The following is a 144,179-nucleotide window of genomic DNA, read 5'->3' as shown; positions in this document are numbered from 1 at the left end:
GGTACATACGCGCTAATAGGGTTATTTCCCATCTACATACCCTCAGCTAACACCAAAGACAAGAAAATAAAATAAAAAAAGCATTAAAAAGATGCAACGTATGAACAGTGAATAAGGAACGACTAAGTAGCGAATAAGTAGCAGGGTATCAGTCGAGCGATGAAACGGGTGCATACGCGCTTATAGGGTTATTTCATCTCTGAGAACTTAAAGCTAACACCAGAGACAAGAAAAAAATAAAAAGATTTTTTTTAAATTTGCAACTTATAACAAACGTATTAAAAACGAATACGGAAGGAATTGGTAACAGGGTATCAGTCTAGTGCTGAAATGGGTACATACGCGCTAATAGGGTTATTTCCGATCTACAAACCCTCAGGTAACACCAGAAACAAGAAAATAAAAGGAAAAAAGCATTTAAAAGATGCAACGTATAAAAGTGAATAAGGAACGACTAAGTAGCGAATAAGAAACAGGGTATCAGTCGAGCGCTTAAACGGGTACATACGCGCTAATAGGGTTATTTCACCTCTTAGAACTTAAAGCTAACACCAGAGACAAGAAAAAAATGAAAACATTTTTTTTTAAATGTGCAACGTATAACAAACGTATTACAAACGAATAAGGAACGAATAAGTAACAGGATATCAGTCGAGAGCTGAAACGGGTACATACGCGCCAATAGGGTTATTTCCCATCTACAAACCCTCAGCTAACACCATAACAAGAAAATAAAAGAAAAAAAAAGCATTAAAAAGATGCAACGTATGAAAGTGGATAAGGAACGACTAAGTATCGAATGAGTAACAGGGTATGAGTCGAGCGCTGAAACGGATACATCCGCGCTAATAGGGTTATTTCACCTCTAAGAACTTATAGCTTACACCAGAGACATTTTTAATGTGCAACGTATAACAAACGTATTACAAACGAATAAGGAACGAATAAATAACAGGGTATCAGTCGAGAGTTGAAACGGGTACATACGCGCTAATAGGGTTATTTTCCATCTACGTAACCTCAGCTAACACCAGAGACAAGAATAAAAAAAAAAGCATTAAAAAGATGCAACGTATGAAAAGTGAATAAGGAACGACTAAGTAGCGACTAAGTAACAGGGTATGAGTCGAGCGATGAAACGGGTGCATACGCGCTTATAGGGTTATTTCACCTCTAAGATTTTATAGCTAACACCAAAGACAAGAAACAAATGAAAAGATTTTTTTTTAAGTGTGCAACGTATAACAAACGTATTACAAACGAATAAGGAACGAATAAGTTACAGGGTACCAGTCAAGGGCTGAAACGGGTACATACGCGCTAATAGGGCTATTTCACCTCTAAGAACCTATAGCTAATACCAGAGACAAGAAAAATAATTGTATAGTAATTTGTGGACCATTGTTTGTCTTTTAATTTAAGTACTGTTATCTTATCTGTCCTTTTATAATTTTTTAATTGCTGACTTCAACTGAAAAATATTTAAACAATTATATTAGGCTCTTTAAAGTTGCCTACATCCACTTCATTTTGCCTCTGATGGAAAGTTTTTTATTTGCAATCATGCCAAATCTTATAATTTTTATATAAAGTTTAGATAAATGACCAGAAGCTATTTGTTGGGTAATTATTATGCCTTACAAAAAATGTGTACAAAGTATACATTGTGATAAATATTCGCCTGTTGGGTTGGTTTCAATAAGGAAAATAAGGTACTTTGTTTTACAAAAATATAACGAGGAAGTAAGAGATGAAATACCTTCTATCACGGTAGATTATTTGTTCCATGTTTTCATGTTTTAAGTTATTATGGCATTTAAGGAGAGAATAAAAACAACATGATATATAAGTTTATTTTTTGCGTTTAAAGCGCTTTTCTGGAATGTTATTCTTCACGAACGCGCTAACCTAAACATATGAAAGCCAAGTAACTATGTTTAAATACGTAGAAACATCAGTAGTTATATGACTTAAAGGAACCTAAGGAAAATAGCTATATTCATATAACGTTAACTTTATTTGAGGGAATCTTAATTTATTTATGATTTCTGAATTTATCAACGGAGACTTTAAAGAGAATATGTTATAAATCATGTCCATAGCACTGACTACAGTATATATGTTATCCTCGAAGATTTCTAAAGAGTATATTCAATACACTTATAGAGCGTTTTCAAGAGAAAAACACCTAATTTAAAGTAAAAAAGAGGTGGGGAATACCTTAGGAAAAAAAATCAAAGTTCATAATTATGTAAAAAGAAGCCTGCCGATTCAATGGCAAGAACAGATTGCAGCAGTCTATACAACAAAACATTACATAGAAAAACTAAAGACTGAGCAAATCGTACCCCACCAAATACCAGGCGTGATTGCAGTTGCTTCGGAAGGATAAACAGATCCTGCTTCTCATGTTGCACTCGAAGTGTTGATCATCGCTAATAAACATTTGGCGATTATTTATATCTGTAGCGGTCAACCAACTCATGAAATGTCCGTACACTTTTTGAAGGGATTACTTCACCTCTACCACTTTTAACCCTTGGTTAAATATCGTCTTTACAAGTAGCAACACTCTATCAAGGAAAATATTACAGAAAACACATAAAAAAATCGACTGAGCAATAAATAGATTAATATAAGCCAATTGTTGACAGCGAAAAAAATGTTTTATCTCAAAATAGAAAACACTAGTTAAGTCTGAAAATTCTTTGGAAAGCAAACATAGGCTACACTGATTTTTGTTTAACTCTAATATTATCTTTTATACGTCAAAAAGTAGTTAATTGAAACAAATATCTCGCCATTATGGAAAGCCAAATCCGCAATGGTTCTTTAAACTGATTTATTACTTGAAATTATCGGGCCAACATCGGTATTATTCATTTACATAATGCATGTAATGTGAAAATATTAGATTTAAGCTCTACTGAGTGGTTGTAAACATACTCTTTGGAAATTCATATCATAAACACACTCAGATGATTTGCTACTCATTCGAATACAACATTGATCAAGTATTATTTAGTTATTTTAAATATAGAAATATTATCCAAATTTCTCAAATCGTGTGCTTCTGCTTACCATTAAACTACTAAAATAGATAAAGGTATTAAGACATTTATTGACCACGTGATTATTTATTAACATCAGAATGTTCTATAAAAGGAATTTGTTTATGACTTCTTGAAAGGTAGATACTTTGGATAATTTTCAAAATGAAAATTTATAATTCGTTATGTTTTTTTTTTTATTATTTCAATGACCATAATTTTGATTACTGTCCACATACCTTGAGAACATTTTGATAGATAGTTTGACATGTTTATTAATTGCAGTTTGAGAGTTTTCTATCGAACATAGGAGGATCTCTTGAATGAATTGGAATGTCCACCATTAGCATAGGGAAATATTAGAGTTGTGGTTCTTTCTCCTGAGGAGTATGAAAAGACACCAGAAAGTCATAGAGACACAAACTGGCATGAACTAAAATGAAACTGTTGAAACCAATAAAAAACCGAAAAAAAAGAGTTTATATTGATAAGTTACTTGTCGACTTAAAGAAAGACTATTCTATAAAACGATACATTCGCCTATGATAAAAGACAACCAGGTCCTATTATTTCCTGATAGTATACGTCTATCATTAATCTGTCTATAAAATAAACTTGTACATGTTGGATTTATCCTGTATATTGCATCGTTTTGATTTCTGTTTATTTTCGAGGAGACTAGTTAAAGAGATTTGCGGATCTACATATTGTAACAAACATCTGTTATCTATTTATATATATTTATTTCACATAGGACTTTATATATGTTAGGGCTTATTTCCACAAAACCGGACTATATTGTCAAGCAGACATTTCATGTGTATCACGTGATTAGGCACCTATTTCACAGGTGAGATTCAAATCACATGAATCAGTCGACACATGGCCATTGAGTAAAGCACACGCTTGTGCTAAGTTTTAGAGTTGGTAAAAAATAGCAGTTGGGTATCAGAATTGTCAGTTCAGGACATGGATATCCCAAGGCTTATTATTAAAATACTCAGGTAAGACATTTATACTTATTTATATAGTACATTGAGGTTTATTTTTCTGTCGAGATGATATTTCTTACTCGCGGTTCAGAATGTCCGAATAATTGTTATATTATGCAAATGTATAGATACATGTATAGTAAGTAATTTTTGGGTTCAATATTTATGTTGCAGGGGTTTAAGGTTCATCATAACAAATGGACAAAAATAGCTGTATTTACAACTAAACAACTACTCTGAGTACAGACTTACCTGTCCAGTCTGTAAAGTTTTAAGGCCTAGCATCCACTGGATATATAAAAGTTAAATGCATTTTGTGTTTCAGAAAGATAAAATCTTTTTTGGATTTTGATAGGCATTTTTTTTTCGTTCCTGCAGAAGGTGTAAAAATAAACAAACCAAACACATGAATTTCATTTGATACTGTCCACTCAATTACAACTTTTAACTCGCCTACAGTTGTGTAGATATCTATTGTCCATACCAATCAAGGACAATTAATAGAATACGATAAGTTGTTACCTGAGAGGGAGCATCTCAAAGTTGTATCCCAACTTAGTTTATTTTTACATCTTCTGCAGGAACGAGAACAAAAATGCCCATCAAAATCCAACAAAGATTATGTCTTTCTGAAACACAAAATGCTTTTAACTTTTATATATCTAGTGGATGCCAGGCCTTAAAACTTTTCCAACTGTACAGGTTAGTCTGTACTCAGAGTAGTTTTTGAGATGTAAATAAAGCCATTTTGTACGTTTGTTATGATAAACCTTAAAGGCCCGTGTTTGGTGTGCGTATAGCACGTAGTAAATACTGTCGACTGGTCGGTGATATATAGTGTCGGAGATATAAATGGTGTTATTGTTAATATGGTAACAACTTGATGTTTGCTGATAATAATTACAACGCCTGGAGTCGTTGAAATTATCCGTTAGAAATATACAAAAAGTCGTTAAAATACATGTCAAAGAAATCGAGCAGTCCGTGCAGTAATATGCAGTTTAAAGTCGTCATGGCTCATTGAAGTTATTATTGCAGTAAAAGTATGTAATCGTGTGTTCTTTTCATCAATTAAAAATCAACCAAAAATGTGTGAAAATTAGTTATATCCGTCCGTTTTACGATTAAAGAAAATCCAAGGGAAACAATCCAATTTTATACAGTACGTGCAACGTTCAACCTACCCAAAAGTGTGCAAAGTTAATGGTGTGAAGACTGAAATTATTTTTGTTTCAATTTGTTTATTTCATAACATTATATTTAGATCCGTTTTGTGTGTGTTTATTTAGTTACATTGATTTTGTGTTTATTCATTTCATTATTACATTTATGTTGAATTTACTTTACTTTTGTTTTGTTTACTAAATTTATATTTAAATCTAGTTTTTTTTGTATAAAATTGGCCACTTGACAATCCGAAGAACTTACTTCGTTACACATGTGTGTATTTTCGTTATTTCCTAATTCCCTGAATAAAAGAGAATAACCATACAAGAGATGATGTCGACGATTTAGATTTGTGTCACTCTCAAAAGTTTTGTGAATAAATTGGTCGATGTAACTGCTGGTATAGGTTTCCTCCCAAAGGGTATAACCAGCCAAGTAGTCAACACAGAAGTGTTGACTTGGATTACCATTGATATGGTCATAATTATAAATTAAATGTTTACAAAACTTTGAATTTTTCGTAATACTACGGAATTTCTACCCCAGGAATAGATTACAATAGCTGTATTTGGCAAAACGTTTCGTAATTTCAGGCCCTCTATGTTATTCAACTTCGTTCTTTATTTGTCTTTTAAAGTTTTTTTATTCAAGGGTCACTGATGAGTTTTTTGTAGACGAAACGCGCGTCTTGCGTACAAAATGTTAAGCCTGGTATCTATGATGAGTTTATATACATGCCTATTTTGCTTTTAATGATTATTTGCAAACTCAGTTTCAGTATATACATGTACATAATATATTCTTTCATTCAATGTGAGTTTGAATATTACAGCCTTCGTCTCATCATACCCATTTTGCAGAATGTACACAGGTAAAACAGTCATGATTTGTAAGGGAAACTAGTTTCAACCATTTATGGAATGGACGAATGAAGGTTTCATTTCACGCATGTTTTTCCAGACTTGCATTCAAATGATAAAAATTAAGATTTTCATAAATATCCTGCTTGAACATGCTTTTCTGTGTACATCCTCTCTGTAACAAATACGTAGATTTTACCGTGTATTAAATATCAGCCGTATATCTGATGTTGTTAGTCCTTGGGATGAAACTAAGTGTGTTTAATACATACGTGGGGTATTCATTGCTAATTAACCAATGAACAATGTAGATTTGTTCATTTTAGTTTGAAATTAGTCATTGTGTGAGCAAAGTAACACATAATCATTCAGTTGTTATAAAGCTGTCACTCTTAGATGGGACGACATTCTGCACACGGCACGCATATGTGTTTTATATTAATGATCTGTCACAATGAAAATGTATCATTAACTACAACATTTTAAATATTGGACTACTCCATTATTGCCAGAAACACATGCGAAGCCGTCCTCTACACAAATAATGCACAATGCGAAATAAAAACCTATTCTACACGAAATTTTAGATATAGCTAAAATATACAAGTAATGGTACATGTATTTGTTCATTCAATGTACGTGTTGTCACGGATTTGACAAATATTTGGTGACATTTTATTTGAATATGGTCGTTCTTAATGACTTATTATGCAGCAACGGATTAAGACTTACAGAGACCTTTTTATATATAGAATGCATGAACAGTTTCTTTTTCTTTTATTAATATTAATTTCAATGTTTTTTACTTGTGAAGTTTCGAAATATTAGTTACAATTTGTGTCTTGTAATTTTACAAAGATCGAATAAAAATTCCCGCCATTACAGGACAGATTTTGTAATGATATAATCTACCCACAAGAAGTACAAAATACAGAAAATATTTCATGTTAAAGCGATTTTCAATCATCGATCGATACATCTTTCTATATGAAAACGTTATATATTTTTCATGAATGCAAGACTACATTGGATATAAAAGTTTAAACAAATCGATCTTTCACAATACTCAAAATTACCAAACGAAAGCTGAAATTGAACCACGTGACCTGAAAAATGTTTCGCACAACATCTAGGATGTCCCTCCTTTCTTTGACAACATAAGTTGCACTAATTTAAAATTTCCAAAAAGGCAATTGATACATATGAAAAAAGCATCATTTTGTGTTGATTTTATTTTATAGAAAAATTATTTAAAGACAACTTTTCAAAATAGTAGACAGCAACTTGAGATTGACTTGAAAACGTTAGATGCCAATGCATCAGGGCAGAATAGAAAACCTAGAAATCTCAAGTAAAAAATACAAACCTTATGAAAAATATAGTTACTGTTGTAAAATAATAAATTTCACAGCTGATTCAGAATGACATCAAGTTACATAATTATATGGTAAATGGATAGACTTTTTACTTGTTCCACTCCTCACATTGCCTAGTTTGCCCCCCTTTTTTCAAAATTATGGATCTGCATTAGGAATGAGACCAAGTATATATATATTTAAAATGTAAAAAAGATAAACAATTGCATTAATTTTTTTTATAAATCTAAAGTCTAAGCAAAAACACTTTACTGCATTAAATCGTTTTGATCAATTTTTTAATTTGTACATTTATTATCTTAAATACAGCGGTCCAGTTAGGTAGACACATATAAAAATGTGAATAGTAACCTATTGGAGTGTGAGATTTTGTTACTTGTTAAATCAGGTGGGTATATTAGTCGATAGATAGGATGACAGAAATCAATGATTCATTTACGACAATTTCAAAATGGACAATAGATAAAGTTGCATAACTTTAATTTATTTATATAACTTTTATTATCAAAACCAAGTATCATTTTGTACAAATACGTCAGCATAAATAAAATATGTTTAAGCTTGCAAACAATGCATTTTAGCAAGTTTTAAAAAAATATTTTATGTAGAAGTAATTTCAGATTTTAATCATCACTTAATAATCAAATTGATTAATTGTTTGTAACATATCTCAAAATTTAAACCCACATCTATATTGTGCACAAAAAAATTAAAAAATAAGAATAAACTTACACTTTACAGTTTTATTTTGCCACATTATTATGTGATCCCACATAAAATTCATGTAAAATTGTAATTACGATAAAAAAAGCGTAATTTAATTTCAACAATGGCTTGTATATACAGAATAATTGTCGCAAATGTTTTAAATAATTACACTTGATGTGACTTTAACTATACTTTATATGTTTAAGGATTTTTTTTGGTAACTTTAAGTTACTCTGTGGTGACTTTGCGTAAATCTATGGACCCTATTGACCACTAGTATGAAAACGATATGACTAGGACATATCAAGCAATCCGGTCATGATCTGGCGAAATTCAGTATGTTAGAGACATATGAAATAAATATAATGTTTCTTACACAAGTGTGGACACCTACTTGTCTTGTCTGATGGGCTTATTTTGATAATACCTTGTGTATGGGTGGATTCTGATGGGTGGCAGCTAGCGCATATGCCACTCCAATTTCTACAATTGTGTTGTATTGTCTTGTCAGTAGGACAACCGGATGTGCCTTTTTGGCCAAAATGTGATTCGGCGGCGCTCAGTAGTCCTACGCGCAAAATTGGACTATTTTGCGTCGGCCGACGTCAACTGAAAAATGGCGCGCTTTTGTATTTTTTTTTTCATTCGTTTACGGTAAAGTATCGACGGTAAATACTGTGGATTGTAAGCACATCTATATGAGAAAAGTATGAGTTTACATATTATTTTCATTTTTAAACATTAAAATAAAAGGAAATCTTATTTTTTTATATCTGAACATAGAATTTCTGATTTTGATTTTCTGCACTGTAGAATTAAATGGAGATATTAAAAGTGGGAAAAAAATACCTATCCTTCGATTTTCCAAAAAAATATACATACTATTCTCGCTAGTTTTTGGCATCGAAATTCGTAAAGAACAGGGGTGTTCAAGCCAGGGCAAAAATTTGTTCCCATTTTAATGTAGGGGTCTCAATTTTTTATAGGTTTTTTCTTGCATGGGCGGTAGATCTAGAAATTGGGAGAGTTTCTGTTTGTAAAGTAAATATTCATTCAAATGTCATGAAAAGGAGGATCCTTCGATATTCAACCCCTTTAAAAATAACAATATGGGTCGATAAATTGTAAAATCATAGATGTTTTTCGAAATTGAAGAAGGCGCCATTTTCGTCTATTTTTCTATTACGTCTATTGGTCTGCTATAATTATTAGCTGTTTCTAAAAAATCTCCGCCTCGATTTTTTTTATACTTTCATTTAATAATCTTTAGTACATAATATTTATGTTATGAAAAAATTAGGCACTTCTATCGAGTAGAAATGGAGAACGGTCATGTTTATTTTGTATGTCCCCACTATGGGGGCGTGGTCCTCCCTTAATCTTGTTTCTGAAGTTCACGATAACTATTCATCTCGAAAATAATTATCCGCTAAAAATTATTGAAACATAACAAATATATTTTAAGACATCAATAAGTTTTGACTGCTAGTGATTTTTGAAGCAGAATTGCCGGAATCAACCTCAACCGAAGTTGTGTCAGTATATAGATCAACGTTGTCAATTTCCGACGCCGAAAATGTCAACGTAAAATGTCATTATAAGTTGGATCCTTTTCCTTTTAGCAATTTTTTGTTTATCTATATGTCAGGAAGTCATGCGATATGTTGAATCCATATTAACGTTTTACCAACACAGGCCGAGCTTGGTAAAATAACAGCTTTAGGCCTACTTCATCATGGGATTGATTTTATATCTTTGAAATCGTACTTTGTGGATCCATATTTATTTCGTGAATATTGTTACCGGCCGATGAGTTTTTAATGAACATCTACTCTGAATAGGACATAGAAAAGGTTTTTGTTTCATAATTTTTCTTTCGTTATCGTTATGTATGTGTTTTGTCTTGTTTCTTGTTTGAAAGGGGGGGGGGGGGGGGGCTCTTAATTTTTAATTTAGGCAAAGTCGTGTGTCATTTATAGGGCTCATGGTTCTAAATTTCTGGTTTGTGGTGTAGGTTTAAACTCTTCATGACTACTTTTTACAAATTCAATGTGCAATATCTTAGGGCATTGCTATATATAACGTCTATTAATATATCTATGCATAGGGGACGACCATTGGCTATTCTAGGTAGGTATTGGTAGGGGAATCCTGGTCCATTCGCACTAGTACCTGTTCGCCATGGGTCCTTTTGCTCTTATACCCATTTGCCCTGTTTTTTTAATTTTATTTTGGTGTCTTGTTTAATTTTTTGTACATTATTTGAATAAAGTTTGTAAAAGTTTGTTGAAAATTCCGTGAATAAACCGCATAATGTGGGAGGTAGAAGGATTTTTTTCTGGATTGACTATTTGTTTGTATCCATTGCTACACATGCTTTTTTTCTAAATATATTTTCACTTTTGCATACAGATGCAGAATATTCATTTTCAGCCAGTCATGTTATTTAGGGGCCTTTTATACATGTAGCTTACTATTAATTTATATACTATGCAGTATTGGTTCTGCTCGTTGTTGACGTCCGTCAGAGACCTATACTCATTAACCTTTTCGTCATTTGGTATCTTGTGAAGAGTTTTCTCATTGGCAATCATACCCCAACTTCTTACTTTTATATTGGAACTGTAATCAAGTCTTAAGCAGGCAAACTGAAAGGGAACTGTAGTACCTTTAATAAATAAGTACTTACAAAAAACAGTTACACATAAAAAAAAAAATCCATGAAATATTTCAAAGGATACAATGTAGCTAGCCAAATGAAATATTTTTTGTATGTTGTGCACCTCTTTTTCTCCTTTCGGTGACATGGGCTATGTTGTATGGTTGGCTGTATAATTACTTTTGATAGGATATAGTTATGCAGTGTTGAATGCCGGTCCTGATGGGGCATAGACCCCCACCCCCAAATGGATAGGGATAAAATAATTAAATTTTTTCACACAATCTCAACAACAGGGCAAAAGTGAAAGAGATCAATCTAAGTCTTCTAGATTATTTAAATATGTGATATGTGATAAATAATCAAAAGTGAGCTTAGTTGATCAAATCTAGCCTTGTGATACAATTTCTTGAAAAAGTATTAAAGCAAAGTTTAGTTCTTCTACAACATTTGGGTAAATGTCTAATTTTCCATGAATAAAGTCCAATAATTCTGGAATAACAAAACCTGAATTCATCCAAAGCAAAAGGGAGCATTCTTTTAAATTCCACTCATACAAAATAAAAGAGAAATACTTGAGGCCAGCGGGAAGATATATTGGGTTGTTAAAAGTTTAAAATAAAACATATGGAATCTTATTATTAATATAACAGTGATATTGGTTTGATAAAATTTCATGAAAACAACTGAGTCAATAAATTGAAATTTTACAAAATATTGTAACATTTCACTCATGTACATTTTTATGTTGATGAGTCTCACATATTTAAAATTCCTCTTTCTACTACACTTTGGAGCCCATAGTCTGCAAAAGTTTCATTTATTAAATGCTGCATTAGTTCAACTAAAATGTCTGCTAATAATCACTTGAACCACCTGGGTTATCTGGTGGGGTTACCATTCTGTACATGTATATCTCTCTTAACAAATTTCATCAAAATTGCTGATTCCAGGTATACAAATTTTTATCCTCCAGTAAAATTATTCTTCTGACAGGATGTGTTCGTGTACTGAAAATAAGAAAATATTTTGTTATTAAATTAAAGTTTGTTAATTCAATCAAAAAGTTAAGAAGAATGATAATAATAATATATTTTTTTTCATTGTTATGGCCATCTATGACCCCAATATGGTCTGCTCAAGTCATTCTCTTAACTGAATCAAGAGTGCACACGCTGAATGTCTCGCCTTCTTTACTAACCATTGATATTATGTTGATAGTCCTAAATATAAAGCTGTATTACAACTATCACATAAACTTAACATGATCCAAGAAAATGAGGTAAAGATCAGATTAACTAAATTTGAAATACATATACCGGCACACCTTACAATCATTCCATACACAAAATATGCTTGAAATACAGTTGACCTTTTTCACATCTAAGAAACAAACTTAACCAGGCAAACTTAAGATTGACCAATGAACCATGAAAATGAGGTCATGGTCAGATGATAATTGCCAGACAGACATGTACATCTTACAATCATTCCATACACCAAATAAAGTTGACCTATTGCCTATAGTGTTAGAAAAACAGACTAAAAACAAAAACTTAACTGTTACATTGAACAATGAAACGTAAAAATAGTAGTTGAACTATTGCATACAGTATTAGAAAAACAGACCAAAACACAAATACTTTACTTTAACAACTGAACCGTGAAAATGAGGTCAAGGTCAGATACCAACTGCCAGTTGGACATGTACACGTCACCTTACAATTATTCCATACACCAAATATAGTAGACCTACTGCTTATAGTATATGAGATATGGACTTGACTACTAAAACTTAACCTTGTTCACTGATCTGAAATGAGGTGGAGGTCAAATGAAAACTGTCTGACGAGCATGAGGACCTTGCAAGGTACGCACATATTAAATATAGTTATCCTATTACTCATGATAGGAGAGAAATTAACATTAAAAAACATCTTAACGTTTTTTAAAGTAGTGTAGTCACTGAACCATGAAAATGAGGTCAAGGACAATGGACATATGACAGACGGAAACTTCATTACATTAGGCATCTATATACAAAGTATGAAGCATCCAGGTCTTCCACCGTCTAAAATATAAAGTTTTTTAGAAGTTAGCTAATGCCGCCGCCGGATCACTATCCCTATGTCGAGCTTTCTGCGACTTAAGTCGCAGGCTCAACAAAATTGGTCAAATTTATTAAAACGCTTCATCAGGATATAATACACATCATGTAAGAGTTACTTCCCTTATATTGCTTTTAATCATATAAATGAATTTTAAATGACTGTACCCTTCATTCTTGAAATTAGGTTTAAAATCCGAATGAAACAATATTGACATTTATAGAGCATAGATAATAGAATAAAATTTCTAAACTATTAAAAGTACTTATACCATTTGGCCTTAAAGTCTGTGTAGGATTCGTTGACCTATATCCTATACATTTTAAGTTCCAGTCCTTATTTATTCCATTGGGAACCTACATGTCTGACTGTTAAATGCAGAACATTTTCAGTCTGTTTCCTTAGGAAAACAGTTTGAATACCATGTATATTATGTTTTGTTTCATATTTCGGGGATTGAAATCATATCAAATTGTAAATAACCCACTTTTGTAATCCTAAACAGACACTTTTGGATTACTTACCCCTAATATATTGTAGTCATATTGTTTTCTATTATCAAAATAATTTTGCCTTTAACATCACTCCATTGAAATATGTTGTTGCATTCACATAGACATTCCATTTGATTACTGTTTTCTTGTTGCATGGATATCATACATGTACAAGTGTTTTTTGTTTATAAATAAAAGTCCTTTGTTTTGAATTTTTGATCCATAGTGAACGTCTTTCTCCATCCTGTAAATATAAAGCAAATATACATGCAATTACTAAATGTATATAACTAAAATATTCAAAGCAAAATTAAACTTTGTATTGTTATCATCAACACATGAATACAAATTTGCCAAAAAAAATTACCATGAAAATACATGTATATTCTTTTTTATTCACAATGAACTTAATATAATTTTTTCAGGAGTCTTAAGGTAACAAATATTCTGATCTGGTACATGTCCATGTAATCATGGTAATAACTGAACATAGAATAATCATTACTCAAGATTGCTGACACAGGATGAAAATTAATGAATATTCTGTCCAATAAAATGCAGGAAAAATTGTGTACAGATTGAAAATAAGCCACAATAGCAAAATAAGAAAATGAATATTATGTCCCCTTAAATTTCTCCTACCCACCCAATGATGGGTGGTGGTTATTTTAGAAAGATAACCTGAGCAATTAAAGGAAATATCCAATTACAAATTTATGCATTTATTAGGTGTATAAGTAATTGGTATTTGTATTGGCCATGTTTAATAGCTTATTTTAATGGCTGTTAAATTCCCATTAAAAAAATTGCCTTGTATTTAATGATCCTTAAACTTCCATCAAAATTAGAATTTAGATGCTAGCAAACTTGTTGGCCATTTTTAATGGCTGTTATTGTTAAATTCCCAATTAAAATGGTACCCCATCCCCCAACGTGCAATGTTCACCAACACGTTCAAGCATTTCATCGTCTTAATTGTAATGGATACTCATTGTTCACCATGGCTTACTGATGCTCGCTGTTCAGTTTCAAATATTATAATATTCAGTATTATAATATTAAAATTGTGTGTCAGATATAAAGGATACATGTAATGTTCCTTTCTGTAATTAAATTTGCTGTCTCTGTACTTCCAACTAGTATTGCTGAATAAAGGTAACACGAGTCTGCATGCAATCTGTTTAATATCATTATTGGCAGCTCCATTTAATCATTTAATCTCCTAAAAGTATCAAAAAAATCCACAAAGAATCAATTGTTCACGACGTTTTGAAGCCATACATTCAATAGAAATATTATTGCATGTTTATACATTACATTGGAAGCCATTTGGAATCAAATTAATTACCCTCCCCCTTTTTTTTAGCTCACCTGGCCTGAAGGCCAAGTGAGCTTTTCTTATCACTTGGCGTCCGTCGTCGTCCGTTATTTTTTACCAAAATCTTCTCCTCTGAAACAACTGGGCTATATTTAATCAAACTTGACCACAGTCATCATTGGGGTATCTAGTTTAAAAAATGTGTCCGACGACCCCGCCTGCCAACATGGCCGCCATGGCTAAAAGTAGAACATAGGAGGTAAATGCAGTTTTTGGCTTATACCTCTGAAAGTAAAGCATTTAGAGCAAATCTAACATGGGGGTAAACATGTTTATTAGGTTTAGATCTATCTGCCCTGAAATTTTCAGACGAATCAGACAACCCATTGTTGGGTTGCTGCTCCTGAATTAGTAATTTTAAGGAAATTTTGCAGTTTTTGGTTATTATCCTAAATATTATTATAGATAGAGATAAACTGTAAGCAGCAATAATGTTAAGCAAAGTAAGATCTACAAATAAGTCAACATGACCAAAATTGTCAATTGACCCCTTAAGGAGTTATTGCCCTTTATAGTAAATTTTTAACAATTTTTCGTAAGTTTTTGTCATCTTCTACCAAAATAACAAATTTAACCAAATTTGGCCACAATCATCATTAGGGTATCTAGTTTAAAAAATGTGTCCGATGACCCCACCTACCAACCAACATGGCCGACATGGCTAAACATAGAATATAGGGGTAAAATGCAGATTTTTGCTTATATCTCTGAAACTAAAGCATTTAGAGCAAATCTAACATGGGTAAAAATGTTCATCAGGTTAAGATCTATCTGCCCTGAAATTTTCAGACAAATCAGACAACCCGTAGTTGGGTTGCTTCCCCTGAACTGGTAATTGTAAGGAATTTTTGCAGTTTTTCGTTATTATCTTGAATATTATTATAGATAGAGATAAACTGTAAACAGCAATAATGTTCAGCAAAGTAAGATCTACAAATAAGTCAGCATGGCCAAAATGGTAAATTGACCCCTTAAGGAGTTTATTGCCCTTTATAGTCAATTTTTGACAATTTTTTTTTAATTTTTTGTAATCTTTTACAAAACTCTTCTCCACTTAATCTATTGGGCCAAATAGAATAAACTTAGCCACAATTGTTAGTAGGGTATCTTGATTGAAAAATGTATCCGATGACCCTGTCATCCAACCAACATGGCCGCCATGGCTAAAAATAGAACATAGGGGTTTACTATAGAAGTCTATGGGAAAATTGTTAAAAAACAACTTCAAATGGTCACAACTTGAACACTAATTTAAATAATTATAAGGGGTCTTCAGTAATTATTGTAAGACTACACTGGAATAACCTGCTTTTGATTTAACTACTGGGCCAAATTAAACCAAACTTTGTCTCAATCATTATTGGGGTATCTAATACTATTTATTATGATTTTAACCTTATTTTACATGATTTCCAAAACCACAGTAGATACAGGTGAGCGACACAGGCTCTTGAGAGCCTCTAGTTGGTTTATCCCCTGAAGATAAAACTGTCAACTTAATATTTTTACCAAAGAACCATTCACACAATTCAATTTAATTTTTACATATCTACCAGTTATACCTGTTATGTGACAACAATTATTCATTGTTATGTTAAGAATAAAAATATATTTTCAGTTTATGCTGTCAGACTTTCTGATGTTGATTTGCTCAAATAAAAACCATAACAAACATAGTTCCTCAACAAATTATATTTTATAATCATTATATATATGCTAAATTAAATTTCAAATGCACTTATCTGAGAACATCTTCATCGGATTTTCCATTTTTGAATCTCCATCAGCGTAATCAAATTTTCATGACGTAATTTATCAAGTACGTTCACGTCGAGGTGACAACTCGCCCCATATTATATCGGCCCGAACTTGATCCGTCCCCTAAACGGTATTATAAAAAAATTAAAATAAATCAAGGGTGTCGCATAAAAATATTTATTACTGGGGCTGTTTTTAAGTATAAAAAAAAACTTGAATTTAAACGGCACAGGGTTCATGCGGATGAGCTAGTGGCCGCATTATCTAGGACGGTATTTCCTAGGGTCGGAATACCTTATTCTGTTCAGTACAATTACAAGAAATACGTGGTCATGACTTGTTTACATTTTACATACATTAAGAAACCAACGATTTCCGATGCCGATGGCTCATTTATCATTGATCTGAGATTTCTCTAAGTTCTTTTATAAGCCGGACGATAATTAATAGCAAGGTACATATGTGAACTTGGAGAAAATCAGAATTTACATCTTTATTAATTTGGGGAAAAGAAGAGAGACTTCTTGCAGCGTACCAGTGAGCACTGGCACTGTAAGTGTAAGAAAAAACCGAACAACTCTGCAAGCAGTCTATTAATGAGAAATTGTTATACATATCTGGCAATGAAAAAAATATATGTGTTTCAAGACTTCCAAAATTGTTTGGAATGCGGTTTATTATTGATGTGAAATTTAAGTCATTTATGATAAAATCATTCTTACTTTGAGAAGCTTTTGTTTTGATTTGTCATGTTTATAATATAGTATACAGTTAACAGAATATCCCCATCCACTTAATTTACATCAGAATTCTTAAAATACATGTTTGTATTTAAAATCCAAATGCTTTCAGTGGCGTAGCTAGGCTATTTTCACATGTACGCCCGAACCTCGGCGAGGGGTCTGAGGAGCAGCAGCAGGTCCAGGACAGAGGTTTTTAAATCATTTATTTCTGTCTGTGACATGCTGAATGCATACATGATACGTACATACATGTAAATGTGAATATATATTTAAACAAACAATAGTTAATTTCAGTCCCAAAGATTTTATTTTTTATTTGGTTGAAATTGTAATACAGATTATATTTTTTCTTAAGTCCCAATACAAGAAATGATCAAGGACTTTATTGGGTTTTTTTTTCCATTCAGATAGAATTTGTAAAAGTCCTGAAAACAGGATGAATGTTGATAGAAAATTCCTGATATATCCTGGTTTATATAATTTGATTTTTGAAAGTCTTGAGATATCCTGAGAATTCCCCCAGTTTTAGACTGCTAAAAATGATTTGAAAGTCCTGACATTTCCTGGAATTCTCCCATTACTGTGTTTTCCTTAAAACAGGGCTTAATGCCTAACAGGATATTATCTTAGAATGGAAGAAACTTGATTTAGTAAGTGTCTAGCATTTTTAGAAATCTTATTTGGTGTCTCCATAAAGTTATCAAGAATTCATGTATATTCCAGTTAATTCATGTTTCTTATTCATGAATAATTTTGACACAGGAATAGTAACCATGAATGGAACTGGAATATTCATGAATGTTCATGACCACACAAGAAAAAAAAATAACATTAACCAATGAAACATGAACTTGAGGTCACATCAGATGATTACTGTCAGACACAACTGACTTCTTAGAAATAGACCAAAACACAAAAACCGTTTTAGAATACCTGCATCTTAAAAGTCTAATGTATTACAGTGTATCATAAATTTGATAAAAGATATGATTACCAATTAAAAAACAATACTATCTGACTATGAATGTAGTTTATTTCGCAAAATAAGGCGTAACATTGATTAATTACAAGTTAATATGGATTTAAGGAATTATCATGATAAACAAATTCCCCAAAAAATCAGGCAGTGTTAAACATGACAAACATAAAATTTATTTTTAGATTTTTTCCTGATACACACATAAGGAAGAATAAATTAAAGATTATATGTAAAATAATGCAGTGCAAACAGGGCGCCATGCCATAACTATCAAGTCATTAATTGTCTTTCTAATGAAAGTTCTATATTCACTTAGTGACTTACCATATACATGATATTTATATGCTTACTAATATAATGATTAATGACACTATATGGATAAAACCAGGGGATTCCGAATATCTGGCAAAAATTCAAAAAACAAGAGGAGCGAACATCCTTAGGAATATCTTTACGGTTCCGGGACATTAGTTCTAAACATTTGATTCCGTTATGTATGTAAGTAAAATTAATTGTAAGATATTTCTTTCGTTCTAAGAAAAAAAGCCGGGAATTCAAACATGTAGTGATACTTATGCCAAACTAGTCTCTTAGTACATAAGCTACATAAGCGGTGGTCCTTTTTTATGTTTTGCCATCTAGCACGTTCTATTTGTAGCTGTTCTAAATTACAAAATCTAATAGAGTTTTAGAAATCAAAGGTTTTGAAGTATTCTTCAAATTCTTATTTCGTTTTAAAGATCTTATATTTTAATGCCTTTCTAGATGTTTCAATATCGTCAAACCATTTCTGGGTGAACTGGTCCAAAAGCCTCTGGTTGATGATGGCTTTAAGTCAAATTTTGTTATTAAAATTCTGAGTGACCCATATATAGTTGTTACCACAGTCATCAAACATTTGCTTTATTGACAAAAACCATTTCATATTTACATTGTAATTTGTGAACATGTAGTACTGATATCTATATTTAATATAACAATATTTTGACTGTTTACCACAAAGTCCCAAAATAAACCATTCTAGTTTTTATATTTATGTCTATATGATAACGACCTTAAGCATATTTGTGAGTGCTCAACCCTCCCATAACCTGGAACAGTGATGAATCAGCACAATATAAGAACCAACTATAAAAATCAGTTGAAACAGGTTTAACTCATCAGATAGATAATAAACAGAAAAACATCAAACAAAAATACAGACCGGACGTGACAGGGTATTTATCCATCCCTCATCCCTTTCAACAAACAAGACACTAAGTACCGATCTGAGAGTACTAGTTCCTTTTGCAAAGTTTGTGAAGTTTCGACCATTTAGAATAGTATCATCGGCGTACAGTATGACCATTAATGTTGTATAATCATCCAGTACACTTTCTATATTATCAAAAATCGATTTTAATCCTGATTTAGTTTTACTGGAAAGAAAATCTTGAAAGTCATTTACAAATCAAGAGAACAGAAAAGGGGATACATATTTACCCTGTCTAACACCACTGTCGCAAGGAAAATAATCAGAAGTATGGTTATTGTGGGAAATAGAAGACTTAATGTTGCTGTAGATATTGTAAATGACTGAATACATATTTCCATCTATATGATAAAGCAAAGTTTTTAAGTTTATGTGCCGTATTAATTTCAACCCCGAATTGAACGAGCTACACAGCTGGTATTACGTGCCTGCAAACAAAAATACATTTTATGATAAAATTATTATTATGTACATGAAGTGTGAAAATACAATCCTCACACATGAAAAAAATAAATAAAAATAAACATGAAAAGTGGCGTTACGGGCAGCATGGTATAAATTATATGTATTTGAATAATTAATTTATTTAAACACATATCGCAAACAAGACATTTAATTTAACTTAAACCTGTTCTTTGCATAACAATTAAGAAAAAAGTTAAGAGTCACTCAAGTATACACCAAACAGAAAAAGAACTCGAATGCTATGAATTGAATAACAAAGCGAGTCTTAAAGAGTGACGGCATTGACAACAGCTCTAAACATAACGAGGAATACTTTTCTATCCGTGACATGCTGAGCGCTGGTCCAGCCCATGTCAAACAACAGTATACCTACTCTCCAATTTATTTATTATTTATTTATAACTATTTATTCTTTTTATTTATTGCATATTGAGCGCTGGCCCCGTTCATACTTACAGTGACTGAATATGCAACCTGAGACGGATAACTTCGAGTGAAAAAACACTTGCAAACTAGATTTGTATCTAAAAGCACTTTCAAATGAATAGACATATGATTTGTTCACCCGACAAGAGGGCTACTTAGTTACCCATTTTATTAAGGGCTGCTTGAGAACTCAGGTAATATTTTTGTGACAAGCTAAGAATGGGTGGAATCAATTATTACATTGCCCAAACGAAATGCGTTATGCATGCCGCCCTTGTAACGCATTGAAAGTCCCCAAATTATTCCGAGAGTGTGGTCCAAGTACGACTTAAAAGGAATAAATGCACATTTTCAAAACAAAAACAACCTCTAAAATCAATGTCAAAATGTCAACTACAAAATAAAGCTAAGAAACAACAAAAATAAGTTCAATCTAAAACTATAGTAACTGAATATTATTGCACATTTCAAAAGAAGTTATTTGAAAGATGACAAATTCTGAAGTTCTGGTATAAGGTTAGTATTAGCCAGACTTCAATCAACCTAAGTTTGAATATTGTGATTAGGAATAACGATTGCACTGCATTAGTAGATGACAACTGTATTTATCCGGTTTGGGTCCTTTGTGTGGCAATATTGTCTTTAGCTTGTCAAAACATTGTTAAACCAATAACGAATAGGAATCCGTTACACTGTTAAATCTTCGGAATATCGTGGGTTGATAACTGTTCAAAACAGGAAGATGCAAATAATATATCGACAGTAAAGTTTAAATAAACCGCCCTCCTACATAACAAAGCATTTAACATCATTAACAATCAGAATCTGCTAGATATATAAAGTGAACTACATGTAGTAACTGTGAATGCTACTTTTATATTGTGTTATATTTGAGTCCTGAGTATGATATCATCTTTAGTTTTCTTTTATGTTTTGATATTTGTAAAGGTACTTTGCTACTGCCAAGCAGTACTGAATTGGAATCTAGCACCATTTAATCTAAAAACATCATTTATTCAGATAGTGTTAATATGGGCAAATATAATTAGTTTTACAACAGTTTGAAGTTAGTTCTTAACTATTAACGTCAGTGCAACACCGAACTTGTGAGACCATCAAATGTTATCATCCTTAGAAGCAGTCAGTGCACCAGTGACCCATGAATATTGCCATGATGGTATGTTTTAAGAACTGTTGACTACATGTAGTCTTATTATAATCACTGATATCACGTGATCTCGCACATGTTTGCTCTCTTCTATGTACACTTTCAGCTATTACAGATCTGTAAAACAAATAACATTATTACAAAATAAACATGTATATACAATTGTCAATGCAAATTGAAATGCAGCCGAGCAAAAGTTCTTAGTTCACTACAGACGATGTTAGGGATCACCAACGCTAAAAGAGACACACCTGTTATATCAATTAAAAGGGAGCTATCAAAACAGCATGATCAGACAAATTGCAGACGACACTAAATATCCATATCCATGGTGGAATATTTTTGTCGGAACCTCTCCTGGTTCTCTTGTATGATTTGAGAATTTTTACAAACGATATTCAGTCTGTTATTCAGTGAATAATTTCCCAAGACAGCTGACAATAGTAATGGGTTAATTTTGATACATTGACATCGCCTTTCTTTATATAATGGTTTTATTGTGCCAATTACACAACTTTGTGGTACAAGGACCTTTTCAAATATCAAATTGAAAATCTGTTCATATGTGTGCATGATTTTATATATTCGTTGAGAAGTTTGTCTTGTACACAAACTTTGCCATTTTTTAAATGTTTAAAAAAGCTTATAATTTGTTCTTTGGTTATTGCGGGGTTGATTTGATCGTTAACTGTTCAGTGTGTATACGGTTGACTATTGATAGGTTGTCATTGTTGTCATTTAGCGGTAAAGCATTAAGCATTTTCCTATAATTTTTCGATTTCAATTTTATTCTATTTCTTATTTTTTTGTGCCTATTTAAAATCTTCCAAAACTCTTGAGGGTTAGAAATTTTGTTATTTTGTAATTCGTCAGATAAGTGTTTCTTGAATAAATTTAACTTATTATCTAAAGTGATTTGTATAATATTTCAGCATTCTTCATTTCTTTGTGTCGATCCTTTGAATTCTTTTGACTTAAATGTTTTCTTTAATTTGTTTACATTTTTGTCTTGCCGCCCTAAACTCGCCATCAAACCATGACATGGTTTATTCATTTTAACCGTTCAATGTCTATGTGCTTTGAATATATTTGTTCCAAAAATTACTCGAGGGGAGTTGCCAAAATCCAACTTAAATTGTGTATTAGAGTATAAGTAGTATTTCGATCTACCATACCTGGTTCTAAAGTATTAATTTATAACTCAATTCATTGATCTCTTCCTAATTAATATTTTTTTTGAAATTTTACTGCTTTCTGAGCTTCTCATTTATTGAATTTCACTACATTTACATTGTCCTCGAGCTGTCCCTTTTTACCCATTCCATCTGCTGTCATGCTAGAACTGTTGTTTAGTACGGTAAAATAAAGGTAAATGGACATAAGAAAATAGTTTACTGGACTTTAAAATTTCAAAACCTGCTACAAATTTCAAATGATCTGGGGTACATGCGCAGTAATCCACTAAACTTGCATCACATCTATCCTTTCCCATTTGTCCATTTAATATAAAAGTATCAATGCCCTTACAGAAATTTAACAATCAATTGCCCCACCTGTTTTCGCTTTTATCCATTTTTTTTTTCATTTAACAGGCAGCCCTAGTTCAATAAGCTGATTTGTAGAATTATTAAAACATTCCATAAAATTATTTTCACCCTTTTCAGTTTCGTCGAAAGACACAAAGTCATCCTCGCATCAAGTTCTGGCAATAAAATCACCTCAAAGACACATACTTTTTTGAAGTATTCGAATATTTCAAAATGTTTGTTCTATTTCATGAAAAACCTCGTTAAATGAGTATTTGGTATACTTCGTGGCACATAAACGACACCAACAATTAAATTAATTGACTTTATTTTTGACTTTTGTGTCAATTCTGAACCATAGAACATGTTTACTTTATCTATTATTTCTATATTTTCTTTTAAGTTATCGTTAAGCATACGTTTGTACTCCCGACCTCGTTCTCGCACCTTTTTTCTTGTTCTTCATATTAAATTGAGAACCAAGGAAATCTATAACATCAATATCATCGGTTTTGAAATTCATAATAATTTATGCAACACTTAATATCACAGCAGTTAAAGTATTAATTTTTTTAGATCACTGCCATTTGAGATGCTTTTGCTTGGAATTCTAATACTATCACTACTAATTGAAGTTGTAGCATTAGAAGTATCTGTGTTCGAAGGAATATAATTTTTGTATGTGGATTAGTTGGTTGTTCTACGTGGCTACTCTAATATCGGTCTGACTGTGTGTCGTCGAGGGCGAAGGTGTGGACTAATGTTTCTAAGATTTTTTCTAAAAGTGTTATTGTCTGAATCAGCCCTGGCGCGTTTTGACATCGGCAGGATTAGTGGGCTCTGAAGGCTTGCCTCGTTGTTCTTTTGTATCGTATTTTCCGCAGTTAGAGTAGGCGTCTTTATCTTTTCTTCTGTATACAACTTCCCGTAGTTAAATAACTTATCCTGTACAAAGTTTGATATTTGAGCCGCCCTATTTAGCTTTCTTTCAAATCGGATAGAGCTTTTTTCGTGTTTGCTCGAATTCAAAGGAAAACTATTGTGTTATGCCATACTTTTTTCCTTTGAGCTGGTAAGCACTTGATAGAACTATGTCTATATCTTTCTGAACAAAATACTGAAGACTATTGGCCTCGTTCCATATAATCCTTGTTTATCAAACCGATAGCCGTTTCTGAACTCTATTCGATAATGAATTTTAAGTTCATTATGTAAAAAGTTTGACTTCAACGAGCTCGTCTTTATGGTATTGCAAACCTGAGAATATAAGTTTATTTTCCATGGAGCGGCACTTTAACAATGTGTAAGTCTATCAAATTTTCTTCCATTATCTTTAAAACGTCCAACTGATCGATAAATTTTGAGATGCTTGATTTTTTCACTTCCGATCCTTTCTTCCACTTCTAATTTCAGTTCTTTGATTCCTTGTTTTTTACCGGCACTGATTGATCACTGCATCCAACACTGTGTTTCAACCTGCAAAACATTGCTCAAACTCTCCTTTTCTTTGAGTTATGCGTTTGACTACTTGCTCAATGTCTTCTTGCTTTGATGTTATCATTCTATCTTGTACAATTTCTGCTCAATTTTCCACATTCTTTCCTCCATTTTTTAAAATGTCTTCAGTATTTTTGCAAGAACGGTTGATTCTGTGGTTCTAGCTTTTTTTCTTTGAGCTATCGGAATTATTTTATTTTTGGTCTCGGTATAGCAAACAAGAAAAAAGTCGACTCGTAGTTAAGAGATCATTATGAAAGACAATTAAGTAACCAAGTGGAACAATCGTGTTATCATTTGTGATCACGTTCCGTTGCTGCGTTGTGGCTTCCGACCATCCAAGCTGAATAAATAGCGTACATAATTATAATTGGCGTGTGAAATTTGATTGAAACAGTCCTATCTTTTGACTCGGAATGATCTGCTGATTAAGTTCAATCGGTTTGTTTCATATGATACTCTCCTAAATGTTCCAAACCATGACTTTTTATATTCAAAATTAAAAAGGATGTTATTTTCTAAAAATCTTTGGTGTGTAAACTAAACAAATAACAAAAGTACATGTATATATGTAGTATGCAAGAATCATATTCAATTGACAATTCAATGGTGACTGTTTTCCCTCTTTTATTTTGTTCTTGAATATTTAGATTAAATAAACCTATTTCTCAAGAGATTTTCCAATCAGTCTGAACAAATTGATTTTCATTCCGAGTCACAATTCGTTATCATTTATTATTAAGCGTAAATCGTGATAATGGTTACTAAACCACACTTATTTGTATGTATTGCAGCACTTCGTAAAATCTCGCAAGATGTTCAAATGATTTGAACAATAGACAAAGACGTCGACATAATAAATATGCTACTTATCAGAATAAAAGATACTTTACGAAATTTCGCAGGAAATACAACTTTACATGGAATAGACAGGGTTTCATCACGAAAACACGTTATAGGCAAAGTTCTCTGGGCTTGTATCGTATTGACATGCGTGTCTTCATGTTTCATACAAATATATAGACTTGGTGTCCAGTATGCAAGGTAAGAATTGTGTGTCTTATACTGCAGCAAATTTTAATAAATATGTTTTTACCTAAACGAAAAAAGAAACTGACTGCCAAGGTTTTCTTTGCAATCTGATGTTACAGTGTCATTTGTTTTCATATTTATACATGTTATATGAACATTAAAACATTTAATATTTTTGTTCTTAAATTTAGTACTTGAGACAGTATAACTTTGATATCATTGAAAAAAGATGGATGTACGGTAAACACCAAAGAGACAGCAATTCAGCAACACAGGTGACTACCAACATAAAGAGATCAAGAGACAGTCTTAGCAAATTGAACGGACAACATTTACAACATGTTTTAGACTCGGTGTGATTTTAAGCTTAACACAATATATTGATATACACCTTTTGATTACTGAAGGTTATTTTGAGTTATTCTATGGACACTAGAATTAGTGTCAATGGAATATGTTTAAGCTTGAAATCACTCCGAGTAAATCTCGCATATTAATGTTTATCTACAAATAAATTGTAAGTTAGATAAACCGAAAGTTTTTTCCACAGTGAAAGAGGGATTACAGATATACTGTGGTACTGCTTACTCGCGTAGTGGCATTAATCATATGTGGATTCTTAAGAACTCGAAAAAACTTCTGGAAAATTAAAATCACGGTCATTTTCTGAAATAAATTCTATCAAAACTTTTACACCACAATATCACATGAAGAACCGAAAACCCGTCTTAAAGAAATAATCCACAATGCTTTTCTCCATAACAATGCCACCATACGGTACAACTTTATTGTTTTGGGGATATAACTCTACATATTTTGTTAAAATGAGCCCAGAAAAACATGCTAAACCGACGAACAAGTGATCAGTATAATGGGGTTTCTCATTGACAACTTATTTGTTGAATTTGTCGGTGGAATAGTGTCTACTTAACAAATAATACAAGATGGTCTCGAGTTACAGATTCTACATTGTAGGTGCTGAAGTTGTGTATCTTTTATTTAACTTTAGTTTCCCCGTTATTTGTCTTCTTGCTATTATGTTTCTTTTGGTTGTATGACTTTTGACGTGACTCGGTATTTATACATCCCGACATCATGTTTATGACTTTTGACGTGACTCGGTATTTATACATCCCGACATCATGTTTATGACTTTTTACTTTTGGTCATTCCTGGTGCAGGTGGATCCTGAGGTGCGATTCGGACATAACGAGTTTTTACAGTATTGATTCTATTTTATTCACCATTGTATTTGTATTTACTTAATTTGTACTTGATCGAGAAAGTGTACATACTATATACGCCAATATACGGTATGTACTTTCAACGACAAAAACTTTTGACGTTATTATCCAGTTTAAAATTTATTATCACATTTCTTGTTGTTGTCTGTATTATATTAATTTGTATGTTTGTTTGAATTTTTTAGTAAGTTGTGTTGTATGTCTATCATGAATGTTTACACAGTTTTGGCTGCTGGATCCCGATTATTGTTACATTAACCTATAAATTATTTGAGTTTGAATGTCCCTTTAGTATCTTTCGCCCCTCTTTTATGTCTGTGTGGGTTGCGTACCCAATGTTGCCAATAAAACGGAGCTATAAACAACTGTCATACAAGTGGGAGCTGTAAAACTAGGTTTAACCCACAATTTTCTTCTGAAAATGCCTGTCGCAAGTCAGGAATATGGCAGTTGTTTTTCACTTGCTCCGTTGATTGATATCGTGTGGTTTTGGCAATTTTTCTAGACTTCCCCTTTTTGAATTTGCCTTAAAGTTCGGTATTTTTTTTTATACTTTTTTGAGTGGATATCAACATGATCAACGAGAAACGTTATGTAACTCTTGTCACACGTGATTGATTGTTTGCTGTACTTTTAATTACAAATAGTTGATAAATATTCAGAGGGAGAACAAAAAAGCAATTCTTATATCAAATAGATTGGGATGAATGGATCGACTAGAATTAAGGACGGGAATTTTGAGTGTAAATGCAAATTAGGGTATACATTTTGCATTCATTGCAGCATGCCATCTTACTAAGCATTGTTGCAAGGGTTCGTTCTCTACGCGAAGCATCAGAATAGGCATCATAGTTTCGACTTGTCGACATCGCGCACTACCAAACTGACGCCCCTCTTAATCATGAATTTATTCTTTCCGGATGGGACAAGCCAAGGGATGAACATATTTTAATGTCACGTTTAACCCTCGGGTCTCTCTTCAAAATTAACTTGAAGTATTTCACCATCAGCTTTTCCATGGGTTTAACAATCAAGAGTAAAAATGATTTTGAAATCGCTTTGAAATTCGCATTCTGGTTTGAAGAAAAAAACAGGAAGCATTTAAATATTATCTGCTAAATTAATTTAGAAAGCCGTGTTTGTTTTGAGAACTGTAGGAGATGACTAGCATGCTAATCGTCCGAAATCTCCCACACACTTCTCATCCTCCACAATGTTGATTGGATGCAAAAGTACTGTATGCCAAATGTAGACCAAAAATAAGTCAAATTGAGCATTAACATAATGGGAAAACACGCAAATATTTTAATCATTTTTCTATCTTTTTTTTTTTCATGCAGCTCGTTGAAACTCTTCGGAATACAAAAGCTTATAAATACAGCAAAGTTTAAGTTAATGAGGTCCTTAATGGTTGTTTATAAGAGAGGCGAAGGATACCAAAGAGACATTCATACTCATAAGTCGAAAAAAACTGACAATGTCATGGCTAAAGAGGAAAAAGTCAAACAGACAAATAAAAACACACAAAACAACATAGAAAACCAAAGACTAAGAAACACGAACCCCATAAAAAACTGGGGTGATGTCAGGTGCTCCAGAAGGGTAAGCAGATCCTGCTCCACATGTGACACCCGTCGTATTGCTCCTGTAATTACAAACCCGATTATATGTCTAATTATTTAGGTCACATTCGGGGGAGGGGACGAGATTGTAATAAACTGTATATAATTTGTTTCTCTGATCAATTGAAATAAGAAAGTCAAATTCCTTGTCCAGAGGTTTTTTGTCGACATTTGTGACTACATGTCTTGGAATAAGGAAGATTTCTGACAACCATCATATCTTCATACTTGTTTAATTACAAAGTTAATTTTCATCCTGAATGTGCAAACGTCACTTTAAGTTTAAGAAACAACTTTCAATGTTTCTGTTATTGGCTTAACGTTCAATAGCAAAAATTACACGCATTTTCAGAACATGTCCAATACTTGAAGTTTGACATTATCAAATTAATTTTTACAGTAAACAAGTCATCACTAAAATCTCCATCCAAAACCAGAAAATTTACTTTCCTGCTGTTTCAATTTGCAATTTGAATCCAATCAGCTTTCTAAAGATACAACGTGAATACCAGCGGGATCAACTCAATGGTTCCTTAACAGGCCTTGTTGGTGACCTAGTTTACTCTAAATACCTACAAATATTTACAAACATCAATACACAATTGGAAGACTCACCTGAACTAATAAGGATGGGCAAACGTAAAAGGGTAATTTACATATTGTTTTGGCGCCTTATATTTTTGCATGCTCGATGTAATACACGTTTTATTATGTTAAAGTAACAAACGAACATGATATGATAACTAACATGTGATGCACAAAGATACAAGGGTGCACGAAAGTAAGTCCTGGTACATCAATCATGCCTGAAGACAACCTTTATCATGAACACATAATGTATATTCCTGTTTATTCCTATGAATGACTTACAGGAAGATTTTTGAAAAGAGTACTATGACCGCTAGTAAAGCTCCATAAAAATATTATTTTATTTTCACGACTAATGACTCTATATCTATGCATCCTAATAATCACTTAATAACCATTGACGACTCTTTGGTGTCCAAATTTTTTCAAACCCTCACAACTGATTGTCTTGCTTAATAATGGTTAATTTAATTAAACAGTCGAATCTACAATATTTGCACAATTTTGTATTATTTCTAAATTATTAACAAGAAGAACTTTTTCGCAGTATTCACCAGACTTAGATCCCTATTTAAATCACAATATATATATATCTAAAAAAATAAAGTGAATGTACAAAAGTAAAACCCTGTGAATGTGTGCCGTGAAGGTCCAATAAACCGTCAGTAGGTAGCTGTGATATTACTCTCAACAAATGAGATGTTAGGTGCATACTATTGCTTATTATTCATTCTTGTGTAATATTTCATTATGAGGTAAATGATTAATCTTAAGATTGTATAATCAGAACTCTGAATATTGCCATCATAAAGAAATGTTTTCTAGTGTCATGTACTACGGAAACTCTGACAGGTGACTACAACATATATGATATATTAATTGGTGATTGCTGAACGCCACAGTATGCGAAAACTACTTTGCATTCTTACTCTTTTGTTTTGTATTGTTCTGTTTTGTTAATTCACTGAAGACACAATATCGTATTACTGATTTTGATATTTAGAAGAAATATATACGTTAAAAATAGAGAAGCAACAGACTTTTTTGTTACCCATTTTTCAAAAACTATATGTCTTGATTCCTTTTATAGAATTCAGAATGGTAAACTGGATTACTTTTTAAATTTCCTGCATAACATTTTGTATGAAAAAAGTAATCATATATGTATAGCAAATCGTTCTTATTTCTAAATCTAATCATTTTCAAAATATCTTGTAAAGTATATAATATATCTTATAAATAAGAAGATGTGGTATGAGTGCCAATGAGACAAGTATCCATCCAAGTCACAATGTGTAAAAAGAAAACAATTATAGGTCAAAGTACGGCCTTCAACACGGAGCCTTGGCTCACACCGAACAGCAAGCTATAAAGGGCCCCAAAATGACAAGTGTAAAACAATTCAAACAGGAAAACCAACGGCCTAATCTATATAAAAAACGAGAAACGAGAAATACTTATGAACCACACCAACAAACAACAACCACTGAACAACAGGCTCCTGACTTAGGACAGATGCATACAAATGCAGCGGGTTAAACGTTTTAACAGGAGCCAACCTTCACCCTAACCTGATAACAGTAGTATAAATTTGAGAAGGGGATGGGGAATATGTCAAAGAGACAACAACCCGACCAAAGAGCAGATAACAGCCGAAGACCACCAATGTGTCTTCAACGCAGCAAGAAAATATCGCACCCGGAGGTGGGCCTCAGCTGGCCCCTAAATACAAATGTGTACTAGTTCATGGAAAATGGACGTCATACTTAACTCAAAAACATATAAATGAACTAAAATTAACAAACATGCAAGACTAACAAAGGCCAGAAGCTCTTTACTTGGAACAGGCGCAAAAATGCGGCGGGGTTTAACATGTTTTGTGAGATCTCAACTCTTCCCCTATACCTCTATTAAATGTAGGATAAAGAAACACACAGCAATTCGCACAGTAAAGCTCAGTTTAAAAGAAGTCTGAGTCAGATGTCAGAATAGGTAACAAAAGAAACTTGTAAGCAAAAAGACAATGATACATAAATTAACAAAGGACTACTAGCAGTTACTGACATGCCAGCTCCAGACCTCAATTAAACTGATTGAAAGATTATGTCTTCATCATATGAAAATCATACACAATCCCTCCCGGTAGGGGTTTCTTATCATACCATCATACAATATGTGAGAAGAACATAACCCGTATCATGCCAACAACTGGTTTTAGAATAAATGTGTTTATTTCCGATGCAAAGACCCTATGAGTGAATCAATATTAATTCCAAAATACGCCATCTTTAATGACATGACTACAGTATTGTAACTATATCCCTTTATTATTAAATAAACAAAACATCCCATGCAGTTTTTGAGTATAAAACATGTATTTTCGTCTATTTATAAGATTTTGTTTTACTCAGGTAAATTAATCAATGAGTGATAGATTTCTCTTAGAAGAAATTTAAAGGTCCCAGTGAATAAACTGCACATAGAACAATAGCTATTGTATTTATTCAATGAGACAAAAGAACTTACAAAAAATAAATCAACAGTTAATCTTCAAGTGAATCTGTGGAAACGTATCATTTGGTACGCAATAAATTAACTTTTACATTATAGATGTGCTTTAAAGAGACATTATTGATAACAACCTACCGGATTTCAATTTTCCGTGAAATATATTACATGCATTAGTTTAATATGCTATTATCATTTTGCACATATTTTGTGTTTATGGTTTGGGAGACTATGTTAACTTTACAGAAATCAGAATCAATATATTATATTTTATGAAAATTTTTATTTTTTAGAGAGATGTCCAAAGAACATATGAAGACAGCCAGGGTAAATTTAAATCCTACCAAAAAATATTGATGTTGGAATTAATGTTATATAGGAGTGAACGAATTAATAAAGTCTGAATTATTTGCCATGTTGATTTAACTATAATGTAAAAATATCTTTAAGAATCAAGACAATGTTCGATACTGGTTGACTCCCTATTTGGTTTTATTTTTATTGTTTGATAACGATCTTTTACACCGTGTCCATATATTCCCAAGCATGTTCAAAGCAAAAAAAAAACTATTTTTATATATAGTAAAACCTGTAAGCAACTTCCTTTTACCATTGAAAAGATGTAGTATAATTGCCAATGAGAGAAATATCCACCAGTGACCAAATGAAGCGGAAGTAAGCAACTAATGGTCACCGTACGGCCTTCAACGGCGAAAAGACAAACAGCAATAACAAAAATCATTAAATATAAAAATTAAGACCGAGCAACACGAATTCCATTAAAAGCCAGGTGTGAACACAGATGTCTTGGAAGGGCAAACAAAAAGCAATATATCTAGATTTTTTGAAAAGGTTGTAGTTCTTTTGACATTGTTTATTTCTATTACTTAATTTCTTAATTGATAAATAACGGCAACAGTAGTATACCGCTGTTCAAAAGTCATAAATCGATTGAGAGAAAAAAAAAATCCGGGTTAGAAATATTTAACTAATTGTATTTCAATTAAGAGATAGATATCTAGTTTCGTTGATGCTGAGAAATATAAAAAAAAATCACAAAAGATACAAGTTTTATGTTTTTGTCTTCCTGACACAAAGACTCAGTTGTACTTGGCACATTTGTAGATGCCAAATCAAAAACGAAGTTGTACAGTATCGAAACCTAAAATTAACAACACAAAAATGTGTCACATCTGATTAAGGTCGTATTAGCGTTGGGTAGCAAAACCTAGAGTGACGTCTGATTTAAATATTTATGAACAACGAATTTACAAAAATCACCACACCAGTGATCGTATAGATGAAAGACATATTTCATCGACATAATAGATAATCTTTAAAAAAAAAAAAAACAGTATCTGATTCGAAATTCAGTTTAACAGATCATTTAAACCAATTATCTGTTTTGTAATGGATAAGAAAGGATACAATGCATTCATTCATTACATGAATATCCATACTTTTAGCTCCTCCTAATGTTACAATTCACAGAACAGATTACAAAGCTAAGATTGGTGGAACGGTAACTCTTCAATGTGAAGTGACAGACATTACTTCATCCTTTGTGGTTCAGTGGCAGAAATGGGAATATGATAGTTCTACTTTCATGAATATATCTAGCGACAAGGCAAACAAATACAATGGGTCTACAACCATTACTCCGTCACTGACTATTTTCAATGTTGAATATAACGATGAAGGATCATATACGTGTACAGCCGGAAACAAACACGGCACTGATAAGAGCCCAATCATATACTTAACAGTTACATATAGTAAGTAAATATTTCTTATCCGTTTCCTGTGTTGTGCAGCGGGAATATTCAATGATTGTTCTATCCGTCATTTTGTTCGATGGTTAGTAAGATTTATTTTTAAATCCTCAATTTAAATGAAGGTTTCCCAGTGGCGGATCCAGAAATTTTCATAAGGGGGCCCACTGACTGCCTAGGAGGGGGGCCGCTCCAGTCATGCTTCAGTGATTCCATAAATAATCAACCAAATTTTTCCCACAAAAGGGGGCGGGGCCTCCTTGGCCCCCTAAATCCGCCTGTGATCAAAACTTGGGATGAGATCAATAACCAGAAACTTCTAAAAACTGTGGAAGTAATTTTTTTTTTGGTGGGGGGGGGGGGAACCTTTATTGATTTTGTAGGGCATGTGTGTGTAAGCTTGCTCGCTTAAAGTTTTCTTTCTTTTTTATTGTCAACAATGCAAGATATCAAATTCAACAATAATGAAGGGCGAATGGTTGAAAAGAATGTGTGTGTAAATTGGTGTTAAACATGTACACTCCACAGCAATACATAAAGCCTGCAGCGGGACAATGAACTTGAAATGTGATATAGAATGAACTGAAATAAAATAAAGATATTTTGGATTTATGTGTCAAGAGGTCTGACGTATACCTATAACTCCTTAATATCAAATGAAAAGGTGTCGGATGAGACATAGAATAGAACTCCTAAATTGGAAAATTATATTTATGAACCCTTGGGTTCTCTCGGGGATCAATTTTGAGTTTTTTCAATCCTCCTAGATTAATTTGTAGAGAAAAACTGCATACACTTTAACAAGAGGCGATGCCTTTTATATATTTTGTAATGAAATGTAATTTAAACGTTTGTTGTGTATGTGCACATATTTTACTTTTTCAGATGATAGGCATTTCGACAAAAACTGTCTTGTCAGTTATGATCAAGAACCCCTTCTTTTCTGGATCATCCATCGCTTTACTATCTTCCCCGATAACCGAAATAATCGTTTTCGTTCTATGTCATGATTAAGTTACTTTCATCATATCTGTTTTTCCAATATCGTTTTCTGACTTCCAAAGTATTGGAGAGGCGATACATACCGAAGGGACATTTAAACTCATAAGTAGAAAATAAACTGATGGCTTTCACCTGTAAGAAAATCAGTTTTATGTAATATGAGGGGTTCGATTGGATAAGGTTTGCAAGGTTCTTATGATACGGCTTCAATGTATGATGCACTTTAAGCTTGATGAATGCCCAGTGATAGCTCAACTCACTCAACTCAAACTGGTATGCTGTTGATAACTCGTATTCTATATATTTACTTTGTATTTTTAAAGGTGTACTCTATTACTCTATATTTCTATTCTGTATGTTTTATTTGTACTCAATCTTGAGCTAAAAGAGAATTAATGCAGCTGTTTCAACAATAAACTTTTATTAACAAAATACAACAAGGCAAGCAAATCCAACAAGTGTAAAGTGGTATCAAAAATGTAGACGAAAATGTATCAAAAGTAAATGGGAAGTATAATTTAGAAATGTAAACTATTATCAAAAATAGAGAGGTATCAAGGATCAAATCTGAATAAATAGTTTTACTTTAGATAAACATAGATCAATCTAATAATTAAGCGTTTAGAACAGACCAGGTTAACTTACCAGCAGAGTGGAAAGCTTCACCATTACAGGCAGGAAACCCGTCTTTAGACAAATTTGAAAATGACCCGGCAATCGCAATATATCTATGCGAACGTTTATAAAATAAGGTATAATATGAAATTTGGAAGTACAACAACTAATTAATAAATAATAACATCTTACTCCTGAATAACTAAAAGACTTCAATTTTAGACGATCTTATCATAAATTAAATACCAAAGATAAGACTGAACATATGATAAAGTAATTAGTGAGGAGGTTATTAACCATTTCTCATGGAACATAACTCCGTTTTCCGAAAATATTTAACTGCATTTGTTTTTCCTTCAAATTTACCATAGACCTCAACACGACCACTACGGGCATTCGAAAATATCGGAAGGTATTTAATTCTCGATAAAATAAATTGGTCGATTTGAAGTTTAAATACATGAATTTATTGTGAACATTTAAAGATGTTCGCTACTCTTGTTTTTTTTATATTTTTTTGTCAAATATTCGGAATCCTCTAGTTTTATCCATGAAGCGCCAATAAAATATTTTGCCCGCTAACTTTACTTTTTGCCCTCATAATCTTATTACGTATATCTTAAAAAGACATTTTTGAAAACCATATAAAGTCCTTTTTTTTTTTCATAGTTTGTGAAAGAAAAAAAGGTGTAAATGTTAAATGTATGAAAAATCTAGAGATAATAATTTCCCGCCAAATTTTCAGTTGACTATATTGAAAAAAAAAGGACACGGACCTGTCATTTTTTCAACTTCTTAAGTTCCGTTATTTATAAACTATCAAGTTATCCCAGTCCGTTAAAAAGCATGTTAATTTAAAACAAAGGAGCAAACATGCCAAGTGTTATTTTACTACCACCTTTAATGATCCCATTAGTATGGAAGCAATCAAGTCTTAAGATGAATCCATACACTTATTTGTATAAGTAACGTTTATACTACTGTTGTTTAATTATTGCTTTGGGGAGTTTGAAATATAAACGTATCTGCTATAGTGTAGAACAAGACTGGAACTTTTGTGTCAAACAATTTCGATACATTTTGAGCTTCAAAGTAACAGCGATTTTTTTACCTTAGTTTGTTAAATATTTCATCGATGAAACTGGCCATTAAAAACGCCTTACCAATTTAAGGAGTTATCTCTATTGACCCAGGTCTTCCGCCTCAATCTATACCTGTGTTTTATGTTGTGTATTATACCGATTTTACAAAGGTAAGTGCATTTTTTGAATTGCCAATTCTTTTATAAATCTTTGTTATTTCATTGGTCCAGACTAATATAGGTGTATGTGGCATATAGTTGATGTTACAGATGAACACATATTATATGCTCTACTTGTCATTGCCACAATATCGAATATCTGTCTTACAGATGACCACAGGATATATTCAACTTGACTTACGCACAATATCGACCACTTTTCTATGATGGTGACACCCCAGAATACGACCTCTGAACAATTTGTGCTTGACAAAAGTGAAGCAGGAACTGCTGAACCTTCTGAAGCACTTGAGTTCACTCCATGTCTTGTTTGAAGTGGATGAAGCTTTTAACATATTCGAATGGTTATTGACTTTGGCATAGACATAAGACATCTGCAATTGTTTTATAACCTGATAAGACTCATTAACAACGTATTGTGGAAACTGCTGTCGAGTTCGAAGCACCTGAGTTTAGCTCCCACACGTCCGAGTTTTCATGGGTTTTCTATTGCTTAAGTTTTTGTATGTGTGTATGTGTTTTGTGAACTGTCTATTTGTGCATACAAAACCTCTAATAGTTTTAAAAGCCAGACTTGTGTTTCATCGACAGCTAAGGTAATCTATTCCTGGGGTAGAAAATCCATAGTATTCATATAAATTGAAAGTTTGTAAACAGTAAATTTATAAATATGACCAGATCCACGTCAACACGGAAGTGCTGACTACTGGGCTGTGTATACTCTCGGGGAGGAAACCTTTACCAGCAGTGGCATCGACCCAGTGGTTGGAAAACATTTCCAAAATCAGGCTTATATTTGGTTACACCAGAGGTGCGTTTCGTCTACAGATTACTCATCAGTCACGCCCGAATATAAAAAGTAAAAAGGCTAAATATAGTACGAAGTTTAAGTTCATTGCGGACCTACAATTAAGAAAGGTTTTTCCAAATACAACTAAGGTAATCTAACCCTTTGGTAGAACAAATCAATGATATTCCACGTCAACACGGAAGTGCTGACTACTTGGCTGGGGATATCCTCAGGGAGGAAACCTTTAGCAGCAGTGGCATCGACCCGCTGGTTTAAAAAAAACTCATAAATCAGGATTGTATTGTTTACACCAGACGCACGTTCTTGCTACAAAAGACCCATCAGTGACGCTCGAATCAAAAAAGTAAAAAAGATAAATATAGCATTGAGGACCCAAAATTAGGAAGGTTTTGTCAAACGCAGCTAAGGTAATATAAACCTGGGGTAGAACAATTTATTGTTTGTTTTTCTATCACAATGCTCTTATTGCCCCTATGTTTCTCTTTTGGGTCTTGGTTTGTAGAGAGGTCCAAGTAATGCATCTACAGCGATCATCAGCCTACCAACACTGATAGTGTGAGATCGAACCTCGCTCATGGAAAGTACGTTCGACTCTCATCTTAATTGACTAGGATTGCTAGTTTTCCTGCCCAATGTTAGCGGTACCTGAGGGCAAACAGGCTTTCTCACCCAGATAAAACACTTTTCGCCATGATAGAATCAAGAAAAGAAAAAGAAAAGTGAGTGATATGGGGCAAAATATTTTACCCTGTACCGTAGGAAAAAAACCTAAGGAGTCCGAACATCTGACAAAAATTCCTAAACCTGACCTGACTACATCCTTATTAAGAAGCTATACGATAAAAAGATATTGTATATTGTTAACATCATGACTTGAATGTAATATTGACAGACGTTCAGAACGATCAGATAATGTTTGCAGTAAAACTACGCTGATATACTGTTTAGCCAGTTTCGTGTTTCCTTGATTTATCTGTCAATCAAAATGTATGCTAGTTAAGCGCTGTAAATACAGAAGCAAACCATTTTAAACACAAAGATTTAAGAAACAGCCATAACGCAAATTTACTTTTATATTTATATACCTTCTTCTATAATAAAAGAATGTTTATCTGCAGATGTTTTAGATAATATTTGGAGAGGAAGCGAGAGATTCAGGCTGTCGGTGTTTGGATTGACTAATTTTTTTTCTCAAAAAGCAGAGACTATAATCAAAGACCTGTCTGCGGATTTTTCTGACTTTGTTATCTACTGCAATTTTGAGGGACGTCAGTGCAATAAAAGGTATTTTATTTTTCTTCTAGTTTTAGTTTTCTAACTGATGTCTAGCCTATGTCTAGATTATGTCTAGCCTATGTTCGTTTGTGATCCTAATGTTTTTACGAGATTTTGATTTTTATGTGCATATAAAGCAGTCTGTTTATATTATTGTAAACTCTACTTAAAGGTATACTATCCTAGTGGACCTGTTTATAGACATTACTTCGCATAATTTTGGGAACAGTTTTATTTCATTCTAAAAAAAAACATTTTTATAATGAAATACTTTCTTTTCCTTTAATCGTTTATTTTGTGGTGAGGGGTGTTGATTTATAGATGTTATATTTTCATTAAACGCCTTGATATTATTTATAAAAGAATTACCACTGGTTCAGAAATTGAACGAAATCATATTTTGGCCCCAAATAGCCAACAAAATAAGGAACAGTGTATTCCTTTTAGAATTAAATGGAAGATCCCATTGATAAGGAGAAATATCGTTGAGGCCTCCTGATCTTGAACAAGAAGATCAAACAGCATTACAAATCTACTTAATACCAAAATTGCAAAACAAACTTTGAGAGCACGTCATTTTTTTCTATTCACCATGGTATACTATGTCTTACATATGTATGAATTTGATTATGTTACCAAAATCTCATTTTGCGTAAGACTAATATCTTATTTGTAACACAGGTATGTCGACAATGACCATTTAACCTCAACTATATCAATGTTTATTATCAAAATGACATGACATTTCTCCACTAAAAGGTCGAGTTTATATAGCTTCCCTTAGTATGTGCTTGTGTAAGGGTTTTCGATGTTTGTTATACAACGGTTTAGTTTTAAACGCACTTATACATTGTTATATGACAATATCACTGAATTATCAAAATGAGATCTTTCAGCAGTATTTTAAAGAATTATTTTCCTATGTATCCGGGTGTTATTTCTTAATGAAATAGATCTTTAATCAGTCGAATTTGCCGTGTAAAGTAAATAAGATTGCTAAATTAAATTTTCTATTCCTTTAAAAAGGCTAAGGAAAGATGGGAAAACTATACCAACGCAGACATATAATATTTTTGTAATTCCAGCATACAGTTTTGTTGATTACTGAATGGTCGGTTTTATAAGAAATTATCCTACAAAATCTGTCATTTTCTCTGTACCCAATATACCCGTAATACTTATTTTAATATGGAATGGTCATTTTTATTCAATCTTACGCACCATGATTAACCTTTACCTCTTTACCTGCGTGTAGTATGTAAGAAAGTGAAACATTATTATGTATCAATCATTGTATATAAATAAAGGCAACAGTAGTATACTGGTGTTCAAAAGTCATAAATCGATTGAGAAAAAACAAATTCGGGTTACAAACTAAAACCGAGGGAAACAGTCATATGCGGGAATATGACAATGATGGTATTGAAAGGCAATTTTATAATTATAAGTGATGGCACATCAAGTTGAAATAATTAATGCATTACATTAATGTGTTTAAACATAGTGTTCTAATACTTAACTAGAGCCCTGAATCGAGGATGCAGGATACTTATAGTTTTCACTTTGTCCTACCTTATGTTTGTCTGTATGTCTTTCCGCCTGTCAATCAACACTATTGTAAACGAAAAAAAAAACCGTAGAAGTATGAATAGGATGTTTAAAACATTTCGTACAAATGTCATGCATAATATGATAATATGCATAATTATCTATTTTTTGTAAAAATTAGCAAATAGATTTTGGTAACAAAAAATATAATTTTTTTTTTATCCAGCCATGCTGAGTCTATGTGATCACTCCGGATGTCAAATGGTGCACAATTCTGAATTGACGACATATCATGAAACCACAGATGTGTTAATAACTTTCAGAAAGTAAAAACACCTTTGAATCATTCACTATAAATTTTTGGCATGTAATTTGTCCTTAAATAAAAAACATTGAGATCGAACAGCTACTAAACTTTAAATATACAGGTGAATATAGTTCATTTGTAAATAACAATTCCGAAAATATTGTTTTGTGAAAATTAGAAAAACGTTTTGCTATAAAATCACAAATTTTGAGAAACATCTTCCTGTGCTAGGATTGCAACGAAAATTGATATATTCATTTACGCACTATATGGTATTCCAAATCGATTCCCGGTGTCAAATTTTGCATTCAAAATTTACTTTTGCTAAACATTCACCGAGAAGGAGGTATGAGAAGAGCCTACATTTGGCCCCTGAAATTGAAAAATAGTATAATCACTCCAAATTTTTCAAAATTATAGAAAATTTTTGAGTTGTGGTCTGGAAGTGCAAACAAGTCATTTGTGGTGTCACTATGATGTCATGAACAAGCCGAAATGGAAATACTTTTCCTAAAATCGTAATTTAACAAATAGTTTTTGGACAAAATAGATTTGATGAAAGGCTTTAACGAAAAAGATATTTTACACACATTTACATATTTATTAATACATAGCAACAAAACATATTTTGGATATTGCCTTGGCTAATATTTAATGAGGCTATTTTTGCAGATTTGTACTGATTACAAGTTTTAATACCTAGTGAAAAAATGAAAGACACCATTCAAAACTATGTATACTGATATTTGACAGCGAATGTCTTGTGAAATCTGAAGAATGGTATTTGTTAGATTGCTGTTCCTTTTTGATTTTAGAATTCAAGAGGCCAAAAAAGTGAAATCTTAGTTCTTGTTAAAATAATTAAAAAACTATGAGACATATTATTTATATAAACGTATCATTTGATATTCCAAATTGGTTCCTTGTTTCAATAATGATTTGTCCTTTCAATTCTTTTAATGGCTACCAAAATACATTATATTCATAGTGTTCGGATTTAAATATTACTGTGTAAACACATATACATATTCCAAATAATTTCGTTGTGTCAAACTTACGAAAAATGTATACTCCATATACATTATTCCTTTGATTGCATCAGTATTGATTATTTGTGTCTGTACCTCACATATAATTGTGGAATCGGGGCCCTTCCCGACATTTCAGTTTCTAGGTTGTCATAATTTAAACAGATCAACCCCAGTTTTTGGTTGAGATTGTGTTGCTCAATCTTAAGATTTGTATGCAGTGCTTTATAAATATTTTTGTCTTTTCCTCGTCTATCGTTTCTGACACGGTACTGTCAGATTTTCTCGACCTAAAATATAAAAATAAATTATATAGAGCCTTCCTTTAGATGTCCAGAACAAGTGATAAATGGAATACTCTCATATGTCATACGTACGATTCGATATGGAATCCAAACATTTAACCGTTCTGAAAATATATACCCCTAAACTACATTATTTAATAGTACAAGTATTACTGTAGATTTGGAAGCCGTTTTTGTTAAATGCCCATAAAGCCAAGTGACCTGTTCGCATCACTGTCTGTCGTCCGTCATCGCCCGTCGTCGTCTGTTCATAACCTCTGAAACTACTAGGAATATTGGCACCAACTTGTCCGTAATAATTCTTGTAGTATCTAGTTAAAAAAAAAATGTCTTACATGGCCAAAAACAGAACGTAGGGATAAAATGCAACTGTTGTCTATTATCGTAAAAACCATTATAGATAGCTAATATCTAACTGGAGCAGAAATTATCAAAACTTTGAGCTACTTACTAAATATTTACCTCAAAAGAGACAGATGACTTCTTATAGGAGTTTTTGTCCCTGAATGACAAACTTTACTCACAAAAAATGCCTATTATCTGAGAAATTAAAAAAATAGAGTAAAAGAGAGGCGCAAGATACCAAAGGGACATTCAAACGCATAAGTCGAAACAAACTGACAACGCCATGGCTAAAAAAGAAACAGACAAACAGACAAACAACAGTACATAAAACACAGCATAGAATACTTAAGACTTAGCAACACGAACCCCACCAAAAAACTTGGGGTGATCTCAGGTGCTCCGTAAGGGTAAGCAGATCCTGCTCCACATGTGTTACCCATCGTGTTGCTCATGTTAGTACAAAAACTTTAACATTCAAAAGTTATAATCAAGTCGAAATATACAAATCATCTACGGACGAAATCGTCAGTCAACTTCTTACTGGAGTTTTTGTCCTTATATGACGATTTTTACCATTTTCTGCGTTCGGGCTTCTATCATGATAACTTCATTTGTATAATGGATATAGATACATTTTTGAAGAACGACCAGATCTACAAATAAGTCAAATTTTGATGAAATAGTTAGTAAACTCCTTATAAGAGTCATGACCCTTTAATGACGGTTTTGCTTTTGTTTCTCGATTTTACCTTTTATCTTGAAACCTATAATACAAGTAACCACAATAATTCAGTCCTTCCCCGTAATTGATATCTCCTACTTGCGAGGGCCTGAATTCCTAACACTCTAAAAACGCTTCACGAATCCTGGAATTTGATTGGTGCCCTGTAGAATAGGTGACCTATTAAAATTGGTAAAACCCGAGCTAATTCCGAATGATTGATTGACGATTTTTCATTGTCTACGCATTCAAGCGTTAATGTAGTAATCGTAGATGAGCGGAATGTGACGACTGAATTATTCGGATTATAATGCATGTAGTTACAGAAAAACTTTAAACAGCAATATTAATCAGCAAGACAAGAGCTACATATAAATAAAATTTTCTAAATCATTGGTCGACCCATCATATGAGTTATGGCCCTTGAATGACATTTTGATTTGTTTTTTTCGACTATAATCTTGAACACTATAATAGATAAATAGAAAGAAAAAAGCAAAACTGATCATCAATACAAGATCTATAAATATGGCAATATAGCCGAAATCGGTCATCAATTCCTTTGTTGAGTTATTGCCTTTGAATGACAATTTTTACCATTTTTTTCCGTTATTGCCTTTTATTTTGAAAACTATAATCGATAGATAGAAATGAAAGACAAAAATGGATCAACAGGACAAGATATATGAATTTGTAAATATGGATGAAATTGTCTGTCAACTCTTTATAGGAGTTATTACCATTTAATGAAAATGTTTTACCTAATTTTGCTTGCAAAAAACTTTTGTGAATAAAAAAACTGTAAACACCAAACATGACCAGTAAGACAAGATCTACAAATATATTAAATTAGCCAAATTATAAGTCGACTCCTTAAAGGAGGTATTGCCCTTAATTGACAATGTTTACCCCTTTTATTTTTTTGCGTTTTTGGCAAAAACTGTAGAAGAATATTAATTTTTGTCAGCTAATCTTCACCAACAAATAAATCAACAAAACTGACATTTTCAGTCTACTTCTTATTGGAGTTATTTCCCTTGAATGATAACGTTTACCAATTTATGTTTTTGGGGCAAAAGCTATAGAAGATAGAGAGAAACTGTAAATAGAAAAAAAAATGCAATACAAGATCAACAAATACGAGATTTTATTCATGAATTTAAAATGTATATAATAGTATAAAATGTTAGACAGTGGTCAATGTAGAAGATGTTCAAAGATATTGGTGAACGACACAGGCCTCCTATTTCTTTTTACAAATCTTCGAGAACAATTATTGAATCTGAATGGGAAGAACAATGAATATGTCGATTTCAAAGTACAAAGGTCATTAGTTTTTATCAAAGTTTAATAATTAATATATATTATGGGAAAGTAGTTTATTGTTTCGTGTTTCAATGATTTATTTATGTTTACAATATATTATTTCAACTACTTGATCAAAATATGGGAAAAAACATAGAGGTTGCCTGAAGCATACGAACTCTTTGTTAACATAGTACTGCTTAATTATTTGTATTGTTTACATGTAAACATACTGATCAATCTGAACTTGAATAAAGTAGTATACCAAATTAGTATGTAATTAATCCAGGTATGACTACATTGTGGGTCTGCTTCCTTCATTTAACTTCCGATCGCAAAATTTTTTTTTATAAAATTTCGTTAAGAAATACTTCAATTAATACTTACTAATACAATTGAGAATGGAAATGGGGAATGTGTCGAAGAGACAACAACCCGACCATAGAGCAGACAACAGCCGAAGGCCACCAATGGGTCTTCAATGCAGCGAGAAACTCCCGCACCCGGAGGCGTCCTTCAGCTGGCCCCTAAACAAATATGTTTACTTGTTCAGTGATAATGGACGTCATACTAAACTCCAAATTATACACAAGAAACTAAAATTAAAAATGATATAAGACTAACAAAGGCCAGAGGCTCCTGACTTGGGACAGGCGCAAAAATACGGCGGGGTTAAACATGTTTTTTGAGATCTCAACCCTCCCCCTATACCTCTAGCCAATGTAGAAAAAACAAACGTACAACAGTACGCACAGTAAAACTCAGTTTAAGAGAAGTCCAAGTCCGATGTCAGAATAGGAAACAAAAGAAAATAAACAAAATGACAATAATACATAAATAACAACAGACTACTAGCAGTTTTACTGTCTTTATACCACATGATGTTGTTTGTCTTTTGTCTTTTTAAAAATGTTTTTGTCTCGCTTCGTATTTGTTTTTCTTTGTTTGAATATATATGTACTATAAATATTTGTGTACACTTGTACACCTGTTTGTGTCTGAGATAATGAATACAATTCTTGACAGTAATTCGTCTTACGGTTAATTAAAAATAGATTGATCATGATAACCTACTGTACAATGTTACCGTTTAAAATTTCGCATTTTCAGATTACAATATGCCAGTACTACAACCCGGTGATGTGCGTTTTTTGCGCATGCCTTGAAAATTTTAGCTATGTAATTGCTCATACAGGGTGACCTTAAGTTTCATTTTATTGCAATATACTAATTTTACTTCAGTATGTTTGTTCCATTTGTTGACAAGTACTATGGCAAGTGTTACAGATTCCCATCAAAACCAATCATCACACAACGTGCAGGGCCACTCTTTGGTAAATAAAGTTTGTACTATATTTTGTATCCAAGGCAAATTTGTATTACATTTTCTAATCATGATTTACTTAACAATTCTTCTTCGTTTTTTTTAAAACTAAATTAAGTTAACTTGTATCCGAGTGCTTACATTTGTACGTACAAGCACTATCAACAAGATCTTAACAATTGTTTTCGTCTTCGATTTCTTTTATTTTTTACAATATATAAAATTTTGATATCAATAACTGAATTTTAAAGTCAATACATATTGGGTCGAGTTATTATCAAGAGCCTCTGATATATTTTATTTATATGTGTACAGCATTACAGTTGCTAATCAACGTAAATCAGAGTGATTATGTCCCATACATAACTTCAGAAGCTGGTATAAGGCTATCCATTCACGAACATGGTTCACAGCCTTTTTTGGAAAATAATGGATTTTCTGTGGCTACTGGATTTAGAACTGATGTTTCATTATTTAAGGTAAGAACAGTCACCGAAGGAAAAAAAAAAAAAAACGATTAAGTGCTGTCATGTACATGTCCTTTTTGCAGTTAATCTCTACCACCTACCTCCACCAAACCTACGAAATAAGTTGGCAAGAAATATTAGGCAATAGTTGTAGTTTACAAATTTTCAACCCGAGTAAAAGAAAACTGAAAGAATTGCATGAGAAGCTATTAGTGCATCGACAGGGTAAAGAATTCCAGCTTTGTATGCAAAACTCGCCATTCACTCAAATTGTAAAGATAGGGAATATGACACAATCAATTAATTTAAAGTTCAGATGAATTAAAGTTGAGACCGCGTAAACTTTTCTCTCGTAGGTGCACACCTGTTATATCGGTCAAACCATTCGTGATGGGGATCGTATAATTGTAAAGCATTTTTTCGATATCTGTCGTTCTTCCTCATAACCCTACTGCAACTATTTTCACTTTAATTGCGCATACAATAACGTCATTCGGGAAACGCACCGTCAGTGATGTCGTCATTTCTTTTTTTTACCATTATGACTTTATAATGATGTTTGCTCAAGGGGAGGAAAGCTGAGGTAGGTGGGCACGCTTTTGAGATATAAGCCATTGAAAATTTGGCGGGAAATGATTCTCTCCAGATTTTTCACATATTTAACATTGGCATCTGTTTTCTTTCAAAAACTATGAAAAAATAACAAGAATTTTATAAGATTTTCAAATATAGCTTTTAAAACTATATGTAACAAAAATGTGAAAAGAAAACAAGGGGTTTGCGGGCAAAATTTTAAATAGAACTTTCAGTATAATAAATTAAATATCACATATCTGAGAGGGTGATAGAGCAGATTGTTACCCCTCGAAAAGAAATTGTCAACCTTGGCTTCGCCTCAGTTGACAATGTTTTCTTGGTGTAACAATCTGCTCTATGACCCTCTCAGCTATGTGTTATTTGTACACTGTCTTCAAGAGCAAGGTCATACCTATTGTTGACTTTTATATAAAAAAGAAACAAACAGACATCAACTTGACGACAAACAATAAAATGAACAATTGTCCAAGATTATGGCGATACACTTTTAGCGTGTACATGTACACAAACATTTCCGCATTACATGTATCGTAATAATGTAAGAGGTTCCTAAAAGAGACAGGGTATCATTTTCATATACATTTGCTGTATACTGTTGTTCTGTTGAAATTTGTATCTAAATCATTAGTAAATATAACGACATTTTTATAGATTACAAAATATTAAAAAGAGTAATGAAATGAATAAGGAAAAAAAAAGTCACCACTATGACCAAACGATAAAAGATATACAAAAAACAAGCTAAAACTTTAAATGGAACAACACGAACTCTCCAAAAATCAGCATAGAATCGAGTGCTTTTGAAGGATAAGCAGTTCCTGCCTTATGGTGACATATATGATATTTTTATGATGTTAACATCTGATAACTTATATTTGGTGATTAGAAATATGCTAGGTAAATTTCTCCTGTCGACAACTTACACTTAACTAATTTCATAAACTATCAGTACATGTAATTTCCCTTAAGGAAATAAAAAAAAAAATTCGTACAATTTAAAACATATATCCTCAGAGGATTTTATGCAATTTTTGTGACTCTTTAAGCTGTTATTAGCCATGAAATGTTGAACAATTGAATGATTGTAACTTCAAAGAGATACAGGTTAAAACCAAACGGTAAAATCGATTTACATAGTGATATCCTCTTGAAAAAAGGTGAACAGAACATGTGTTAATTCAATCAGGACCTAATGTCTTGTTATGAAAACCTTCTAGCTTCTATTATTTTATGATTCATTGTAAACTGGGCAACGTTTTGACTTTTGTGGTAACTTTGTTCAAACCGGGAAAAGAGATTTTATCTGTCTTTTCAATGACTTATAATTCACAACTATTTCGGAAATATGGATAAAAAAGAGTCGGAAGATACCAAGAGACAATTCAAAACTGAAATATCGAGGGGAACTGACAACGCCTTGGCAAAAAACTAAAAATGACAAAAAAAGTTCAAAAAACATGTAAAACAGTACATAAAAAAATAAAGACTTGGTCACGAACCCCACCAAAAACTGGAGATCTCTCAGGTGCTCCGGAAGACTACGCCATTCCTGCTATATGAATATTAGTACACCGAAAGTAAAATTTGGTCATTTAGAAATAGCAAAATATAACGAAACCATATGCTTTGGGTACAAGAGAATTACCATGAATGTCGTGACAAAATGAAACCAACAGTAACCTTTGTAGACCGGCAGTGATTTTATTTTCTCTCTCTTGAGACTCACATATATAAGTTGATGCGAAATTATATTTCAACATTGTTTTTAATGACGACGATGGTACCGATGCTTATTTTTATCATTATCATTAGTGTTTGGTTATTATTGAAATCATTTTTCGCGTTATGCAATTTTTTTTTTAAAAATAATTGTATAGTCATTGATCTGTGCGAAAGAAAGCTGTCTTTTAAAATAAAATTATATAATTGCAATCTGTTTTTCTCTACAATGTAATGAGAATCTCGTTTGTGTTTCATTTTTGTAGTCATCCAATTACTGCAAGTTATACTTACATGCTTCCAACTTTCGGTTTGTTGAAGAAGTATACAATTCAACTAGCCGAAATCTAAAAAATAATCTATTATAAAAACAATATTGCTACGAGACAATCAATACTTACATCTCGAAGAAAGCAGGCAACATAATACAAAAGTTAAGAATGCAAACATTCAAAATTAAACGATTATCATTGCAAAATTGTCATGTGATAATTCTAACTACATCGACTAATTATGTTTTAAAAGAAGAGAATAGAAAGAATGTCTGGTACAACAGTGTGTGACACAAGTAACAAATTCAGTAACATCATTGTAAGTTATTTATGTAATGTCCTTTTGTTTACACATATACACTTTCATTGTCCTGAAAGATAAATGAATACATTACCCCGACAAAATTTAAGAGCTAAAAGTTTTCATTACCTCTAGAATATTTCTGTTTTGAACGGACATGGTAAGATCCAATAACTACCAGAAAGGCGTACATGTGGCCTAAACAATTAACCATGCCATACATCATTTTAAACTGGTATTCCCAATTACAAGTAAGAAAATGCGAAAACAAACAATATTGTTCGTGTCAGTTGTCAGCAAAATTGGATGTACTCTTAATATTTTGTTCTCACTTCGGATAAAGTCCACACGCCGCAAAGAAGTGACCAATATGACTTTGTAATATACTTCAGCATTTTTGATAAGATACATGACCACACATACAAATATACTGGCCAATATCCTTTGCAGTAAAATTTCAACATATAAACAAACTTCCAATCAATGATTAGTACCAGCAGAGGGCATATTAGTCACACCGCAATGATGTTATTGCTTGAGAAATGTGTTGAACCCTTTTGATTTTGTTATTGTCTGTTTTAATGAATATCATGACAGTTCAGGTAAAATTCATCAAAGGTAAGTTAAACGAATTATTTGTACATAAAAATATCACTTTATAAAATCCGTGCATCCGAAGCGCCTTTTTACATTTACCTTTATCAGGTAGCCACACCCCCTAAAATGTAATATTGATGTAACAGAATTAGAAAAAAAAAAACATCTGATAATATACATACAGTGATATATACGTCAATTAGACAGTATCTCAAAAGAACAGAAGACGAAATTTCATTTTAATAATACGTGTTGTTTTATATCTACGATGTTTCATTAAGCATATTTATAAAAGATACATATACAAAAAAAAAAAAAACTTTCTAGTTATAAAAATGGTGTTGATGTGAATAATACTGTAGAAAATACTAAAATTTCTGCGTTTTCTAGAATCAAATGCCCGATACTAGTTTTACTATATTTAAAGCACTCTTTGAATTTCTATTGCAAGAACAGTTATTTGTCAGAATGAACGTGTCAAGGAAGTTTTTTGAGGAAGAAATACTGAAAATAACACAATATAAACACATCATATTTGTTTTGCGTTCATTATTTTGTACATAAATTAGGCTATTAGTTTTCTCGTTTGAATTGTTTTACATTTCATTTCGGGGACTTTTATAACTGATTATGCGGTATGGCTTTTGTATTGTTGAAGGCCGTACGGTGACCTATAGTTGCGAATTTCTGTGTCATTTGATCTCTTGTGGAGTGTTGTCTCATTGGCAATCATACCACATCTTCTTATTTTTATACATGGTGTTTTTATATTGTTTGATCTTTACCATGTGTCAATTGAACAACGTGCTTCAACTTTATGTATATAATATAACATACCCTGAGAATAAAACAGGGGTATAGACATATGGTCGCAACGGTAGTAACACTATTGCTAATGGGGCGTCTGTTTGGCTGTGCGGTATGTATTAATTCGAATTACCTCCGGTTGGAATGAGAACGTTCAATCAAAGGCTTCGTATAGGGTGATCGCCGCGCTATCTGCACGTTAATAAAGAACCCTTGCAACAACTCTCTGTGGGGATAATAGGTAGTCAATTGCAAGCATTTCTGTCCCTTTCTAAGATACCCTTCTTTACCAGTAGCAGTAAAAATTGTCTTCCCTTCATCTCAGTCATGCCAACTTACAGAACCTACATTATTATTGAATTGTTCTCGTCTTAAATATGCATTTGATAATTGCAACTGAACATTAAGCAAGCTACAATCAAACAATTGATCATCTGTAACACGTGTCTACTTTAACAATAAAAAATTGTAAAAGTTTTCATCATAAGTTTTGAACTGTAAAATGTACTACTAAATATAAAATTGGAATCTGTTGAGGTGTTGCATGTATCATACACAACTTATCACTTAACACCGAGTCTCAGTTAGGTATTATGCAATTTCCTTTATTTCAACTCATGTGTTTGTTTGTGTTATACAAAGTTTAACATATCTGTATACTGTCTTTATATGTTTATCTTTCCAATAAAAAGTACGGAATTTTACGTGCTGTTTGACGACAAAATAAAAGAAAATTTAATAACTCTAATATAAAAATCCTTTTGAAGTGTTCAGACAAGAATTGTTTATTCTTTAATTCTATGACGTATTTATCTTGTATGTAGGCCTGTTTCGAGGATTGTGTCGAAAGGAATATAAAAGAAAAGTGCCAATGTCTGCAGAGCATGTTTACTGAGACGACTATCTGTGCAAATTACGGTATGGATCGTAAATGAAAAAAAATATGTAAATGTAATCAGTTAAGAAACTCACTCCAAGAATGATTTAAAATTTTAGTTTTGCAATTCATAGCATTGAAATAAGAAATATTCGAATCTTGGATGATTATTGATTGCTTAACATCTAGTGGCAAATATTTCATGCATGTTCATGACGATTGAACCTTGAAAATATCTTTCCTATTTGTTTATCTTTTATATATAAACTTTACAAATGTTGACCTTTTCCAAACAATGTTCATTTTGTTTTGTTGATCTTTTTATCGTGAATATAAAAATATATTCTTTTGTTGAGGCATATGATATAAGATTTCATATCGGATGTATTTCATTTGGCTTCCGTCATTGTAAACTTTTCACTTTTTGAACTTCTATTTGAGAACCCCGAACCACTTAAAAGAATCAATATATTAAACTGTTATTTTTCTCCATTGTTGAAACATATGATAAAAAGATCATAACATGTCATTTTTCATATCAGATGTATTATCATCCCTCAGGAATAAAACTGTAAATAATTTAATCTATAGTTGAAAGTGATGCTACCTTTATATGTGTCGTGCATAACATTGTACCCCGGCAATAAAAACTAAAAGATAAATAAATACACAATGATAATTCGTCTCCCAATGAAGAACAAAAATCAGCTATATAAGCTCGCGATTATAACCACCCAAGAGGGTAATTTTTGCGTTCTATAAAAACTTATTCAGACAATTAAAATGAACTACACATATATAGTTATGTCCAGAAACGCCCATTTTCTTAAAAGATACGAGGATTTTGTCTAAAAGTTCGCATATTTCACTTATAAAATTCAAACATTTTATGTTCGAAGAGAAACCTGTTATTGTACAGGGCAATGTCCTCATCAATGAGCGTAAATAGCATACAATTCTCGATGCACTGTCTTAAACTTTGTAGAGCTTGTTAAATATTTTAAAGATTTGCCGACTGTGACATACAAGAAGCAAGGCATCATTCGGTTAATTTGAAAACCAGTAACTCAAACAAAAAGGTTGCTGGAAGACTAAATATACAAAATGGCTTCCTGAAAGTTTTCCTAGCTTCGTATATAAAGTAATAAACATGACATATTGCGTTGTGGTTTCTCAAGAAAGAATGAGGAAACGTGTTGCCGAACAAAAAGGGTAACTGTCTTCTTGACACATTTCTAAAAAAGTTTTGAACCAAAACTCGGATATATATGTGTTTTGCCTGTTCACAATAAGGTCGATGCAATATACGTGGAGGAAACTCGAAGAGGAAATGCATTGGCTTTTAAAGCGGAAAACGGATCGGTAGCGAATTAAGGAACGCAATGTTCTATTTAACAGAACACGTCATGGTAACATTTTATATGTCCAGTTATTAAATTGAATATGGGTCACCAAATTTCACGAGTTTTAATCTCGGCTGCAATCTACTGTAAATTCAGAAATTTTCGCGTTCATTTATTATTGCGATTTTGTCATTTTAGACTAAAATGCGATTATAATTTTTGCGATATAGAGGAAAATCCTGTTTAATTCATATACAAAAATTTCAAAATACGAGTTTAAATTATTGCGATTATAACCCTGTCGCATTTTTCGCTATAATAAAAACATCGCAATAATTTCTGAATTTACAGTATAAACCAAAGTTAGCTATCTATGGAACAACGAATACAAGAGCATGAACAAACGGGTGCTATTCAAGGAATTCAGTGCAAGTATTCCATGTATTCGTCTACTACAACATACGTTCTGTCTATTGAGAATGTTTCGTGTCCCATTCCGTCGATGTAAATTGTTTCGTACAATGTCAGAGGATTTAATCCGACTTCTTAAGCTTCCACCTGAGGCTCTTGTCAAGTGAAGATGTTCAGTGTCCAGTTTCATCCTTTGAGAAGTCTGTGTCACGTTTCGTCAAAGGCAAAGTTCTACCTAGATGCTATCCATGTAGTAACCCAGTCAACACAACGAAGTCATGATTTCATAAAGTAGAATCATACACTTCTGCTTTGTCATGTACTGTTTACAATTCGACCTGATTATAACTTTTAATAAACGTTTTGATTGGTTCATTCAAATTTTTTACCGTACACCATCTGGTTCACGAACTCAGGGCTTATACAAACTAAGTGTAAATAAAACATTTTGAGGACATTCAACAATAAAAAGCCTTGTAATTGCGAGACTTGGTTATAATGAAACCAGTTTGTTGCGTATCATGCTCGCAAACATTCAAATGCAACGGAACGTGTATAGCTGTTAAATTTTGATAATTGTGAATACTTTAATTTCTGTTAAAGTTAACGGTACATAATTCAAAGACAAAGAGACCTAACTTGATCCAGTATCTTGAAAAAAATAGAATGAAACTTTCCCCTCAAGCAATCGTTTATAGGCAAATTAAGAACCCATCCATATTGAAACATTATGTCCTTCTAATTAGCCTGAAACCGGAACTTTGAACATTATCTCTGGGAATCATAGGGAAAAACCATCCTTCATGTGTCAATATAACACCAGTTACTGACTCAATTGACTTTTGTTTTTTATATATTATCTAAAAACGCGTAAACACATTGTCACATTTGTTTCTTTTTGTTTGTTTTTCACGTTTTGCCTTTTCGTGACTTTGTTCTGTTTCGTCTATAGGCTTTAGCGGCTTATCCAAAAACACGGGATTCAGCATGGAAATCATACCATTTGTTAGTTATACAACTGGGTTATTTCCGCTGCTAGTGAACTATTTTCCCTCGAGGTTTTACCCACCCAATAGCTAGTTATATAGTGATTTGGAACAGGCATGATTTTTATGACTAATTTGGTCTGTAAATGTCCAAGTAAAATTTACGTATTTCTTTTTAAGAACAAAGGTCGCAACTGCATTAGGTAAAGTTGATCTTAAGTAGTTTAGAGTTTTATGTTTAGCCTTCACCTTTATTTTGATGTCTTGTCTTTATATTGTTTTTCTTTTTACTAGGGGGAGTGGTTAGTGCTTTTAAACATTTTAATGGTTTCTTCTTTAGTATACTTAATAAAGGAAACAAAACATTTGCTGTTCGCATGGATCTTGCAAAGTTACCCAAAAAAAAGCTTGAAAATGACTGCGGTAGTTGCTCTATCCAATTTCAGATATATTTCTTTCGTTGATAATTGTGATATCGACGACATTTCTTATGTTCAATGAAGCTGTTAAACGAATTGAAACGACTAAATTCCGCAGAACTATTAAATTATTTGAGTTTACAGAACATGCAATGTAATTTCCATTGTATTGTGACACATACATATACACTTCTATAAAAATAAGAAGATGCGGTATGATTGGCAAAGGGACAGTTAACCACCAGAAACCAAATGACGTAGGTCTTAATAATTTATGTTCTTTTCGAAGTTGCCAATGTCGGCTTTGTGATTGGTATGGCTTTTTTGGTTCACTGTTTTTTTTTTTGTTTTTTTTTTGGCAAGGTGTTAGATTTTCCTTTCTATGCACATTTGTACTTGATAATTAATTTACATGAAATGTTTAAAAAATAATTGAGCTGAGCTTTAAATTGAAAGACTAGAGTATCTAAAAGAATAAATATATTAATTTAGCTTCTCTTAAAATGAAAAAGACATTGGTTTTTTGTAGCCACCGCCTGCATATTAGCTGTTCGTAGAAACGTGACCGGATGTAATTGCAACACTCCGTGCAGGTAAGTAAGAGATTTTCTACCAAATGTTACCATCAATGTCAATCAATCAAAGGATATTATTATTTTACCTTTAAATATGCATGTTTAATTGAAAGCTGTTCTTTTAATCCTACTTGTTTAATCCGATTTTTTTAATTACTAATGTATCTTGTTGGATAAATATTTTCTTTTATATATTTACTTTTCTCTATTTCTTAGCACATGTATACTTTTCCCGACCTGTTCATGTATTTTATTATTTACATGTGGTTTGTATGATTTCAGTTGATTATGATGTCACATTTTCTTGCTTTCCTCTGATTTTGTGATTTCGACGTCAAGAAAAAAGGCGACGAAGCCATCTTATCGCAGATCATTGAAAAAACGATAAAGTTTGCCCTACGTATCGTCAAAAAATGATTTGAGAAATAAATTCTACCACCGAATTTTGTGTTATTCGATATTCCTCCACTATCGACTGTTAAATTATAAATATGTAAATTTGAAAATTTTATTATCTCCAATGGAAAAATATAGTATATCACTCGATGAGTTGGTATAATCTACATTGATGTGCAGGACAATAGGGAGTGACAAACACACGACGTCCTTTCTAAGTGTTTTTCGTGTTGCGGATATTCCTACTTATCTTTTGTTGTTACAAATTAATCCTATTTTTTATATTGTAGTGAAAAACAGCACATCAAAACAATTCATACAAGTAGGTGGCCAGCTAAAAACTATGAAGGTTTACTTGACAAAATATTGAAAAGCAAAGGACTCTCACTTTCAAATACAAGGTAACGTTTATTTTAATATATCACCAAAAAAGTTTTTTTTTTTTACTGAAATGAAACTTGTTATCAGCAAAAATCTCTCAAGGCAATACTAATAGGACACGCAAGGTTTTGAATATCGTATCAAATAGAACACTTACTTCCTATGAAGGATGGAATACATAATAACATATATTACTAGAAGCAATGTTTAAACATCATTTTGCCAAATGTGGAGTAGGGTTTGCTTACCCTTCCGGAGTATCTAAGATCACCCATGATTTTTTTGGTGGGGTTCGTATTGCTCAGTCGATAGTTTTTTTTATGTGGTGTTTTGTCTATTCATCATTTTTCTTTTGTTTTTGCCATGGCATTGTCGGTTACCTTTCTTTCGTCTTGTGAATGTTTAATGTCGCTTCTGTTTTTATACTTTTTTCCGTTAACTCCGGTTTATTTATACTCATTATATATACTCACTTTTTATTTTTTTTATTATACAACAAATACTATGTAACTGAATATTGTGACCTGCATCTAGAATTAGCAAATGCATTGCAGTATTTGAACGGCGGCTTTGTGAAAAATTGTGCACATCCTGCTACAAGCATGAAATTTGGTATAGACCTTCCTCAACTATTACTCTTTTATATCAGATAGGGAGGCATTTGAAAAAAAATTCTCACTTCCGGCAAAATACAAAATGACGGACATCATACTTAAATCAGCCCAATATCGATGGCTAGTATGTGAAAAGGTGTTATTATCAAGCTACTGTCATAATATTTGGTACAAACCTTTGTTGTATACTACCTTTGGATATATTATATAGATTAGATGTCGTCAAAAACCCTTTTTCCGGTAAAATAGAACATGGCGGACATTGTACTAAAATAAGCTTAATTTTAGGGAGGGTAATTGAAATGTGTTTTAAAGTATTGCTTCTAGCATTATATTGTGCAGGAACCTTTCTTTGGTGCTTCTCATGGATACAATTTATAGGACATATGTCTTTAAAACCCCTACTTCCGGTGATATCCAATATGGCGGACATAGAAATATCAAATTTTTATTTTAATATTAAATGTTTTTCAAAATGTAAAGAAAATGTTTTTTTTTGTGCTGGTCATTTAATTTTTGGCTTTAAGTCATCCTCAAAACCACTAATTCTATTCAACTGTAAATGTTTTAATACAAAGTTAACACTTCAGGTAAAAAAACCAATAGGGCGTAAATTTCAAAGATGAGTCTTCAATCCATATCTTCGGTGTAGAGTTTTGGATAGATTGATTAAAACAAAATAAAATCACTTAAGTACCAAAACATCTTTTGAATTACTAATCTATGGCCGCAAATACATGTTTATTCACAATCGGAGAGCTGATTTTCCACATTTACAAAGACCGTGATATTGTTTTTTTACATCCAATGTTCAAGATCCTGATAAGATGAAGAGGCCTCACAAAGAGTTGTCCAAAAGGGTTCCCATGGATTATATTTTTCCCTTCGCCATTCATAAACGTCTGGACTAGTTAGCATTGAAACCAATTCAAAGCTTTTTACTCATTCAAACCCGCCATGGTATATTGCACGTTTTACATGCTGAAAAAGACTAGACCGAGTCGTGGGAATAGCCTCAATAAGTCTTTCCTCTTCCAAAAACACATGTTTTCTTGCTTCGTTAACCCCATCTGATAAATTTGTTCGATATTACAACAAAACCACGTATCGTTTTATCAATGACATTATCAAATCCATATCTGGTGATGTTGGCTGATCAATCATCATTCTAAATGATAAAGTCACATCTTCAAATGCCATCCATGTCACCCACGCAGTTCCTTTTCCAGCAAACGTGTAATCTCTTAATGCCTAGTGCATTTGAAAGGTCATGGATATATATATATATATCTAAAGCTTGTCACTTCCATATGCAAACCAAAGTTCGTCTGCTCCTATGTCACGGAATAGCGAAACAGCAATGACAACAACATCAGTATCGACTGTTCGAGTCATGACTCAGTTAAGTCTGTGTTTCACTGCATCAGACACATGCATCTTGATTTTAGTGTCAGTCTTTTCATGTGAACATGGTGCTAAACTTGAAACATAATCATGTGGTGGATAACATAGAACATCCTCAGCATTTGTTGCTACAACTACCTTTTTCTCAAAATCTATTGAGCAATCTGCTGTGAATGAAAATTAAAAAGTTCTTTCTTATTGTCGTCATCTCTCAGAAAACTTTGTCAATTTTGAGGAATTTGTTTTGACCCTGGAGTCGCCTGTGTGTTCCCTTTCCCCTAAATGTAGCTCTTTCTTCTTGTAGCAGCCTGTAAACTACCGGTACTGTCTATGTACGCATCCGAGACTACATCCACTGTTGTTACAGTTTCAAGGTGTTTCATAACGAGTATGCTGATAGGGTATTATGTCCTTACCTCAAAAAATACCTTAAAACTGTTACAGGAGTGGTTGAAGTCTTGGATGCGTATGGTAGTTGTAGCAACAAATGCTCAAGATATTCTATCTTATCCACCACGTGAAGTATTTCGAGTTTAGGACCATGTTCGCATTAAGAGGCTGACACTAGAATCGTGGTGCATGTGTTTGATGCAATGAAACACGAATTAAAACGAGTCATGATTCGAACAGTTGTTATTGATAATGCTGTCATTACTATTTTGCTATTCCGTGACATAGGGGTATACGAACTATGGATTGGGTTTGGGAGGGCAAAAAGCTTTGGATAAATATCTATTAATGACCTTTCAAATGCACTAGGCAATGAGTGATCACACAGACTTATTGTGATCCATGCCTTAACCGGTTGTGATACGGTTCTATGTTCGCTTGAAAAGGAAAAAAGACTGGGTGGGAGACATTGATGGCATTTGAAGATGTGACTTTAAAATAAGGAATGATAACTGATCAGCCTAAATCACCGGGGTTTAACTGTAAGATCGCACAAACTTATCAGATGGGGTTAACATGGTTAACGAAGCAAGAAAATAACTTTTTGCGCAAAAGGGAAAGCTAATTGAGGCTATTCCCTCAATTTGGTCTAGTCTTTTCCAGCATATTAAACGTGCAATATACTAAGGCAGGTGTTTAGGGGGACGTGCTTGGAATTGGCTCTTATGCTACCCAGTCCAGGCGCTAATGGATGGCGAAGGGACAAAGAGGATCACTTTAAAAAAAACTGTTTCTGAGGCCTCATCATTTTGTCAGAAGCTTGTACATTGTGGATGTAAGAAAGGATGCCGTGGTCGTTGTTAATGTGGAAAATCGGGTCTCCCGTGCACTGCTTTGTGTGCATGTAGTAGTGACTGTGAATAAATATGTATTTTTGGCCACATAGTAGTAATTTTAAAAATGTTTTAGTACTTTTATTAGTGATTTTATTTTGTTTTAATCAATCTATCCAAAACTCTACATAGAAGATATGGATTGAGGACTCATCTTTGATATTTTTTTACCGGAAGTGTTAACTTTGTATTCAAACATTTACAACAGAATAGAATAAGTGGTTTTGATAATAACTTAAAGCCAAAAGTTTAAGGACCAGCACAAAAAAAACCATTTTCTTTACATTTTGAAAAAAGTTGAATATTAAAGTAAAAATTTGATATTTCTATGTCCGCCATTTTGGATATTACCGCAAGTAAGTGTTTTAAAGACATATGTCTTATACATTGCATCCATGAGAAGCACAAAAGAAAGGTTCCTGCACAATGTAATGATAGTAGCAATACGTTAAAACACATTTCAATTACCTCCCTAAAAAATAAGCTTATTCTAGTAGAATGTCCGCCATGTTGGATTTTACAAAAAGTAGGGTTTTTGAAGACATCTAATCTATATAATATATCCAAGAGTAGTACACAACAAAGGTGTGTACAAAATATTATGATAGTAGCATGATAATAACACCTTTTCACATACTAGCCATCGATATTGGGCTGATTTAGGTATGATGTCCGCCATTCTGAATTTTACCGGAAGTGAGACATTTTTTTCAAATACCTTCCTATCTGAAATAAAAGAGTAATAGTTGAGGAAGGTCTATGCCAAATTTCATGCATGTAGCAGGATGTGCACAATTCATGTGAAATATGCTTGTAGCCGCTGCACTATATATGTTATGATGCTTTGAAAGGAATAATAATCTCGATTCAATTTTTAATGCATTTTATTTAAAAGCTTACTTTTCTTGCAACTATTTAGCTTACCTTTCCGAAGGAAATGTGAGCTTTTGTCATCACTGGGCGTCCGTCGTCGTCCGTCTGGTGTAAACTATTTCAAACATCTTCTCCTCTGAAACTACAGATGGGTGCAGTCCTAACCTGTACAGCAAGTTAACTTGATAACCAGTCATTTGGACTGGTCAAAGTTAACCTGTGACAGGATTTAGGACTGCTCTGACCAGTCCTAGGACCACAATCTAGTTAACTTGAAAAGCGGACTTGGTCCTAGGACTGTTTTTATGTCTGCCGCTATTGATATAAGTTAACTTCAAAACCAGTTCTGCCATAAGTTAACACAAGTTAACTTTGATTTTGACAACTCCGATCGAACCAGACCTGATCTCAAGTTAACTTTTGGTCTGGTCTGCTCAACACTAAGTTAACATGTAACCAGGGCCGCTCTACATCAACAATAATATTTTTAATATTTTTTAATGTCTTTGTTTCTTGGTATTAACATAGAAAAATAAAGTCAATTTAATACTTCTGTGATATAAACAAGATTAAATACATATAGCTCCGTGTTGAAGGCCGTATTTTGACCTATAATGGTTAACTTTTATAAATTTTGACTTGGATGGGGAGTTGTCTCATTGGCACTCATTCTTATATCTATTTGTAAATAAAGTACGCATAAAACTTTGCTTATTTATATACAAATTTATTCGTGATCTGCCTTTCTATATATTAAAAAAACGATAATGGTTACAATGCTAACGAGCTTAATATATATTCCAATACATATAAAATTCTTTAAATCGTATTAACCATATTTGAAGTCATATTTGCACTTTATAATGTAAATCTATATAGCCGCATAGTAATTCAGAAATATTTTTAAGTCGAGATAGAAGGTATAATACAAATGACAGCAATATTGGAACACAACAACTACAAAATTTTACCCGCATAAATTTAGAGTGCCAGCATGTCCTCCTTGTGTTCAATATATATTGATACGTAACAAAATTTCAGTAGTTTTGATACCCCAGGCTGACTCGTATAGTAAAAATTATTTGATCGTATCAACCAAAACTTACCATATTTGCACTTTAGCATGTAAATCTATATAGTCAAATAATAATTCAGTAATATTTTATGTCAGGATGTATTGTATAATACAAATGACAGCAATATTGGAACATAATGTGAATACAAAATTTTGTCCGTATAAATCTAGATGGCCAGCATGTCCTCTTTTTAATCAAAATATTGTCTCGCAACAAAATTTCAGTAGTTTTGATACCTCAGGCTGACTCCTATAACAAAAAAAATTGACTGCATCAACCAAAACTGACTATATTTGCACTTTATTTTGTAAATCTTTATATCCGCATAGTAAATCAGCAACTATTTGTATGTCAAGATTTAATGTATAATACAAATGACAACAATATTGGAACACAACAACTACCAATTTTTGTCCGCATAAATTTAGAGTGCCAGCATGTCCTCCCTTTTGTTAAAAATATTGTTACGTAACAAACTTTCAGTAGATTTGATACCCCAGGCTGACTCGTATAGCAAAATTATTTTACAGTATCAACCCAAACTTACCATTTTTGCACTTTATCATGTAAATCTATATAGCCGCATTATAATTCAGTAATATTTTATGTCAGGATGTATTGTATAATACAAATGATAGCAATATCGGAACATAATGTGAATACAAAATTTTGTCCGTATAAATCTAGATGGCCAGCATGTCCTCTTTTTAATCAAAATATTGTCTCGCAACAAAATTTCGGTAGTTTTGATACCTCAGGCTGACTCATATAACAAAATTATTTGACCGCATCAACCAAAACTGACTATATTTGCACTTAATTTTGGAAATCTATATAGCCGCATAGTAAATCAGCAACTATTTTTATGTCAGGATTTAATGTATAATACAAATGACAGCAATATTGGAACACAGCAACTACAAATTTTTGTCCACATATATTTAGAGTGCCAACATGTCCTCCTTTTGTTCAATATACATGATATATTGATACATAACTAAATTTAAGTAGTTTTGATACCCCAGGCTGACTGGTAAAGCAAAAATATTTGACCGCATCAACTTAAACTGACCATATTTGCACATTATTATGTAAATCTATATAGCTGCATAATAATTCAGTAATAATTTTATGTCAAGAATGAATGTTTTATATAAATGACAGCAATATTGGAACATAATGTGAATACAAAATTTTGTCCGTATAAATCTGGATTCCCAGCATGTCCTCTTTTTAATCAAAATATTGTCTCGCAACAAAATTTCAGTAGTTTTGATACCTCAGGCTGACTCCTATTACAAAATTATTTGACCGCATCAACCAAAACTGACCATATTTGCACTTAATTTTGTAAATCTATATAGCCGCATAGTAAATCAGCAACTATTTTTATGTCAGGATTTAATGTATAATACAAATGACAGCAATATTGGAACACAACAACTACAAATTTTTGTCCACATAAATTTAGAGTGCCAGCATGTCCTCCTTTTGTTCAATATATTGATACGAAACACAATTTTAGTAGTTTTGATACCCCAGGCTGACTCGTATAGCGAAATTATTTGACCGTATCAACCAAAACTTACCATAATTTTGCACTTTATCATGTAAATCTATATAGCCGCATAATAATTCAATAATATTTTATGTCAGAATGTATTGTATAATACAAATGACAGCAACATTGGAACATAATGTGAATGCAAAATTTTGTCTGTATCAATCTAGATTGCCAGCATGTCCTCTTTTTAATCAAAATATTGTCTCGCAACAAAATTTCAGTAGTTTTGATACCTCAGGCTGACTCCTATAACAAAATTATTTGACCGCATTAACAAAAGCTGACCATATTTGCACTTTATTTTGTAAATCTATATAGCCGCATAGTAAATCAGCAACTATTTTTATGTCAGGATTTAATGTATAATACAAATGACACCAATATTGGAACACAACAACTACAAATTTTTGTCAGCATAAATTTAGAGTGCCATCATGTCAATTATACTGATACGTGACTAGATTTCAGTAGTTTTGATACCCCAGGCTGACTTGTATAGCAAAATTATTAGACCGTATCAACCAAAACTGACCATATTTGCACTTTATTATGTAAATCTTTATAGCCGCATAATAATTCAGTAATATTTTTATGTCAGGATTTAATGTATAATACAAATGACAGTTATATTGGAACACAATGAAAAAAAATTTTTGTCCGCATAAAGTTAGAGTGCCAGCATGTCCTCCTGTTGTTCAATATATTGATATGTAACACAATTTCAGTACTTTTGATACCTCCGGCTGACTGGTATATCAAATTTTTTTGACCGTATCAACTAAAACTGACCATATTTGCACTTTAGTATGTAAATCTATATGGCTGCATTATATTTATTAATCAGAAGTTTTTTTTATTGTCAGGATGTATTGTATTATACGTTGTAATACAAATGAAAGCAATATTGGAAAACAATAAATGCACTATCTTTTCCGCATCAATTTAGATTGTCATCATTTCATCTCTGTATTCATAATATAAGACCATCACTAAAGTTAGTAGTTCAGGATGGTGTGTATAACAAAACTATTTGACAGTATCATCCAACACTGACATGTCTGATTTCATTTTTACTTTATAATGAAAAGTATAAGAAGTTCTCTTCTGGGAATAGTATACTGCATGTGCACAACGAGTATATTTTTTGGAAGTCCCATATCATCATTTTTAATCGGTAAAGACAAATCTGACGAAACTGACGAGATTAATTTGTTCATAATTATTCAACACCTTATGTATCCGGACACTGTACAATTTTCGTTAGAATATTTTGTCGGAAGCAGAATCGTCAATCCAATGCAAACAAGGTGAATTACGATAAAATATCCATGTAATGCATAATGTTAAATTTAGGAAGAGACTGTAAAATATGGGGAACGAAGCAACGTCGACAATGATGTTGATATCCCATGACATAAAAATATTGTTCCGATGCGTTGGATAACCTTTCTATCCGCCTTCTAATTAAATAAAAACTTTCCTTTCTTTAATGATAGCTGCATGTGATCACAAGTGTAAATTTTATAGCCATTGTTTAATGTATATAAGAATATGAAATGAAAAAAAAAAAAATTTAATGTGTATAATATCGATAGAGTCTAACGAGTAAAGAAATTTGCAGTATGCTGGGAAAAAAGAACAATGCGATTATTGTTTACATATTAAAATCAAAAGTCTTAAACACGGTAATCTGTCAAAAGACCTGTTCCCAGGTCTGGTCAATAGCAGACTTGTCCACAGGTCTGGTCAGGAGCAGACCTGTCCACAGGTCTAGTCTGGTGCAGACCTGTCCACAGGTCTGGTCTGGGGCAGACCTGTCCTCAGGACTGGTCAAAAGCAGACTTGTCCCCAGGTCTGGTCTGGAGCAGACCTGTCAATAGGTCTGCAGCAGTCATAAAAAGCAGACCTTAGGTCTGGTCTACCAACGACAAAGTTAACTTGCTTGTCTGCTTAAAATTTCCAAAGTTAACTTGAAAAGCAGTCAACAATTCTGCTCAAAGTTAACTTTTGTACAGGTTAGGAGAGCACCCATCTGTACTGAACCAATTCCAACCAAACTTAAACTAAATGATCCTTAGGGTATCTAGAATAAAGTTGTGTTTTATTTTCTGTTTCATCAAAAAACATGGCCACCATGGCTAAAAATAGAACATAATGGGTAAAATGTAGTTTTTGGCTTATATTTCAAAAACTAACGCATTTAGAGCAAATCTGACATGGGGTAAAGGTGTTCATTAGGTCAAGTTCGATCAGGTCTGAAATTTTCAAATGAATCTAACAACCTATTTTTGGGTTGCTGCCACTAAATTGGTAATTTTAAGGAAATTTTGCAATTTTTGGTTATTAACTTTAATATTATTATAGATAAAGATAAACTGTAAACAGCAAAAATGTTCAGCAAAGAAAGATCTCCAAATAAGTTCCATATGACCAAAATGTCAATTGACCCCTTAAGGAGTTATTGACCTTTAAAGACAATTTTACACAATTTGTTCATCATGTTTGTTAACTTAAAAAAAAATTCTTCTCTGAAACTGCTGAACCAATTTCAACCAAACTTAAATAAAATGATCCTTATGGTATCTAGTATAAATTTCGTGTTTTATTATGAGTTTCGTCAAAAACATGGCTGCCGTGGCTGGAAATAGAACATAGGGGTAAAATGCAGATTTTGGCTTATTTCTCAGAAACTTAAGCATTTACAGCAAATCTGAAAGGTGTTAAAGTGTTCATTAGGTCAAGATCTACCTGTCACAAAATTATCAGACAAGTCGGACAACTGATTTTGGGTTATTTACCCTGAATTGATAATCTTTGGGAAATATTGCAGTTTTTAGTTCTTATCTTTAATATTTTTATAGATAAAGATAAACTGTAAAAAGCAAAAATGTTCAGCAAAGTAAGATCTTCAAATAAGTCAAGTGACTGAAATTATTAATTGACCCCTTAAGGAGTTATTGGTCTTCAAAGACAATTTTACACAATTTGTTCGTCATGTTGTTAACTTTTAAAAATCTTCTTATCTGAAACTACTGAACTAATTACAGCCAAACTTATGCTTAATGATTCTTAGGGTATTAAGTATAAACTTTGTGTTTTATTTTGTGTTTGATCCAAAAGTATTGTCATCATGGCTAGAAATAGAACATAGGGTAAAATGTCGTTTTTGGCTTATATCTCAATTTCATAGCATTTAGAGCAAATATGATCAGAAGTAAAAATGTTTATAAGGTTAAGTTATACCTGGCTTGAAATGTTCAGACAAATCAGACGACCCATATTGGGGTAATTTCCGCTGAATTGACAATTTTAAGGAAATTTGGCAGGTTTTTGGTTATTATCTTGAATATTATTCAAGATAACGGTAAACTGTGAACAGCATAAATTTTCAGCATAGTAATATCCACAAATAAGTCAAAAGACCAAACTTGTCATTAGACTTTTCAAGGAGTTAAATCATTGTGTCCGTTCAGACACATGCACTTTATTAATGTATTTCCGATGTATCAGATTTTTTTTCTCTCTTCTTATGTTCACAACCTTATTATATGTTTTTTTTTCGTTTTCCATCTAGTGTAACATTGTTTAATTTTATACATTCTACTCCTTGAGTATTACAATATGAAATGTTCTTATTTGAATTAGGAAACGGATTAATATAAGTTAACAGCTTGTTTCCGGATCCTATTAATTATTCAATTGCATTAATATGTAAATGCCAAATTGTGTACATTATTTAACTTGAATTTAATTAATAAAATATGTTTACACTAAGGAGTTATTGGCCTTTTAAATCAATTTTACACAATTTGTTTATCAGGTTTGATAATTGTCATAAATCTTCTCCTCTAAAAATAATGAACAAAGTAAGACAAACGTAGGCAGGTAATGGTAAAAAATGCACAGTGGTCAAGATTTGTCAAGATTTGTTTGGGAAGTAATATTTAGACAAAACAGACACCCAGTACATTGACTTATTGCTTTTGAATTGGTATATGCTTTTTGCTGTTTTTTTGTAATCTTGAATTTGATTATATATATATATAATTTTTTTGGGGGGGTTAAATTGGTTCTGAGTTCGGGATCGCGGATTTTCCTTTATCATTTTCTACTTACATTGACTTCCTGTTTATCCTGTAAGGTAAGATGACACGATGTTGATCAACATCTTAAAAGAAATCACTGTAATGTTGTTAGTCTTTTCTATGAATTTTTAATAAAGAAGGTGAATGCAGAACAGTTTTATAACAATAAAAAATAATATCATGAAATCCAATTTTTTTTAAATATTTTTTTTATCACTGAACAGAAGTGAAGATTTATGTATACACGTTTTGGAGTTTGTTTATATTCTTACATGTCAAGAAACTGGGGTTTATACAATAAAATCTGTTGAAAAAATTGTCTTAATTACTTGCCTTGAAATAACTGTATTATTGTCTTGTAAAACCAGACTTTATCACAGGCCCAGATTCTCATTATCCTGATGCAATGTTGGCTAAAGTTCTTGTTTTGCATCTTTGAAAGGAATTATGAAAAGTTGCATGACTTGTATAGATTTAAAACGAAAAGAAAATTCAATCATTTATCAATTTCAATGAGATACAGTCATCAGATCCATCAACAGTTAATCAACTTGTCAGACTTGATGAGGGATATTTTTTATTTCGCTCTCTTCGGAATTCTCCGGTTTATCTTGAGAAACGTAAAACAGATTTGTTTGCTATGATTAGACAGTTAGGTCTACCAACATGGTTTGGTTCATTGTTATCTGCAGATAAAAAGTGGAAGGATTTTCTCAGAATGTTAGCAAAACTGAATGACGCATTAGAATATAGTGATGAAGAACTAGAAAACATGAATTGGAATACTAAAACCAAACTGGTACAAAAAAGATCCAGTAACCTGTTCTGGCTTTTTTGATTACCGGATCAAACAGTTCATCAAAATTGTCCTGAAAAGTGAGCATAATCCAATTGGAAAAGTCATTGACTACTTATATAGAGTAGAATATCAGCAGAGGGGTTCTCAACATATTCACATATTGATTTGGCTTGAAGGTGCACCACAATATAACAAAGATTTAAATGAAGATATTATAAAATATATCGACAAACATGTATCTTGCTCTACGTTAAAAGAATTCCAAGATTTGATAAGTTTGCAGACACACAAGCATTCAAAAACATGTAGAAAAAAAAGGACATGCAATCTGCCGCTTTGGATTTCAATTGCCTCCAATGAAAAGAACAGTTATTTTGAAACCACTTGTTGAGGATGTAGAAAAGAATAAAAGTGTCTACAAAAAAATTGAGGATAAAATCATCTCATTGAATGAATTAGACAACATTGCAGACTTGACATTTGAAGAATTTCTGATTAATATTTTAGAGATGAGCGAAAAGGTGTATATTTAGTGTGTTCGTAGTAGCCTAAATGGGCTTAAAGATTTTCTTAAAAGAATGCCATGTAAAAATCGTGTTAATCCATACATGAACATTATTTTATCAGCTTGGAAAGCTGACCATGACTTACAATTTGTTTTAGATCCCTATGCCTGTGTCATGTATATTGTTTCTTACATAAGTAAGTCACAAAAAGGAATGAGTTCATTGTTAGAGCAAGCAAAAATAGAAACCAGAGAAGGTGACTTATAATTAAAACGTCAAGTTAGACATATTGGAAATTATTTCACAAACTCAGTAGAAACAAGTGCACAGTAGGCAGTCTATTTAACATTACAAATGCCTTTAACAAAGGCAACTAGCTATATGCATGTGGTTTATTATTACTTCTCCCTCTGACAAAAGGCCTTTTTTGCTTAAAAAGAATTCAGAATTAGAAAAATTGTCTCCAGACTTTATCGGAATTTCATATAGAAATGACATCAAACGTTACTCAAAAAGACCTAAATCGCTTGAAAACTGGTGTTTCTCTGATTATATCTCTCAACTTGAAGTCAAGTTCCCCCAAAATATAGATGCAGATGCTGGTCGAAATAAAACATATGAGGAAGATACAGAGAGCAGTGATTCTGAAAATGATGAAATTAAGTTACATGATCAAGAAGTCAGAAAAATCAAGGTTTTACTCAAAGACGGCATCACAATAAGGCAAAAAAAGTCCTCACAGGTCATTTGCTATGTTAGATTTAATAAGAAGGCAGATTCAGAAAATTTCTACAGAGAACGACTGGTGTTATTCCATCCATGGAGAAATGAAAAGATAGATCTGAAAAAAACATTTTGAGACTTTTGAACAGATGTACCAAACTGTTTATAGAACTGTTAACAGTAAGGCAAAACAGTATGAGCAAAATGCTCAGGAATTAGACAAAGCTCTTGAACAAGCTGAACTTGAAAAGAACCAGTATGATAATTTAGCACCAGGAACACAAAAAGTAGAATGTGAAGATTTAGAAGAAGGAGCAACAGAATCAGAACAATATATGCATTTAAATCCAGAACGTCTTTGTAGCTAGCTGTTCAATGTGAGCCAACATGCTGTGTACAAGGCCATACTTTGACCTGTAATTGTTAACTTTTAATAAAGAGTTGTCTCATTCATCTTCTTTTTTATTTTATATATTTTAAAAGGAAATTGACAATCTTATTTGAACCAAATATAATAATGAGAAATATGGTTTGATTGCTAATGAGACAACTAAAGCATCAAAAGGTTAATTGCCTTCATCAACCATCAACAAAAAGTAAAAAGCCAAAGCACAAAGCATGTATAAGGCCCCGAAAAAGGGAGACATCTGTTATCTGAATTGAACAATTTGAAAACAACTTATCAGTTTTTGACTTCAAAACCATAATTCTGAATTGATTGCTACTGCACATTTCTAATTCTTGTACATTATAATTTTGATTTGACAATACTTAAGTTTTTTTTTTGTAATTCCCTTCCAGCGAAATCAAAGGGGACTTTCGGTTTGCACTTTGTTCTTCCATCTATATATACGTTCGTCTGTCTTACTGGCAAATCAGTTTCCTACACTTTTTTGTCATGCTTGAATATTTTGATTTGATATTTGGCGTTTAGCTTTACCATGACAAGTTACAGATCAAATTCCAATTTTGTTCAGGTTAGATGATTTTTGCAGAGAAATAACTCTTGAACTTAAACAAATTTTAAATTTAGTTCCAGTCTGATGATTTTTTTGCAGAGTAATTGCCCTTGGACAGATAGTTTATATAATTTATCAGTTTTTAGCACTTTTTTATTTATGCTTAAAGATATTGAATATATATATGGTATACAGTTTAACCATGACAAGTTACAAACAAGTCTCGAAATTTGTTGCAGTACAATGAATTGTCAACTGGTACAGGACGAATCCAAATCCGTTCACACCAAATCACGTTTGCTCCCAGTCATCTTCGCGAACTTCTTGTTTGCAACCTGAGTTTGTTTGCATTATACACATTCACACCCTTTTTAAATATATTGTGTTGTATATTTTTTAAACATATTAAAGTCACTGTACACTGTATTGCTATACAACATATAAGGTTTTTTTTGTGTTTTAAAATAAATTAAGTAACATTCTAAAAGGTGTCTTTATTGTAAATTATTTTGACAAAGTTAATATAAATGTTTCCAAACACACATGAGATCAAAGAAGCCAAGCTGCTGTAAGTTGACTATTCTTTTTTTTTTTATTGTTTTCAAATAGGCATTTTGAGGCCCTTTATAGCTTGCTGTTTCTTATATAAATATATGTATTCTGAGGAAACCTTTGTTGATACAGCGGTATACAGAAACACATAGACATACATAATAATATAATAAGACATACGATACATTTACATGTGATGAGGTAGCAGCGAATAAAGACTTCTAAGAGAAGAAAAGAATGCATAGGTTTGAAGGCATACTTTTTATCAGAGAGAATCCATTTTTTGTATTTATGTTTCTAATGAACTTACACAACTTTGTAAGTTTTGATTGTTTTGAACAATTCATTACAGCTTTTAACTTTAGGGTGTTAATGTTGGTACAGTATGTTCTATCTATACATCCTTTCCTTTCTTCTGAAAAATATGTACATTCCAAAATATTGTGCAATCCATCTCCAATTTCATTTCTATTACACAATTTACATGTTAGATTTTCTCTGGGTATGTTTTTCCATCTACTGATTCAATTGGAAGCTTGTGATTTACGGTTCTAAGTCTGCAAAGAGTGAAAACGTCTTTATCATCTAGCTTATTGAAATAGTTCTCGAAAGCGAAACTGTCTTTATAAATGCAATAAGCCCCCTTCACCCCCCCCCCCCCCTCCCCCCCCCCCCCCACCACCACAAAAAAAAAACATGCCTCTGATCATACATTGCAAAATCAGATCATAAAATATTCTGTTGAAGCATTAAAAAGCAAGGAAATTTATTTCTTTTCACACAAATTCCTACATTACACAAATGAAATGACTTTTAAAGGACATCATTTTATGAAGAAAAGAAAAAAAGGATTTGAAAAAAAAAAATTTCATTTAAAATATATAAAAATTGCATTTCATTTCACCTCTTAAGGCCCGACCAAAAACAGTCTCTGATCTCCAACAAATTTTAGCTAAAAGAAATCTGCGTTTTGGACTATTTCTTAACCCGAATATTATACTCCGCCGATCTCCGATTTCTCCAAGAACATATATAGGCCTAGCTATAGCCCGCTAAAGGGAATATAATTTTTCGAGTTAGCCTTATCGGGAAAAAAATGTGAAAAGCGTAAAAATCTTCCGAAAACACATCCGGGTTAGGAAAATCTCCCGCTCTTTCTATCAAAAAGCTTATTCTTTAAATCGACACAATGAAACGCACAGACCCATCACAAGACATCATAACTGGGTATATCCAATCTGTAAGCGTCTTAAAGAAAGGAAAAACCAGTGCAATCATGTACTTTGACGGGTTTGTTCAAAACAGCAACCACCACACAATCCGGTTTGTATCCTTCAGTCCCGAAAAGTTGGAATCATTTCAGTCAGCGCATACTATGAAGTCGCCTATCAAAATAACTAATCCGAAAGTCACACCAAAAGGAGGAACGAATTAACTGTCCAAAGAACAAGTAACTTAGAAGTTTGTAAAAAGTTGCATTTTACCTTCAAGCAATTGGTACCCGAGATATCTCCTGATGTCAAAAAAATTGAACTGAGAGAACCCAGTAAGAAGGTAGGTTGATACTTAAATATCAATATCATGTACAAGTGTAATTGTAGCTCTGTAAGTCCTAATTTTTGATTTTTGCAGACCAACTATTTACATACAACTGAAACACCTACGACGGCTACGTGTACATACAGTTAACGTGGGGGTACGCAAATTGCACCTATTTTGACAGTTTTTTCACCTACGTTTATTTATGATCCAGACAAACGTGTCCATTCTGTGTTTATGTTGTAGATGTATCCTTATTTACTATATATAGTTCCACCAATATAATTTTGAATTCATATTGAATCATAGAAAAATGGGTTTGAACCGACCTCCAAACGATCCATGATTCTGTAATGAGGAATACCCAAATTGCATCCATGCTTAAATTCACATCCTTAAAAATCAAATAACAGAAGTTTTGTTTTATTTCTTCAAATATTTAGAACAATTTGACATTAGTCCATGCTAACTATTCATTTCTTAACAAATGAAAGCTCGGAACATATTTTATTTGCTCATTTTTAAAAGATGATTTTTTTGCGGACGTTTCATGGCGACGTTTCCGTAGATTTTACTTTTTCCGGTGAATACTTCATGGGTTGATATTTACTATGAATGTTTTGTGAGTATTTAAATATATTTACCTATTTGAAAGACGAGCATAATGTCAAATGATAAAAAAATACAAATTGTTTATTCCCTAAGAAAACTTGTACGATTTTTGCTGCTATTTTAGCTAAATAGGTGCAATTTGGGTACTGTGACGTAACTGAGTTAGCGTTTCACAATTAAGTTTATATCCAACACACAAATGCTGTATCTTTTCCTGATCCTGATCCTAAAATCAATATGTTGACACAACTAGTCTCTTTGTGCTTGATTGTATCTTCTTGGGTACTATAGTTTCTCAAAGTAATTTCATACTATACTTGAGTTCACTTCTTTAGTTCAAACAGTATTTATTCAAAATAAATCAATACATATTATATATATAATAATATTATTCATGTTATTTTTATTATTATCATAGATGATCCAAACGGATCAGAAGGCTTAGGGTCCCCTTATCTGAAAAATGTTAAAAAAAATCACAGATATATTAGGAAAAAATTGCTCTAGGCCCTATTACAGATTCAAGAAATAAAGCTGACAGATAACCCACCCCTTTTTATGCCCCACCTATGGGCAGTATATTTTTAAGTCTGTGCGTTCGTTTGTTCGTTCGTCAAACTTAGTACACATGTTCCCTATGATATGATCTTTCTAATCTTAATGCAAAATTAGAGTTTTGACCCCAATTTCACGGTCCACTGAACATAGAAAATGATAGTGCGAGTGGAACATCCGTTTACTATGAACACATTCTTGTTCTTTAGAAAGTTAGGACCTGTCTCAAATTATACACATATTAACACTTGTATGCAAATGTGTCAATCATTTACTGAAAAACACACACATTCCTGTAATAGGTTGCATCACAATTCAAAACATGCTCCCCCCTTACAAATTCAAAATTTAAGCTGACCTGTAACCCACCCCCTTTTTTTAAAGTTTTGATCCGCCTTTAATCATAGACGTAATTACACTTGTATACACATTTGTTCACCATTACTCAAAAATGCACAGGTTTCTGTAAATCGCAATTTAAAATGTATGAAGTCAAAATGAAAAAGGGATTGTTAAAAACGTCAAAAAGTTTTCAAAGACAAATCTAAACTTATATAGAAAAAAACTCAGCTTAATACCCAACCTGTAAATACGTTTTTTGTAGTGTATTGTGAAATTTTTATCCTTTTTCTTTTCAGTGCACAGTGTCTGTAAAGATTTTACAAATGACATCCCCAGAAAACGTTGAAACAATTTATGGGAAAAGAATGATTATGACAGCTGTATTAGCTGATGCCATGGGGCGATAATATTAACAAAATTCAAATTGGACAATCCTACAAGATCTCAAACTTAGTTACTAAAACGTACAGATCAGAATTACAGTTGAATACCACTGGGTCTACAGCATTCCAAACTATAGACAATATAATTGATGCCAAGGAAGACATTAAAACCAAGAATGAAGTACAAATTAAAGGAAAACTTAATTTGGTACACATAACATCAACAAAAAAATGTCTTCAGTGCCACAAAGTCTTTGACAATGATTTTATAACCAGTCAACAGTTCACCATGACAATAAGAAGTCAAAACTGCAAAAGCAAACAGCGTATTACAGATCTTTCAACTAAAAGACTTGCCAAAATCAAACTGACAGATCAACATGACCAGAATCACAATATCATCATTTTTCATGATGTATCAACACATTATTGTCAATCTAAGGAAATCGACAACAAGATGAACTTGTGGACTACATGTTGGATTTGAACACCATCACACTGATGATGTAAAGTGACGCAACAGAAGTGAGAGATATCCTTTAAACATTAACTTGCAGAGTACAGTTTTAAACATATAAGTTGACATGTAAAATGCAATGTAGCATGATTTTAAATTTTTGTTTTCAATGATTGCATGTCTTAAGTTAAGTCAAAAACAAATGTTTTTTCCCCCATTTTCAACACATTTAAAAACCTCACGTTTTTATTGTTTTAATTTTTCGTGACACATATTGTCATTTAAGTTACAGCAGAGACTGTACTGTACTAGTGAAAAACTTTATACAATAATTATAGAATGTGATCACCAAATATACCACACATTGTTCCATCAACTTATAAAATGTTTGACCCTCACTTAAAAGAACCTAATCAGATATGATTAAAAATGTACTTCCATTTTAAGTAACCATGACAACTTAACATTGGCTTCCATTGTATTTAAACATGACAACTCTGCTTATTAGTTACACAATATTATATAAGCTATTGTGTGAAAATTACCATTACTTATTATAAATTGACTTTTTGCTTTTAATATTGAGGTGTATTCTGTATCACATTAAAATTTGATGTAAATAAAACAAGACACAAATGACTAAATTTTATACATTACACTTTAGTATTGTGGTAGTATGTTATTTAATATTTTAATGTATTATTATACCCATTTTGATTTTATTGAGACCGCAGAAAGTTGTGTTCAATGATACATGTATACACTGCTGTGGTGTTGTCAGCGTTGTCATCCATACATATTTTAGTTTGAAGACCTGCTAGACAATACCTTATATATAAGTGAATAAATATCTTATGAAATTGTGCCACAAGATTAAAAACCACCAAAAGGAAGGTTGAGCTATTTTTAAAATACAAAATTAGAATATGTGTTGCTAATCTGCTTATAAATTTGCAACAAAATAAATAAATACCATGCATTAGAATGAAAAAAAAAATCTAAATATTTTTCCATCTTCCAACAACAATTTGAAAAGTATCAATTGCAGTAATCAACATTTAAATACTGTTGTGCTGCAAATAAATTCTTTACCACTACTCTTTGAACTAAAAAACTAAAGTTTTTGGTCAAGGTAGTGTTTGTCTCGCCTGCGACGAAAGTCACAGTATGCGAGACATAGTTATTACTATCCGGCGTAGGCGGCGTAAACTATTTGTATAAAGCTTTATATTTCAAAAGGTAGAAGACCTTGATGCTTCATATCTTGTATGCAGATACCTTATGTTACGAAGTTTCCGTATGTCATATGTCCAATGTCCTTGACCTGATTTTCATGGTTCAGCAACTGCTTAAAAAAAAAATTGAGTTTTTATGTCATGTGAATTTCTCATTTATTATGAGAAATAAGATAACTATATTTGGTATATGGGTTCCTTCCAACGTCTATATGTCTGTCAGACAAGGTTCACCTGACCTTGACCTCGTTTCATGGATCAGTGATCAAGGTTTAAGTTACGTGACTAGGTCCGTTTCTCAAATACAATAAGCAGTAGGTCAACTATATAGGGTGTATGAAATGACTGTAATGGGTACATGTCAGTTTGACAGGTTTCATCTGACTTTGACCTCATTCTCATGGATCAGTGATCAATGTTAAGTTTTTGTGTTTTGGTCTGTTTTTCAAGTACTATAAGCAATAGGTCAACTATATTTGGTGTATGGAATGGTTGTAAGGTGAACATGTACTACTGGCAGGTGTAATGTGACCTTGACCTCATTTTGATGGTTCATTGGTCAATGTTAAGTTTTGTGTTTTGGTCTTTTTCAAGTACTACAAGAAATAGGTCAACTATATTTGGTGCATGGAATGATTTTAAGGTGTATATGTCTGTCTGGCAGGTATCATCTGACTTTGACCTCATTTTCATGGTTCATTGATCAATGTTAAGTTTTTTTTTGTTTTGGTCTGTTTTTCAATCATCATAAGCAATAGGTCAACTATATTTTGTGTATACAAAAATTGTAAGGTGTATATGTCTGTCTGACACGATTTATCTGACCTGACTTTCTGTGATGCTTTTAGTAAAACCTTTATTTTTAAGACTTTCAATATAAAATCAATGATCAGTAAAGAAGGCGAGACATTTCAGCGTGTGTACTCTTTTTGATGAAGTTATAGTCAAATCAACTTCAAACTTAGTACACATGTTTCGTATGATATGATCTTTCTAATTTTAATGCCAAATTAGAGTTTTGACCCCAATTTTACGGTCCACTGAACATAGAAAATGATAGTGCGAGCCGGACATCAGTGTACTATGGACACATTCTTGTTAAAATTTTGGTTTACCTCTATGTTTCGCAGTATTCAGAGATGTCCATTTTCAAAAACAAGTATACATTTATTTAGTGTTTCAGAACCTGTACAAACCAACCTCTTTGTGCGAGGTTTCTCAGTCTGTTGTAAACCTTATGGCTGTGTTGGCCACCTTTAGTTGTCTTGTACATTTTGGTCAATTTATTGTCTCTTAAACATATTCACTATTTCAATTCTCAATTCTATTTGAACCAAATGTAAAAAAAAAAGATATCTTGTATGGTAGTCGATGAAACAATTATTTGCAACAGATTAATTAATGTTAATTTCAACATCTGCAAGTCAACTGCAGTAATTTACCTTTTAAAAACCTAACAAACTTCAAAATCTCACAGCACACAGTATATTATAAAAACCTAAATAACACAAATATAATTGCCTCCTATCTTCAATGAATCAAATGATGCAAACATAATGAACCAATTTAGATAGTAATTTTGACTGGCTCATGAGACATTTTAGACATGTTTGTAAACAATAAAAAAAATGATGCGAATTCAAGTAAAATATCACTGACTTTATAATTTGATGATTCTAACAATAGATAAATTCCAGATAAACACAAAAAAATGGATGACTGACACCTGTCTATGTCCACACTTTTTTAAATAAAAAAGTGATACAGGTTTGCCAAATATTAAACTTGCATATATATATATTTATCGGTATTGTTACACAATCTTTTAGACTCAAATAATTTTCCCTGTTTGTGTAGTATTGTCTATTTTGATGATCCAATACCTATTAAGTTTACTGGTTGGTTGATTCTTATAGACTCTATATATATATATATATATATATATATATATATATATATATATATATATAAACGCCTAAAAAGTGTACACAACAACACCAATAACAAAAAAAGGAACTATAAATGTAATTATTTATAAATATTTCGGATAACAGATATCCTTCATCAGTAAATATGATTGTGATGTTGAATGAATCATATATCAGTCTACTTAGATTAAACTATACAAATCTTGAAATTTATACAATAAAAATGTCAAACCGAACATCAGGTAAGTACCAAGCCACGTTCAACTAGTTAACCTTAGTCAAAATTTATTATTATATTTTAACGGCCGTTTGTTTGCGATGTTTAAATACACAGACTCTGTTGCAACTACTCTACCGTTGTCAAATTTGAAATATTTACAAATTTAGATCGTTCAGTGCTGTTTATTTGGAATTCTTATTGACGCAATCGTTCTTGTAACATCATAACTGTCGTCACCGTTAAAGCTTTAGAATTGTGCTAGTTCATATCGCACATTATTATTTTTATTTAAAGCATATATTTGAACTCTCTGTTGTAATTAGTCATATAACCTATGTCGTGTTTAACACATATTTAGAATTGTGCAAGCGTCTTACCTGATGTTCGGTTTGACATTTTTATTGTATAAATTTCAAGATTTGTATAGTTTAATCTAAGTAGACTGATATATGATTCATTCAACATCACAATCATATTTACTGATGAAGGATATCTGTTATCCGAAATATTTATAAATAATTACATTTATAGTTCCTTTTTTTGTTATTGGTGTTGTTGTGTACACTTTTTAGGCGTTTATATAATTTATTTATTGTGTACGTGTATCGTTACTCGTAACGATCCAGCGCCCTCGTGGGAAAAATCGTTGACTATTATTCAGACGTTTTATATATATATATATATATATATATATATATATATATATCTGCATTAATATAGGTAATGCCTGAATCAAGGCAGGATTATGACAGTTGTTTTCCATTCTCTTGATGCGTTTAACTTTTGATATGGAAAAATGATAAAAAGAAGAAGAAACTCAAAGAAGTGAACATGACTGGAAATGACTGAAATTGTCATGCACCAATTACAGATATAATTGCTCTTAAAAGATGATATTAACCTTTTCTTTTGCTTTTGAAGAAAATATGACAAAAACTGAGATACTTTGAATGGCATTTTCAAGCACTTATTAATATACATTAAACCAAAAAAAATAATCAACGATGTAATCTGGGACTTATAGTCTCAAATGAAAGATCAATGCAAAAAAAATAACACAGGTGAGCGATTCAGGCTCTTGAGAGCCTCTTGTTTAAGTACATATTTCAGAAAATTTTGTCATATTTTTGTTATGCAAAGAAGAATGAAACTAGGTAAGAAATATGTTTAAACTTTTGTGTAACAATATTTTCTCTCTTGAAAACAGGCAGAAGCGAAAAAAGAGATATCAGTATATGCTATGTCTGCCCTATGAAATACATAGTAGATGTTAGATAAGAGGCACCAGTAGTTTACAACCCCTTCAGACAATTTACCTGAGATAAATTTGGCTATTCTTTTAGGCCCTTTTGGTGGTATAGCTCCTAACGTGGCTACTTATTTTTACATTTATCATCTGTTTAATGAAACAGTACACATTGTACTTAGGCAGAGATCGAACACTTTTTTTAAATGCGGTTTGTGTAAAATAATCTGATAAAAAAGATGACAAAATGCATCAAATCCAAACTATTTATTTAATATGCTCATAACATTTCAATTTTAATGTTGCTTTGCAAAATTTGTATGCATAGTTGATCGTATCATCGTCCACATGACGTATTCAATATTATATGCAAAATTAAGTTAAAGCTTCTTGTTTTGTAGTGACAGTTTGTTGCAAGTCAACATATACTTTTCGTCGTTGTATGAGGAAGTTACAGAAGAAATACTATCTTTCACGGTATGATATTTTTTAAATGTGTTCAACAGTTATATGCTATTGTGGCATTTTTGAAGGCTCGTTCGTTTGTTTGTGTGTTTGTTTGTTGGTAAGTACCCATACTTTCAGCGACTTTGGGTATAACAGCGTCTTTATTGAAAGAGTTGCTTGAAAGACCCACCCACCTCCGTGCAATCCTTGTTAACTAAGATTGGAGTCGAACGCACTTTGCCACGAGCGAGTTTCGAACTCTCAATCTCAGAGTTGACAGGCTAGTGATAACTGTAGATAGAGTACTAATGCAAAGTAAGAAGATATGGTATGATTGTCAATGAGACAACTATTCAACAATGACGTGGATTTATAGGTCTCCGTACCGTCTTCAAACTTGAGTAAAACCAGTACCGTATTGTAAGATATAAAAGGTCCCGACATGTGAAACAATTCAAACGAAAAAAACAATCGGCCTGATGTATGACAAAACAATAAACGAAAAACATATATGACAGAGACCAACCAACGACAACCACTGAATTACAAGTTCCTGACTAGGGACATACACATGCATTGTTTGGTGGTGTTAAGCAAGTTTGTGAGCGCTCAACCCTCCCAGACAATGGTGTAGCAGTACAACATAAGAACAAACTGTAAATATCAGTTTGAAATGGCTTGACTCATGCGACCGGCACGAATCACAAAAAAAAAATTACATATAGACACAAAAGATACAATGTACAGATCTTAGAGTACTCGCCGTTACTGAAAACTAATTTAAAGCCAATTACAACTTATAAATAAATCATGTTCTCAAAAACTTAAATACCAACCAGTACACACCAAATGGATTTAGTGTAAATTCGTCATAAAAAGTGTGAGAAAAAGAATGACCTAGTGCAAGGCCAAACTATAAGTACATGACACCGACAGGATGTTGGGCAATAAGTTTTGGTAAATGTAAATCAATACATATTAATGTATGTTTTAAATTATCAAAAACTAAATCGATGTCAGTACCGATAAAACCATATTCAAAGATCTATATATAGTATCCATAAAGAATAGGTTTATTAAATCAATAAGGTTACATGGATCCTTTTAAAATTTAAATGTTTTATAAACAACATTACTGTAAAAATTAGGATGTGATAACCCGTTTTAATAAGACCATCTGGCCACCATGATCCAATTAGGGAAAGAATACGAGGGACGTGATAACCATTTAAGGATGGTTATACTGTGGATGCATTATAATTCGTAGGGTACTTATTTTTACGGATTTCAGTATTTTTATTACATGAACTAAAGCTAGCTAAATAAAATGAAACCCTTAACATTGAGGAAAATGCAGGCCCTTTATTTAAAATTCAAGCCAAAAAGAACGTTTTGGACAAACAATAACTTAAGTATTAAGTCACAAAATATTGAAATTTTTCGTTGGTTGTAATAAGTATGTACAATGTACAAAGATGGTTTGCTTTTCGAAAATGTCCAACATTGATTTAGTATCATTAAGTAACTTTGAATATTCTGATATTATATTCATTACTCAAATGATGTGCTTCTATAAAATTATATGATCCTTCAAATTAACGAAAAGAAAAACATTTTTTATACCTGAAATTTTATTACTATAAAACAGGTATACATATACTTTCTCTAAAAATGAAAATCATTTATTTCGTCCAAATCTTCAGAAATGTGCTACCACTGAATCAATGTTTTCCCTAACTCAAATTCGCCAATTGACCCTTCGTTGAAAATTCGAAAATTCTACATGCAATTGCGAAGGGAAAAACCGTGATGAAAGGAAATTATTTCAGGTAAACAAACTAAGATAGTATTTACTAAGTTGAAAACAAAATTAAAATACACCGAATCATTTTAAAAAAAGTTAACACAAATTTTTATTAAAAAAATGGAAACACATGGAAATTTCGAAAAATAAAATAAACATCGCTCTTTCATCCCACTTATTATACACGTGCTCCATGATTTTGTATTGATCGGTACGATCGGTAAACTTCGACTCAAAATCAGAATGTTGATTAGCAGCCTCAATTTTAAATCAACAATCCCTAACTGATTTTTGTTGTCGATTATACGTTGCGGAATCGTTATAAATGTTTAAAAAAAAAATGCACAGAGGACTTACAATAGGATATTTGAGATGCAAGCACTCACTGAAATGTGAGTTATTGAGCGACATAACATCATCAATATATCTGAATGTGAAATTAAAGAACTTTGAAAGATCCAGTTTCTTTTTGTCTTTGTCTTGGAATTTTGCCTCATATGAGTAAACAACAAGTGGGGTGCACAATACTAATCATTGAAATACTGACTTTCTGTTGTTATGAAATAAGAAATTCGACACTAAACCATTTAACCGATTTGCGTTTGTTCGGTGTAATTTTCATAATTATCCGATATTGCTCACAAAAGGGGCATTCTTTTGGGAAAATGTTATAGGTTGCATTTTGTAAATACAACTGATTCACAAACCACGCCTTTGTTTGGGAGATATTTATTATTCATAGATATTTTGGTTCCCAGATTTGATCTGCATGTTTCATCACATTGAGACACAACTTGGAAACTTTTCCAATATACGTACACTTGGATAGCGGTCAAAATGAATTCCCAGGAATACTCATAGTAAACGGAGGGGTTGCACAGAATTTTAGTATACGTTTAAACTCTTAGAAGTTCGAGGCATATAACTGTTGAAAACATGCCACATAATCCTATGTTTTGACTTTTGCAAAATATAGTGGTGTATGTGAACTTTCCATTCCAGATTATAATTTCTGGGATCAGTGAACAACATCGCCGTAAAAGGATGTGCTATTCCGTTTGAAATAGGTTTTCTACAGGTACAGCCAAACTTCCAAACCAAATCTGTGTTTCTATGGAAGTATTTAGTATCGCTTTAAGTAATTTGTGCTAACGAAATCCCTGACTCAATAATTTACTAGTAATACATAGATAACACTCATTGAAATCCAAAACGTCAATACAGACAATTGAATTTCTCAATAAAATAGAATGTATACTGGTTTTTACTGAGTTTGTGATTCATAACAATAAAGGAACAAGTCTGCTATTTAAGGGGCAAAATTTGTGCCCATAGAAAAACATACAACCTGTTGATAAACTTTATCGTTTAAACATCCTTACCTGAAACATATTTGATTGTTTTAGGCGTCCTTGGTTAGGGTAAATCCAGTAAAATGCTTCAGACACATACAATTTTTAAAGTGTTATTTTCTTTTTTCAGGATGGAGGCGACACACATTTTGAATTGTGTGTTGTTTCATTTGTCGTTAGTTTTAAGTGTTTAAATGTGATGACCAAATGCCATAACTCAGACCAAAATTGCTAACTAATATAGTATATTTACTACAATGATTGTGACTTTGTTATACGTCCTTTACACACATTGGAGAAAAAAGAATGGATGCCTGTATATATTCAAAATCTGTTTTAAAGTGAGAGAATGAAAAAGTTTTAATAGCCATTTTTGTATTTGTGATATAAAAAGCTATCTCTTAACTCCGTTATGCCATTTCTTCTATCCAAAGCAATTTCTCATAACTTCATGAAAGGTTGATAACTACAAAAAAAGTTTATTGTTTTTTTTTCTAGATTGTGAATAAGTTTTTAATCATCTAATACATAATTTCCTTCTTTGATTAATTTTTATTAAATTTTTATTGCAGATTTCAATAATTTGCTTGCAATTTGGATTATGGTCCAAATACCTTTAGAACATTTTCATAAATTGTTGTTATCTTACTGAACTGTTTATCAATTTCAGTTTGAGAACTTTCTGTCGAATATTGGAGGAGCTCTTGGTCTATGTATTGGAATGTCCGCCATTAGCATTGGCGAATTGCTCGAATTGTGTTTCTTTCTCCTGAGAAGTATGACAAGACGTAAAAGAGCTAAAGAGAACCAACCTGATGTGAGCTTAAATGAAATTGCAGAAACCACTACAATCTCTGACCAGAATAAAACACAATCTGTTCATATTGATATGTCAATCATCCACGAAGAGGAGAGTGGTCTGTAAAAACGATCAATTCGTCTGTGGTAAAAAAAAACGAAAGACCTATCATTGACTGATAGGATGCATCTATTATTAATCTGTCTAAAAGCATTTATATAATAGTAAGCCTTGACCATGCGTTTTTACAGTGTATATAGTATATTTTTGACTCCGCAGCTATTTTCTAATTTTCTTGATCTATACATATGGAAGAAGATCAAAGCCTGAAATAATTTCGAGTTTTCGCATAATTAAATCCCTTAAAATTTAATTGGTGTACAGTATCAATATTTCATTACAAGAATTTTTTTTCTTTTAAATATAGATAGCTTACATGTCATACTATCAATGAGTTTCCCTGTTGTGATGTTGACAAACGTATTCTGACCGTTTTGTATGCTGTGTTGTTATCTTATTGCCATTCGCACCTCTTCAACCATTAATCACATTGAACTGTTTCATAGAAGAAAATAAGAAAAAAAAAAGCATCATGTTATCATTGTTGACGCATCTTTGTGAAATATAATTACTTTTTTGTATTTACAAAAAAGATAAATAGTTTCAGGTTTTTCATGGAAATAGCTTTAAAAAGAAAAACATTTGTAGCATCATCATTAACACAAGATTTCCGTCATATTAAAAGTAATCAATTGGAAACGTATACTAGTATATGTATTTTCCTTTTTAAATGTTGAATATCAATAGTTATGACCTGGAGTTTCAAAAGCCGCTTACTATACCGGATGTGTAAAAAGACACAGTCATATCCGGAGTGGAGCATTATGCTAGTAACCGATTCCTCCTGTTGAAAAAATCGAATGATTTTTGCTCGGAAAAAATGTAATGTATTGTACAGACGCTTGTTTTAATTCTTTATTAAATTTTTGCAATCCATGTTTTTTCAGACTGAAAACTTTAAAAGAAAAATATTAATGTAATCATGTCTATTGATGTAAATTATCTGTTTAATAAACTCCATGCTTTAACCACTTTTTAATTCGTAGGTTTCATGCATCTTTACAATACAAATGTAATAAAATATTCTTCCTATACACATAGGGAAGACATTAGTCGAGGTAAAACAGACAGTATAAACATGATAAGATGTGGTAAACATGATAAGATGTGGTATGATTGCAAATGAGACAACTCTCCACCAGGGACAAAATGATGGAGAAGTTCGCAGCTATTTGTCAGCTTACGGACTTCAACAATCAGCAAGAGCCATTCCGCATAACAAGCTATACAAGGCACCGAAATTACAAATATAAAACAAACCGAGATAAATAACGGCACGACCCATGCACAAAACAACAAACGATAGGTAATCAATCTAGTCCTTACGCAATGTCCTTCTTCATAAATCAGATCACTCGAAATCCCTCCCTAAAAGACTTTAAAGATCAGTCTGTACCTATGATTTCTTATACCTACATGTATGCCAAAACAATTGCATCTTATATTTTAAAATACAAACACGTGTTGCAGGATCGCAATACTGACGACTCCAAGTTTAAACCTGTTGATTGCACCTGTGCTAGTTCTCCATTCATATATAATCCTGCTGGCCACGTTGGTGACCTAATCATTGTCAATAACATTTCTTTACGAAATGTGTTATCCAAATTCTCGAAATATCGTGAGCCCAATTACATTAATTCAAAATATTTATGAATGCAGTCGTGGATTATGCCAGGCAATGGATTAAACGCGAGAAAGAAGACGTAGATACTCTTTCTAGATGAATTAAGGCTGTGAGGTCGTTGATACAAATCAGAATTAAAAACTGAATGGGTCTATGAATACACATGCTACATCAATCTTTAAAGATTGATTGTAGCAAAACACATGTCTTACTCCATGACAAGTATGTTGTTGTCCCAGCAGATAAAGACCCAAACAACATCGTTATAAACTGCTTGATAAATGATTAGGTATTGACAATTTAATCGGACTCTCAACATATAACACCACGATACAAACCAAGGAGGAAATCCTAGATGATCATAAGTCTGTTCTATGTTCCTTTGGAGTTTCAACCAAAGATGAAGAACTGGATCTTCCTTCACCTTATTGGATACCTAAATTACATAAGTGTCCTTTCAAACAACGTTATATTGCTGGGTCTTCCAAGTGCTCCACGAAACTTCTTTCTAAATTATTAACATAAATGTTATCAGCAATCAAAGCCGGGCTTCAAAGTTATCTATCCCATCGAACTTGAGATAAGGGATACTACCGATACAATTAAGTCTGCCTCATATCTTGACTTACATCTAGAATTTGTCAATAAGGGTCGATTGAAAACAAAACTTTAGCACAAACGAGATGATTTCAGGTCCCCAATTGTGAACTTTTAATTCTATGTAGCAACATTCCAGCAGCGAATGCATATGGATTATATATCTCGCAGTTGATACGATATTCCGGGGCTTGTATTTCCTATTATGGTTTCCTTGATAGAGGGTTGCTGCTCACAACGAACCTATTAAACCAAGAGTTCCAAGTGGTGAAGTTGAAATCATCCCAGTTTAAATTTTAAGGACGCAATCACGAGTTGGTTGATAGTTAGGGAATATTTGTTTCACAGGTGACGACCGATATTTTCCAATTGTCGTTACAACCATCCCATCCTCTTTTTCTCGAATGTGAGCTATTGAATTAGAGTTATAATTTTTTTATTTTTTTATTTTTTTGGTACTTACATGAGCAACCCTACGGGTGTCACATGTGGAACAGGATCTGCTAACCCTTCCGGGGCACCTGAGATCACCCCCTGTTTTTGGTGGGGTTCGTGTTGCTGAGTCTATAGTTTTTTACTATGTTGTGTTTTGTGTTTTGTGTTCTGTTGTTTGTCTTTTGTTTCTTTTTTTCTTTTTTTTCATGGCATTTTAATTTTTTTTTTTCTACTTTTGAGTTTGAATCTCGCCTCTCTTTTGTAAATGTTTTAAATTATCAAAAACAAAATCGATGTCAGTACCGAGAAAACCATAACCAAAGATCTAATTACGGTATCAATAAAGAATATTTTTTTTCAAAGGATCAATAAGGTTACATGGATCATATCTAAATTTACGTGCTTTTTAAACAACAAAACATCCCAGTTTAAATTTTAAGGACGCAATCACGAGTTGGTTGATAGTTAGGGAATATTTGTTTCACAGATGACGACCGATATTTTCCAATTGTCGTTACAACAACCCCATCCTCTTTTTCTCGAATGTGAGCTATTGAATAAGAGTTATAATTTTTTTATTTTTTTATTTTTTTGGTACTTACATGAGCAACCCTACGGGTGTCACATGTGGAACAAGATCTGCTAACCATTCCGGGGCACATGAGATCACCCCCTGTTTTTGGTGGGGTTCGTGTTGCTGAGTCTATAGTTTTTTACTATGTTGTGTTTTGTGTTTTGTGTTCTGTTGTTTGTCTTTTGTTTCTTTTTTTCTTTTTTTTCATGGCATTTTAATTTTTTTTTTCTACTTTTGAGTTTGAATCTCGCCTCTCTTTTGTATATGTTTTAAATTATCAAAAACAAAATCGATGTCAGTACCGAGAAAACCATAACCAAAGATCTAATTACGGTATCAATAAAGAATATTTTTTTTCAAAGGATCAATAAGGTTACATGGATCATATCTAAATTTACGTGCTTTTTAAACAACATAACTGTAAAAATTAGGATGTCATATCCCGTTTGAATAAGACCATCTGGTCACCATGACCCTATTTGGGAAGGGAATACAGAGGAGGTGATAACAATTTAAGGAAGGTAATACTGTGGGTGCATTATAATTCGTGGTGTTCTAACTTTTATTGATTTCAAAGGTATACATGGTATAGATAAACTCGAATTTAAGTATTGACCTGTTTCATAAAGTGTTGTATGCATATTAGGCATAACCATAATATTAATACAATTGAAGTTCAAGGTCGACCCAGTTATGATAACAATAGCCAATCTATGAGAACATTACAAAATCTGAAAATGTAAGTTTTACTTTAAAATAGAGAACAATTGTTACAATGTAAGTCTAAAAATCATATATTCTTATTACATGAACTAAAGGAAGCTAAATACAATTAAATCCTTATCATTGAGAAAAATATAAACACTTTATTTAAAAGTCAAGTCCAAAGAACGTTTTGGACAAACAATAACGCATTGACATTAGTATTAAATCACAAATAATTGAAATAAAGATTTTGTTCTTGGTAGTAAGTACAAATAATGTACAAAGATGGTTTGCTATTCGAAAGAGTTCAACATTGATTAAGTATCATTAAGTCATTTCAAATATTGTGATATAATGAAGATTACTCAAATGATGTGCATCTATTAAATTTATGATCCTTTAAATTTAACAAAAACGAATACCATGTTTTATATACTTGAAATTTGATAAATATTTAGTTGTACTATACTTTCTTTTAAGATGAAAATCCTTCATTTCATTAAAATCTTCATAAATTTACTACCACTGAATTACTGTTTCACTAAGTGACCATTACCATGAAACCTCTCGTTAAAAATTCGATAATCGTACATCACAATTGCGAAGGGGAAACCCGTGATTGAAGGAAATTATTTCAAGTAAACAAACAAAGATAGCATTAACTAATTTGAAAGACAAAATATAATACACTAAATCATTTAAAAACTGTAAACACAAATGTGTATTAATAAACGTGATTGCATAGAAAATTATTAGAAATTAAAATAAACATCGCTTAATCATCTCATGTATTATACAAGCGAGCATTATCGGTTAATCGGCAAAAAAGCCCGAAACTTAATTAGCAGCCAATGTTTAAAGTCAACAATCCACAAATGATTTTTGATGTCGATTATACGTGATTGACTAGTAACGGATGTCAAAAAACATGCACAGAATTATTATGGGATATTTGAGATGCAAGCACTCATTGCAATGTGAGTTATTGAGTGACATTACATCATCAATATATCTGAAAGTGAAATTAACGAACTTTGCAAGATCAATTTACTTTTTGTCTTTGTCTCGGTTCTTTTTTAATTTTGCTCCATATGAGTACAAAAACAAGTAGGGTGTACAATAATAATCATTGAAATATCGACTGTCTGTTGTTATTAAATAAGATATTCGAAACCTAAACACTTTACCTATTTGCGTGTCTTTTGCGTTATTTTTATAATATTTCCATGTTGATCACAAAAGGGGCATTCTTTAGGGAAAATGTTATCGTTTGCACTTTGTAAATACAACTGAATCACAAACCACGCCTTTGTTGGGGATATATTTTGTTTACCTATTGGTTCCCACATATCATCACCATATTTCATCTCATAGAGACACAACTTGGGAAATTGGGATTTAGTGCCAAGACGTCATTATCACTCAGAGAAAGCAATGACCTTGTGCAATGCCAAAAAATTGGTATCGACAGATTGTAGAACCGTGAATGTGCATATGTGTTTAACAACAATGTTTAGTATGAATTTAACTTACTGATAACATAATCAATATATACCAATAAAACAATATTCAAATATCTAATTACAGTTTTGAATTCGTAACCTTTTAGAAATAGTTTATTTAAAGGGTTGATAAGTTTGCCCAGAACATATCTAAATTTCAGGGATCGATAAACAACATCACCGTACAAATTAAGATGTGATATTCCGTTTAAAATAAAGCCAAACTTTCACACCAAATCTATTAAACCAAGAGTTCCGAATGGTGAAGTTGAAATCATCCCTTCGTAAATTTTACGGACGCCATCACGAGTTGGTTGACCGTTATGGAATAACCGTTTCACAGATGATATCGGATATGTTCCCTATGTCGTACTACAATACCCTCCCCTTTTTCACGAATGTGACCTACCGAATTAGACTAATTACCGGATTTGTAATAACATAAGCAACACGACGGGTGCCACATGTGGAGCAGGATCTGTTTACCCTTCCGAAGCACCTGAGATCACCCCCAGTTTTTGGTGGGGTTCGTGTTGCTAAGTCTTTTAGTTTTCTATGTTGTGTCATCTGTACTATTATTCGTCTGTTTGTCTTGTTATTTTTGGCCATGGCGTTGTCAGTTTGTTTTCGATCTATGAGTTTGACTGTCCCTCTGGTATCTTTCGTCCCTCTTTCAAACCAAATCTTTGTATATATGGGAGAATTTAGTAAAGGTTTTAAGTAATTTGGGGTAATGAAATCCCTGACTTAATAATTAACTAGTAATATTTAGATTACGCTCATTAAAATTCAATACGTCACTACAGACACGGGTATGGCAAAAAAGTTGGGACATATAATCGCCTTAAGACGGTACCAAAGGAACATCACCGTCCACAAAAGAAAAGTAATAATAGGGAAGAAAAATCGTCCCTTTTGTCGTAAATTTTTGTGTAGAGTTTCTCTTGTAAAACTGAAATATCTAAAAGTAGGAATGCTCTTCAACTTTGTACATGTTTGGCTTTATAACTTTTTTGATCTGAGCGTCACTGATGAGTCTTATGTAGACGAAACGTGCGTCTGGCGTATTAAATTATAAGCCTGGTACCTTTGATAACTATTGCTAGTAATATTTGATTAATTTGAAGTAAGTTCCTTTGGGTACATTTCAGCAGTAAATTTTGAGATTTCTTGTTAATCTAAACACAAAATGGTCATAAGCAGTACAAGAATAAGTCTGCTATCAAAGGGTCATTTTAATATTTACATGTCACATGGTACAATGAATCTAACACTCAAAGTACTTGTGTGTTGTTTTTGTTTTGATTGGATGTCGGCTAGACTATTTATTTTTACTCCATCAACAGTTTAAAATAAATATCATAGAGACCTATAGTGTAACTTTTTTTATAGTCCAAAAATTGTGAAATTATTAGTCTGAGTTCGTATTTATAAAATATGAACTTACACCAAGAAAGAAAAATAAGCAAAATTATTTGTAAAGACCTTACTCAAATTAGCGGTGAAATGTTTCAAAACGTATAATTGTATTCATGTCTAAACTTACCATTGGATCAAATAATCACGTTAAATACTGTCTTACAAGAGTATATAAAAGTATTCATTTGTAAATGAAATAACACTTTCTAGTTTATACGTCCGAAGCGCATTTCTGGATTTACCTTTATCAGGAACGCTCAAACCCCAATTATATATACAAAGGGAGTACGTCAGATAGAAGAAAAGAGCAAGAACATTAAGGCAGCAAGTACAAGAACATTAAGGCAGCAAGTACAAGAACATTAAAGCAGCAAGTACAAGAACAGTAAGGCAGCAAGTACAAGAACAGTAAGGCAGCAAGTACAAGAACAGTAAGGCAGCAAGTACAAGAACAGTAAGGCAGCAAGTACAAGAACATTAAGGCAGCAAGTACAAGAACATTAAAGCAGCAAGTACAAGAACATTAAGGCAGTAAGTACAAGAACAGTAAGGCAGCAAGTACAAGAACAGTAAGGCAGCAAGTACAAGAACAGTAAGGCAGCAAGTACAAGAACAGTAAGGCAGCAAGTACAAGAACATTAAGGCAGTAAGTACAAGAATAGTAAGGCAGCAAGTACAAGAAGCAGTACGGTAGTTGGTTGAATTTGCAAGGAGCTAGAAGTAGGGCCTTAACCTGGATCGAATTTTGAGTATTGAAGGATATCGCTTGAGCTTCTTACTGAGACCAGTGCATGATGTACTACTAAGTCCATCCAACCTCTATACATGGGGGTTAATTTAGGATCCAACACGTACCTCATGCAAAAACAAACCAGCCACTCTACAGCATATGTTGTCATCATGTCCAGTGGCACTGAAAGATGGTAAGTACACATGGAGACATAATAGTGTACTTAAACCAGTAGCATCGATAATCTAAATTCGATATCATCAGGAGGAAAAAGAGAAAGGTTCAGAAGAACATCACTATTGTAAACTTTGTGACGGCTGGTGAGAGCAAATACAGCCAACTGGAAGGCTTTGGGATCCTTGCAACAGCAACAGACTGGCAGATGACTGCAGACATTCAGCAACGTATGAGCTTCCAAACAGAAATAGCAGCAACATCGATAAGACCAGATATTGTGCTATGGTCACACGGAACAAGGCAGACAGTCTTGCTAGAACTGACAGTCCCTTTGCAAGAAAGGATGGATTAGGCACACGAAAGGAAGATAGCAAAATACCACAAGAGGATTGCCAGCAGCGTGCAAGGGATGGCGAGCGTGGTGCTTGGTTATTGAAGTAGGTTGCAGGGGCTTTGCAGGGAAGACAGTACGGCAAGCTCTTAGGACACTAGGAGTGGTAGGAACAGAGAGAAAGAAGATTATTTAAGAAGTTTGTAGGCAAGCAAAAGTGTCATCACAGTAGATATGAAAGAAAAGGGATGATATCTGGAAAAGTGGCAAATAAGAGATATGTTAAAGATGAACATTTTAGACAGTAGTGTAAATAACGGACTTAGAATGATATAAGAGACTTTTACAACAGCTCTGATAAAAAAAACCATTCAGTGACAGTAAAGCAGTTACAGCAGCCGAAATATCGGGAGCAATTTAAGCCATTAAGTTTCAGATTCAGACTGATCACCTGAGCAGGCGCACCTCTGGCGGTTGTTGTGGAACAGCTCCAAAACAGCCAAGGAAGGAGGACTCCACCACCTAATGATCTGGATCAGCATTTGCATGATGTTTAAAATGTAATACATGTGGTCTCATCGAGATGGGCCTATACATAAAACAGTTTTAACAATAAGACGAGGGCCATGCTATCTATGTCATGTATGTACAGAGCTTAATTACGGTCTGAAAATCATAGGTTTTGTACTTTAATGAAATAGTTTTGACATCACGTTTAATTTACATTAGTTTGTATTGAACACATGTTTCCTGACAGGTGTCAATTGTGTAACAGGTAGTGTTTAAGATTCTTAAACACCTTAGTTTTTGTTTGTGTACTTATTTGCCAATCTGTAAGTGTTTAGTTCACCTGGTCCAGAGGGCTAAACATTAAAGATAGGAGAAAAGTTTTATTTATACATGTAATTTTTAAAACTTTTACATAGAAAAAATCTGATTGGGACGCAAATGTTCAGAATGTTGAGGTCTTCCTTTTGTCTATCAACGTCTAAACTGTCAGTAGACTTTTTATAGGAGTTATTGCCCTTAAATAACGATTTTGACCATTGTTTTGAATTTTCGCCTTATATCGTTAAAACTGCAATAGGTAGATAAACACTTTGTTAGCAACAATGTTTGGCAAGGGAAGGTCTACAAATATGACTAACGGCCAGATTCCTCAGACGACTCGTTATTGGAGTTATTGCTCTTTAATGACGATTTTTACCAAATTTTGGTGATTTTGCCTATTATATACCGTCCAAAATACAAAGTAACCTATTTTCCGTGATCGTCCATGTACCGCACGTGCGCTCATCATTCATCGTTCCGTATGTTTTTCATTCAACGTGCGCTCAACATTCATTCATCCTTTATCGTGTAAATGAAGCTCATTGTGGGTTCATCCTTAATCGTGTAATGTGCATTCAACGTGTGTTCATTCTAAATCGGACGATATTCATTTTGAAAGTTTTGAACGAACTGATTATAAAACATCTTTTGAATTACGAGATGTTCTAAGAGTATTAATTATCTTATACTAATATACACCAATAACATTGTATTGTATATGTGTTTTGTATTGACATAAACATAGGTCAACTATCAAGTATTTTCTGTTTCTTATATAACTTTATTTAGTTACATTATATTTGAAACAGCAAATATCAAATCTCCTGTTTTAGATATTGTGCTATAATCTCTACTTTAGTCTATAATTGAAAGGGTGCTTATTAACTTACTAGTATCTAAATCCTAGTAACGAGCTTCTGATAATACATATAAATTTAGAAAACAAACTCGTTTTGATGTTCCATTGGACATCATCTTATTAAAAACGTTCAACTTGAGTCGTTTCTCCAATGTTCAACTGTGTTACTAGATTATTCTTCGCGAATTTCGCAAATTCATTTTCAACTTTTGAAGCATGACGGTATTTTTTTCCATGGAATATTTTTGTCCGGTACAATATTTTTGTCCTATACGAATCTTTTTGTTCCGTAGGAGAGATTTGTTTCGGATATGATATATTTAGTCACATAGGACACAACTTTAATTTTTATCCAATAGATTTGGTTCTTATTATGTATCGGATTTAATAATAGTTATTTTGATGAACACAAATAATGCATTGAAGTTTCGCATGTATTTTCCTCTATCGGTGTGGCGTGTTATCGCGATTAATGGGTCAGTTAGTTTTGTCACTGAATTTGTCAAGCAAAAGACTGTAAAATTTGTACAAGTCCCTTCAATGCTAAGCATACGATATTTTCGAATAAAAGCAACAGCTTAATGATTAATACTCAAACTCGGAATAATGTGCAGCATTGATTTGTCGACAAAACCGCGTCTTTCAGTTTGCTCTACCAAGAAAAAAATCCTGTTCATCAATTTGGTTTATTTAAACGAACAGTTCGTTTCGTAAAAACATGTTCTCTTCCTGGAATTTCTTGCTTGCTGCAGAGTGCCTAACATTATTTGGAAATTCCGCACGATAAATAGTCAAACTATATGTGTTCTGAAAATAAATCACTAAATTTTGCTTGTTCGTGTACATTTTTAACTTTGGTTTTCCGAACATTCAAATTCATTTTTATCTGAGAGTTGATTATGGCAATTTACACAGACACATGCATATAGAGTTCATCCATGAAATCTAGTACGTTTTGTTTGACTTTGAAATTGGTTCGACAAAAATAAGGTACCTGTAAACTCTTGTTTGTATCCTTCCGTATCAATTAGGGTTTAACCGAAAATTTTATCAGTATTACAAAAATATGACGGAAAGAACACGAGGCCTCGTTATTAAGTTTGTGGTAGTCAAATAGAAATTTGCAGTGCAAGGCTGTACAACAATGATAAGGGGAAAACCAAATCACTGACAGATAACTCTGCATTGTCAACTGCATTTTTGAAACATTCAAGTCTCGTATCATCGACTATTTAACTGTATCCTAATTTTGTATCAAAATATCCCACCGTAATAAAAAGTACCATGTATATACGTTTTCTCGCTTATTTACAATCGTGTCCGGATTTAACTGTTTATAATTTAAGAATAATATGAAAATATGCGAGGTATATGCCAATTAGACAGCGACCAAACAACACAAAAAGTAAACAATATCTTTATGTCAACATACTGTCTACAAACGATAAACAAACTTTGAGAATAAATTCTACAGAAATAAACAAACATCTGCTATCTATGCCAAATTTTCATGTTGACAAAAACTTTTAACATACAAATAAAAAAAATAACCAATGGCAAGGTTCCTTACTCTTGACATGCTTTACTATGCCGAGTTAGATTTTCAGATCTCAACCAACCGCTTTTACATTTGATGTTGGTCAGTGGAAAAACTAAAAGTACCTGTAAGAATATGATACAATAATCTGTAAAGGAAAAAGGCCTACTTATAAATAAGCCTGATGAGTTTTTGTTAAAACAAACGCAAGACTTGTAGTACAATAAAAGCCATTATCAAAAATACCGTGCCCGTATAAAAAAAAGTGTTCATATTTATTGAAATAAAGTAAAAAGAAGAATATACATATAATTTTACTAAGAACTCAGAAAGTCAATACAGGCGCGGGTAAGACCGACACCTCTTAATCATGGATTTCAGGTACATGTAATTTGTGTTTTTGTTAGGTTGCTATCGAATTCATGTATAACACGCGCATCCCTTTATTCATTCTATCGATAGCCTTATAAAGGGAAGATTACATACAGCAGCGTCATGCCAACTCACAGAAGAAATAACTTTAAAGCACCTACCATTCATTTTGTGCTTTCCTAATACATTCTAGAATAAGGATTTTTTTTTAAGAAATCAGTGTTGTTTATATTTTTTAAAAATAACTTAAAAAAAACCCCAGTTTTTATTTCATTTCCCGTCTTAAACAAATGAATTGTGCGTCAATGGTCTGTGCATGAAAGCAATACTTATAAATCTGCTTGATATGCATGCAAGAAAGGAAGCCACGAAATCAGAGAAAACATTTTCTCAGAAATACTTCCAGTCTCCTCTTTCGAGTTTTCTCTTGCAGACCTTCAAAAATTTCAAACTCATCGTGCATTCATCGTTCATATAACGCTCTCACCCCATATGGAATTTACTGACCTCATATATATCGTATTAGGTCACTTGCACACTGTGTAACTGATAATGTCAAGCTCTAAATCGTACAGAATCTAAAATAAATTGGAATACATTTCACAGAAATAATCCAAGATTATTTTTAAGTCGCCCCTTAACGTATTTTTCATACCAACCACATATTCGGTACCCCTCGGCAAGTCCCTACGGCAAAGTTCCAAACCAGACCGTGCTCATTTCAAAGGTGTTGTCCGAGGCTATTCGCCATTCTGAATTTACAGTATAGACCGCATTGCGGGCGTGAAAGAAAGAGCGATAAGAAACGTTTTTTTTTTGTAATATTATGAACTTCCAAATTTATTATATTTTAGTTGGTAATGATTATCTAGCACGAATATTAAATCAAGAATATCACTTAATATATAAAAGAGTTTGTTTCCCTGTTATTATGTCGATAGTTGAATGTCTTGAATTTTTAGAGACGAATTTATTTCTTTTTATGCAACTATATATAAATGCATTTGACATGTATGTATATGAAATTTCACTATATGAAATAAAATAAGCAATCAACTTTGAAGTAAGATTTAAATTCTTTTATAGAGCGGCTGAAAATGTGTAAATGCGCGTGTTTATAATATTCTTACCCATTTTACATTTTGTGTTCACGTCCCATATCAACATTCCCTTTGTTTAAGTCTCTTATCTGTTCCGTTTTCCAGTGTTTATCAGGGTATTGTAGGAACAGTTGCAACACGGTATAATATATAAGATACTAGCTTCCGAAATTGTTTTTGTTTTCTTTTATACAGTTCTTACAAGCTTTGAATTGGCAAGCCAGTAAACCCAACTCAACTACTCTCCTTGCCAAGTTATTTTCTTTTCAGGGAAGCAATGTTTCACTCGGACAAGAAACTTCATTAACCATTACTTCAATTTTTGATAAATGTTGATGAAGTGTATTGAGTACTCTTCCATCGTATTGTCCATTTTTCCGATGAGGCGGAACCTCTCCTGATATTTCGAAAATATTTTTTGTGTAAGGGAGATAACTTTCATGACAACGAACGTAGATTTTTCCGTTTTCCGTTGGAGGCGCTGATTTTCGTACCTCTTACCTTAAAGGGATACGATACAGTTACAAGGGAGATAATGACGTTGCTGACGTTATTTTTCGCGACATCAAGGAGAGAGGCGAAAGATACCAAAAAGACATTCGAACTCATAAATCGAAAATAAGCTGACAACACAATGGCAAAAAAAGAAAAAGACCAAAAGACAAATAACAGCATACACAACACAACATAGAAAATTAAAGACTGAGCAACACGAACTCACCCAAAAACCAAGGGATATCTCAGGTACTCCGGAAGTGTAAGCAGACTGACATATTGTGAAAAGATGCATTTTTCGACTGATTTTAATCATTAGCTTGAAAACGTGTATATGGACCGCACTTTTCTAAAAATGATATTTTACTTGATATGTATGTAGATTATATGCACGAATTGTTATGAACGAATCACCGATGCTTTTGTTTTTTTAATTAGATAAATATACAGCAAAAAATGTCTTTTTTTTTTTTTTCGTAAATCATGTATATTTAATAGAAATACATTGTTTCCAAATTTGATACACACATTTAGAACAGACGTATATATAAAAGAAGATATTTCAAATATTTCTACAAAAATCCGATTGTGTTTATCTTTTGAAACACAAAAGTAAGAGTAGACATATCCAAGAAACTGAAATTTTGAGCAAATGTCGGTCTTATTTATCTCTAAAAGTAGCTATATTATTTATTACATATTTGAATTACCCGAGTGAAAAAAGTAGCTTGTATACTAATTTTTCATAAAAATAATCATCGTGGGATCAAAACTGTATCGTATGCCCTTAATTATATAACGTACATGAACATGCAGATGGTGGTTACCTTAAAGAAGTCCAGATAATTAACATAAATTGTACTTATTTTCAGTTTCTTACCAATCAGACACAGAATGATGTTCATGCAAAATAATTCATTCGTAATTGGAGATATTTTGAGTTATTTTTTTTAAAGATTTGTTTATGGTAAACGGCAGATAACTCAATTAGGAAAAAAACTTATTCTTCTTCTTTCCTCTATAACTTCCTCCAATAGTTGGAGTACACCATCATTACTATGTAAATGTTGGTTAATCCTTAAATGAATATGCTAGTAAAAAACATTATATACAGTTAAAATCCCTGCAAAAATACCTTCTATATACATTAAAATCTTGGTCTCTGTTTAAAAGTTTAAAAGTAATTGATAAAAAAAAAATACTAGATGATTTCTGCTTCCCAATTGTGAACTTTCGATTTCTATGTAACAACATTCCAACAGCGCCCGCACACAGAGTATATATCTCCCAACTGATACGATATTCCCGGGCTTGTATTTCCTATCATGATTTCCTTGATAGAGTTTTGCTGCTCACAAGGAAGCTATTAAACCAAGAGTTCCAAATGGTGAAGTTGACATCATCCCTTCGTAAATTTTACGGACGCCATCACGAGTTGGTAGACTGTTATGGAATAACCGTTTCACAGATGATATCGGATATGTTCCTTATGTCGTAACTACAATCCACTTTCCTTTTCACCACGAATATGACCTACCGAATTAGACTATTTACCGGGTTTGTAATAACATGAGGTAGCACTCCACAGTTAGCTGTGTAGTTTCGCATTTTGGCCCCTGTGGATTTTTCAAATACGAGAGCTAGTGTGCAATAAAATACATTTTTGGATAGCTGATGATTAAAATAGCCTTCGTAGTGGGTTCATAGGAACATCAAGAGTATGTTATGTATGTAATATGGCCTGTTTTCTGTATGCCAGTCCGTATTTTCATATCCAGACCAAGCATTGGTCCGGCAATTATTGTAATGTTTTTTACGTACCAAAAAGTTTTTGTCGCACGAACTTTGTGATTAAATTTTACGAAAAAATGAGGCGAAAGACACCCATTTTCTATTTGATCAATTGGTAGATTAATGTCAACAGGAACCAAATTTGGGGGAATATGTGACATTTTCATCCCCCTTTTTGCAATATTTTATGGTAAATAAATGCAGAATGTTGCCATGGTTACACAAAAAAGGAATTATATTTCACTATTTTAACTTTTGAAAAACTAATCTATGGAAAATACGGATCACATACATATGCACATGTATGACACAAACAGTTGGAAATGTATTAGAGAGCCAGGAATAGAAAATGATTAAACATTTTCTGGTTCAATTTTAATTTTTGTTTCTAACTGTGGAGTTCTACCTGAGCAACACGACGGGTGCCACATGTGGAGCAGGATCTGCGTACCCTTCCGGAGCACCTGAGATCACCCCCAGTTTTTGGTGGGGTTCGTGTTGCTTAGTCTTTAGTTTTCTATGTTGTGTCTTGTGTCCAATTTTTTGTCTGTTTGTCTTTTTATTTTTAAGCCATTGCGTTGTCAGTTAATTTTCGATCTATGAGTTTGACTGTCCCTCTGGTATCTTTCGCCCCTCTTTTACAAGGCATGTCTTAGTGAAAATATCTGCCGGTGCTATATTACATCTATCTATAAGCACTACCAAGTGATAAAAAGTTATAAAACCATGCATTTAAGCTTATATGTTCTAAGCAATCTAATTATGCATAGCCATTGATCTATCTGTTCTATGTTAAAGCTATTGGATATTAAATCAAAAGCTAAAAGTAGATCTATTCACTTAGCATTGTATTGTGTACGCCATATGCGCGTTTCGTCTACAGAAGAGTCAAATAAAAATAAAAAACATTAAAAGGCCAAAATTAAGTACGTTAGTATTTCAATCAACTAACTATGAATCCACTTCAAACACTTTTAAATGTGCATAGAGCGTCATCAGATCTACGTAGCATGTAGCTACTTGGTTTAAAAAGTCTGTCCTCTTTAAATTAATTGCAATTAAATTCTTTTAAAATAAAAGGGCATTTAAAAAGAAAAAAGAAAAATGACTTAAAGAATTAAAGTATACAAAATTGAATGTCTTTCATCGAAGTTATACTACATTACTTGAAACATAATACATATGAAGTTGCGCCGAATCGCTTTTCAGGATTTACTTTGATTTGTTACATTAAAACCCCGAAAAGTTAAAAGCCAAAGATGTATAATTACTTAAATACTTGAGGGGCTAGAAGACAAAAACGGGACCAAAACAGAAAACACATCAAAGGTCAACATTGCCTGAGGGAGTAACCTTAGTTCCTTCGAAATCTAAAACTTTTAACAACAAATAATGTAAGAAAAGTACATGTATGTTATAAGTCATGTTGATACCAAAGCACTGACTTCTGAGCTGACAATACCCTTGGGGACTAGGTTTCCACCACCAACGGTATCGACCCCTTATTCGAAAATTAAATATTGGGCATCCGAAGCACTTTTGTGCGTCCATTAGGAACATACTTTCCTAAATATTCAATGTACTACGTAATGTTATTTATAATGCAAGACAGGCGTTCGTCGTACAGGAGCGAATCTTCTATTCACGTTACATTTTTGACAAACGTCAACTTTTGAAAAAAAATTCCAAAACTAAAACTTAACAAATTCAACGATTCACTAGTCTTGATTTTAAAAGAACACGAGGCTAGTGTTGTGACAGAGAATACATGATTGTGTTGAAAAAGTCTTATCACATTATCATATGTAATTGAAAATGGAAATGGGGAATATGTCAAAGAGACAACAACCCGACCAAAGAGCAGATAACAGCCGCAGGCTACCAATGTGTCTTCAACGCAGCGAGAAAATCCCGCACCAGGAGGTGGGCCTCAGCTGGCCCCTTAATAAAAATGTGTACTAGGTCAGTGAAAAATGGATGTCATAAAAAAAACTCCAAAACTTATAAATGAACTAAAATTGAAAAAAACATACAAGACTAACATAGGCCAGAGGCTCCTGATCTGGGACAGGCGCAAAAAAATGCGGCGGGGCTAATAGATATAAGAAGATGTGGTATGAGTGCCAATGAGACAACTCTCCATCCAAGTCAAAATTTATAAAAGTAAACCATTATAGGTCAAAGTACGGTCTTCAACACGGAGCCTTGGACATGTTTTGTGAGATCTCAACCACCCCCCTTTACCTCTAGTCAATGTAGAATAAAGAAACATATGCATGTTTCCGTCTTAAGAAGTAAGTGAACAACATTTTAATAACATTACATGGACAGTGATGGATAAACCCAGATGATTCCGAATATCTGACCAAAAAGGTCAAAATTATAAGGAGCGAAAACCATTGAACATCAATCCAGCGTCGTGTTCGTGCTTCATGTTATACAGTTCTTAAATGTTATAATCAAATTTCATCTTAGGGAGCTTCCATTTTATTGAATGTATTCTATGGAACGCCGACAATGTCTTATTATGACATTTCTCATTATATGATGTTTATTTGCCATTATATGATGTCATTTTACCCTTATATGATGCGCAAATGACATTATATGATGTGCACTTATCCTTATATGATGTACACTTGTCATTATGTGATGTGAAGTTGTCCTTATATGCTGTCCAAACACATTTATATGAGGTGCAAACATCTTTATATCATGTCCACAATTCATTAAATGATGTGCTTTTTCCATTATGTAATGTGATTGAGTCCTTATATTATGTGATGCTTTCCTTATACGATGTAGAAACGGCATTATGTGATGTACAATCACCTTTATACGATATGCAATCACCTTTATATGATGACAATTTGACATTATCTGATGTGCAAATTATATTATATGATGTGCAAATTATATTTTTATATGATGTGCAAATTATATTATATGATGTGCAAATTATCTTATGTGATGTGCAAATGGTCTTATATGATGTGCAAATTATCTTATATCATGTACAGATGTCTTTATATTATGTGCAAACTTCTTTATATGATGTGAACTTATCCTTATGTTATGTGCTAACATCGTTATATGGTGTGGTTCGGTTTACATCTTTATATGATGTCAGAACATCATTATCATGATGTCGAAACATCATTATGATGATGTGCATTCATCGTCCTGATGGTCAATGAACATGATTACGATTAAAGCGATTACTCACTACGTCAGAACTGATCCCGATCTGCTTCTGCGGAGTAACAATTAATCAGGCTCAAATTTTAGCTGTCGTTTGGAAAATGGTTGAGATTTTAAAAAGAAATAAACCTTGGCATATTAGTACCTCGTTTTAAGATGTAAAATATCACACCTGATATTGTTGGAAAAATGTCAAAATATATGAATTGCAACGTTTTGTTTTAATCGATTGGTCTAAAATAATAAACATACGGAGTCTGCAATAATGAACATACGGTTAAAATTATCAAATTTAAGAAATAATTCTTTTATTTCATGCTCTATGCTCATTTTAACAAGGGAGGGCATTATATTTGTCAATTTCTGTACACCATAAAAAAAAATCTATAAGAAGTTAATACACGAATTTCTAGTATGTACATTAATGTAAATTTTGCCTTGCTGATTATTTTAGCTGTTCGAGTTTCTCTTTATATATTCTCAAGATAGACACAAAAGAATGGGAAAAAATCGGACTTTGATAGGGTAAAGGCTTATATAAGGGACCAGTCATTTGTAACTCCAAAAAGAGGGATAGGAAGAAATAAAAGGGGCCTTTAATTTCATCATTTTTTTAATGGAAAGGTGCATTCAATTTTATATAGTTATAGATTTGCGGTATAATGTTATGGCGATGTCTTCAAAATCCGTAGGCATCAATTTTTACGCCTGGTTCCGCTCGCCTCAATTGTTAAAACCTGAATCCTTAGTTTTAACAATTTCACTAGCAGAAAATTTTTCATCTGAAGCTAATATCGAATGAAGGTGTGGTAAATATTAATGAGACCATGACCGGCAAATCCAAATTAAGTTCGTGAAGTCGCAAACAACTTCCACACTTGAAGTTCTAGATTCACTACTGACGCAATATTTTAAACTTATAATGCATTTAGAAACTTGATACGATTTTTTTGTTATTACGAACAAAAGTATTGAAAATGTGTGTATGTGCGTTTGTGTGTAATTGTCCGGTGGTGGCTTTTTTTTGGGAAGAAGGGGGGGGGGGGGGGGGGGGGGTTGAAATTTGTAGGTCTTTGGAAAAGGGGGTATTTATTGACTGTTTTTCCTTCTTCAAGGTGTAGACTTGAAAAAAAATAAGAGAAATTCCACTGTTTCCTCACACGTCTCCACCCCCAATGAAAGAAAATTACCATAATTATTACTTATTTATTTATTTTAACATTGCGATGTATTGTTACCAAAGAGATTTCTACTTACGTAGCTTTCGTTTTTGACTGGTAACCGATTTATAAATACGGACATTATAGAGTGCAAAATAACATTCCTTATCGCTTGTTATAAGTTTATTTCTTCAATGAATACTCATAAAAATATTTTTTTTAGATCACAGATTAATAATATATAATTTGTACCACTACAATATAATAGTTATTACGGTGAGGTTGAATTCCCGAACATTTATTCATTATCCACGCACGAACTTGTCTCAGAAAAAAAATATATCTCTGTACATTAACATTACTTTCAGGTACAGATATGATTTTTTTCTGGGACAAGTGCTTGTGACCATCCACAAGAATTTGCGGTCATCCGATGATCAGTACTTCACTACTTTGATTATATCTGTTCTTGTCTATACCAGTTTTCAAGAAAAGGTTTCTCTATAGATAAGTTATCAAGATAATAGCCAATAAAACAACAAAACTCTGAAGAGCCAAAATTGCCCAAAAAGGACCTTTACTATAGAGTTTACTCAGACACATTGCACTATTTGTTTTTTTAAATCTATTATAGTTTCCAGGATAAACGCAAAATATTAAAAGCCGCTGCCGTAAATCTTCACTTTGAAAAATCAAAATACAACTCTCTATCTGTAAGAGAACAACAGGTCTCAGTAAACAATAAATAAATGCAGTGTTTAAGTTCATTTAGACACCAATCTGATTAGATTACAGGTATTGTGTGTTCAAGCTTTGCTTACGCCGATCTGCAAACGCTCAATTCAAGACCATTGGGGTCGCTGGTTTCGTCGGATTGATCCACACCTTCAAAAATATGAAAGCTGAAATTTTATTGGCTGATGTAATATTAACCAGGACAGAAAGTAAAACGAAGTGTTGTCAGATCCTTGTAACCAAAGCTTAGACAGATGATCTGTACATTATATATTAATCATTTGTTAGACACCGACTGTAGTGTGGGTAGGAGCACGTGTATTTCCTTGATGGACTTTAATAAAAAAGAACATGGTTATTTTTTTTTTAATTTCATTATTGTTTTATTTTTCCCTGACTTAAAATGGAAACAAACTATTTCGCTCCCCTTCTGAAAATATAAAATCTCTTTCAAGAAATTTGGAATCAAACATTTTCCAAAAATGTTGCCGCCCCCTCCCCCCCCCCCCCCCCCCCCCCAAAAAAAAATGAGCGGCTTCCCACAAAACCTTTTATATTGCGGGTTACTGCATGTGGTGGTGCTTACGTGGTAGCATGTTCATATAGAGTGGGAGAGGTCATGGGTTCGACACCCGGCCGGGTCAAGTCCAAAGACTTTCAAATTGATATTTGCTGCTTCCCTGCTAAGCCCGCGAAATTAAGGAATAAGAGCAAAAGCTGGTCGGCTCGGAATCCGAAGAATTTGTCCGGGTAAGGTGACATGTCTTTCTTCGGAAAGTTACCTTGTGAACTAGCATGTTAAAAATCCGGCTCAGGGTGTCGGTCTAGTACAAAGCAGGGTTAATATTCATATCACATTACAGCTATTTTCCTAATGCATGTAGTTTAAAGGTTTGGTTGGCTTGATTGCTTTGTTTTTATAACTGTTTGCTCATGCATCTTAATTAAGTTTTACAATTCTAATCAACAGATAGGCTGGATTTCAGCTTGTATGATGTTATTGAATGCTTGAACAAACATTTATACTAACAAAGCAAGCAAGCTAACCAAACCTTTAAACTACATACATCAGGAAAATAGCTGTAACATGTTCTTGTACGAATATGCATATCAATTTGCCGCTGCACATCAAGCATCCATCCATAACCATCTATATTGAAGTTGTGAAATATAAGCACGAAAACATTATAAAAAGCTGAAAGCAAATGAAAAAAACCGAGTTGAAGTTCATTCCATATCTCCTTTAAAGCATTTCGGATGAAAGAGATGGGCGCTCGCTGGTCGAGTGGTGTGAATAGTCGAACTACTGTATCACTTGTCTGTCGACACTTAGGTGTGTGAGTTCGAATACCGCATGTGGCAGGTAAGCTCGACTCCTATCTTAACTGACCAGAATTGTCAGTTTTCCAAACGAAGGTTGGGTGGTCTCTCTGGGAACTTCGGCTTCCTCCACCAATATAAACTCACCGCCACGAAATAGCATGAAAGTGTTGAAAGTGGCGGTAAATATAAATCAATCAACAAATTAATCAATCAACCATCCATACCGGTATAATTATGGCCTCTAATTCTATATCTTTATTCTCATAAAGTCAATGTATGACATCAGTACAGAGATAACAATAATAACTTTACAATATATACAAAACAAGAGAGAGAGGTTTCAAAAGTCTTTGGTCAGCAGGTATAAAAAATTTAAGATATATTTCTAATTCTCTTTCCAGATCTTCTGGTATAGTTCTGTTAAGTCCTGTAATATTTTTACTCACTAAGAATTTTTTTTTAGTCAATCAAAAGTAAAGTAAATAGAAAAGGTAATAATTTTTAATCCTTGTCGAACACCATTGTCACAAGCAAGCAAAGTATTTCGAATTATAATTACTAGAAGATGCCAGCGAAAGCGCGGAACAATTGGGCAAGTGTTGAAACAAAGAGTGTGGACACAGTAATAAGGTGGACACAGTAAGGATTTGGACACGTTTAATGCATTTAATTCTTTTTCTTTAAAGAGACGAAAACGAGGAACATAATGCAAAAGACGGGCATCACCCCATTCATCTCTGTTGGAAAATAAAAATATCAAATACCCTAAATTGAAAAAGTGTGGCAAAGTGTGGTTTTCAGTGGGTTTTTTTTCCTTTTAACTAAATAACCGTATGAACTACGTAAAATCCTTTGACATTACCGAAAAGGATCAAAATGAGTACACAATGAAAAAAATCTCATCTAATCGGATGAAAAATAAAATCCAAAACACTTCTCCAGGAATCAACCCCTCTGTATCTCGGAAACCGTTGACGCCACTCCAAATCTGTTGTCATACTCAAGTTGCAGAATTTTATTAGCAATTAATTAAATCTCCATTAAAATAAGTTGAAAATAAACAATCTGTATATACAAATATGTGAACATTACCCAATCTGACCATTTCGCATTTCGCGGGCAGTACGTGGACTAAGCATGCGGTCTCCAAATTTGGATATTTTGTTTTTTTTCCGTGGAAAAAAGATTGTTTCAAAGACAAATTAAGGAAGTACAAAACACTACATGTATACGTCATATCACAAATATTTCCAAATTTGTATGGTTTTGTAGGAGTAACACTACATTATACATCTTACAATTTATATTATTCAATAACATTTTATAAAACAAACCATCTCGCCATATTATGCACGAGTAGATAATTTTATAGCTATTGTTGTGAAATATTTTTAAAACTGACTGTGAGTTCAATGGTGCAAATTGCAATGAATAGAAATAAGAAGATGTGGTATGAGAGCCAATGAGAAAACTCTCCATCCAAGTCATAATTTGTAAGAGTAAACCATCATAGGTCAAAGTACGACCTTCAACACGTAGCATTTGCTTAACCCAAATAGCAAGCTATAAATAGCCTCAAAATTTGTTTTATCATATTTTCGCCACAGCCGCAAATTTCTCCAATTAGCTCCTGTATTAATTGATCTTAATCTCCCTCCGAAATGTTTGAAACGTTGATTTTGTTAAATTGCATTGTCTCATTTTTCCTATTAATTGCACTCTCGCTAGCGATAGACACATATTTGAGCTGGGTTTATAGTTTACAGAAGCAGATCGGAATCAGTTATGACGTAGACAGTAATCATTCTAATCGTAATCATGTTCATTGACCATAACGACGATGAATGCACATCATATAATGACGTTTCGACATCATATAATGAAGTAAACTAAACCACATCATATAAAACATGTTCTTGGATTAATTTGCACTTTTCATGAGTGCAAATTCGAACCACACTTTTTTTTATCGTAGAATCATCAAATTTGGCAATAATGTACCTCTGGGGATGGGTAACACAATACACATTTTTTTTTGGTGTGGCTCGCCTGGTTCGGCAACTGGAGTGAAAACAGTGACAAAATCCTGTAGGATAATTTTTTCTCCCATAGGATTTTTCAAAATCCTAGAGGATTTTGAGAAATCCTATTGGATAAAGTCATAATCCCATAGGATATTTTTTATATCCTACAGGATATTTATAATCCCTTAGGAGAATAAAAATATCCTATAGGATATATTTTCTCCCTTAGGACTAAAAAAATCCCTTAGGAAAAATAAAAGCAGTTCCTACAGGATATTTTTTATCCTATAGAATATTTGTCTAATAAAATAATCCCGTAGGAAAAACAATATCCGATAGGATTAATAAAAATCCTAAGGGATTTCATTACAGAAAAAATATCCTGTAGGATAATAAAAAAATCCTAAGGGTTATAAATAAATCCTAAAGGAGAATAAAAATCCTAAGGGAGAATAAAAATCCTAAGGGAGAATAAAAATCCTATGGGAGAAAGAAATCTCCTATGGGAGAAATAAATATCCTATGGGAGAAATAAATATCCTATGGGAAAAAGAAATATCCTACGGGAGAAAAATCTATTTGGGAACAAAACCAAAGAAAAGAGAATATTTTGATATGTTCCGGTAGTAAGTAAAGGTATTATTTTATTTGACCAAATATCCCCAGAATTCAGTGTTAAAAAAATGTAAATTTTACAACAAATGACACAATTCCCGATAATTGTACTTCAAGCATGGAGCTTGCATTCAGTTACTGCTACTGGTCCTTTGTTATTTTATGTTTATTAATGCCATTTGCGTAGTTTCTTCTTTTACCTATTCTAACATCGGAATCTGACTTTTTTTAAATTGAGTTTTCTCCTGTTTTATGCAGTGTGGTTGTTTATTCCTCATTTGTTAAAGGAATAGGGGCAGGTTGAGATATCAAAAGTCATAAATTACATTTTATCGCCTGTCACAAACAGAAACCTGTATCCTTTGTTAATCTCGTGTGCTTTTGTTTGTTTTTTTCAATTTAAGTTCAAAAGCGTATTTTGGTGTTAAGGGTAGAAACCATTTCACTGAACTAGTATACATTATTGTTTAGTGACCAAAAGAGGCCCGACTCTATGTGTGGGATTTTCTCTCTGCGTAGAGGACCCATTTTGAACTCATCAGGACACCCGTACTCAACCCTGTTGTTTTACTGAGAGAAGACTGTGACACCATCTAAACCAAAACTGTGAAAAAAATCAGAAGCAATTTCAAACAACACATGGTGTTGGGGCTAAGAATACCACCAGCTCTTTATTGAAAGTAATGGCAAGACGGAAAAATGAGTTCAACGGATCTATCCAATACACTACAATTACATAAACAAAAATCTTTGAAAATCGTATATAAGTGTTTTTTTTTTTATTAAGTATAGGTAGCATTCCATGAAGATTTATCTAAGGTGGAGATGCCTGAATAGTTTTGCAAGAAACTATATTTCTTCGATTTTGACTGTCCTCAATATGCATGTAGTATTTGCAACTGAACATTTACATTAACTTACAACAATAAATCCTTCAACAGAATTTGATAATTACTCAAATTTTATGAAACTAAAAACTAGATGTTCTAAAGAGAGTGTGTTGTTCACCTAGGTCTATGTGCATCTCCGACAACGGACACATCAACACGTTAGACTAGAATATTATTCGTGACTAAAACTTTCTTTGTTTTTTGAAATTATTATTGCTGATAATTTCCCCAAAAAATGTATGTAATTATTGATTATTGGTTTATACAGATTAAAAGTTACTATTATAGATACATGTAGTCACAATTTAAAATATATGTTGAAAATAAGAGAGAAAATAATCATATAAATTGCATACATTTAACATATTTCTGTTCATAATAGGAATGGGTATACGAAATTTTCTTAAATGTTGTAAGGGTAACAGATGCGGATGTAGAAAGGGGGGGGGGGGGGGGTGGGGGGGGGGTGGGGGGGTGCACGGCCCCCTTTTCTGGGAAAAAATGGTTGATTATATAGGGAATCACTGAAGCATGACCGTAGCGGGTCCCCCTCTTAGGCAGTCAGTGGGCCTCCACCGAGGCCCCCACTTATGAAAATGTCTGTATCCGCCACTGGGTAAATACACAAATGATTTGGTTTACAAATATATAGATAATGAATACACACATATTATAGGAATAACGTCTCACCAACTATAACATTTCATAATTGTCACTCTTGGTTGAATAGTGGAAGGAGTCATTTAAAAAATTTACATGTACGCTGTGGTTAATAGTAGTCAACTTCCTAGAAAACCTGCATAGCCGCATTTGCATTTACACACCATAAATATATTTCCAGTTTATTTCTGTCATTATTTTTCTTCGCTAACGATAGTAGGGGACCGGTACGTCTAAACACTGCTAAGAACTCCTTTGATTTTATTTGACAATGGAGGAAAAAGTGTTTCTTCTCATCGGAAATTTTACAAACTTTACACACTCTGTGTTCTCTTTAAATTTTTTGACGACTATCAACAAAAATGTAGAAGTCAAAGAACGGCCTTCAACACGGAGCCTTGGCTATATAGAGCCTCAAAATGACTAGTGTACAACCGTTCAAACATGAAAACCAACGGTCTAATCTATACGAAAAACGAGAAACGAGAAACATTTATGAACTATACATTAGCAAACGACAACAACTGAACAACAGGTTCCTGACTTAGGACAGGTGCAAACAAATACAGTGGGTTTATATGTTTAAAAGCCTTAACTTATATACGAATAACTTCCGAGACTTAAGTTACAATGTTCTTAATATTCCCAGAACCGTATGCGTAAATTTAGAGCAAAAGATATATTTTTTCATAATCTATTTCTGAAACGACTTCTCGTCTGGATATGCATGAAATGTTTGCCACTGGACGTTAAGCAACAACCAATCGACCAATCAAATTTTGCTTTAAAAATTAATTAAACAATATAAACCACAATTTTATCCATCACTTGTTGTCTGTTGTCTGTTTGTACAGTAAACATAATGTATACTGAATTCGTTTTTGTCCAGAAATATATTCCTTAGACGACTTCAAATATGTAAATAAATGCATAGGGCATCATGTGGTAGTTGAAATTATTCAGTACAATCATTTAGTGTCTCGGTCTCGAAATTATAGCACCTATTTAGGTATTGACCAATCATAAGAGGGAGGGGGTCTCGGGTCAACCATTTTTCTTTGTTAAAAAAACCCACAATTTATTCCATCATTAAATTAACCGATGTATACTAGATGTTGAATTAAAAAAAGATTTCAAAACAATAATAAATCCTAAATTTAAAAGTATTTTATGGTACACAACGGGACAAACGTTTTGTTTTCAATTCATAAAAATACGTAACAATTTTCTGTATTATATCATTGAATTCACCAAGGTATACTTAAGCTTTTCAACTATAGATGTCTTATTAAAAAAAAAAGATTTAAAAACAATAATTACGGAATCTCAAAGTTTTTTTTATGGTAAACATATCTAATGTCTGGGTTATTTTCTTATGCAAATAATTAATTTTCATTTTTTTAAGATAATAGAGTAATCAGATAATTATGTAATTTGACCCATGTCTTGCGGTTCATCGATTTTCAGCAAAATCAAAGAAAAACCGGCACGTTTAACATTGTTGAATGATTCATTTATTTTTTATTCTTTTTCGAAAAAAAATTGGAATCAATCTCTAACATAATATGATTTTTTTTACATGTAATAGTACTCCTTCTTGTCAAGAGTGTCATATTATAAGTCCTTAGTGCACTTAGGAGTCCTAAGCAGTGTTAAGGCGCACCTATTTTAACACTAATTTCATAAAATATTATATAAAATAATATATAGATTTCAGTATAAGAAAAACCCAAATAATTACAAAAAAAAACACCATAGAGCATAAATCTTTTAAAGATTTCTTGTTCATGAATGTTGAATTTGTATCTTACTGTTGAACAGTCACGAATTAATTTATTGATTTTAACATTCTTTTATTACTTTTTCCCTGTTATGTCAACATGTATTGGGGCCAGTTGTTATAGAAATTTAACTTCTGACACCTTTTAGCAATATAACAGGTAAATCTGTGATAATATAGTCACCTGTAAATACATTTACCTGTAAAAATCAAACCTTTTAAAAAAAAAATACAAATATACATGTACATGATAAAAATAAAAGGTATTTTACTGTGTAAACGATAGAGAAAACAAAACTTTTTTTATGTGTGGAACTTTTAAATTTTGCAATTTATTCTTCAAGTAGCTTCAATATTCGTGGATTGAAAATTGGAAACTATGTTCTAGCTCTTGTTTCCATTCTGTTGCACGAATAGTCCGATGCACTTTACCATCATAGTTAATACGAGGATGTCTCAATTTGTGAAGTCCGAAATTTTATTTTTCAAACCACCTGTTGAACATGTTTTAGAAAGAGTAACTTTTGATTTAAGGAATTAACTTCCATCCACACAACATGTTTTAGAAAGAGTAACTATTGTTTTAAGGAATTAACTTCCATCCACTCTCTTGAAGTGTTGTCGTTTTCGTCAATTCGCAAAGCAACAGTAGAAAAAAGTTGACCGCCAATCAAAATCGATTTTACAATTGGAAAGCATTTCCGGTTTTATTTAAAATTATCAAATTTACGAATGGTGTTTTAATTCACTTGGTCGAGGTTAACTATCAATTCACCTTATCGACTGTTAATGCATTATCAAAGAAGTAACTATCATTGTCTGCGCGCGAGTCACATTAATTAGATCATCTATGATGATCGACCGTAAAGTATACTTTACGCCGTACATCTATAATAGTCGACCGATAAACTATGATTTATTAAGATAACAAGCACATATTAATATAATGACACAACCACATCATATAAAGATATTTGCACATAATATAATGGTAACTGCACATCATATAATGATATGTACACATCATATAAGTATATCTGCACATCATATCAGTATATTTGCACATCATATAAGGATCTTTGCACATAATATAAGTACATTTGCACATCATATAAGAATGTTTGCACATCATATAAGAATGTTTGCACATCATATAAGAATGTTTGCACATCATATAAGAATGTTTGCACATCATATAAGAATGTTTGCACATCATATAAGTACATTCGCACATCATATAAGTACATTTGCACATCATATAAGTATATAAGCACATCATATAAGTATATATGCACATCATATAAGTATATATGCACATCACATAAGTATGTTTGCACATCATATAATGATGTTTGCACATCATATAAGGATGTTTGCACATCATATAAGGATGTTTGCGCATCATATAAAGGTGTTTGCACATCATATAATGACAAGTGCACATCATATAAAGGTAAATGCACATCATATAATGAAAATGGTCATAACAAGACAGTGTTGGCGTTCCATAGTATTCCGTACATTTGTATCCCGTATACATTATTGGAAAACATTATATAATAGGTTTTTTTCTGTCTATAAACGGTGTGCGGATAATTTCTACTTTAGGTAAATAACCTCCTTTTGATAAGACTCTTTTTTCTTATTTCCTTACATCTATCTGAATGATCATTGTAATAGTTACATACATCAACAGGTCGAGAATTCTAGATTTCCTGACGTCAGACTATATTTGCATAGTAATTTCCCAAACACAAGACCAATATGGCCTTGAAAAACTGACAAATCGACTCAATGAACTACAATGCATTGTGGGCTACTACGAGTTTACTACCACTTGAAAGCACGTGGAATTAGTGGGAAAACTGTCAACTAATATAGTGTCTGGGACTCTCATAATAAACGTTTTTGTTCTGCGAATATGTTTAATGCAAAATATATAACATAATCTTCAATTTGCATGCTCAGATTGGAAAAGTACTGTTACATGGCTTCACGATTCGATTTTCTTTTTTGCCTTGTAAAAGTAGTTGAACAGGTTTTGTCAATTGTTATGCATTGTACCTGTGCACTAATTTCATGGCGTGAAACAGTGAAATTTCCAATGAAGTGACCACTGTCCAGTATGAAAAATCATTTGAGTTTTTTAAACCTGTATAATGCCATTCCAAAACATTGCTGCTTCGAAAAACACAAAGAACTAGCACTGAAACACTGCTTAATTTCAAGCATATTGCCGTTGTGGCGTTACAGACTGCCGGCCGGCAATATGGATGTAACGACAGACGCAGACTTATCTGTACTGGATAAAGTGTTTTAAAAGGTATAACGGTAAATAGCTTTACATATTTTGTATAGTTTTGTCCATCGATAATGTCCGTCTGTTGCTAATTTTATCCCAAAATATACCTCAGTGGTATTTTTATCGTTCGGCTGCAGTCCTATTGACTTATGTGTAATATCTTCAATCATTTAAATCCTCTGGATCATAGTGGGCGCCATATTGCCCATTAAGGTTTTCTGAAACGTGCTTTGTAAATAGAAATAAGGAGATGAGGTATGAGTGCCAACTGAGACATCTTTCCATCCAAGACACAATCTAGTAAAGTAAGCAATCATAGGATCAACGCTGAAAAGTAAGCTATAAAGGGACCAACAATTACTAATGTAAAACAAATCAAACGAAAAAAAAAACGACGGCCTAATTTATATACAAAACGAGAAGAAAATTATTCAATAAATAAGAGAAATACAATAGGTTTAGATCCAACGCTGTAATTTTCACAAAACATATCAAAGTTCACGTCCTTGTCGCACATAAATATGGATAACATCATAAATGATTTTATTAAGGTTGGCAAATATCCGAGTCCATTAAAAATATCAAAAATTCGAATATCTCCATTAGAAAAAAACGACCTTTGCAAAGACGAAAACAAAATGAAACTACAGGTGCTTGCTTTATTACTTTCAGAACAAAGGGAACAGTTTGAAATAGAAAAAAAGTCCAAAAGACTGAAATAATCCAAAAAATCAATACTTATAGATTTTGTTAACATTATCAGACAAGAATTAAAAAATGTCTTGTGCAGTTTTGATGAAATATGATAGATGATATAGGCTTTATGCATGTTCTGTACCTGTCAAATTCTAAATACAAACATATTACTTAGTATTCTACACTAAATATCTCATAATGGAAAACCGATCAAAAATAAGGAGATGTGGTATGATTGACAATGGGACAACTATTCACTTAAGTTCAAATGAAGTGGATGTAAGTAATGATAGACAACCGTAATGCCTTCAACAATGAGAAAACCCCATACCGTATAATCGGCTATAAATGGCCCCGATTGATGATTACACGTTGTTGTTACTTAAAGACAAATTAATAAATACATACTTTTCCTTGATTTAAATTACTTTTTAATCATAAAAGAAGGTACAATATCATACAATCAATTTTGTGAATTTTGTGTCATCATCAATTATATTAATGGCTATATTTCGGGTAATTCAAACACTCGTTTCTTTGCAAAGAAACAACTCTTCATTAATTTGAGCATGGAACGAATACTTTATATCACGAACTATAAATGTGGATACAAAAAATGAAAAACTAAGCGAAATTGTTAATCCCGCAATGCGTAAAAAAATATGTTGTATTTCAGTAGATAACACGTGTTCTCGGTTGATTGTAAACACGTAGTAGTCCATCATGCATTGTTACTCATTTAGTGGATCGGTCAAAAACACAGGTTAAAAAAAAATTAAGTCACACGTAAATAAACAATTACATGTGCGAGGACATACGTATGCTAATTCATGCATACCCATATAAGGTAGAGTTCCCGACCTGATCAATATGTCATTGAATTATTCTAACCTTGTTAGTTTGTTTATAATTAGTTTCAATATTAAACAGGATACACAAAAGAGTTTAAATGACAGTATACCCTGAAAAATATCATTGTTTGATGAAACCTACCTATACTTTGAAGGCTTGGGTAGATTAGAAGGGATTCTTATTAATGATCTGCATGTTAGACATGTTTTAGACAAGAAACGATGGAGCAGGAAAAAAATCTTTTAAAAAATTGAAACGATTTGTGTCATAAAATTTTGGAGTAGGCTTCTTTTTAGGTGGGCAGGTTGGCAACATCAAACAATCTTAATTTCATATTTGACCTTCAACCAAGAAAATAGGACATAGACTTTTTGTTTTCTTTTAATTTAATGTATACTATGTTTACTAGTGGCTTCCGAATAAAACAAAATTCTCAGCACTACATGGACAGTGATGGACAAAACCAGATGATTCCGAATATCTGACAAAAAGTCAAAAACAAGAGGAGCAAAAATCATTTAACATCAATCCAGCGTCATGGTCGTGCTTCATGTTATACAGTTCTTAAATTTTATAATTAACTTTCATCTTAGGGAGCTACCATTTGATTTTTATTGGGGAGGAGGCTAGGATGAAAAATGTTGTCCTGCATTTTTTTTAGTTGTAATCTCGGTCCTGCCTTTTCTTTATTTGTTTATTCTGACTTTTTTTTTACATAAATTGTAATCCTGCCTTTTGTTTTGCCAAGTTGCTCATCCTGTCATTTTTTTCTAAAACAAAACTCCTGTCCTGCCTTTTTTGTCAAATTTCATCCCCCCTCCCCCAATACAAATCAAATGAAAGCTTCCTTAGTTTAAATTTCTTTTTTGTAATAAAGGAATTGTTATCAACACAAAGTTTGGTCTACAATGTATATGTACGTTGTATTATATATTGATTGATGCTTGTTCAACGTTCAGTGGCAAATATTTCATTCATATTAAGGATGAGAACAAATTAACGACTTAAACAACAGGTAAGTCGACGAGGTAAAAGACGGGAACTTAAGAATGCCACTAGGAAAAGATATTGTATTTGATTTAAGCACACATTTTGCATTACAAAATGCCACCTACGTTTCCCTCAAAAAGATTTTACAAGGGTTATTTAAGATAACATGTAATATAATTACATCCCGATTTAGATCGTACGTGGCTGTGTATTTATACATCCCGTACCCACTTTGCCAAGTATTTAACTCTGAGGACATTATTCATATACCCCAGTCAATAGTTCGGGTTTATATATGGATAGCTATTTCCATCATGAATTTACAGTAATTCTGCCGTATCATCCATTTATTGATATTATAATCGCCATTGTATAAAGCAAACATAAAAAATGATTGAAATCTCTATAATATTACAAAATTATTAATAAAAAATATATATCATAAATGTAATAAATGGATTTAAGGATCCCCGGCAAAAATGCGAGGTTTTATTTTTGCGATTCGCTGAGATCCCGTTTGTCTGTTGTTTACGTTTTTTGTATTCCTAATCATTGATCAAATGACCAACAACTCTATTTCTGTAAACGAATAAAAGAGATTATTCTTTATTGGCATAGTTTTGCAGGTTTTTATACATGAATGAATTCCAAAAAATATTTTGAGTTTATGGAAAAACGTTTATTATAAAATAAATTAGGGTATGAAAAAAGACGTTTTATTTCCATTCAATGATGTCACAAGGAGCACACATTGTTCTAGGAAAAAGTGGAAAAAATTAATTTATCTGAAAATAATCCTGTTTATCTGAAATTGAATAAACATACAAAAAGGCATATTATTAATGGTGAGTCTAGGTAACAGCATGCCATCCTCGTGTCTAGTACAGAGAAGACTATAGATTTATAATTGGCATTCATTATTAAAGTTACAAACAGAAATTAATATGTCAACTCTACATTAAGTAGCCAGATCAGTTTTTGGCTAGGAATCAAGTGTTTAAAGTTGGAACAGGGTGAGTTAATCTTAGAAAACATGCCGTTTCTCTAAAATGTAGTTTGAGATGGTTGGCACAAAAAAAAAAGATTTTTATCATTGCATTTGAGGTTCTCCTGAAACATACTCTGCTTTACCGGGAAGTGACCTGATAACGACCTTGCTCTATTCTTAGTCTATGTGACGCAATAGGAAGTGAGTGAATTTTCACTCTCGCTCAGGGGATCGTAACATAATCAGATGTCTTTCAAGACCAACATTTTTCTTGAATGTGTTGTAGCTACAAAGCTTTCTATCAACACAGATATGCATTTTGAGTGTAGTACTGATAAAGATTTCTTTTGCATAAAAATGTATGCCTATAATTGCTTGTAGAAGCTAAACTACCAACACATTTTACATTCTTTTGTAATTCGAAATATCCATACCAGGAGGGGATTTTTACTCGTGTAGAAATGTTGACTCCAAATATGCTTCCTTTATTAAATGAAAAGATGAACTCATATGTTATGCCTACGTCATTATCTGATCATAGGATTTGTTATGCCAAAATGCGGAGGGAATTGCCTTAGTTGTGAAAGGGTGGCAAGATGTGTTGCCCTTTCCAACACACCAAGAAAAAGTTTACAAGTATCCTGAAAGAAGCTAAGGATAAGCCTAATCTACTGTTTTAGTCTGAGATTAAACATTTCTTTTGAAAGGCTTAAACTATATCAACATTTCTAAACTGTTTCTATTTCTAAAAGAATTGTATAATCAAACACATGAAGACTGTTATATATTTGGATTCAATGACAACAAGTCCTTGTAAAGCTTGTAGTATGCTTTTAATGCTTTGTCATACAATTCCCTTTGACCGAAGGAAAGAGATTGAGATGCGCTAAAATGTTGATCACAATCAATAAATATTTCATTAAGATAAAATGCTTGATATGCCTATCTGCTTTGTTATAAACGAACATCTTATTATTGTTTTATTGGGACAAATTTTCAAAAACCAGCCTTTGTAATACGTACTTAATCGATTAATTTTACTCTGAGGTCCTTTCCTCAACTTTCCTGAGAAAAATGACAATATTATCATCTGCATATAATAAATAATGGACTGCTCATCAATTACCAAAGACTGGACCAGGCGAATTTCGAGACAATCAGGAAGGTCATTTTTGAAATTGTTAATAATCATGGGCCTTTAAAAAGTCTGTCACTCTATTTTTTGATAGAACACAAAATTTACTCAGTGCATACATACTCTTAATGATATTGTAAAAGTTTGAACCTTACTGCTGGAATTTTATCCCTTGGTGTAGGACAATATTGAAAGCCTTCTCTAATTCAAAAAAGGAAAAAAAACACTCTTTCTTCTTTTGTGCTACAATACAATGGTCTTAAGAGTGAACATATGGTCAGATAGTCGTGCTTTTTTGTTGGAACCGATTCGGATATCATTTATGATAAGATACTTATCTAAGGACCTGCAATGACGTTGAGTTTTTTTTAACACGATAATAAAAAAAAAAAAAAATATTATCGATTGTACAATTTTGATACGGATATTTTGACTTTCATTTTTTTTACGCTTTCGATCTTTAAATTCAAGTTCAGGGTAGACAAATGGAAACAAACATGCTTTAAGTTAGATAAAATAAAGTTCTTTTCATTGCAAATGAAATTTATTCAGTGTTGACCGTTTAATGGAGTATATAGTGGTCTGGACATTTTCCTTTACGACGAGAAAATGTTCTTTATATTCTCTTCACCCTAAGAGTGACTGGGATATTGGTATAGAAATATATTCACTTTTGGTCTTTTTGTGACCGGCAGTAAAACCCTTGAAAATGATGAGCGTCCGTTTGGCAGTGCGGGATGTATAAATACGCAGCAACGTCCGGTCAGAATTCTGTCCTTCACCAATATACCCCGGGGCTGATCATTTTCCAGTGGCAGTCCAAATTTTCCACCCTTTAATCCGGTTGATTTCCTATTACAGGACCTACTTACTGTATTTTTTGTTAATGTATTTCTCGTCCTGAACATGCATGAAATATTTGACACTGGACTAAAGTAAAACGGCAATCTATCAATCAAATTCACTTTTTAGCGGAGTGTTTTTTTAGGAATTAGATAGGTCATACGTTATAGTAGTAAAACAAAATGTTGCAAGGTTATCCATTGCCTTATATTCATAGGATCGTGGTATTTTTTACATACTAGACCGGGAGTGCTGTCTTTTTCATTTAATTCTTTATACTCAAAAGGGAAAGTAGACAATAGTTCAATTACCACTTTTACCGATTCTATGAAGTAGATTTTTTATTGCGGCCTGCAAATGTATCGGACTACTGGGGTGTCGGACTAATGGGGTATCGGACCAATGGGGTGTCGGAATAGCGGATCGACCCTTTCTTATAAGAAAACTACGTAACGACTTCAGTTATTTTACCGTTTCTACATGGGGCAAAGAGGTAGTGCCAACTTCCCTTGAATTTGTATCACAGCAGGGACATTTTCAAAAATTCTTTCAATCTTTACATAAATTCATATGCAAGGATAGTTTAACAGCCTTATTTGTGATCTTAAGGTTCTAACAATATATGATTGCTTATTTTTAATTGACTGTTATGGAATATCCGTTTCACAGGTGACAACGAATATGTCGTAACTACAATCCTGTCCCCTTTTCCTCGAATGTGACCTACATAATTAGACGTATCACCGGGTTTGTACTAACATGAGCAACACGACGGGTGCCACATGTGTAGCTGGATCTGCTTACCCTTCCGGAGCACCTGAGATCAATCACCCACAATATTGGTGCATGGGTTCGTGTTGCTTAGTCTTTAGTTTTCTATGTTGTGTTTTGTGTACTATTGTTTGTATATTTGTCTATTTCTTTTTTTATCCATTTTTGTCAATTTATTTTCGACTTATGAGTTTGAATGTACCTTTGGTATCTTTCGCCTCTCTTTTATATCTAAACAGATTATCAAATTGTAAGTGCTTGAAGATAACTCATAACCGCAATTTTGACAAATTTTGGCAAATTTTGAGCATTTATCACAGAAATGTTTAAAATGATCGTCGTTAACCAAAACTAATCTCTTTGGTGTTTAATTTAAAGTAGGATTGAACAAGTTTTAGATGTTGTCCTTTATAATGAAAGCAAATACAGGGTAAATGGTCCTTTCGCTTTATGACGTCGAAAAATTAAATGAAGGTAGCTGGAGTGTCTAAATGTTCGACGATAGATCAGGGATCTTGTTTTTTTCGTTAAAATACATTAAAATAAACGAAATCACGGTTATTCTATATGGGCTATTTTTTCTTTATTGAGGAAAAAATTAAAGATAGAATTGGTCAAAATTCCATGAGAGAATTGCTTTTCATAAATACTTACGAAATCTCAAATGAAAATAAAAAAGAAACACAAATTGTCCTATCAAATTCCATATAATTATCTGCCCTTGATTTTAAATGATTTTTTTTTCTGAAAATTTAAAAAAAACTTAACGACACTTAATTATTTGATAGTTTAGTCTTAAAATTTCAAGTTTTAGATGTTTCGGTTGTATATATTGAATGATGCGTGGTAAACTATTTCAAGCCAAAAAAGTAATTTTGCAACATACCCAGAAGGGATGCTCAGAAAAAGTCACCCGATCTATCTTAATTCAGATCAAAAAGCTATGGAAGGATTGAAAAATGTCAAAAGTCGACAGTTACTGTCAAAGTTCAGTTTAAGTGATCTATGTAGGATCAGGCCTATAAAAAATCATCTATAATATATAGAGATCGTAGAAGTCCTTTATTATTCAAAGTTGTATTGATTTTGGAAGAACTGTTGGTAAAGAAGACAGACTTGCTTTGCTTAGAAAAGCAAAATTTAATTTTAAATAATCAAGATCAAAATTAAATGCTCTGTAATTTTGTTCTTTCTAGTTCTGATTTTTATGACCTCTGGTAAAGCTTAGATATTTTATTGTGAAATGATAGGATTCAAATTTGCCAAAACATTTGATTCTGTCGGTAAAAGACACAGCTGAGACGCCCGACGGAAAACAACTAAAAATAACATAAGTACAATCTTTGTTTTCTTACACCATAATTCACTAAATAAAAATCAAATTCGAAGGTCTCTTCTGAACAAATTCTGTGAAATTTTAGCATCTCCTTGGCATATCCAATTTCTGTTATAGCCCTAACGCAGAGACCCTGGGATTATCTACATACACCGGGGTACCCCCGTGGGATAACTTTTGAAATCCACCTAATGCTTTTCAACATCCTTAGTTTTATATCCCCTTTATGTTCCCCCTTTTGCCGTCACCGCCAAAGGAGTGTCTAAATCCGACCCTGCTATACAGGTAAATTGTGTCGTAGGGTAAGAATATTGATATTTGTCATAACGAAGGTCAGAATTATGAGCGAAACATGAATTCGTGCAAACCAGGTAGGATAATTCAATTTAATTGTCGGAGGAAGGGGAGGGTCGTCCTGAAAATTTTGGAAAATAATCTGCTAGCCTAGTAAGAACTAACAAAATATCTCGCCTATGACAGGATTAAATGTATATTCTTCCCCACAAATTGCAAGAAATAGTTATTTACAAAATGGACATAAACTAACCAAGCAACAGGCGAAAACTAAAATTACGTTCTCAAAAATTCCAAGCCCTCTTCCCCAGAAAATGAAATGATCGTCGCCTAAATGAGTAAAATCCCCAAAGACATCCATCATTCCTCTTCTTGATTTTTAGATTAATTGTTTTATTTGTTTTCTTAACACAAAGTCTTTCTGAAGGTGAGTGAAATAAATGGGGAATGTGTCCATGGGACACAGATGATGCCCCCGCTTGCATATAACGTTATAAAGGGACATAACACAAGAACGGTAAAAGTGACGCTACCAAAATTCGTACTTTATCTGAGTTTTGTGGTAATAAGCATTGTGTATAAGTTTCATAACATTTGGTTGAGACAAACTTAAGTTGGAGAATGGAAACGATAAATTCAGCAATTTTTCCATTTGTAAAGGGCATAACTCTAGAATGGTAAAAGTGACGCCACTAAAATTCAAACTTCATCTGTTTGTAGTGGTAATAAGGATTGTGTATAAGATTCATAACATTTGGTTGAGGCAAACTTAAGTCAGAGAACGGAAATAAAAAAATCAGCAATTTTTCGACTTGTAAAGGGGCATAACTCTAGAACGAAAAAAGTGACGCCACCAACATTCCAACTTGATCTGTGTTTTGTGGTAATAAGCATTGTTATAAGTTTCATAATATTTGGTTGAGGCAAACTAAAGTTAGAGAACGGAAACCAATGTTGGGGCGTACGGATGGACGGACAGACGTGCAGACAGACAAGGGTAAAACTTAATGCCTCCTCCGCTACGGAGGGGGCATAAAAAACTAATTGTTTCTTTGAAAATTAAAAGTAAATAACAGCACTGATTCTAAAATTTTCTTGATCGTGTATGTTATTGCAAAAATAAGTATTTTGGGTTATCTTGTCACTAGTAACTTCATTTGAATAAGTTGTCATACGCAGCTATAACTTTAATCGGAATTCACATTTTTTTATACATCTTTGACATCGGAATTATCATGCGACTCCGGGAGACATTATCCTAATCCAAAAACAGAAAAAAAAATGATTTGACTAAAACTACACTAACACAATTTGATTGATTTGTTGTTGTTTGATTAATGTTCAGTGGCAGATATTTTATGTGTATTCAGACCGAGAACATATCAACAATAGATCTACTAGTAATATCGTTGGTTTTGCATAAGTCGATCGACAAGGATTGATGCAGGACGAGATATTTGACTTAGTTTTAAAAATATTAGGGTAGGTTGGAAAGAAGAATATTTTTTTTGCAATATAACCTTTGGATCCTCTGGGAATTGTCGAAATAATCGAACTACTACATTTCCCACGTGAGGTGCGCTCGCTACTACCACTAGCCTATCAAATTAAACGATAAAACTATACTAAGCGTTACGAATAAACGACCAAATACCACCACCAAGACGCAGTGTTGATTAATTGTTATGTTTGTAGACGTATTGCAGCAAATTTTATAAGCATAATTATGAGAAAATTTTAAACATCGTCTGTTTACATTGTTATGATGAAAATGAAAACATTACATTTTTACTGTATTGCCCATCTGGTTTACAAACCAATGAAAACACCCGAGACTTCAATTACGTCTAATTTGCATACTAACGCACCCGTTAATAGCGCACCCGTTATCACAATGTTTACAGAAACGTTTGTGAATAATACGTATAATTTTAACGGACGTACCCGTTAACGGCTCCGTTAGTTAACGGATGCTTCGTGAATATATGCATGTGTACGCATTTTTTTAAGGGTTGTTACTTTCAGTTATGTGGAGTGTCGTTCGTGCATACATCGTATGACAATATTGTTATTTCGTGGCTGCGCCGACACAAACTAAAAAGGTACAAAGATAACGTTATTTCTATTAATTGTTTGTTAAGTCATTTCACAATAGCTATACGCCATTGTACCAAACTTAGTGGGGAAAATTTCATTCAACGTACTTCGACTGGGATGCCCAGCTTGAACTGTAATTTAACCGATTAAGTTCTATTCTCAATCTTACAACTTTTACTGAATCTGCACTGGCATGTCTAGCGATATCATACCTTTTTCAGTTCGCGTGTGAAAAATTCAGCTCTGAGAATCGATCTAATACTATTCAGGCAGACCTATCTACTTACCGCAACTATTTAGCCAATAACATGGGTATGCGACGTTTACACAAAAAGTTAACCATCTACCATATCTTGTAGCAAAAACAGCATCTTTCATTAACAATTTGAGATTGAACGATAACCATGCAACCTTTTGTGTTACAGTACTTTCTTAAGTTCTATGTATCTTTATATACAACGTCGCAGATGTGAAATGATTGCCAATGACATAACCATATATTACAGACTTAAGAATACAAGAGCGCAAATGGTGAAATGTCTCGTCTGCTTTACTTATGATAGTATATATGTTGAACGTCTATAATAGTAAGGGTTTTACTAGAAGTGTCACATACGCTTAATTATAAGATTATCAATGATTCATGAAAAAGAGGTCAAGGTCAGATGAATCATGCTTTACAGACCGGTACAAACATCCCGTACACTAAATATAGTGATTCTGATGCTTACAGTACTTTAGAAACTGACAAATCTAAAAGTTATGTTTGGCCATTCGAGAATTCGGAACATAAGGTCAAAATTATCTGAACCCTGACCGACGGCCAGACATAGACATCTTACCATATTCAATATATCAAATACAATTGAACTATTGCTTTTAATATTTGAAAAACTCACAAAAAAATGAAAACTTAACAAGGACCAATGAACCATGAAAATGAGGTCAACGTCATATATGAAACATGCAGACAGACATGTACACCATACACCAAATACAGTGGTCTTATATCATACAAGTATATATAAGCAAAAGACCACACCACATACATTTTAAAATAAACATTGCCAAGTGATGCATGATAATGAGGTCAAGGTTAGTTGAAACCTTTCTAGTCGAAAATGTACACCTTACAATCAAAACTTACATCAAATACAGTTACCCTATAGATTAACGAATCCGCCATACGGACTTGACCACAAAACTAAACCTTGATCCATGAAATAAGGCACATTCGAGGTCTGAAAATATTAATACTTTGAAATGCTTAAAATTGAGGATCTTCGTTTTATAAATATAATGGGCTTAAAAATGAGAAATGAAAATTATTATTACAAAATAAATCAATCTTAAATTTGTTAAAGAAAATACAAAACTTATGAAGGACGGACAAGTATACTGATATTGCTATAATTCACCTAGTCTGTGTGGTATTATAAGATTGTTAGATCCAATGGCATTGCACGATTATAGCCCTATTCACCAACAAAAGAGACCCGGGTTAGTCATGCAAATCTAGTTTTTTTTCTATACTAATAACAAATATAAATTCTCATATAATTAAAGAACGATTTGAACGTCTTCGTAGCATCAGATCTTTCACGATTCTTTTCACGATTTTCAAAAAGCGGTACGTGATCTTTCACGATCCGAAATATCAATTTTGTGTAAATATTTCTTTTTTTACAAAGTTTCTGATTATGTTTACACAAAATTACTTTGAGAACCATTTGCTTCATTCAAATGAAATGGTCTTTTTTGGGAGAAAAGTAGTTTAGTCATTCGAATTATGAAAAAATCATGTTTGTTTACATTTTTAATGTCATTGAAATGCCGAGGAGCAATCTGCCTTTTGTTGTTTTGTAAAAACGATGTACTTTTAAACCTGGATTTTCTCACATACTGATCATAATGTTGAACCATTTTGACAGACAGTTTTATCTTATTGTAAATTTGTTCGTGTAATTAATTAAATTAGATTAGTTATTGACCTTGCATATGTCTTCTCGATAAGATTGAATTCACCATACCATACAAGAGCTTTCACGATCGAATCGCAATACTTGATCACTGTTAGGTTTTCTTTCACGATAGATTCTCTCGATAAACCGAATGACACCCGTGAGATTTTCATAATCAGAGTCTAAAATTTATCCATAGTAAATGTGTCGTATAAATGTTATATTTATAGGTAAATGCACAACACTTTCTATTATAAAAATTACTTTATCTGAGTTATCTCTACTTATGTGACAAAGTTGAAAAAAAATGAATAAAAAAAAAATGTTGTGTTTTTATCGGCCGTAAATATGATAAAACACATATTTTTATTGTATATGAATATGGAAGGCCTACAAACTTCTCATTAATTTAAAAGATCTAGAACAATTGTAATCTGCTACTTCAAAATCCAAGATGGAGGACACCACTGTCACATTAACGGCGTTTTTCTCACAACGACGTTTTTTATAAGCCATAAGCCTAGATATGTCGTGGCGGGTCACAATTATTAAAAATATATATAAAATAATAAAAAAAAATTAAGGAAGGAACCCCGGCCCTATGTCAACTGCTTTGGATTGCGAAGGTTTGTGTTTTTCAAGGAATTTTCAAATAAAAGATGTTGTGAAAGAAATTGGATGTATGTGACTATCGTTTATCTATTAAATGTCGTCATATTGAATAATACATAACGGACACGAATGATAAATATATTAACATGTTTTGGTTAAAGTTAATGTGAGACCGCATAATACAAAATGAGGACAATATGCAAATATAGTATATTTAGTAATATTGAAACGAAGCCGGGGTACTGTCTATAGACCATTTAAAGGACCTTGTATCTGATAGACAGTAACCGAACAACTTTTCCTTTAGTTTAAATCTAGGGTAGGGTTCGGCCTATGCTTTTGCTCTATAGGACTTCTATTATAATAGTTATGAATAGATTTTTTAAAAAGTTTTATTAGGTATAATATTTACCGGTTTATGCCACCAGTATATAAATGGATTAAAGTATTCAAGAACTATATATCTGATGGTTATATCATACCCAGATATCAAGTCACAGGTAGCTTCTAGAATCTTTCTCAAATGGTTGAGAAAGAGGATCTAGTCTGATCTTATGGCCAACTAGATGCTAACCTTTGACGAGGACCGCAGTCATACTTCCATGGTATCGGGCTATATTGACCAACAGGAGAGACACTCTTGATCGTTACAAGATATAGTAGGATCTGACTGTGAACTAATTTTACAGGACAAAATCACCAATTCAATTGTCGAGGTAGAAGTTCAGTATATTTTTTGTCTCTTCGGTTTCATACCACAAGTATCAAGCGGCACCTCGATTTGAATTTCTCTCAGTATATTTATCTTCAACTCAAAAATGAAGAACGATCCCACTCTATCTCTATAGAACGTCACAGAGTAAAGCTCTGTACGTACATTTAAATAAGTTTGTGGTTAAACAATGAATAAAGGTGGTACAGACCGACGGACAAAATGTAACTAGCCCGACCTAATAATAGTGGTCGGGACAACAACATAATTTCAGGCTAAATTCTCAATTTCGAGGCCAGTAAAGTAACTAGTAGACGAAATATTCAAATAACAAGAACCAGAGTGTAAACAACTGAAGGGAAATTATAACAAAATAAGACTTGTTCTGTCCTGAATTTGCTTTCACATAAACGGTCTGTTATCAGGAAAAACCGAAACACAGGCTCAAGTGGAAGGGTTGACGTCTAGGTTATTTTCTGGACAAAGGGGAGTAACAAGAATTTCTTTCAATCAATAGACTTGACAAGGCGTTTATGGGAAGCCATGACGGTGAGACCTCCTGGTCTTTCTATGTCGATGATCTTTTAGACTATATGGGGGTCTCACCGTCATTTAAGCGATCTCCGGTATGTTTTCGCTATATATTTTGAATATCAAACTGGCACTTTGAGCCTTCCGTAAAAAAGAAGACAAGAAGTTTACCCAAATTCCTTTTGGTCTAGTTTTTACCTTTATATTTACTAACAGTAACTATCTGCATAATATCAGAAAGACTGAGAGATCAGGGGGGTCTAGACATCGCCCTGTGCCCTTTGACCTGAATTTTCGACGATTTTTAAATGAAAAGTGACAATTTAAACCCTCCGTAGATATCGCAGATGACATTATTTTTGGAAATCCTTTTGATACCATCTGTATATATACATAGTCTAAAAAGATCATTAAATTTTATGGACATTGAAAGACCAGGGAGGTCTCACCGTTATTAAAGCGGTCTTCGGTAGGTTTTCACTATATATATTTTGAATATCAAACTAGCACTTTGAGCCCTCCGTAAACATAGAAGACAAGTATTTTACGCAAATTTTTTTCGTTTCGTTTGTATCTTTATATTTACTAACTATCTGCATAGTATGAGGAAGGTTGAGAGATCGGGGAGGGGGGGGGGGGGGGGGGGGGGGGGGCGTGTCTCATCGCCATTTTAACGGTCTCCAGTAGGTTTTTACTATATTTGTTTTCTTTTTGGCTTTCCATAATTATTTCTATTTCTATTTTTAAATTTTACTAGAGTGTTCGTTTTTTGTTTTTGTTTCTAGAAATATCATAGATAAAAGTATATCTTTGAATTCGTTTTATTGATAAATATCTATATTTCATAAAGACAAATTTACATATTATAAGGGTTTATATTTGAGGACAACGAGAATTTACGACAGGTTGAAGAGGTCATAAAACGATTTCCTACATATCTTTCCACTCCTTTTCCAGTTGAACGGCAAACGCCTGAATCTGACAGATAAAGGACAATCTGTCGACACAAAAAGTACCCGTATGTAAAATGTTTACGCCCACAAACAGCGCCACCTATAATGTTTTCTACGGCGTCTTTGAGAACGATGTTCCGTTCTGTAATAAATTAAAACCTTAAATTAACTAAAACATAGAAAAGTAAGTGTATAAAACTAATTAAAAGATATATTTGCACATGACTGGTTTTGCATGATACGCTGGCAATGTGCGCAATGTCCTTTAATCCAAGATTCAAAATTAGTTTGTTTCCTATGTCAAAATGGCGGATTCCAATGTTTACATTTTTCCATCGATTTGAGAGCTAGCACAAATTCGTATCCAATCATTAATTTGCATATTATGTACTGTGTAGGGTAGCTTATCCAATGGGATTTACTGTTATAAAGTGGCTATACATTACCATCCATCGTTACAAAAGTGCCATGTGTTTTGTGTGTATAGCTCAGGAATGATGTGTATTCAATATTTACGGTGAATAATCAATGTTATGTTCATTATTTTTCCATGCATACATAAGTCATAACAGCAAATGCATTTTTTATAGAACTTATAAGGTAAACAGACATGTTTAACTGTCTGCTTTAGCAAAAATTCGTGTAAATAAACCTGATGGGGCGTTTTGAATTTTCAAGCACAGCAGACAAACACGTGGTAGATTATTGATGTTTGTTTACCTAAATTGCACGTTGTTGTTACTAAATACTTAGAAATAACCATTATCGTGTTATTATTGTTTAACAGCAGATAAAATTAATTTTACAATTGCATTTTACTACTTTCAAGAGTTATATAATACACCTTGCCTAAGAAATAGGTCTATCTAGGTCCAGGGACTTCCTTTACTAGGTCCTTAAAAAATGAGGCTGTAATAATGTACATGATGTAAATTACCATATTTACATTCCATCAATTTTTTGCATTTGCTGTATTTCATATACATGTATATGTATGTACATAGAGAACAATAGAGAAAATGAACATACATGGGTTTAATTCCCACCCTAAATATTAGTTTTAATACTCATTAGAGGTTGGAGCAAATAGGGCAGATTGCAGTTGACCATAATGTAGTGTCTAAAAATGCTGATTGAAGTGGCCAAGTCCTCAACATCCGTTTTTCTAAGTATACAGCAGCTCCTCTAAGGATTAGTAAGGGAACACTTTACATATAGTCCAGTGGCTAAGTCCTGTCTTTTTTGTCTCTATTATTTCCGTATTTATATTATTATATTTCTTATATTCTCTTGTACATGTAGTAGGCTAAAAAGCTATCATTACTCTTTTTCCTCATCTGCCTGATAACAATGAAATGTATTCATTGTTGATGTCTGTAAAGTAACTTACAATTTAACTGCTAACAGACATTTGGACTCTGGTGGATAGTTTCTATACTGTTATTTCATTGGCAATCATACCACATCTCTTTATTTTAGTACAGGTTAAGTATTTAAAGTAAGTGACTAACAAACATTAAATCATTTGAAAGAAAAATTCTGCAATGATTTCAGTTTACATATATCAACAATAAAATTTGGTTGTATAAATTGTGTCATTATGTTTATAATGACCACTGTAATTGTGAACTGCCATGACTGTCTTGTACAAAATATATTTGAATAAGTTCCCTAATGAATAGTATATAGATGTTTAAAAAAACAAATGTATGTACTAGTTCCAGATCTATCAATTCAAAAATAATTGATGTTTTTTTTTAATTAATTGAATAATAACAACTTATTGCAATAATCATGATAATCATGATATTAATACAAACTAGCATTCTTATATGTGATACATATATATAACTTAATGCAGCTTATTCTGAAATTGTAATGTATGTCATAAAAAAGAGTTTTTTTGTAAAAGTTACCAAAATTGTCTGTATTTCAACCACATTTAGGCCTAGGAACCTTAAATTTTTAAGTGTAGAGGTTGACAAGCTAAGTCATGACTGTAGATTCAGATATTATCATGAGGTTTTTATTAAAGTAAATAATGCGATTAAATTAATTATCTCAATAAAAAGAACTCGCATTCTGATTTGATACTATGAGATTTTTTCTGATATCAGAAAAATAAATATCTCATTGTTGTCCATTCTTCAAAAATTTTTTGAACATACTGTACATGTATTTAAGTCAGCTTTGTTTTTGTCTGAGACTACTATAACATGGGAAGTGACCAATCTCTATGTTATAGTAGTCTCAGGTTTTTGTTTCGTAGTTCAATTGACTATGCATTTTAGAGCAGTTAAATATGAATTTGAATTAAATTTGAAGTAGATTCAGTATATTTTATGACATAATAACACTCTTTTATTTAAACAAAACATTTTCAGACTTTATTTACAGATCAGCTTAGCTAATCATTCATTATTCAATCAATAATTTAATTAAAGGACTCAACAGTTGTTTGTAGGACTTTTGAATTCAAATATAAGAAAAAAAATCAAAACTTGAAGTAATACATGTAATAGGAATTATGAGAACTGCATGATATCAGATTGCAATACAGCTTTTTGTTCAGTTTTCTTTGTGTTGATTATAATGTTTTAAATCCCTTTCTGGCTTTTTGGATGTTCAGATTTTTTCTCTTGATTAAGAGCGAGCAACGGAACTTGTACATCTTATATAGTTTCTTATCTCGGGGGCGGATCAAGCCAATTTTCAGAGAGGAGGGGGGGTTCCAACTATATGTCCCCATTCAAATGCATTGGTTGTCGATAAAAAGAGGCGATTCCAATCGCCAGACCCCCGGGAGATCCGCCACTGTATCTTATAGCAGGTATAATATAAAAATAAAAAAATTGTACTTCTGTCCACTGCAAATTGACTTTTTTTTTATTCAATGTCAATGTCAATGTTCATAATTTTGAAGCATGTATTGTCTACATTTTCTTTTTTTTGTATTTTAATGTAATGCAAAGTTAATTCTATTGTAACACAAGTTCTGCTGACAAATGGCTGATAAACCCCTCTTGTATGTAATTATTTGGCATGAAATGAAATATGTTTTTTTTCTGTATATGGAAATTAGGAATAATCCACCCTCTCTTTATAAAAGACCTGGATCTGCTTAAAAGTTCTTGCTTTTCTCAGAATTTTCCATTGTTACATCAGGAATAAAGGCTACCAATAATCATGCTTGACGATCATTGTGGTCACACATAAAGAACCCATCTCCTTGCAGATCATAGTAGAAAAACAAAGATACAATGTAGTTGGTAACATAAATGTATTGTTTAAAAATATCAAGAGAAACATTCGCATACAGAATCTCTGTCAATAAGTTATTTTTCCACTCTTAACAGTTAAATCTTAAATATGTAAATTGATCGGCAAGCCTCGCATCTTGAAAAATAAAATGTATGTAGGAGAGAACTATTATTTCACAATTGATGCTGTGTTAGAATTTATAATATCACTCTTTTTTTCCCCATATGATCAGCATAAAAAGTGACAATCTATAAGTACTTCAGTCTAAATAACTTTGTTAAATCTCATTTCTGATGGTACATTTTCAGTGCACCAGATTAACAACTTTCTATGTTAGATACTTATTTAAATATAAAAATTCAAGTCTAATTTTAGAGTGAAATTTTAGTATATTTAAACAAACTTTTCTATAAACAACCAACATGTACAAACACTGAGTTTATTTTCATATCCTTTCTAAGAATATTGATACAAAGAAAGTAAAACAAAGACTTGTATCATTCCATCTACCAAAAGGGTGTTTGAGAATATACAAATAAGTCCAAGTTTCAGAGAAAAGTCAGTTTAATATCTATAATTTTCTTCTTTGGAAGTTTTCAAAAACCTGTTTTAGGGTACTTGAAAAAATGCCATATTCAACCATTCCATGACTATTTTAATGTTACAAGAGTAGAGGAACATGAAATATTGAATGGTTATTCAAGAAAGTGTTGAAATATAACTACAATCATTAATTCTACTCGAATTTACTGTTGTGAACTTGCAATTTCCTACGACGCGTGTACGGAGTTATCTCCCTTTGATCTTCACTTCACCACGATTAAGCTGACACAATTTCATGTGAATTTAGGATCGATTATCATCAGAATTTAACGTGAAAAATGATTTTGCTTCATCTGTTATACCCCTCCTCAACACGTTACCATACCTATTTAAGGAATAAATAAGGATTTTCCGTGGACCTACGCAAATTTTCAGAAAAAAAGTTTCACTTCACTCGTGAATTTATAATACTTTAACAACACTTTTTAATAATAATTATAAAGAATAATGAAGCTTATTCAATCTAGAATTGAACACTTTGATTTTTATTGATGTACGAGTACAAATAAGACGATACGAGGCAAAAAACCACCAAACGTGCACGTTTACCAAAACACCGTAAACTCTGACCTTTTGTCACGTGACCAATGTCTTGACCTTAGAAGCCATTAAATCGTTTGCCGTCCAACTTCAATCCTGGTATCTATGATGAGGTAATTTGGATATTGAATATCGAATATCGAATAACGAACCGGCTGCTAACTTCACATTCATTATTTTATGTATACTTTCTGCAAACTGGGTATGCTGAGATATACGAACGCTGTAATATTCCAACTTCCATTGACTGAATGAATAGATTGTGTTCATGTATATACTGACATCTTGCAAATAGTAACTTAAAACAATAAATAGCCTCAACATGAACCATTGTGTTTTTTATGATCTAATTCCAATCGAACAGGGTTGTGTATGTATATATATCCAATGCGCCCAAACGAAATGCAGTTTCCAGTTCAACCTCTTTGATAATTTACATTTCCAAGTGTGTTCATGTAATTAATTGATGCCAGTTACTTGTAAAAATTTCAAAAAGAACCTGTGTGATAGTTATAATGTTTCCTTTTATTGAATATTCGTATGGTTTAGCCTAATTTACAAAGGGTAGTTAAATTTTCCAAAGTTGTGTTATCAATGACAAAAATATGGATCCAAAGATTCAATGTAGTCTACTCCGTCATAGCATGATATGTAGCTATTTGAGTAATTCAATCAGAACACTACCAACTAATTTTTGAAAGAGATTTATCTACGCAATTTTATAGAGTGAAAACCATCGAAATAATCTCTTGCTTTGCTCTTCTCTTATATTTAGGGAATTTGGAAATGACAAAAAAAAAAAAAAAACAAACAAAACAAACAAAACAAAAAACATGTAAATCCGCTATTCTCTTTAATAAGTTTCCGCGAAAATAAACAGTAATCAAAACGATACAGCATACAGTGTAAATCTAACAGTGTAAGTGCATGATTATATACAGACTTATAATAGACGTATATTATCAGTAAGGTTCTGGTTTTCTATTACTATATTCGACTTGATCGTTTGATATACCACTCTTCCCTTCGAAAGGTTGCTTATCAAGGGCAAATTGTGCGTTTTTCTCGTTCATTGTGTCGTTAGAGATTATAAAAGTTTCTACAGTGTCATTTAAGTTGACATCAGTTTGGGGCTCTGTGACTTTCTTGTGTCTCTTCATACTTCTCAGGAGAAAGAAACACAATTCTAGCAACTCTCCGATGCTAATGGCGGACATTCCAATCCATAGACCAAGAGATCCTCCTATATTTGATAGAAAACTTTCAAACTGCAATTAATAAACATTAAGTAATATAACAGCAATCTATCAAAATGCTCTTACGGAATCTGGACAATAATTAAAATTGCTGTCAAATTGTGGACATCAAAATGCAAATAACGAATATCAAACTTTCGTTTTGAAAATTATACTAAGTAGTAAATAACGAACTTAAAAAAATATTGATTAAGGAGTAGCTATATAGAGAATATCATATGGCTTTTTCAATATCACACCTATATCAATTAGAGACACCAATAATATAATCCAAAGAGCTCTGAGGGTTGAGGGTTGATACGGTGTGTGATATTGAAAAAGCCATATCATATACACTTTATTATATACATGTACCTCAAATACAACTAATCTCTCTTATGTATTTTTAACGAGACGAGACGTAATACATATTAGGGGTTTGATAACGCTTTTGTAACCGTGACTGTTATCGATTACGTGACGTCATACAAAATTAGAGGTTTGATAAAGCCTTTGCAACCGTGACTGATATCGATATCATCACGGATGGTTGATACAGCACCATTGTCATCAATGGTATTACACATACAGTTTACCTGTATTTACTACTTAGTATATAATAAAGTATTATATTGACCTATGCAGAATTCAAAAAAAATTCCTTTTATAGAATGTCCTGCTATTCATACATAATAAATAAAAAAAATAATAATAATTGATCGAAGTTGTAGTATCATGAGAAGAAAATCATCTGTTTTTGTGTGTTTATAATAATTTTTCCCGTAAAGTATGTTAAGAGCTAGCAAAATAGCTGTCGAACGTATAAATACAATGCTAGGCTAGATAAAACAAAATAAATTCGACGTATTTTCTATAATGATCCCCCTGGTAATTAATAAAGTGTTACTGCATATAAAGAAGCTACATGTATTTCACATAGGTTAATTTTAAGTGGTAAAGATGAATTAACCCGTTTGAAAGTTTTACGGACGATATATTGAGTTGGTTGATCTATTGTAATGTAACTTATCACCAACGTTTTAATAATAATGCGCAACACGTTTAGTGCTACATGAAGAGCAGGATTTGTTCATCCTGCAGAAGATAATGTGATCACACATTATGTTTGGTGTGGTACGTTTTGCTCGATCTTTAGTTTTCTATGTATATATTGTGTTTGTTGGTTTTTTGTTTATTTTTTCCTGTCATTGAGTCGTCAGTTGGTTTTCTTTTACATTTGCATTTTGATTTTTCCTTTTGTCATGTTTGTATCCTCCGCATCTCATTTTCATTTCAATCTAGGTGTTCCTCACTTAAAAAACTTAAATTGCTCTTAAAATTCATTGAATATGCTGTTAAGAAACATCAGAGGGTAATATCTGTTATTTAGTCAATACTATGAAAATGACATGATTTAGGAAATATTCCCGTTTAAACTCCCCGTTGATACATTAAGAAATTATTAATAAACTAAGGTGCCCTCAGACAAAGTTGACTTTAGATGAATTTCTCTATTCTCTTTGGATTATTTTTGGTAATTTAGCTCCTGGGGTTTCTACGCATTTATAAAATCCTGGAACCTAGCCTTAGACAGTTCCTGATGATAGTAAAATCTACTAAAGCGCTTCGACCAAAAGTAATTCATAAATTGTTGTTTTTATTCTTAACAAATGAGTACACGGAACGAATGTCTTACCGTGATTGAAGGTATTTCTTCTGTAACTTCCTCATATAGCGACGAAAAGTATATACTTATTTGCAACAAACTGTTTCTATAAAATATGAAGCATACCTATTATTTCCCGTATCAAAACGAAACTTACATGTAAACATTTATCATATATATATATATATAATATATAATATATATATATATTTTGTACATTCACTGTAAAAGGCATTATAAAAATCTATCAAATAAATACTGTATACAAAAACAAAAGATGTTGCATGATTGTTAATGCCATACATATCCATCAGAGACGAAATGACGTGGATGTAAGAAACTTTAAAGTAGAAATAAGAAGATGTGGTATGAGTGCCAAATAAACAACTCTCCATCAAACTCACAATGTGTAAAAAGTGAACAATTATAGGTTAAATTCAAACACAAAAACCAACTGTCTAATCTATATAAAAAACGAGAAACGAGAAACACTTATGAACTAGATCAACAGGGTCCTTACTTAGGACATGTGCAAACAAATGCAGCGGGTTTAAACGTTTTAACAGACGCCAACTATCACCCTAACCTGAAACAATAGTGTAACATTACAACATAGAAAGACACAATATAAAATATCAATTGAAATGGCTTTACTAGATCAAATAGACATATTAACAAAAACAAGTAAACATACACTGAACGAATAAATTTGATCTATGACGCGATATAAAAATTTGATCTATGACACAATATAAATACAATTTAAAAAAAAACAAGACAATTCTACCCTTGACAAAATGGCGTTAAATAAAATAACGTACACAGGTAAAGTTAAATATAATAATTTTGTTGTTAGGAGTACGGAGATATTTTTACAAAATAATTAAATTTGTTGATCATAGTACGAGTACAGAAGGGAAAATTTATCGTCATACTAAATCAAAGGTGGTACATCTTTAAAATAGTGAGACGAGATACAACACAAAATAAGTAAATATTGAATAACAAACATGCATTACAAATTGTGTCAACAGGTCAAACTAACACGAAAGTACGAATGGAGAGTACTCGCAGTTACTGAAAGCTAGTAAAAAGCCCAAAACAATTAATAATAAAAACTCATGCATAAGTGACTAAAATCAATTAAAACACATCCCTGGGAAGTAATGTTTTAACGTCATGGACAGTCAAAGAAGTCATGACTTGTGCAATGTCACAAGAAAAGTATCGACAGACAGTAGGATTGTTAGGATTTTATATATAGATAAAGTAATGTCTATATAGAAAATAAACGTGGATGTGTATTTATACACCCCCCCCCCCCCCCCCAAAAAAAAAAAAAAAAACAACAAAAAAAAAAAAAAAAAAAACATTCGAAAAGAATACAAATTTAGTTATGTTTTAATTTGTTTAACTTGTCGTTCAAGTGTCTATTAAATGTTTGAAAGATATTTTTTTCAGTTTAAGTCAATCATGAATAATTTCTCATTAATAAATACCATCTAGATAGCAATTTCTTTAAGAAAAAGATCAGATACGATACCAAAGATCAATATTGATTGATTGTTTGGTATTTAACGCCACTTTCAATACAATTGTGCTAATTCGTGACGTTCAGTTTTTATTGGCGGAAGAAGCAGGAATACCCGGAGATAAATATGACAGATAAGTTACAAAAGAGCAATACACACAGAGAATAAACCTGTCTACAAACTACTATATAGCGCACTAGAAATTGAGCATGGAGAGGTGAGCAGTTCCTTCTCTATTAGGACAAATGATGTGGTTCTCCTGTAAAAATCCGTGGGTAAGTAATACTTAACAAAATAAATTTTTGAAAAAGACAATTAACCATGCATGAGATGATACAAATAATGGCAAAGTTAAAAGCATACATTTAAATTGTCATGATGTTATGCTTTGTCATCTTTTGGATCAAACCATTTAATATGCTTCGCTTATTTTGAATTATGGCATTGGTTAAAACAATACATGGTTGGTCTTTGTATAAGGTATCATAACGTAAACACCCCAATGACTGATGTGTTTTGTACATCCTTAAAACATGCAGAGGTGATAAAAATATTATAAAAGAAACGCATTTTACCAAATTCATTTATATCATTTTATGTATATTTATGATGTTCTGTTACTCAATAACCGTATTTCATGAGTAATTTAATCTCATATATATCAGTGAATCTGAAATTAATGATATCTGATAATAGCACGTCTGCCTTGTAATGTTCCTGATATTGATTCAGCCTTTTTCAACTGATTTTTATACATGTAGTTTATTCTTATGTTGTACTGTTGCACCACTGTCCAAGATTAGGGGAGGGTTAGGCGCCCGCTAACATGTTTACCACCGCCACATTCTGTTTGTGCCTGTCCCAAGTCAGGAGCCTGCAATTCAGTGGTTGTCGTTTGTTGCTGTGTTACTACATATTTGTTTTGCGTTCATTTTTTTGAACATAAATTAGGTCGTTAGTTTTCTCGTTTGAATTGTTTGACATTTGTCATTTCGGGGCCTTTTATAACTGACTATGCGGTATGGGCTTTGCTCATTGTTGAAGGCTGTATGATGACCTATAGTTGTTAATTTCTGTGTCATTTGGTCTCTTGTGAAAAGTTGTCTCATTGGCAATCAGACCACATCTTCTTTTTTATATTGTCAGATAGACGAATTCAAACTAGGATCGATGACACACCTTTAAGTTTTCTCATAAATTTATTTGTCTTTCTTTACCTTGCATTTGAGAAAGATAGTCCTTTATTTTTCAATATTTTTTCCAGTAAATCTTCATAGTTTTCAGCTGGCCACCTAGTGGTCGAAATTGTCATCGCGTGTCTTTTTTCACTACAATATTTAAAAGAAATGAATAAATTCGAAGAAAACGAAATAAACAAAAGTCTTCAAACACATAAAATTGCTTCATATTTGTGTTCCTCTTTTATATATCGTCCTATCATCGCAGTAATTACATTCTCAACAATAATTTTATCATACAACAGATATTTGTATTCAAAATAAACGAGCAAGGACTGTTGAGAGAAGAGCTTTCTGTATAAATGCAAAATGTACTGTCTGAACAAATTCTTTAATTCCTAAATCGATTCATTGATACTGCTCTTGGTCATTTTTATGGAAAGTCTCGTATTTACCTGCAAGGATTTAGGCATTTGCATCCAGTTACGTTTTCATGGACATCTTCTATGCAATCAAAGTCTAAAAAAAAACAACATAATTTTGCAAGAGTAGCTATCCCAAAACTTACAAACAGTTATTAAGTTAGCTAGTCTGAACGTATACATGTTATTATTTTAAGATCAGCTATACCAATAATTCATATTTACAATTTAATTTACTTTAGAGGAAGTAAAAATGTGCATGTAAACCCGACCGTTAATCATCATACTAATTGGAATCGATACTTAAACGCTGCAAAACTTCTTCTAAAAGAACAGGAGAGTACATTGCCAAAATTTGAAACTACTAGTACTAACATGAGTTAGCAATGCCGCACAACATAATGCATTTTATTTTATATGTTAAAAGGTATGACATGCATGCATAGCATAATCAATCAGCTTTTCATAACTGTTTTCATTAATTCATAACACAAACGGAGCTACATAAAACAAAATTAAGCCTCAGAATTGCCAACCGTTGAAATTGTTAATCAATTTAATTATTCTTTTATAATCGTTCCTGTGGATGAATCGAAATGGAAGTATTTCATGCTTAATGAAAGATTCTACGAAATGAAGACGTTCAATTTGATTAACATCTTCATTAGTAAGATATATTAAGGAATGATGGTGTGTATGTATTGGTAATGCAGGATGAAATTTTTCCATTATGTCATTTGTTTTCTTGGTTGTGTTTTGCCATCGAACGATTGTTTTAGGGGGATAGACTTTTACGACCCTCTCTTTAGACACATGAAAGATGTGTCTCATTTCTTTGGAATCATATCTATTTTCGCTAGATTTAAATCAAGAAAAAATGAAATTGCAAGTTCTCAACATTCATAGAACTTCTGTAGCATTTGAATATTTGCAAAAATTACTATTCCGGCATTAGTCATGATTTGTATTCTTGAATTTCCTCGTATGCGGAATTGGAATATATTAGAATTTGTTTAGCAAACGGCCCTTAGATGGTATACCAGATGGTACACATGTGAAATTGGAATAGACAATAGAACAAAAGAGTTATAAAATCAGTAGATAAGGATGTGTACAACATGTACAACTCCAACTGAATTGTAAACGGTTCAGGGCTTAGTAGGAGTTTTTGATTCCATTTTAAAAATCGATGTGTTAACTTGGTTACAACATACAAAAATACTTTTTATAACTTCATTTGCGATTGCACATAACACACAAAACTTTCACAGAAGACGTTACTTGACACTGAAAATCTTCCTTTGATAGGGCCACTGGATGGGAGGAACCGTATTGAATATATGCCAAAAAATTGTACGGAACAATAAAAATCGATAGAACATTCTCCATAAACCAAAAATATCTTGTAATAGACGGATACTTGCAATGAATTATATGTTTGCTTATGCTTCTGTATTCACTCTTTCGTAGAGAAATGCCGATAACATTTTGCATGTTTTGTTACAAGTTTGGACTATGCTTCTGTATTCACTCTTTCGTAGAGAAATGCCGATAACATTTTCCTACTAGTTTAGACTAAAACCGATGATCGTTTATCAAAATTTCAAGATAAATGTGAAGACTTTATTTTCACATCCGAGTTTCCTTCACGTGGTAGCGCTGCTGCATTTTAATGGACATTGCTAAAAAGTTAAGTTTTATTTCTTTCATGATATGGAAGCTTCCAATTGTTTGAATTATTCTGATCAAGGGATAGTTTGGGCATTTTTGTCGGCAACTGTTTCCTGAATCTATCTTCATACTTCGTTAAGTTTCTTCATGAACAATGAGCGACTGACAAGAGATGAAATTTCAGGAAAACATTTTGAAAACGCAGTTTTTCAGCTTCTATTTGTTTGAGTTTAAATTATTCGTCACTCATCTAAAAACGAATGGCTCCTTTTATTTCACAAAACTCCCTCCTTTGAGCCTAAACGAAACAATTGAATATTCTTTCCATATCTTCGAAATTATTCCAAATGGCTTCTGATTCAAACGAAATTCTTTTTAGATTATGAATTATCTTCAAAGCTATGCAGATAAGTATCTGTTGTCATAAAGTAACTATGCTATCAAGGTGACAATATAATGAATTATTTCCTTAATTTTGTACCGATCTGTTTAAACGCTATCGTTCCCTACTGCGTGTGTTCCGTTCAGGAATAATCGTATTCGTGTTTTAGCAACCAGTGGCTTAACAATCAGATAGGTCGATACCAAAAGTGTTATAATGTTTTAAAATGATCTGGCTCATCTACCTGAGTAATATCCTTATAACGTGTATAGATAAACAACTGAAGAAATGTCATAGACATTTTTGTACGACTTTGCCCCCAGCAGAGCTATAAAAATACAGTACATTAACGGGTGTTACACGGACACTTTTTAGATGATACACGGACACGTTTTAGTTGTTACACGGACCAAATTTAATGAATAGAATCACTCGTGCATGATCAGTGAGTTCATGGGCACTTTAAATTTCAATTAGATTTGAACATTTTGTTTCACCGACATATTTCCTGCCTTTTTTATTATAATATTTACGTTGGCATCAATAACTATATTTTTTTCCAACAATTCCAGTAAATTACTATTCATGTCAGTACACTAAGGGATTGACCATTTAACTTAAAAAGGGGGGTTATGGTTTTTTCCTAAAACATATTCTGATCCCTAATTTTATGAGAAAAATATATTTTGACAAAATAATATGTTCTGATTCCTGATTATCTGATTTTAATTCAATTTAAGGACATGAATAGTATTCTGGACAATGCTGAAAGTAAAGAAATGCTGGAACCGACGTTTATATTTCAATAAAAAAGACAGGAAATATATATAAAAAATCAAATCTAATCAAAAGATAAAATCCCTATCAACTCTCCAATGCACGATTGATCCTATAGACAAAAAGTGTCCGTGTAATACATCTTCAAATAGGCAGAAAATCTTGATGAAAATCATTCAACTTATGTCATCAATTTTGGACGGTAAGCTGCGATTGGATCATATTGTGACACGTGTTTATTCCTGACCAATACTATTAGACACATATAGAAAAACCTACAAGCATGACATTTTTAAAACAAATCCAAAATATATGCCTATATATATCTAGTTACAACTATACGGCAACGGTTGTTACCGGCCTGTTTCTTTGTTACCTTTGTAGTGTATCTAATACTTAATGTTCGGCTAATTCTTACTTCAATCCTACAAATTGCACAGTTGGAAAGTGTCAATGTTATTGAAAATTTGTTTTTTAACAGATGATATTTTCATATTTTATCATTAAAGATCGATACCTTGTCTTGTACAGGTGTATAAATTAGTCTTGTCATTAGGAAAGGTCAGCAGACAGTTGCACTTTTCTTTTACATTCCGTTCAACACATTCCTCGAAACAAGCCTACATAAAGCATATAAATATTAAGTGCATTACACCATTTATAAACACACAATTTTGTCTGAACACTTTTAAACAATTTCTATTATGTTATTCTTTCATAATTATTTTGTCGTCGAAATACTTTAACTTCAAGTCATTTTATTGGGAGTATTAATTCATTTAAAGAAAGTAAATATGGGGCGTAATATAATGACAGTCAATAGATATTAAACAAAACAAACCACGTGTATGCAAAAGACAGGAAAATTCCATAACAGTAAACTACAAACAGGCGTATCGAAAAGATAATCATCCTTTGTTATACATGACAACACCTCAAATGATTCCAAAGTTATCTCCAATAATAAATTTCCAGGTCGGAAACTCGTTATGAAATTTGTCAATTGTCAGTGATACATTAAAAGTGTGTGATATATTATTGATTGATTGATTGATTAATTATAACATGCTTACTTGGAATTTTGTGTCCTCAATGCTCTTCAAATTCGCACTTTATTTGGCGGTTTTTTTTTGTTTTTTTTTTTTAATCAAGCGTTACTGATGAGTCATGTGGATATGAAAAGCGCGTCTGGCGTAAAGAATTTAACCTTGATATCTATTATGAGTTTATTTTCGTCCAGCGTCAATTATTTTAGACATCTGTAGGACGAGAACACATTAATGATAATATAATTGGTGGGTTCTGCAGGATGGACGAGCCAGATAAAGGGCGGAAAATATTTACTGCAACTGGAATATAAATGCATGTTGGTTAGAACAGACCATAAAGGAACCCTTCAGAAAGTGTTTTTGCAATTATTCGTAAACATTAAAATAGGGTGACTCTAACCATAAACAGGAGGTGTCAGATTTAAAATCCTCATTCCGATTGGAAGTGGTGCAAATTTATATATCCCGCACAGTTAGATGGACGCCCAACATTAGCAACTGTTTAACTGCCGGAACAGAAAATGTCAAGGAATGACCATATTTCTTTACACAAGTCCAGAAAGAGAACAAATTAACAATAAATACAGTTCACAGGTCATGTAATAGAGGCCGTCCGGGATGAAGGTCGGAGAAATTTAGACTGCCAAGGTGAAATTAAGGTATATCGGACAGGGACAGACATTAAGCCTTACAATAGGCTACCTACGAACCCTTTGAAGAGTTGTTGCAAGAGTTCGTAACGTGCAAAGAGCATGACACTCTCTTTAAACATGGCATCGGATTTAACGTCCCCATTCTGACCGGACATGACTGCGATCTTGTACATCCCGCACAGCCAAACGGAAGCCAACTTTGGCGAGAGTTTTACTGCCAGTTGGAGTGACCATATTTTTATCCCCCAACCACCCTTTTAATGGTATGATTTTATCACATTGACAATTTTTTTTTAATTTTTTGAAAGTATATGACGAAAATTTGTATTTTTGTGGATATTTGATTTCCTTGCTTTGCTGTACTACACTTCTATCCGAGCAGGTTCAAAATGGTAATAGTTCCCTTACAGACAATTACCTTTTACGGTCACATTTCTGTCCTGTCTTTGAAATGCCGAAAGGTAACTTGACGTTTTATCAATTGTTAAAAGGGGGAGTACACATACAAATAATCTATGACGATGTTTATCTACTAGTATCTTAACCCTGTGTGTATCTTTGAAAGACTAAACTGATTACAAGAACAGTTATATCATGTATATGTTACACTGCCAATACCGTATATCGTAATCAAGTAATGCGCAATTACCCTTGCCACGATGTGTTAACAAACCAATATTATACAATTGATTGACTTACATTAATGTTACTGAATTTGTTGCTTGCATCACACACTGTTGTACCAGGCATTCTTTCAATTTTTTTCTTTCAAAAAAAAAACAAACAAATAAATCGGTGTAGTTGGAATTTTAAATTATGAAGATGCTTGATTTCTAGTTTGACAACATATTTGTTACGATTGGAGGACTTGTTTTTCAAGAAAACAATCGGCATTCCTATGATAACCAACGGTGCCCCTCCTCTTGCCGACTTGTTCCTTAATTTATATGAGGCTGACTTTATACAGAAACTTCTTAGGAAGAAAGAAAAGACGTAAGTAGTATCCTTTAACTTCACTTTTTGCGGTATAAATGATGTATTCTCACTGAATAATTGGTGACTATGCTGAACGCATGTATCCCATCGAACTTGAGATAAAGGATATAACAGATACCGTTAAGTCTGCCTTTATCTCGATTTACATCTAGAAATGCAATGACATTGGCAATGGGGGTCGGTTGAGAACAAAACTTTTATCAAGAGATGTTTTCAGCTTCCCAATTGTCAATTCAAAGCTTCCATTTCTATGTAACAACATTTCAACAGCGCAGTTGATATTCCAAAGCATGTGTTTCCTATCTGATTTCATTGACAGTGGTTTGCTCCTCACAAAGAAGCTATTAAACCAAGATTTCGAAGTAGTGAAGTTGAAATCACCCCTTCGCAAATTTTACTGACGCCATCACGAGTTGGTTCACCGTTATGAAATATCTGTTTCACAGAGGACGGCGGATATGTTCCAATTGTCGTAACTATCTCGTTCCCTTTCTCCGAATGTGACCTACCGAGTTGGACATATCACCGGGTTTGTACTTACATAAGCAACACGACTGGTACCACATGAGGAACAGGATCTGCTTATCCTTCCGGAGCAACTGAGATCACCCGCAGTTTTTGATGGGTGTTGCTTAATCTTTGGTTTTCTATGTTGTTTCGTGTACTGTTTTTGTCTGTTTGTCTTTTTCTTTTTTGGGCCTAGACGGTGTCGGTTTATTTTCAAATGATGAGTTTGAATGTCAGTTTGGTATCATTTGCATCTCTTTTAATATGACCTATTATCAAAAACAATCGCTTTTAAATAGTCCGTTTCTATGTATGTTGGC

The 144,179-nt window shown here is 32.6% G+C and overlaps 1 protein-coding gene and 1 long non-coding RNA gene across 2 annotated transcripts; one reads left to right on the top strand and one right to left on the bottom strand.

The window, feature by feature from the left end:
• The first annotated feature begins 25,406 nt into the window (after positions 1 to 25,406).
• LOC127724331 (acid-sensing ion channel 2-like) lies at positions 25,407 to 83,801 on the top strand. The gene is made up of 13 exons (XM_052231265.1): positions 25,407 to 25,650; positions 28,905 to 29,151; positions 31,894 to 31,927; positions 33,067 to 33,375; positions 38,180 to 38,345; positions 45,138 to 45,229; positions 45,535 to 45,698; positions 48,528 to 48,593; positions 50,804 to 50,897; positions 54,545 to 54,608; positions 55,277 to 55,387; positions 78,724 to 78,799; positions 82,596 to 83,801. The coding sequence occupies exons 1-13, from the start codon at positions 25,469 to 25,471 to the stop codon at positions 82,848 to 82,850; spliced, it is 1,860 nt and encodes a 619-aa protein (XP_052087225.1). The 5' UTR covers positions 25,407 to 25,468; the 3' UTR covers positions 82,851 to 83,801.
• Positions 83,802 to 132,986: 49,185 nt separating this feature from the next.
• LOC127724329 (uncharacterized) lies at positions 132,987 to 141,268 on the bottom strand. Its single transcript, XR_007992449.1, has 5 exons — positions 141,172 to 141,268; positions 137,858 to 137,921; positions 137,442 to 137,552; positions 134,723 to 134,798; positions 132,987 to 133,059 (listed from the first exon to the last, which is right to left on the bottom strand). It is a non-coding gene; the product is annotated as an uncharacterized LOC127724329 (long non-coding RNA).
• Positions 141,269 to 144,179: the final 2,911 nt, after the last annotated feature.

This window comes from Mytilus californianus, unplaced genomic scaffold, assembly GCF_021869535.1.
Source record: "Mytilus californianus isolate M0D057914Y unplaced genomic scaffold, xbMytCali1.0.p SCAF_14, whole genome shotgun sequence".
Taxonomy (NCBI): Eukaryota; Metazoa; Mollusca; class Bivalvia; order Mytilida; family Mytilidae; genus Mytilus; species Mytilus californianus.
The sequence above is the reverse complement of the archived record's forward strand: the minus strand, read 5'-3'. Positions and strand labels throughout refer to the sequence as shown.

Bases quoted from the DNA above. Each gene is read 5' to 3' on its own strand.
- LOC127724331 (XM_052231265.1), top strand. From the start codon at position 25,469: ATGCTACTTATCAGAATAAAAGATACTTTACGAAATTTCGCAGGAAAT. The intron at 31,928-33,066 runs GTAAATTTAAAT...CCATACTTTTAG, and splicing joins AACATATGAAGACAGCCAGG to CTCCTCCTAATGTTACAATT. The intron at 48,594-50,803 runs GTAAGTTATTTA...TCTTGTATGTAG, and splicing joins ACAAATTCAGTAACATCATT to GCCTGTTTCGAGGATTGTGT.